Source organism: Kogia breviceps, chromosome 5 (assembly GCF_026419965.1).
Source record: "Kogia breviceps isolate mKogBre1 chromosome 5, mKogBre1 haplotype 1, whole genome shotgun sequence".
NCBI lineage: Eukaryota > Metazoa > Chordata > Mammalia > Artiodactyla > Physeteridae > Kogia > Kogia breviceps.
In genome coordinates this window covers 82431473-82575651 of record NC_081314.1, presented here as the reverse complement: position 1 = coordinate 82575651, position 144179 = coordinate 82431473, and the positions used below count along the sequence as shown (strand labels likewise).

General features: G+C 37.9%; 3 protein-coding genes and 1 long non-coding RNA gene across 6 annotated transcripts in view; 2 read left to right on the top strand and 2 right to left on the bottom strand.

Annotated features, from left to right (window-relative positions):
* FAM162A (family with sequence similarity 162 member A) overlaps window positions 1–40576 on the top strand; it is a 43628-nt gene extending 3052 nt beyond the window's left edge. Inside the window, exons 2-5 of one of the 2 annotated variants that reach the window (XM_059064420.2) lie at window positions 31185–31307; window positions 34338–34446; window positions 37533–37641; window positions 40354–40576. In XM_059064420.2, coding sequence (XP_058920403.2) covers window positions 31185–31307; window positions 34338–34446; window positions 37533–37641; window positions 40354–40446 — 434 coding nt within the window. In that variant the 3' untranslated portion in view covers window positions 40447–40576. Of the gene's footprint in view, window positions 1–31184; window positions 31308–34337; window positions 34447–37532; window positions 37642–38628 lie in introns of both variants that reach the window. The other variant, XM_067034461.1, reaches the window with a different exon arrangement.
* Window positions 40577–42282: 1706 nt separating this feature from the next.
* Window positions 42283–44991, bottom strand: WDR5B (WD repeat domain 5B). 2 transcript variants are annotated; one of them, XM_059064409.2, is made up of 2 exons: window positions 44879–44991; window positions 42283–44460 (listed from the first exon to the last, which is right to left on the bottom strand). In XM_059064409.2, exon 2 carries the CDS (start codon window positions 44385–44387, stop codon window positions 43398–43400), a length of 990 nt encoding a protein of 329 aa, XP_058920392.1. In that variant the 5' UTR covers window positions 44388–44460; window positions 44879–44991; the 3' UTR covers window positions 42283–43397. The 2 variants fall into 2 exon arrangements, with proteins under 2 accessions (XP_058920392.1, XP_066890561.1); XM_067034460.1 differs by having other exon boundaries at window positions 44913–44985.
* Window positions 44992–49718: 4727 nt separating this feature from the next.
* Window positions 49719–132048, bottom strand: KPNA1 (karyopherin subunit alpha 1). Its single transcript, XM_059064395.2, has 14 exons — window positions 131778–132048; window positions 101732–101865; window positions 85138–85245; window positions 82065–82164; window positions 79259–79353; window positions 72457–72588; window positions 71341–71429; window positions 70895–70994; window positions 70170–70333; window positions 68626–68704; window positions 64372–64497; window positions 62590–62717; window positions 56388–56566; window positions 49719–54908 (listed from the first exon to the last, which is right to left on the bottom strand). The coding sequence occupies exons 2-14, from the start codon at window positions 101858–101860 to the stop codon at window positions 54721–54723; spliced, it is 1617 nt and encodes a 538-aa protein (XP_058920378.1). The 5' UTR covers window positions 101861–101865; window positions 131778–132048; the 3' UTR covers window positions 49719–54720.
* Window positions 132049–132096: 48 nt separating this feature from the next.
* LOC131757168 (uncharacterized) lies at window positions 132097–134162 on the top strand. The gene is made up of 3 exons (XR_010840749.1): window positions 132097–132188; window positions 132627–132736; window positions 133277–134162. It is a non-coding gene; the product is annotated as an uncharacterized lncRNA (long non-coding RNA).
* The last annotated feature ends 10017 nt before the right edge of the window (window positions 134163–144179 follow it).

The following is a 144179-nucleotide window of genomic DNA, read 5'->3' as shown; positions in this document are numbered from 1 at the left end:
GCAGTGGGCCATGGGCAGCCTCCTTGTCAGTTTTACCCACATCCTAGAGCATTAGAATCAATGGATAACGTAGACATCTTGTAGTCATGTAGTACCCTAAGTTTACAGAAACTTAAGGCCCAAGAAGGAAATTGACTTGCTAAGGGTCACACAATTACAAAGCTGGGAATATCTCCTGGTTCCCATGCTGATTTTATTTCTGCTACATTCTGCTCCTTCATTGTACTTTTTGTTTGTTCTTACTAATCAGCCCTAAATGAGTACATGCCCATTTTTACCATTTTATGCCTCCAGTCTTTGGCTTTGCTCATCACTCCCTCCAGGTCTTGCCAGCAGGTTTTTACTGAGCAAACACTGTGTGCCCTGTTCACTATGAAACCTCTGGAATGAGTGGACTGCCACTCTTCCTAGGGCTAAAGTTTATTGCAATGAATAACAGACCTATATAATATACCTGGAGAGCTTATACAAGACAGTATATATTAAGTTCTAGATTGCAGAACAGATTTTAATTACTGCTCTGGTGTCCTGAAGCTGGTTCCTCCTGGCTTTGTGCATATCTCTTTCCAGTTTCACAGGTAGTCATGTTACATTGGTAGCTTGAGATCTGCCATGGTGAGGGTTATTGACAAACACTACAAATCAGGGCTTTTCCCCACCAACCCCCTCCCAAGAGCCAGCATACCACTGGCCTTAATAATTCAGAAATTGAGGGTTCTTTTTCCTAAACCATGTAGCCTCTGAGAGCATAATCTGCTTAAATATTTTTACCACTTCATCCTCATTTTCTTAGTGTTGACTCAAGTTGCAACCCCCATTTTTTTAAATGAAAGTACATAGAACAGAAAATTTTACAATTCATCCGAAATGGTAAGAGTAAATATTGTTTTAGTCATATAGATGTACACACACATAGGTATACATATATATAAATGTATGTGTCAGTATTGGTATACTTGGTCATTAAATAAAATGCATTTTTCCCTTTGGAAAAAAAATTCAGAGAAAGGAAAAGTAGTGTAGGTTGGGATTATCTACTGAAGGTTCCATTGAAACAGAAGGGTTGGGAGAGTGACACGAGCAAAGGTGGGGGCAGTAATGAGTCTGCAGAGGGTGTGGGGGGAGAAAGGGCAGTAGGGAGAGAGGATTTCCTTGGATTTCAGGAGGTACTAATAGGAGATGCGGTTTGGCCTTTGAGGGTTTGAACCAGATGAATTTGGACAAAAAGGAAACCTTCAAGAAGTCATTAAAAAATATTTTTGGAAAATTAACATGGTCGCTGCATACAGCATGAATACCTGCTACCTATGAAAATATTACAGTAATCCATAGGTGAAGTGATGATGGGAATGACAAAAAGAGAATGTATCTAAGAAGTATTTTGAAGAAACTATTAGTATGACTTTCAGAGTAATTTAAGGAAGACGTAAAGACTGAAGTTTTTGAGCATGGAGGACTGAAGGAGTGCTACTCCATTGTCAGAAATAAGAAAGTTGGGAAGGCTCACTGGTTTGGCAGAGAGGATGGTGCACTATTGAGTGGGAGGTGGCACTGAGTATAGGTGAGGATGGAACTCAGTCACAGATCTGAGAACAAAGGAGGGGTAAAGTTAGGGAAATATATGGGAGCCATCAGGGTAGAGCTGATTATTAAAACAGAATGGAGGAGTCCTCCCTGAGAGCAGTGCGGGACAGAGGCAAAAACTGAACCTTGGAGGCCTGACATAGTGTAAGCAATAGGAAGTGGCAGATGATATTAAAGAAGGGAGATCACAGAGTTCGGAGATGAAGGGAGAAAACGTGGTGGTGTAATGTAAGGGAGGACTGAGTCCATGTAGAAGGATGAGATCATTAGAGTCAAATGGCCACAAAGATGGGAACAGGAGAGTCAGATGAGCTAATGAAAAGATTCTAAAAGACATTCATATGACTAGAAAGAGATCACTAATTTACAGCAATTTTAGTAAAATGAGTGGCGGAAGAAACATTGTAGTTAACGTGTGGGTGATGGGGTCAAGGTAGTAAATACTTGCCACTTATTCAGTCACTTGCACTATGAAAGGAAGGAGGCAGTATTTTATTTATAGGGTCTGTTGAGAACAAGTGAATGTTTTGTTTGAGATAGTGGACCCTCAGTACCACTGTGGTGTAATAAGTCAGGAATTCGCATCAACTACCCGTAGATGTATAAATTGATTCAGCCTTTCTGGAAAGCAGTTTGTTATATATTTTAAGAATCTTGGGGCTTCCCTGGTGGCGCAGTGGTTGAGAGTCCGCCTGCCGATGCAGGGGACATGGGTTCGTGCCCCGGTTCGGGAAGATCCCACATTCCGCGGAGCGGCTGGGCCCGTGAGCCATGGCCGCTGAGCCTTCGCGTCCAGAGCCTGTGCTCCACAATGGGAGAGGCCACAGCAGTGAGAGGCCCGCGTGCCGGAAAAAAAAAAAAAAAATCTTAAGGTTGGACCTAGAGATTATCATACTAAGTGAAGTAAGTCAGAGAGAAAAAGGCAAATATCATATGATATCACTCATAGGTGGAAACTAATTTGTAAAAGATACAAATGAACTTATTTTCAAAACAGAAGCAGACTTATAGATATTGACAGCAAACCTATGATTACCAAAGGGAAATATGGTGGGGAGGGATAAATCAGGAGCTTGGGATGAACACACATTACTATATATAAGATAGATAACCAGCAAGGACCTACTGTATAGCACAGAGAACTCTACCCAATATTCTGTGATAACCTATATGAGAAAATAATCTGAAAAAGAATATATATGTATATGTATAACTGAATCATTTTGCTGTACACCTGAAACTAACATAACATTGTAAATCAACTATACTCCAATAAAATTAAAATATTAAAGAAGAAAAATGAATCTTAAAAGGGTTCATGTCCTTTAACTATCATATCCTTTAGCCCTCCACTACCTGGATTCTATATAAGAAAATAACCAGAAATGCCATTAAAGATTTATGTAGAAAACTATTCATTGAAATATTATTTGTAATAGTGGAAAGTGGGAAATAAATCCAGCCATAGGGAATGATTAAATTCAGGTTATATCCATTTGATGTTATACAGATATCAAAAGTATTTTAAAATTAATCTTGGAAAAGTGTGACATAAGCAAGATATGGAATTATCTGATTTTGGAAAATGTATATGTTGTGTGTAGGAGAAAGTCCGGGAAGAAATACACCAAGTTGTTATTCCCAGATGATGTGATTATGGATGCTTTTGTTTTTCTTCATATGTTTTTTTAGTTTCCCAAATTTTCTGTTATGAGCAAGTGTTACTTTTATAAGTTAAAAGGTTTTTCAGTTGTTTTAAGAGTGAAGAGGCAATGTTTGGCAGGAAAAAGGCAGTGGAAAGGAAGGATCTAGAGTTTATGAGAATTTTGGTACAACATCTCTCAGCAAGAAGGGTCACAGTTGGAGTGGTTCAGAGTGAAGGAAGGCTAGTGTTCTTCCAAGCCTGCAGGGATGGATGAGAAAATAGATGGAGAAGTAGGGAATCTGTTCCTGTCACAAAACCTATTTAGGTCAACAGCTAAGGCAGAGAGAGTTTCAAATAGCCACTGTTGGGAGTGGGCTGGAATGATGGGCAGAAAGAAGATCACCAAGGAGTGGCCCCATATCACTGAAGTTTGGCCACCAGAGACATGGATACTTTTCTTTCCATAGGCCCACTCCCCACCCCAACTTAAGAAACTGGCCAGATTCCAAAGGTTTATTTATAAATCTATTTTTAGAACTCTTAAGATTTTTTTCCCATAGAAACAATGTTACAAATAGTAGTTAGGGTTCTGGCCAGCCTACAAAAGCTCATAATGTCAGTGTGTCTTGCCCATTTTTCCTTCCTAGAATTTTTCACATGTTAGTTCCTCTGCGTTAAGACCTGTAACTGTCCTCTTTCCTTTGTACAACCCACTTGAACTACAGTGTTGTGACACCACTTAAAAGGTTTCCACATTTATGTCTACCCACTTCTGCTCCCTTTACCCTACTTCTCCCCCACCTCTAGCCTTCCCTGCATTCTGCACCCAGATTTATCTGCCATAGTCACCATGGTTAGTGTTACTTTCCTGCTCAAAACTGCTCTGCCTGTTTCCCAAAATCTTTTGGGGGTATGGCAGACAAAAGGCTCTCACTGTGGGGGAGCATGCATAGGCACAACTCTCAGAGCCAGAGTGATTAGGCCAGTATCATCACTTAAATTCTCAACCCTAGAGCATCAGCAAGGGTGTTATTAAGGCAGTTAGGCTTGTGAGCACTGGTTGCCTGGCAGGCAGATGGAGAATTCTCAGTGCAAATCATTGTTTGAAGCCAGAAGAAATCCATCCCTTTTCAGAATAGTTGCAGACAGGAGTCTACAGTTGCAGTCAAGCTGTTCAGGTTTCATTGCTGAAAAAGCTCAGAGCAAGTTAATGTTTCAGGTTTGTTCATTTGTTTTGTTGTGATCAGCCTTTAGGGCATTCCCACCCAGCTTCTTCTAATGTAGAAAGCAAATCAGTGGTTTTCTATTCTAAATGAGCTCTGGGTGGGAATAAGAGCTCCAGCTTCCGTAAGTGACATAATTGCCCTAACTTATTCTTCTTTCTAGTAGGTTTACTGAGCAGCTACAAACATTTGACATATGATTTCATCATAACTATAAAATACAGTATTGACTAGATAGCCTATGTGTAGGAACCTTGCCATCCTCAGGATAAGCATACATTTAGTGTTTTCCTCCTGAGACTTAAAATTGACTCGATTCACAAAACAGACTTTCAAAGTTCCTTATTCAGACTTGTTTTTCCCTATCACAGCAAACATTTCAGGACAAGCAGTATCCTATTTCAATTCTAGAAGGATTTAATAGGCATTTGTGGGCTAGCATGAATACCACCTAAGTATTTAGATCAAAAACTCTTTCCATGGGATATGAAAAAGGAATATTGTTGCCCCCTAAACAAGATGCTTCTCCCAGCCAGGATCATGGTAGCTCCTGGCCTTCTGGAACACTAGGAAAAGAGTAAGGTGGTTGGGCTGAGAGTCTCACAGCTGTGTGCTCTGGTCAGCTCTGTAGCTCTGGTCATTCATCATGAGATAATGAGACAGTGGCTGTTTACCCATGGGGGCCTCCAGCTGCTGTAGAGGAAGGATGTGAAATAAAGCCTTTTCCACAGAGGATGAGGATGAGAACATGGAGGATGAGCTATAGAACAGTTCACACTGCATGTCATCAAGTAACTGAGAAGTGTATTAGAGACTGCATGCTCTGTAAAATCTGAAAGCGAGGGATATTTTAATACTCCACAGGGATTCCAAACTTTTAGTGTAATGAGTTACATATTGATATGCAGAAGTTAGAAATAAAGCAGAGCTCCTTTTCAGTGAATTGCTGTTGAAAAGAAGGATTTTCTTTTCCTGTAGATAGACTTTTTTCAAGAGCAATATTAAAGATCAGAGCAAAAATTTTGGTCAGAGATAGTTCTGAAATGAGACAGTAAAATATAACCTTAAATACAGACAAAAGCAGATCTTAAATCTCATGAGAATCTTATTTATAGGATAGATTATAGGAATAGACCAGTGTATCTGACCTTTATAGCAAAACATGTCATATTTAAAATAAAGTACTGAAAAATTGTTTAGAAAATACATAAAGTAGGGAGTAATATTTTGCAGGAAGTAACCTAATTTTGGAATAAGAACATGTTTATTTCCACAATGAAATTTTTAATAACTCATCTTTTATAAGAGCATTTTGAAAATTGGTTTATGGTTGATTTACAATGTGTTAGTTTCAGGTATACAGCAAAGTGATTCAATTGTACATATTTGTATTCTTTTTCATATTCTTTTCCATTGTAGGTTATTACAAGATATTGAATATAGTGCCCTGTGCTATACAGTAGGTCCTTGCTATTTCTCTGTTTTATATATAATAGTGTGTATCTGTTAATCCCAAACTCCTGATTTATCCCTTCTCCACCCTTTTTCTTTTGGTAACCATAAGTTTGTTTTCTATGTCTGTGAGTCTGTTTCTGTTTTGTAAATAAATTCATTTGTATCATTTTTTAGATTCCACATATAAGTGATGTAATATAATATTTGTCCTTCTTTGTCTGATTTACTTCACTTAATATGATAATCTCTAAGTCGATCCATATTGCTGCAAGTGGCATTATTTCTTTGAAAAGAGGGATTTTGAATGCAGCCAGAGACATAGGTATTTAGCTCTGCAGGTGTGCCCTGGTCATTCATGTAGCCTATGTTCAACAAGGACTCTAGCTGGTTGTGCTAAAAAGCAGCAATTCTCAAACATGGCAGCACATTAGAATCACTTAGAAAATCTTTCTAAAAAATACTAATGCCAGAGTCCTCGTCACAGAAATTGGGATTTAATTGGTCTGGGATGGCCCTGTGTGTTGAGTTTTTGTTTTTCTGTGTTGATTCCAGTATACAGAGTTCGAAGTCCATCTTTTTAAAGTAGTGCTTCTCAAACTTTAGTATGCATAAGCATCATGTGAAGGGCTTGTAAAAACATTTTTCTAGTCCTCACCCCAGGAGATTCTGAAGGTTTGGGGGTGGGGGTCTGAGAATTAGCATTTCCAGGAAGTTCCCAGCTGAGGCAGAATAGCACTGTTCTAGACTTTAGTGTGTGTGGTATTGGTTTTCCTGTGCCTGGCACACAGTGTGTACTCATCAGCTATTGAATGAATGTGGCTATTTGATTCTTGAAATTTAATGTTCATATGAATCAGTTGGATATCTCATTAAAAATACAGATTCAAATTCTGTAGGTCTGGGGTGGGAGCTGAAAGTCTGCATTTCTAACAAGCTGACAGGTAATGGCAACAACATTTGAGAATAGCAAGGTGTAACAAGATATATATAGTGTAATTTTCTCATCTCATTTCCACCAACGTGCACTAGGCAGAGGACCTTCACCTGCACATCTTTGGTCTACCCTGAATTGGGCACATTTCCTACTATACCCCATTTATTTCCTTTTCTATACCATTACAAAAACATATTGGAGTGCAAATGAGTGAGAGTGACATTTTTATAGAGATAACATCAAATCCTCTCCAATTTTTAAAATATTAAATATCAAATAAATATAAAAATTTCATAAACTATGTATAAAGTAAAAAACAATAAGATGTAATTAATACACATGTTTTAAAATATTCTTATTTGGAATAATTTTAATTTACCGAAAAGTCACAAAGATAGTACAGAGTTCTGTGTACCCCTCACCCAGTTAACCCTAATGTTATCGTCTTACATAACCCACAGTACATTTGTCAATACTAAGAAATTAACATTGATACTTTGCTATCAACTAAAGGACAGACTTCATTTAGTTCTCTCCAGTTATTCTACTGATGTCCATTTTGTGTTCCAGGATCCAATCCAGGATACCACATTGCATTTAGTTGTCATGTCTCCTTAGTCTTTGCTGATCTGTGATGGTTTCATATTCTTAGATTTTCATGATTTGACAGTTTTAAGGAATACTGGTCAGATATTTTGTAGGATGTCCCTCAATTAGGTTTTGTTTGATGCTTTCTCATGGTAAGACTAGGGTTATGGGTTTGGGGAAAAATAAATAGCACAGAGGTAAAGTGCCCTTCTCATCATGTTATATTAGACAGTATATAATATCCACATGATTTATTACTGGACTCATTTTATTTTTTATTGATGGACTCATATTTTTTACCTTGTTATAATCTATTACTCTTATTTATTTTGTTGCTCAAATTATTACAGTTTAAGCTTTATCAGATCAGCTTCTGTGTCCCTTTACAGGCCCTCATCATTTTGTTTTTTGGACACTTCCTTACTTTCTGGCACTACAGGATGGATATTCCAGACTCATCTTGTATTTTCTCTGCCCCAACATAGAATCAGCCAGTTTTCTCCAATGAGCCCTGGTTCCTTTCATTGGATAATGGTAGTTAAACACCAGGATCTGGCAATGAGTGTGTTTGTTGCTACTCAAGTGTCACTGATTCCAGGCCTTCCCAGTGGGTAGAGCTGGAAAATACATGTGTGTATACTAAACCATGTGTATACACATACTTATGTCTCTGTCTCATATCATCTCTCTATATGTATACACACATGTATATATAGAAAACTAAAGGTGCTCATACGGAGTTTTCTGACTCTGACCCAGCACCACATTCATTCTAGCCTTCCACCCTTGCTTTTGGAGCTTCTTTCTTTGACAATGAGAAACCTGGCTCTCATTATCTACCATTTAGTTACTTACTTGTTCAATCCTAGTATATACTTATAAAGTAGTTTCAGAATTGTTAACCAATACTCCTGTAAGAAACAAATTTGCCAACTAAAGTACATTTCTCTTTGTCTTTAGTCTTACAGTTTCCAGTCAAAACAATATTTTCCAAAGTTACTTAGGTCAGCTCCTTTTTTCCCACCTTGAAGGTTATAAGGTTAGATCACACATTTCTAACACGATTAGATACATTTGTCACAGTCTGCTTTCCATCATGGGAATCATCCAACATCCTGGTTGATATTTTAAAATTTGCATATATTAAAGCTCTCTGTGATGTAGCTTTATGGGTTTTAACAAATGCCATGATTTTATTTTTAAGCAGGTCATTGGCAGACTTCATAACTAGCAACATACGTGCAACAAACCTGGCAGCTGATCTTCACATAGGTTAAGAAACACTAACTTAGATAATCTTCTAAAAGCCTCTTCACCAGCATTCATTGAACCTTCACTTATCATCAGTCGTTCCCAGAGATTGGTCATGTTCCAGGTAACATCACTGATGGTTATCTCCAGGAGAGTCTTGAATGATTCTGAGAAGGAAAGCATCCCCACCACTCTGCACTGTCTATCATGGGTTGGAAAGAATGGGAAGGAAGGGACAACAGGGCAGAAGATAGTACTTGAATCAGCCTGGAGACTGACTCACTAGAGCCTCCAGCCAGCAGTAATAACTCTAAGGCACAGATTTACAAATTGTGAGCCCCCAGACCAACAGTACCTACATCACCTGGGAAATTGTTGGAAATTCAAATTCTCAGGCTCCACCTATACTTACTGAATCCGAAACTCTGGAAATGGGGTCCACTAGTGTGTGTTACGAGTCCTTTGGGTGATTCTGTTGCATACTAGAGCTTAAGGACTTCTGCTCTTAACTAGCCATTTGCCGGTCAGAGCCTTACGGGCACAGTGACGCTTCATCTTGACTTCTTGCTAAGGCTTTGGGGACACAGAACTGGTCAGCCAGGGACAGGCTGCAAGTGTAGCCAGAGGGTTTAACCCTCTGGGTTTAACAGCCTTTTTTTTTTTTTTTTTTTTTTGCGGTACGCGGGCCTCTCACTGTTGTGGCCTCTCTCGTTGCGGAGCACAGGCTCCGGACGCGCAGGCTCAGCGGCCATGGCTCACGGGCCCAGCCGCTCCGCGGAATGTGGGATCTTCCCGGACCGGAGCATGAACCTGTGTCCCCTGCATCGGCAGGCGGATTCTCAACCACTGCGCCACCAGGGAAGCCCTAACAGCCCTTTAAGGGCTGTTTTTCTTTGGGTGTTTTTTTTTTTTTTTTTTTGCGGTACGCGGGCCTCTCACCGCCGTGGCCTCTCCCGCTGCGGACCACAGGCTCCGGACGCGCAGGCTCAGCGGCCATGGCTCACGGGCCCAGCCGCTCCGCGGCATGTGGGATCCTCCCGGACCGGGGCACGAACCCGTGTCCCCCGCATCGGCAGGCGGACTCTCAACCACTGCGCCATCAGGGAAGCCCTTGTTTGTTTTTAATTGTGATCCACCTGAGGATGGAAAATTTGGGGCTTGGATGTCTGGAGCAATATATTCTATCTCTTTGAGTTAGAAAAGTGGTCTTAATAATGATATTAAAACTTTTTTATGCTTTAATTTTTTTGTAATTATTTTTTACAATAGTCTGTTATTTCTAATGTGTATAATATAATGTTTGTTTATGTTTTAATAACCATTTATATGTTAAGGAGGTACAGATTCCTGGCCTCCAGTATGAAGTTGTAGTAAGAAAAAGTTGGGAGATATTTTCTGATCTAGGTAAACCTCTCATGCCTTTAAGTCCGTATTCTTCACCTCCACCCCCAGGTATGTCTGTGACCTCAAGTACTAGTTCTCTTTTCATTATTCCTCTGTTCTAGCCATGCTGACCTCCTCTCTGTGTCCCTTAGGGCCTTTGCACTTACTGTTGTTTCTTATTGAAATACCCTTCCACCAGATACCTGCATACTAGCCCCCTCACTTCCTTTAAAAGTAGCATTCTCAAACAGAACTTATACTTCCCTATCTAAAATTTCACACACACACCACATTCCAAGCACAGAAACACTTTGACTCCCCATTGTTTATTTTTTCTCTCTGGAATTTACTATCTAACTATATATTATATATATACATATATATGTATATATATATTTTTTTTACCCCCCTTCCTCTAGTAGAATGTAAGTTCAGCTGGCATAGATTTTTATCTGTTTTTTATACTGCCTGGAACAATACCTGACAAGTATTATTTGTTGAATGAATAAATATCTCCAAACGTGCATTTGTGTGACTGACAGTAAGTAAGTATACATGGCAACATTTTTGCTTTATCATTATTACCCGAACTGAGCTGAGAGGCAACTTGTCTTTTATTCTCCTAAACTGCCTCTGTTCTAATTAAGAGGGATGGGGAAGGACAGTACCTAAGGAGATAATTATTGATCCTTTTTCTGTTTCCTCTTTAGACAGTAGAGCTCACTGCCAGTTAACTTTGTTGCTTTCTGTCTCAGCACCTGCCAGAAGGCAGTGGGACAGGATGGTGTGAGATGGGGATTTATAGGTCACATTAAACCAGTGGTTCTCTGAGGAAGATGAAAAAGTCGAGATGGATGGTGGTACAACAATGTGAATGTACTTAATGCCACAGCCCTGTACACTTAGAAGTGGTTAGAGGTTCTCAAAGTGTCGTTTCAAACCAGCAGTAGCAGCTTCACCTAAGATCTTGTTAGAAATGCAAATTCCCAACCTTCAACCCAGAATTGTTGATTCCAAAACTGGAGGTAGGTGAGCCTAGTGATTTGCATTTTAACAAGCCATTCAGGTGGTTCTGATGCATACTGAAGTTTGAGAGTCACAGCACTGAATAATAGTTTTAATCCTTAGAGCTATGGAAAACTTTTGAAGAGATTCATAGAATTTCTTCACGCCCTGATAACTGTATAAAATTACCTTGATCAGAAATTATAACCTCCTTAGGGGTAAAATTGAAGTGCTCTGGAAATGTTTTGAGGCTTAGTGCTTTAAGTAATGTTTCAAGAAACAAACTTAACGCTTAGAGTGCCTGCTGTGTTTCAAGCATCTTGCCAAATGCTCTCACACTTGTTTTCCATTTAACCCTCAAATCAGCCCTGGTGAAGTAAATACTACATTACCTATTATACATTTAAAACAAGCCAAGATCAGTTATAATTTATCTACTTTCTTACAGTGTATACTTACTGTCACTAGGTAGCACTGGTGGTGTGGTTACTCAGACCCAGGCAAAGCTTTCTGGGACTACCTGCCTAGAAAACGGAAATAAATGAGGCCTTTTATGAAAGAAATCAGGCTGCAGACAACCACAAATCTTAATACAAGTAGAGGTTCTAACTTAAGGTATGTCAGAGTTAGGACCTCTGAAAATTCACTCCTATAAAAAGCAATGAAAACATTAACATAAAGTCTTAAAATCAACTTTTTCAGAACTCTAGGAAATAACCAGAGGCTTGTGACAGTCTGTGTAGCATTTGTCGAAGAAAATGACTTACTCATGGTAAGAGCCGCAAGGCTAATGGAGTTTTAACTGATTCCTGTCTCCTCTTGGCTTCACAGTAGCCTTGAAAACTAATACCTCAAAATTGCAGTAGCTCTAAAATCCTGGCAGACACTGAAGAAGGCAGAATGGATTTGGAGCTCCCCCAAACCCCTAGCCCCAGAGGACTGTTACTATTTGGCCTGTGTGGCAGTTCCATGGAAATGCTCACTCACAGGACTTGCCTTTTTTTTTTATTAACCTGACTCAGAGCTAATACAATGCGAACAGCTTTTTTCTCACCCACCCCAGAGCATGCCCCCAAATGCACCCATAGCCCTCCAGCAAAGGCTGGCAAACTTATTGGTGCAAGGCATTTAAGGAAGTCTGTCCAGTTATTAGTGGACTACTAAGCTAACATAGAACATAGACTTCTGTGGCAAAACACAACAAAGAATATTGGGGAATACAGAGCATTGGAATTAGAATTGAGAGTCTGGAAATAAACCCTCATATTTATGACAAACGATTTTCTATATTGTGTGAAAACAATTCAACTGGGGAAAAAATAGTCAACAAATGGTGCTGGGAGAATTGGATAGCCATATGCAACAAAATGAAGTTGGATTCTTTCCACACATAATATACCAATATTAATTGAAAATGGATGACAGACCTAAGTGTTAAAGCTAAAACTGTAACGTTCTTAAAAGATAACATAGGAGTAAACCTTTGTAACCTTGTATGTGACACCAAAAGCTCAAGCAACAGAAGAAAAAATGGATAAGCTGGACTTCGTCAAAATTAAAAATTTATATATTTAAAGGACATCATCAGGGACTTCCCTAGTGGCACAGTGGTTAAAAATCCACCTGCCAATGCAGGGGACACGGGTTCAAGCCCTGGTCCGGGGAGATCCCACATGCCACGGAGCAACTAAGCCCGTGCACCACAACTACTGAGCCTGCGTGCTGCAACTACTGAAGCCTGCGCTCCTAGAGCCCGTGCTCTGCAACAAGAGAAGCCACCACAACGAGAAGCCTGTGCACCGCAACGAAGAGTAACCCCTGCTCGTCACAACTAGGAAAGCCACACAGCAACGAAGACCCAACACAGCCAAAAATAAATAAATAAATTTATAAAAATAAGTAAATAAAGGACATCATCAGGACTTCCCTGGTGGTCCAGTGGGTAAGACTCCATGCTCCCAATGCAGGGGGCCCAGGTTCCATGCCTGGTCGGGGAACTAGATCCCACATGCATGCCACAACTAAGAAACCCACATGCTGCAACTAAGCCCATGTGCTGCAACAAGAACCAGCACAGTCAAAAATAAATAAACAAATATTTAAAAAAATAAAGGATGTCATCAACATCATGAAAAGACAACCTGCGAAATGGAGAAAATATTTACAAATCGTATATCAGACAAGGAACTTGTATCTAGAATATATAAGAATGCTTATAACCCAATAACAAAAAGACAGCCAAGTTAAGAAATGAACAAAGAAGCTGAATGAACATTTCTCTAGAGAAGATATACAAAGAGCCAATAAACATGTGAAAATATCCTCATCCTCTTTACCCAGTAGGGAAATGCAAATCAAGACTATGTTGGGAAGGAAGAAATTTTCCTCTACCCTTCTCAGTTCTTGTGGCTGGTCTAAGAATTAAGTTGACATGAGACATAATCAGTTGACATTAACTAACATGTATACATGAGAGAGACCCCAGAAAACTGAGTAATTTGCTGAAATGGCTGAAACCCTCACCTTAAATACCATCTTCAGATAAAGAAAGAGGATGTTGGAAGTAGGGGTTTGAGACTTCAAAGGGCAGGAAGGCAATTGACATGGAGATGGAATAGCAAATGTTTGGTAAATAAATTTGCTGGGCCATGCAGAGACATTGGGAAACAGGGTGGACTCAGATGTCCAGGCTGTTTCCACCACCACACTTAGCCCATATTCTTTATAGATATCTCTGATGATAGCTCTCTTCCTGGAATAGACCCTCTATCTAAATTTTTTTAGGAAATTAGGGGAAGGTTAAAGTTTCTTCCTGAGTCTTCTGGGCCTTGATTGTTTTCAGCTAAAATAATCCACATGCCAAAGAAGACATTTTGGGGTGGCAAATTTCGCTTCTCTACAACCACAGTGAGCTACCATGTCGCACCCACTAGGATGGCTTTTTAATTAACAGCAACAAAAAAACAAGGCAGGATGTAGAGATTGGACCCCTCATACATTGCTGATGGAAATGTAAAATGTAAACACTTGGAAAAGAGTCTTGAAGTTTCTCAAACAAGTAATTCTGTGGAGTTGCCATATGACCCAGTACTTTCACCTCTTACTATATGCCCCAAAGAAATGAAAATAGATGTTCACTCAAAAACTTGTACACAAATGTCCATATCAGCATTATTCATAGTAGCCAAAAAGTGAGAACCACTTAAATGTCCATCAACTGACTAATGTATAGACAAAATTTTGGATATCCATAAAATGGGATAAAATTTGTCAGTTAAAAAAATCAAGTACTGAGGACTTTCCTGGTGGTCCAGTGGTTAAGAATCCGTCTTCCGATGCAGGGAACGCAGGTTCAATCCCTGGTCGGGGAACTAAGATCCCATATGCTGTGGGGCAACTAAGCCCATGTCCCACAACTACTGAGCCTGTGTGCTCTAGAGCCTGTGCACCACAACTAGAGAGAAGCACGTGCACCACAACCAGAGAGAAGCACATACGCCATGATGAAAGATCCTGCATGCTGCAGTGAAGATCCCACGTGCGGCAAACTAAGACCAGACACAACCAAATAAATAAATAAATAAATAAATAAGTATTTTCAAAAAATCAAGTACTGATAAATGCTATAACATGGACAAACTTTGAAAACATGCTAAGTGAAAGAAGCCAGTTAAAAAGGCCACATATTGTGTGATTTCATTTATATAAAATGTCCAGAATATACAAATCAATAGAGACAAAACAGATTAGTGCTTTTCTAGCACTGGAGGGAGGAAGAAATAGGGAGTGACTGCTAATGGATTCAGAATTTCTTTCTGGAATGTTGAAAATCTTGTGGAATTAAATACTGTAGTAGTGATCAGTACATAACTTTGTGTATATAGAAAAAACTACGGAATTGTCCACTTTATTTTTTATTTAGTATATATATTTTAATTTTTTTAATTTTATATTGGAGTATAGTTGATTTACAATGTTGTGTTAGTTTCAGGTATACAGCAAAATGATTCAGTTATACATATACATACATCCGTTCTTTATCAGATTCTTTTCCCATTTAGGTTATTACAGAATATTGAGGAGAGTTCCTTGTGCTATACAGTAGGTCCTTGTTGATTATCTATTTTATATATAGTAGTGTGTATATGTTAATCCCAAACTCCTAATTTATCCCTTTCTTCCACCTTTCCCCTTTCATAACCATAAGTTTGTTTTCTAAGTCTGTGATGCTATTCCTGTTTCGTAAATAAGTTCGTTTGTATCATTTCTTTACATTCCACATCTAAGTGATATCATATGATATTTGTCTTTCTCTGTCTGACTTACTTCACATAGTGTGATAATTTCTAGGTCTAGCCATATTGTAGCAAACAGCATTATTTCATTTTTTTATGGCTAGTATTCCATTGTGTATATATACCACTTCTTTATCCATTCATCTGTCATTGGACATTTATATTGCTTCCATGTGTTGGCTATTGTAAATGGTGCTGCATTGAACATTGGGATGCATGTATCTTTTCAAATTGTGTTTTTTCTCTGTATATGCCCAGAAGTGGGATATGTGGATCACACAGTAGCTCTATTTTTACTTTTTAAAGGAACCTCCATACCTTTCTCCATAGTGGCTGTACGAATTTACATTCCCACCAACAGTGTAGGAGGCTTCCCTTTTCTCCACACCCTCTCCAGCATTTATTGTTTGTAGACTTTTTGATGATGGCGTTCTGACTGGTGTGAGGTGATACCTCATTGGAGTTTGGATTTACATTTCTCTAATAATTAGTGATGTTGAGCATCTTTTTATGTGCTTTTTGGCCATCTGTATGTCTTCTTGGAGAAATGTCTATTTAGGTCTTCTGCCCAGTTTTTGATTGGGTTGTTTGTTTTTCTGGTACAGTAAGTCCTCTACATATGAAACTTCAAGTTGCGAGCTTTCAAAGATACAAACGTGCGTTCACATATACAGTCACGTAAGTTAGTTCATTTGTCTGGCGTTCATTGTCACGTGCGTGCATCCTGTACAAGTGGTTGTGCTTTTGTGTACTGTACTGTATAGAATACAGTAGTACAGTATCTTTATTTCAAGCAAGATCTGCAAGAGAATGACTTCACTGAACTCCTTGCTATGCAACACGAGGAGCTTACTAATGAAGACCTGATGGAATTGGAGGCCAAGAGAAAGTATGAAGAGAGACAAGAGGAAGAAGTAACTGAAGAACTGAAGAGATTCATGATGCAGGAAATGACAAGGGGGTTTTCTTTATTTGAGGAGGCACAGGACCCGAACGTAGAATGGTACGGAAAGGTTGCAGCAGCTGTTCAAAATGCAGTCCAGTGCTACTGTGTCAACTATGACAAGAAAAGAAGAGCTACTACCCAGACATCACTGGATCATTTTTTCAAGAGGGTAGGTAGAATTGAATCCAGCAAGGAACCAGAACCTGTGCCGTCAATGTTGGGCATGAGTGAAATGGCAGCTTGCCCTGTCTCCTATTGCTGATGACCCTTCAGCTCTACCATCTCCCACCTCCTCTCCCTCCTCTAGTCAGTAAGTCTTGCCTTTTCACTTGATGCCAGCCCGTGTATGCCAGTTGTTGTACTGTACTACTCTACTTTTCAAGGTACTGTACTATGAGATTAAAAATGATTTCTTTATTTTTTATGTTTGTTTTTATGTATTATTTGTATGAAAAGTATTATAAACCTTTTACAGTACAGTAACATATAGCCAATTGTTAGTTGGGTATCTAGGCTAACTTTGTTGGACTTACGAATGCACTCTTGGAATGGAACTTGTTCTTATGTAGGGAACTTACTGTATTGAGCTGCATGAGCTATTTGTATATTTTGGAGATTAATCCCTTGTCGGCTGCATTGTTTGCAGATATTTTCTCCCATTCTGTGGGTTGTCTTTTCATTTTATTTATGGTTTCATTTGCTGTGAAAAGCTTATAATTTTAATTAGGTCCCATTTGTTTATTATTGTTTTTATTTTCATTACTCTAGGAGGTGAATCCAAAAAGATATTGCCACGATTTATGTCAAAGAGTGTTCTGCCTATGTTTTCCTCTAAGAGTTCTATAGTATCCAGTTTTACGTTTAGGTCTTTAATCTATTTTGAGTTTATTTTTGTGTATGGTGTTAGGGAATGTTCTCATTTCATTCTTTTACATGTAGCTGTCCCAGCACCACTTATTGAAGAGACTGTCTTTTCTCCGTTGTATATTCTTGCCTCCTCTGTCATAGATTAATTGACCATAGGTGCATGGGTTTATTTCTGGGCTTTCTCTTCTGTTCCTTGATCTATATTTCTGTTTTTATGCCAGTACCATATTGTTTTAATTACTGTAACTTTGTAGTATAGTCTGAAGTCAGGGAACCTGATTCCTCCAGCTCCATTTTTCTTTCTTAAGATTGCTTTGGCTATTTGGGGTCTTTTGTGTTTCCATACAAATTTAAAATTTGTTTGTTCTAGTTCTGTGAAAAATGACTGGTAATTTGAAACGGATTGCACTGAATCTTTAGATTGCCTTGGGTACTATAGACATTTTGACAATGTTGATTCTTCCAATCCAAGAACATGGTATATCTTTCCATCTGTTGGTGTCATCTTTGATTTTTGTCATGGGTGCCTTATAATTTTTGGAGTTTAGGTCTTTTGCCTCCTTAGGTAGGTTTATTGCTAGGTATTTTATTCTTTTTGATGCAGTGGTAAATGAGATTGTTTCATTAATTTCTCTTTCATTGTTAGTCTATAGAAATGCAACAGATTTCTGAGTATTAATTTTGTATCCTGCAACTTTACCAAATTCATTGATGAGCTCTAGTAGTTTTCTGGTAACATCTTCAGGATTTTCTATGTATAGCATCTTATCATCTGCAAACAGTGACAATTTTATTTCTTCCTTCCAATGTGGATTCCTTTTATTTCTTTTTCTTCTCTGATTGCTGTGGCTAGGACTTCCAAAACTATGTTGAATAAAAGTGGCTAGAGTGGACATCCTTGCCTTGTTCCTGATCTTAGAGGGAATGCTTGCAGCTTTTCACTGTTGGGTATGATGTTTGCTGTGGGTTTGTCGTATATGGCCTTTATTATGTTGAGGTAGGTTCCCTCTGTGCCCACTTTCTAGAGAGTTTTTATCATAAACTGGTGTTGAATTTTGTCAAAAGCTTTTTCTGCATCTATAGAGATGATCATATGGTTTTTATTCTTCAGTTTGTTTATGTGGTGTATCACACTGATTGATTTGTGGATATTGAAAAATGCTTGCATCCCTGGGATAAATCCCGTTTGAACATGGCATATGATCCTTTTGATGTATTGTTGAATTCTGTTTGCTAGTATTTTGTTGAGGATTTTTGCATGTATGTTCATCAGGGATATTGGCCTGTAATTTTCTTTTTTGTGTGATATCTTTGTCTGTTTTTGGTATCAGGGTGATGGTGGCCTTATAGAATGAGTTTGGGAGTGTTCCTTCCTCTGCAATTTTTTGGAATAGTTTCAGAAGAATAGGTGTTAACTGTTCTCTAAATGTTTGATAGAATTTGCCTGTGAAGCCTTCTGGCCCTGGACTTTTCGTTTGTTGGAATTTTAAAATCACAGTTTCAATTTCAGTACTTGTGATTGGTCTGTTCATATTTTCTATTTCTTCCTGGTTTAGTCTTAGGAGACTGTACCTTTCTAAGAATTTGTCCATTTCTTCTAGGTTGTCCATTTTATTGGCATATAGTTGCTTGTAGTAGTCTCTTATGATACTTTGTATTTCTGTGGATTTAGTTGTAACTTCTCCTTTTTCACTTCTAATTTTATTAATTTGAGCCCTCTCCTTTTTTTTTATTGATGAGTCTGGCTAAAGGTTTATCAATTTTGTTTATTTTTTCAGAGAATCAGCTTTTATTTTCATTGATCTTTGCTATTTTTTTTTTGGTGGTATTTCATTTGTTTCTGCTCTGATTGTTATGATTTCTTTCTATCTACTAACTGAGCTTTGTTTGGTCTTCTTTCTGTAGTTGCTTTAGGTGTAAGGTTAGGCTGTTTATTTGAGATTTTTCTTTTTTCCTGAGGAAAGCTTATATTGCTATAAACTTCCCTCTTAGAACTGCTTTTGCTGAATCCCATAGGTTTTGAATTGTTGTGTTTTCATTTTCATTTGTCTCTAGGTATTTTTTGATTTCCTCTTTGATTTCTTCAGTGATCCATTGGTTGTTTAGTAGCATATTGTTTAGCCTTCATGTGTTTGTGCTTTTTGCAGTTTTTTTCTTGTGGTTGATTTCTAGTCTCATAGTGTTGTGATCGGAAAAGATGCTTGGTATGATTTCAATTTTCTTAAATTTACTGAGGCTTGCGTTGTCACCCAGCACGTGATCTATCCTGGAGAATTTTTCATGTCCACTTGAGAAAAGTGTGTATTCTGCTGGTTTCAGATGGAATGCTCTATATGTAACAAGTAATTCCATTTGGTCTAATGTGTCATTTAAGATCTGTATTTCTGTATTGATTTTCTGTCTGGATGATCTGTCCAGTGATGTAAGTGGGCTGTTGAAGTCCCTTACTGTTATTGTGTTACTGTTATATCTGTTAATATTCACCTTGTATATTGAGGTACTTCTGTGTTGTGTGCATATATATTTATAATTGTTATATCTTCTTCTTGGATTGATTATTATATAGTGTAATTATTATTATAGTGTAATAATCCCTTGATTATTATATAGTGTCTTTCTTTGTCTCTTATAACAGTCTTTATTTTAAAGTCTATTTTGTCTGATATGAATATTGCTACTCCAGCTTTCTTTTCATTTCCATTTGCATGGAATACCTTTTTCCATCCCCTCACTTTCAGTCTGTATGTGTCCCTAGATCTGAAGTGGGTCTCTTGTAGACAGCATATATACAGGTCTTGTTTTTGTATCCATTCAGCCAGTCTATGTCTTTTGTTTGCATCATTTAACTTGTTTACATTTAAGATAATTGTCAATATATATGTTCTTATTGCCATTTTGTTAATTGTTTTGGGTTTGTTTTGTAGGTGTTTTCTCTTCCCTTTCTCTTTTGTTCTGTTCTCTAGTGATTTGGTGACTAACGTTAGTGTTGTTTGGATTCCTTTTCTTTTTTGTGTGTGTATCTATTGTAGATTTTCAGTTTGTAGTTACCATGAGGTTTTGATGTAGCAGTCTCTCTCTCTCTCCCTCTCTCCCTCTCTGCCCCCCCCTCTCTCTCTCTCTCTCTCTCTCTCTCTCTCTCTCTCTCTATATATATATATATATATATATATATATATATATACATACATATATATAATATATATACATACACACACACCCATATATATATGATTGTTTTAAATTGCTGGTCTCTGAATTTCAAATGTATTCCCAATATTCTGCATTTTTTGTACTCTCCTCTTCTGTCGATTGCTGGTTTTGATATCATATTTGTGTGTGGATGATTTCCTACCTTTACTGTATGTTTTCCACTACTGGTGAGCTTTCTCATTGGTAATTTTCTTGCTTCTAAATGTGGACTTTTCTGCCGAGAAGTTGCTTTAGCATTTGTCATAAAGCTGGTCTGGTGGTGCTGAATTCTCTTAGATTTTGCTTCTCTGTAAAGCTTTTGATTTCTCCATCAAATCTGAATGAGAGCCTTGATAGGTAGATTATTCTTGCTTGTAGGTTTTTCCCCTTTCATCACTTTAAATATATCATCACTCCCTTCTGGCCTGCAGAGTTTCTGCTGAAAAATCAGTTGATAACTTTACAGGAGTTCCCTTGTATATTATTTGTTGCCTTTCCCTCGTTGCTTTTAATATTTTCTCTTTGTCTTTAATTTTTGTCAGTTTGCTTACTATGTTTCTCAGCATGTTCCTCCTTGGGTTTAATCCTGTATGGGATTCTCTGCATTTACTGGACTTCAATGACTGTTTTCTTTCCCATGTTAGGGAATTTTTCAGCTATTAACTCTTCAAATATTTTCTCAGGCCCTTTCTCTCTCTCTCTTCTTCTTGGACTCCTATAATGCAAATGTTGGTGCATTAAATGTTGTCCCAGAGGTCTCTTAAACTGTCCTCATTTCTTTTCATTTTTTTCTTTATTCTGTTCAGCAGCAGTGATTTCCACCTTTCTGTCTTCCAGCTCACTTATCCGTTCTTCTGCCTCATTTATTCTGCTATTGATTTCTCTTAGTGTATTTTTCATTTCAGTTATTGTATTGTTCATCTCTGTTTGTTCTTTGTATCTTATAGCTCTTTGTTAAACATCTCTTGTATCTTCTCAGTCTGTGCCTCTGTTCTTTTTCTGAGATCTTGGATCATCTTTGATATCCTTACCCTGAATTCTTTTTCTGGAAGGTTGCCTATCTCCACTTCATTTCGTTGTTTTTCTGGGGTTTTATCTTGTTCCTTCATCTCAAATATATTCCTTTGTTGTCTCATTTTATCTAACTTTCTGTGATTGCGTTTCCATTCTGAAGGCTGCAGGGTTGTACTTCCTCTTGCTTCTGGTGTCTGCCCCTGGTGGGTGAGGCTGGACTAAGAGGCTTGTGCAAGCTTCCTGGTGGGAGGGACTGATGCCTGCCTACTGGTGGGTGGAGCTGAGTCTTGTCCCTTGTTGGGTAGGCCTGTGTCAAGAGGTGTGTTTAAAGGTGGCCATGGGCTCAGAAAGGTTTTAGGCAACCTGTCTACCAATGGGTGGGGCTGTGTTCCCACCCTGTTAGTTCTTTGGCCCGAGCCATCCCAGCACTTGCACCTACAGACTGTTGGGTTGGGCCAGGTCTTGTTTTCTAAATGGTGGCCTCCAGGAGAGCTCACACCAATGAGCACTCCCTGGGTATCGCTGCCACCAGTGTCCTTATCCCCACAGTAAGCCACAGCTGCCCCCCACCTCCACAGGAGACCCTCCAAGACCAGCAGGTAGGTCTGGACCAGGCTCCTATAAAGTTACTGCCTTTTTCTGGATCGTGGTGTGCACGAGACCTGTGTGCATCCTCTAAGAGTGGTCTGTTTCCCCCAGTCCTGTGGAGTTCCTGCAATCAAGCCCTGCTGGCCTTCAAAGCCAAATGCTCTAGGGGCTCCTCCTCCTGATGCCAGACCACCCAGACTGGGGAGCCTGGCCTGGGGCTCAGAACTCTCACTCCTGTGGGAGAACCTCTGCATTATAATTATTTTCCAGTTTGTGGGTAACCCACCCGGTGGGTATGGGATATGACTGTATCGCAAATGCATTCCTCCTACCATCTTGTGGAGCTTCTTCTTTGTCTTTGGGTGTAGAATATCTTTTTTGGTAGTTTCCAGTCTTATTTGTCAATGGTTGTTCAGCAGTTATTTGAGATTTTAATGTTTTCGTGAGAGGAGGGAAGCTCAACTTCTATTCTGCCTCCATGTCTCCAATCCTCCTTTACTTTCAAACTGAGAGTTGTGGTGGATGAGCTTTTTGCCTTCCCCAGATGGTTGAAGCTTACAATTTTTGTTTTTGGAAACCCTACCGCCTCCTTATTTCTATTATTATTTTTGCAAGAAAAGTATAAAGAGAGTTGGAGTGGAGGTGAGCCCAGGACTCCCTTCTCCATCTTTCACCTCTTTCTCTCTGATTGGTTCCTGTCCAGGAGCAGATTGAAGCAGAAGATGACTCTGAATTTTACACTTTAAAAGGATGAATATTTGATGTGGAATTATGTATCAGTTTTTGATGTGGAATTATGTATCAATGTATTGATAAAATATCAATCAATTTTAAACATCTTTAGACATATATAAACATATGCCTATGAGAAGTCCACAGTGATATCTTTTAGATTGCTATGTTTAAAAGTTTTCTTGGGGGGAGCGAGAAGATGGTGGAAGAGTAAAACGTGGGGATCACCTTCCTCCTCGCAGATACATCAGAAATACATCTACACGTGGAAATTCTCCTATAGAACACCCACCAAACGCTGGCAGAAGACCTCAGACCTCCCCAGAGTTTGAGCCGTGTGGATTAAAGGCTCTTGGCACTCCAGCCAGGTGTCAAGGCTGTGTCTCTGAGGTGGGAGAACCAACCTCAGGACACTGGTCCACAAGAGACCTCCCAGCTCCACGTAATATCAAATGGCGAAAATCTCCCACAGACCTCCATCTCAACACCAAGATCCAGCTTCACTCAAGGACCAGCAACAAACAGTACTGGACACCCTGTGCCCAACAAAGAGCAAGAAAGGTCTACAGCCCCATCCATTAGCAGAGAGGCTGCCTAAAATCATAATAAGGCTACGAGCATCCCCAAACACACCACCAGACGTGGACCTGCCCACCAGAAAGACAAGATCCAGCCTCATCCACCAGAAAAGAGGCACTAGTCCCCCCAACCAGGAAACCTGCTCAACCCACTGAACCAACCTCAGCCACTGGGGACAGCCACCAAAAACAGAGGGAACTACGAACCTGCAGCCTGCAAAAAGGAGACCCCAAACACAGTAAGATAAGCAAAATGAGAAGACAGAAAAACACACAGCAGATGAAGGAGCAAGATAAAAACACACCAGACCTAACACATGAAGAGGTAATAGGCAGTCTACCTGAAAAAGAATTCAGAATAATGATAGTAAAGATGATTCAAAATCTTGGAAATAGAATAGACAAATTGCAAGAAACAGTTAACAAGGACCTAGAAGAAATAAAGAGGAAGCAAGTAACGATGAGCAACACAATAAATGAAATGAAAAATACTCTAGATGGTATCAATAGCAGAATAACTGAGGCAGAAGGATGGATAAGTGACCTGGAAGATAAAATCGTGGAAATAACTACTGCAGAGCAGAATAAAGAAAAAAGAATGAAAAGAACTGAGGACAGTCTCAGAGACCTCTGGGACAACATTAAACCCACCAACATTCGAATCATAGGGGTCCCAGAAGAAGAAGAGAAAAAGAAAGGGACTGAGAAAATATTTGAAGAGATTATAGTTGAAAACTTCCCTAATATAGGAGAGGAAATAGTCAATCAGGTCCAGGAAGCACAGAGAGTCCCATACAGGATAAACCCAAGGAGAAACACGCCAAGACACATAATAATCAAACTGTCAAAAATTAAATACAAAGAAAACATATTAAAAGCAGCAAGGGAAAAACAACAAATAACACACAAGGGAATCCCCATAAGGTTAACATCTGATCTTTCAGCAGAAACTCTACAAGCCAGAAGGGAGTGGCAGGACATATTTAACGTGATGAAGGAAAAAAACCTACAACCAAGATTACTCTACCCAGCAAGGATCTCATTCAGATTTGATGGAGAAATTAAAACCTTTACAGACAAGCAAAAGCTGAGAGAGTTCAGCACCACCAAAGCAGCTTTACAACAAATGTTAAAGGAACTTCTTTAAACAAGAAACACAAGAGAAGGAAAAGACCTACAAGAACAACCTGAAACAATTAAGTAAACGGTAATAGGAACATACATATCGATAATTACCTTAAATGTAAATGGATTAAATGCTCCCACCAAAAGACACAGACTGGCTGAATGGATAGAAAAACAAGACCCATATATATGCTGTCTACAAGAGACCCACTTCCGACCTAGAGACACATACAGGCTGAAAGTGAGGGGATGTAAAAAGATATTCCATGCAAATGGAAATCAGAAGAAAGCTGGAGTAGCAATTCTCATATCAGAAAAAATAGACTTTAAAATAAAAACTATTACAAGAGACAAAGAAGGACACTACATAATGATCAAGGGATCGATCCATGAAGAAGATATAACAATTGTAAATATTTATGCACCCAACATAGGAGCACTTCAATACATAAGGCAAATACTAACAGCCATAAAAGGGGAAATCGACAGTAACACAATCATAGTACGGGACTTTAACACCCCACTGTCACCAATGGACAGATCATCCAAAATGAAAATAAATAAGGAAACACAAGCTTTAAATGATACATTGCAAAAGATGGATTTACTTGATATTTACAGGACATTCCACCCCAAAACAACAGAATACACATTTTTCTCAAGTGCTCCTGGAACATTCTCCAGGATAGATCATATCTTGGGTCACAAATCTAGCCTTGGCAAATTTAAGAAAATTGAAATCGTATCAAGTATCTTTTCTGACCACAACGCTATGAGACTAGATATCAATTACAGGAAAAGATCTGTAAAAAATAAACACATGAAGGCTAAACAATACACTACTTAATAACGAAGTGATCACTGAAGAAATCAAAGAGGAAATCAAAAAGTACTTAGAAACAAATGACAATGGAGACATGACGACCCAAAACCTATGGGATACAGCAAAAGCAGTTCTAAGAGGGAAGTTTATAGCAATACAATCATACCTTAAGAAACAGGAAACATCTCGAATAAACAACCTAACTTTGCACTTAAAGCAATTAGAGAAAGAAGAACCAAAAAACCCCAAATTTAGCAGAAGGAAAGAAATCATAAAGATCAGATCAGAAATAAATGGAAAAGAAATGAAGGAAACAATAGCAAAGATCAATAAAAGTAAAAGCTGGTTCTTTGAGAAGATAAATAAAATTGATAAACCATTAGCCAGACTCATCAAGAAAAAAAGGGAGAAGACACAAATCAATAGAATTAGAAATGAAAACGGAGATGTAACAACTGACACTGCAGAAATACAAAAGATTATTAGCGATTACTACAAGCAACTCTATGCCAATAAAATGGACAATCTGGAAGAAATGGACAAATTATTAGAAATGCACAACCTGCCGAGACTGAACCAGGAAGAAATAGAAAATATGAACAGACCCATCACAAGCACTGAAATTGAAACTGTGATGAAAAATCTTCCAACAAACAAAAGCCCAGGACCAGATGGCTTCACAGGCGAATTCTATCAAACATTTAGAGAAGAGCTAACACCTATCCTTCTGAAACTCTTCCAAAAGATAGCAGAGGGAGGAACACTTCCAAACTCATTCTATGAGGCCACCATCACCCTGGTGCCAAAACCAGACAAAGACGTCACAAAGAAAGAAAACTACAGGCCAATATCACTGATGAACATAGATGCAAAAATCCTCAACAAAATACTAGCAAACAGAATCCAACAGCACATTAAAAGGATCATACACCATGATCAGGCGGGGTTTATTCCAGGAATGCAAGGATTCTTCAATATACGCAAATCAATCAACATGATACACCATATCAACAAACTGAAGGAGAAAAACCATATGATCATCTCAATAGATGCAGAGAAAGCTTTTGACAAAATTCAACACCCATTTATGATAAAAACCCTGCAGAAAGTAGGCATAGAGGGAACTTTCCTCAGCATAATAAAGGCCATATATGACAAACCCACAGCCAGCATCGTTCTCAATGGTAGAAAACTGAAACCATTTCCACTAAGATCAGGAAGAAGACAAGCTTGCCCACTCTCACCACTCTTATTCAACCTAGTTTTGGAAGTTCTAGCCACAGCAATCAGAGAAAAAAAAGAAATAAAAGGAATCCAAATAGGAAAAGAAGAAGTAAAGCTGTCACTGTTTGCAGATGACATGATACTATACATAGAGAATCCTAAGGATGCTACCAGAAAACTACTAGAGCTAATCAATGAATTTGGTAAAGTAGCAGGATACAAAATTAATGCCCAGAAATCTCTGGCATTCTTATACACTAATGATGAAAAATCTGAGAGTGTAATTAAGAAAACACTCCCATTTACCATTACAACAAAAAGAATAAAATATCTAGGAATAAACCTACCTAAGGAGACAAAAGACTTGTATGCAGAAAACTATAAGACACTGATGAAAGAAATTAAAGATGATACAAATAGGTGGAGAGATATACCATGTTCTTGGATTGGAAGAATCAACATTGTGAAAATGACTCTACTACCCAAAGCAATCTACAGATTCAATGCAATCCCTATCAAATTACCACTGGCATTTTTTACAGAACTAGAACAAAAAATTTCACAATTTGTATGGAAACACAAAAGACCCCGAATAGCCAAAGCAATCTTGAGAACGAAAAATGGAGCTGGAGGAATCAGGCTCCCTGACTTCAGACTATACTACAAGGCCACAGTAATCAAGACAGTATGGTACTGGCACAAAAACAGAAATATAGATCAATGGAACAGGATAGAAAGCCCAGAGATAAACCCACACACATATGGTCACGTTATCGTTGATAAAGGAGGCAAGAATATACAGTGGAGAAAAGACAGCCTCTTCAATAAGTGGTGCTGGGAAAACTGGACAGGTACATGTAGAAGTATGAAATTAGAACACTCCTTAACACCACACTCAAAAATAAACTCAAAATGGGTTAAAGACCTAAATGTAAGGCCAGACACTATCAAACTCTTAGAGGAAAACATAGGCAGAACACTATACGACATAAATCACAGCAAGATCCTTTTTGACCCATCTAGAGAAATGGAAATAAAAACAAAAATAAACAAATGGGATCTAATGAAACTTAAAAGCTTTTGCACAGCAAAGGATACCATAAACAAGACCAAAAGACAACCCTCAGAATGGGAGAACATATTTGCAAATGAAGCAACTGACAAAGGATTAATCTCCAAAATTTATAAGCAACTCTTGCAGCTCAATAACAAAAAAACAAACAACCCAATCCAAAAAATGGGCAGAAGAACTAAATAGACATTTCTCCAAAGAAGATATACAGATTGCCAACAAACACATGAAAGAATGCTCAACATCATTAATCATTAGAGAAATGCAAATCAAAACTGCAATGAGATATCATCTCACACCGGTCAGATTGGCCATCATCAAAAACTCTCGAAACAATAAATGCTGGAGAGGGTGTGGAGAAAAGGGAACACTGTTGCACTGCTGGTGGGAATGTAAATTGATACAGCCACTATGGAGAACAATATGGGGATTCCTTAAAAAACTACAAGTAGAACTAGCATATGACCCCACAATCCCACTACTAGGCATATACCCTGAGAAAACCATAATTCAAAAAGAGTCATGTACCAAAATATTTATTGCAGCTCTATTTACAATAGCCAGGCCATGGAAGCAACCTAAATGTCCATCAACAGATGAATGGATAAAGAAGATGTGGCACATATGTACAGTGGAATATTACTCAGCCATAAAAAGAAATGAAACTGAGTTATTTGTAATGAGGTGGATAGACCTGGAGTCTGTCATATAGAGTGAAGTAAGTCAGAAGGAGAAAAACAAATACCGTATGCTAACACATATATATGGAATCTAAGAAAAAAAATGTCATGAAGAGATTAGTGGTAGGACGGGAATAAAACACAGACCTACTAGAGCATGGACTTGAGGATATGGGGAGGGGGAAGGGTAAGCGGTGACGATGTGAGAAAGTGGCAGGGACATATACACACTACCAAATGTAAATTAGATAGCTAGTGGGAAGCTGCCGCATAGCACAGGGAGATCACCTCTGTGCTTTGTGACCACCTAGAGGGGTGGGATAGGGAGGGTGGGAGGGAGGGTGATGCAAGAGGGAAGAGATATGGGAACATATGTAAATGTATAACTGATTCACTTTGTTGTAAAGGAGAAACTAACACACTATTGTAAAACAGTTATACTCAAATAAAGATGTTTTAAAAAGAAAAGTTTTCTTAACAGCAAGAGAAAAAGAAAGCAAGGAAAGTATGTTTCTTACCAACTATGGGAGATCCAGTGCTTTAATCACATTTTACTCTTCATCCCTCTCTTGCCTCTCCTTATTGCTTCAAACTCTGAAGCTACAATGACACTCAATTAGCAGTTTGGAATTTCAAAGGTACATACTGTTTGTCCACTAACAAATAGATTTTTAAAACTGCTTGAATTCTCCTGTGATGTTTTAAGCACAAAGCTGTGAGGGCACACTCTTGTCACATTAAAGGCAAGTCTTGGGCATGCTTTTCTTTGTCACCCAGAGTATCATGGAGGGCCAGGACCCAGGTCAGATTTATCATTGGTGCCTTTCCAGCTTTCTTTTCTGTTTCATTCTACTGCAGTGTTCCCTTTCTTCCATGTCCTAGGACCCTAGGGCTCTTTTGTGACCTTCTGACTGAATCCTATATCAGTCCTGCTCTCTCGTATACCATGACACCCCCATACTCAGAATTATCCGTTTTACCGTCATCAGAACTGTTTATGGCTGTCTCTGCTTTGAATTCTGATTAATTATTGACTGATTAAAAATGTCCATGCTAATGCTGAAGGTGAAAATTTCTAAGTTCTTAAGCATGCATTCTTTTTAAGAAGGAATGTGTTGCTTAGATTTGTTCACTGAAAAGGTCTGGAAACAGTGACAAACTCAGTAACAATGAACCTCCTTCAGGCATCTCTAAGAACAGTTTCTACTTAAAGGAACCAGAGCACTTTGGAGGAATGTCTGATTCCAAATCTGGGTCAGGAAGCATTTAAAATGAGTACAGAACATGTTAGAAAGTAAGGCAGCTATAAATGATTACTGGGTGCATGTTGAAAGGACCCAGGAGCCAATTAGAAGGGTCCCGAGTGACTAAAGATAGGAACATTGGGGCATTAAAAAGAAAAATAACTGGAATGGACTGGAGCACATCACGTGTGTTAAATGCAAGAGTTCCTTATGTTACTTTTAAACAAAAGGTTACCTGTGGAGGTTGCAAGGAAACTAATTCATTAATTTGAAAACTGGCAAATAAAGGGAAAGAATCAAGCATTTATTCTACATTTCTTATATGACTTTTACCTTAGGATAACCAAATAGGTAAAGTAGAAAAAAATACTACCATCTTGCAACCCCTAACGAAACAGTCACCAATGTCTGGTTAAAACATTAGATGAAACGTTGATGGAGGACTTTATAAGGATGAGTCACACTGATAGTATCTACTGCTCAATCTTAATATCACAAAAAGACAAAATTGACGTATACCTTAGGATGTCATATGGTAGGGTGTACACAGTACCACCTATGACATTTTCTTGCTAAAAATTCTAACCTGAATCTGATGAAACCTCAAAAATCTGTTTATAAGAAATAGGAGAATTAGAAGAATATGTTAAATAACACCATGGGGAGGCAATCAGCAAAACCTAAAGCGAGGGAAATTCGAACTAATGATCTAGTTTATTCAACAAATAAATGACAAGAAAAAAAGGAGTGAGAGACCTATACAGCATGCATCAACTGTATTCAGTGTGTGCACCTATTTAGAATAAATCCACTGTAAAAAAAATTGTGAGTCCGTTGGAGAAATTGAATCATAATGTCATTTGATCATAATGTGCTGATATCAAAGGAATATTTTTTAGTTATGTTAATGGTATTCTGGATATGATTTTGAAAAGTTATTATTGTTTTGAGATAAATACTGAAGTGTTTATCGATGAGCTAATAGGTTGTTGGGGATTTGCTTTAAAATAATCCAGTTGGTGGGAGGGAGTGGGTGGGATTCAGACAACACAATATTGGCCATGTATTGATAATTGCTGAAACTGGGTGGTGAATACATAGTGATTTGTAATACTATTCTCTATAGGTGCTTAGAATTTAGACTTTAAAAATTAACTGCATACATATACTATATATGATGACATAGTTTTATACATTTGTATATATATAAATATATATATAGTTTTAAAATTATACATAAATTGTGACTGTATCTAAAGTTGATTTCTAATTGGAGAATTTTATCTTGGAAGGAACAAGGCTTTCTAAAGAGCCCCTTGCTGGCCATTGCAGCCCCCTACCCAGAGTTTTATCAGACCAGTATTGGCAACTTGGCATTTTGTTTTAGCACTTCTGGGAGGTTGCTGATCTTTACCTCAATGGCCAAGAGTCATAATCCATAATATTCCCACCAGAATCATTATTGTTATGATAAAGACATACGTGAGAAGTGCTTTTATAAAACTTAAAGCTGATAATGTTTATGTTGTAAATTTGTAATTTCCTAGTCAGCAAAACATGCATATTGTAAGATAGCACTAAGCATAGCACCTTAAATATAGTACATGTATCTTACATATAGAGTAGGATATTCATTTTTTAGTGAGTTAATCTTTATAAATGAAATTGTATCTTGCAGGTATTTCTCATTTTGAGACATCAGACTTCCTTTCTCTGAAACATTTTTCTCTCTTTTCTAGGAAGTTATTTTAGGTTCTGTGAAAGAGATGCTTTCTCATCTTTAAGGCTTACCAGAAACTCTGATTTGAAGAGAATAAATGGATTTTGCAACAAACCCCAGGAAAGTCCAAAGCCTCCAACCCGTAAGTTTTTATTAGTCTTTCCAGTTATGGACTAGGCAGCTCCCAAAGACTAGAATAACTTGGAATCAAAAGAACCTAGGGGCTTCCCTGGTGGTGCAGTGGTTAAGAATCCGCCTGCCAATGCAGGGGACATGGGTTCGAGCCCTGGTCTTGGAAGATCCCACATGCCATGGAGCAACTAAGCCCGTGCCCCACAACTGCTGAAGCCCGCGTGCCTAGAGCCCATGCTCCGCAACAAGAGAAGCCACCGCAATGAGAAGCCCGTGCACCACAACGAAGAGTAGTCCCCACTCACCACAACTAGAGAAAGCCCTTGCACAGAAACGAAGACCCAACACAGCCAAAACTAAATAAATAAATTTATTTTTAAAAAAATAGAATCTGAAAGAGAGGTGGTCACAGGGGTCCCTATATCATTTTCTATCATGTAGTTCAGGCCTCCCAAATTGTGCTTATATTAGCTCTGCTTACATGTGGCAGTGATTTCTTCATTTTTCTCGTTTGTCATTTTCATCTCTTGCCTCAGGGATTTGACTGGAGCTTTTTATAGGATGATAGGTGATGCACCAAAGTAAATAGTGGTCTAGAACTCATCTTTTAAGGAACCTCAAAGATGAACCAAATCAAAAAATGATGTTTTGGGTAAAATATAATTAGGGCTATGCACTGGCTTGTACATTGACTTCAGCCATGTTTAGTCCTATCCCTAACTCCAAACCCTGTTATTGTCACCACTGTGGAAGAAGGAGCATAATATATAAACTGTAGGGTCCCAGGAACTATTTGCTTGTTGCTTCTTCAAGGCAGTGCACTAGGGCCAGGCAGGTATTGATGAGTGGAAAAGAATTATTCTCAAAGAATATTTATCAAGAGCTTCAGAATGTTTATACCCTTTGACCTGGTATTTCACTTTTGGGAATCTATCCTAAGGAATAACCCTATATGTGGAAAAAGCTTTGAATGTAAAGATGTTCCCATTTATATATATATATATATATATATATATATATATATATACACACACACATATATATTATATATATGGAAAATGAGAAATTAGTCTAAATGCTAAGTAATCTGGGAATGATTAATTATAAATGTTAGATGGCATGGAATGTGTTTGTCATCATGTTAATGAACAAAGCAGGATACAAAATTTTATGTTGTGCATAAGCACAAGCATGGTACATATAGAAATTACATATATGTACATATGTATGGGGATAAGATTTAGGAAACACACCAAAATAAAAATACAGTGATCATGCTATGACAGGAGAATTAGGGGTGGTTTTTATATTTTTCTTTTTTCACATCTATACTTTCTGAATTGTCTTTAATGAGTATATAGTACATAAAATGAAAAAAAAAAAAAACTAGAGAAAGTTGTGCCAAGCGCTGGAATGGTTAAAAGATAAAATCACAGCAGCTCTATTTCTGTACTTCTAAACCTCTTTTCTTGACTTTGGTTCTTTACGGATTTTTTTCCAAGTGACCTTCCTGTTCCTTTTGCTGTTGCCTTCTGGTTAAGTGAAAGGTGCAGCTTAAGCAAAGGTGATGTGTATGTAGTCAAGGAGATGGTCTTTCTGCAAGAGAGATGTATGCATTATACGCAAGTTGGATGAGATTATCTCCAAGGTCCTTTCTAACCATGACATTCTGTGATTCCCTAGCTTTTTCTGCTCCTTGTCTTCAGTGACTTCCCCTTCCTTTGAAAGCCTCTCTTATAGTCTGAGGTTCTACCTTTCTTGTTCATTTTCATCTTTGGCTGCTCCGTTTTCCTTTGCTGCCTCTTTCCCCTGTCTCCTTTCTGGGTCATGCCCCAAGGCTCAGCCCCTGGTCTTCTGTGTTTCTCTGTCATCCTCACTGGCTCTCCCTTTGCTCCAGTGGTTATCTCCACTCCCAACTTATTAATGAAACCTACTCAGATGGCATGAATTTAGAGTCAATAGATCTAAAATGGCATTCATGCTTTTTCCTCTCCTGACTGGTTCTTTTCACAGTCTCCTTATTTTGGTTAACAATACTGTTATTGTCTTACTCATCCAAGTTTGAGGTTCTTCATGAATCCTTCTTTGTCTTCATCTCCAAATTCTTTCAGTCATCATCAGATTGACTTTGTTGTCTCTCTTCCTGCTGTTATAACTCTAGTTCTGACTATATCACCTCACCCTTGTATTGTAATACCTTGTATTATAATCTTCTGTTTGGACTTGTTACCCACTCTGTCCTATCCTTTTGCTTTCCATACATTGTGCAGATTCAATTTTCTAAAATGTTAATTTCTCCCTTGCTTCAAAGTGTACAGTAGCTCTTGAATCAGGTCTAAAAAGCTTAGCCTGCCATTCAAGTTCTTTTATAATCTGATTTTACCTTACAAACTTTTTTTTTTTTAATATTTCTTTATTACTTGGGGCTGTGTTGGGTCCTCGTTCCTGCGCGAGGGCTTTCTCTAGTTGCGGTGAGCGGGGGCCACTCTTCATCGCGGTGCACGGGCCTCTCACTGTCGCGGCCTCTCTTGTTGCAGAGCACAGGCTCCAGACGTGCAGGCTCAGTAGTTGTGGCTCACGGGTCCAGTTGCTCCGCGGCATGTGGGATCTTCCCAGACCAGGGCTCGAACCCGTGTCCCCTGCATTAGCAGGCAGATTCTCAACCACTGCGCCACCAGGGAAGCCCCCAAACTTTTTTTTTTAATTCTACTGAAGTCAAACAGGCTCCTCACTGTTCTCTTTTTAGTTCATCCTTCTCACCTTTGTAACTTTGTTCATGGTGTTCTTTCAACTTTCAATGGCTATGGCTTATATTGGGAAATAATGTTTTTATTTTACTTCAGTCCTCACAGAATTTTTGAATCTCATTTAAGAAATGAGCAACCTAAGAAATTCCATGCAAACAAAGTTCTAATTAGCTTGAGATTTCTCAATGATTTTGTTTAGCAAATAGCTAAAAAGCACAAATAGCATTTTTCTGTTGCTAAATTTGAGAGTCAGTTTCATATAAGTAAGATATCTTCTCTTGTTTTTCTCATAGACACTTATGGCCACAGAGTGCCATTGCATAAGCCTACGGACTGGGAGAAGAAGATGCTAATATGGTCAGGTCGCTTCAAAAAGGAAGATGAAATCCCAGAGACTGTCTCGTGAGTGCTGAATTTAGGGTTGTAAGCAGCTTTTATTTTTCAGTAGTCTATTTTAAAGGAAAAGCAGTTCCTCTGAGTCTGACTACTTAAAACCTTTCAACCAAATTTTAAAACAGTTTCCACTTCTCTAAATTTAGTTTCCTCTTTGGCAAGTACCTGGAATAATAACAGTGCTGGAAAATCTATGTGTTATCATTGTATCATTGATACCTTATGTAGTGCCTAGTGACGACCTGTTAGATACTCTGCAGTCAGCTGATTTGATATCCTCTCCTAGCTACAGAAAGTGAATAATTAGTTTTTCTTTCTTACATTTCATTGTTAGTGTATAGAAATGCAACAGATTTCTGCATATTAGTTTGTATCCTGCAACTTTACTGAGTTCACTGATGAGCTCTAGTAGTTTTCTGGTGGCATCTTTAGGACTTTCTATGTATAGTTATCATGTCATCTGCAAACAGTGACAGTTTTACTTCTTCCTTTCCAATTTGGATTCCTTTTATTTCTTTTTCTTCTCTCATTGCTTTGGCTAGGACTTCTAAAACCATGTTGAATAAAAATGGCAAGAGTAGGCATTCTTATCTTGTTCCTGATCTTAGAGGGAATGTTTTCAGCTTTTCACTGTTGAGTATGATGTTAGCTGTGGGTTTTTCATATATTGCCTTTATTATTTTGAGGTATGTTCCCTTTATGCCCAGTTTCTGGAGAGTTTTTATCATAAACTGATATTAAATTTTTAAAATTAATTAATTAATTTTGGGCTGCATTGGGTCTTCGTTGCTGTGCACGGGCTTTCTCTAGTTGTGGCGACCAGGGACTACTCTTCATTGTGGTGCACAGGCTTCTTATTGCAGTGGCTTCTCTTGTTGCGGAGCACAGGCTCTAGGCACATGGGCTTCAGTAGTTGTGGTATGCAGGCTCAGTAGTTGTGGCTCGCGGGCTCTAGAGCACAGGCTCAGTAGTTGTAGCACATAGGCTTAGTTGCTCCATGGCATGTGGGATCTTCTGGACCAGAGCTCGAACCCATGTCCCCTGCATTGGCAGGTGGATTCTTAGCCACTGTGCCACCAAGGAAGTCCTGCTACTTTCATTTGTCTTTCTGTCTGCTGTTCTGTTTAGGTGATCTCCATTATTCTATCTTTGAGATCACTTATTCATTCTTCTGCATTATTTAGTTTGCTGTTTATTGACTTTAGCCTGGTTTCACCTCGGCAATTGAGTTGTCTAATTTTGATTGGCTCCTCTTTATAGTTTCTAGGTCCTTGTTACAGTGATCTGCATTTCTAGTGATTGCCTTTCTGAATTCCTCCAGCATTTTTATTACCTCACTTTTGAACTTGGGTTGTTAGACTGGAGAGTTCTGTTTCTTCAGTCTAGAGAAACAAACCAACCTGTTTGTTCTTTCAGGAGATTTCTCTTGATCTTTTAATTGGGAGTGGTTCATATGTTTTTTCATTTTACTTATATTTCTCTGACTCTATGAATTTAAGGGAAACAGTTATCTACTGTGGTCTTGAAGGGCTATTTTTATGTGGGAACGACCCTGTGTAACCTGTGTGAGTCCAATATTCTTGGTGGGAGGGCTGTTTTTGGTATGGATGTCTGCCACATCTTTCCTCAATGTGTGTTGGCTGTTATCTCCTTCATAGTGGTGTGATTTGTGTTGTGGTAAGCAGAGCCTGCACTGGATCTTGTGTTGAGTGGGGCCTTCTCTTTGCTCTGTGGTTGTCACAGCCCTGTCATGAGCAGGGTCTGCTCCACAGTTGTTGGAAGAGAAGCCCCCAGATCCGGTTCTAAGCTGTGATGTGAGGTAGGCAGGAGTGGAGTGCTCCGGCTGGGAAAGGAGCTGCTGTGTGTTCCGCCCCAGGAGCTGACTACCCAGACATGTGCTCTGTGACGTCGCCTGCCACCCACTGTGCAGGCTCACAAAGTACGCTGTTGTTGGTGTGGCCCTCAGCCCCGCCTCTGCTGTGGAGACGCCAGTATCGGCTCTGATTTCAGCCCCACTTCTGTGTGTGTGCAACCACGAAGCCTGTTGCTGCTGGCACAGGACCCATCTCAGCTACAGGAGAGCCAGTAATCAGCTCGGATTATCCCCAGGCGCTGCCACAGGCATAAATTCGCTGAAGTTGCACACCTGCAGGGAATCGCCTCAGATTTCAGCCCTGCCTCTGTATGCGGGCAACCACCCAGCACTTGCACACTCCCAGAACACATAGCGGCTGAGCCACACCCACTGTGAGCTCACCAAGAATGAGGCTGCTGTGGCAAGTCCCTGCCCCTACCTTAGTGTGCTGATAGTGGGGCTCCGGTGATGGGCATGGGCTCTGTCCTCCACACACTTCCAGTTGCAGCCTGGACTACACTTGAGGCCCTTCGGGCTGCCTCCGCATAGCCAAACTGAGTCTTCTCTCCGGGTTTGTCTGCTGAAGCCCAAGTTTCAGCCCTGAGCTGCTGCGCACACACCAGGAGGCAGGCATCTTGGGCTGGGAAGTGCAGCAAAGTGGCCAGGGCCACCTGTGCTGGTCTCTCTCTGTCCTGCCTACTGTAAGCCGGCTGCTTCACTCCTCTGAGCCTCTGAGGCTTACTGTCTGTCCCAGTGGACTTACCAGTCAGCTAAGGGGACTCCCAGTGTGAGGGACCTTTTCCCCTTTCACAGCTCCCTCCCAAGGGTGCAGGTCCTGTCCCAATTCCTTTTTCTTTTCTTTCTTTTGTCCTACCCAGTTATTTGGTGATCTTTCTTACAGCTTTAGTTGTATGAGATCTTCTGCCAGTGTTCAGTGGGTATTCTGTGAGAATTGTTCCAAATGTAGATGTATTTTTGATGTCTTTATGGGAGGATGTGAGTTCTATAATACATCCTTCTATCTTCATCTACACCCCCTTATTGTGTTTCATATACAAAGTGAATTGTGAAAATGCTCCATCCTCCCCAAAGTCCTATACGATCTCTAGGCCCCATCTCCTTTTTTGTATGTATAGGCACAACTCTACTCCTGATTTGTGAGATACAGAGATTTATATCCTTCTGACAACTTCAGAAAGGGTAATTTTAACTTTCTCTCATGATCCCATTGTATTACTAGGTTTGAGATGCTCGATGCTGCAAAGAACAAGGTCCGGGTGAAGATCAGCTATGTAATGATTGCCTTGACAGTGGCAGGATGCATCTTGATGGTTATTGAGGGCAAGAAGGTGAGAGTGGACTTCCCGTCTATCTTTGTGTATTTTCCACAAAAAAACCTAGAGGAAGTCAGGGGTTGACCCTTGTATTTATTCTCTGTGATAAGGAGGCTACTTCCTACATGAGAAATGATAAGAAACAAAATAAGACATAGTAGGAAAAAACCTGAGATATGATGCCTGGAGATAAATAGCAAATCCTAACTTTAGCAAGGTGAAGGCCTCAATTAGTTTTGGTTAAGTAAAAAAAGTAGTTATCACAGATGTCATAAGTAATGTAAAACAAGAAGTATGACACTGGCATACTTACTAATAATAACTCCTTGCATGTCTGTAAAGCACTCTCATTTTTTTATTGATCCCACTCTGCTCTTGGTGAGTGTTATTATCACTGTTCTTTACTTGATGTTCAAACTGGGCCATATTTCTAAGCTCCTAAGTGGTACATAGGAATTCAGGTCCAGAAATCCAGTCATTATTAACAGCTATGTTACTGTCTTCCAAGTACCTTGCTGTTATCTTATTTAAACCTCACAACAACACTGCAAGATTGATAATATTATTAGGACCTCATTTATAGATGAGGAAATATAGCTTAGAAAGCTTTCGTAACTTACCCAAGTTCACACACATCTCCCTAATGGCAGAGCCACAGTTTGAACCTAGACCTAACTGAGGTGATGGTAAAAGGCTCCCACTTATTGATTGCTCATTATGTAACAGGTATTGTTAACCTTATTTAATGACCACAATAATTCTAAGAACCTAAAAGGTAGGTTCTCTTATTATCCATGTTTTGTAAAAGAGGAATCTGAGGCTTAAAGATGTTAAGTAATTTTCCCAATGTCACATAGCTAATAAGTGGCAAGACAAAAATGTGGAGCCAAGTTTGCCAGTTACCAAACTGCATACTATACTATCTTGTGATTAAAATAGTTATATGCAGCAGTACTGGCCAAGGCATTATTTTAACACCATGTCTATTTCTATATATCACAGCTTCCATGTGGAAAGAGATGTCTCGTATCTATTGTCAGATATTTAAAGGGTTCTTCTGCAAACCCAGTGGTAACCGACTTCCTTATCCCCAGTGAGTCCAGAGTAAAAGAAATGAACTTCTGGCTGTCTTTAGAGTCTTGGAATAGAAGATACTGACCATTTAGGCTGATGTTATGGGAGCACGAAGGGCAAGTGTGGAGGCCTGGGTGAAGTTCTCTTGACAACTCTGTTCCTGCCCCACTTCAGTATTTTTTCTGTCTCCCTCTTTGACGTTTCATGCTTAACTCTCAGACTGAACCTGCAGAAGTATGTAGACGGGACATAGGGCTTTCTAGAATTCTGAGAAATCTGCATTGCATTTGTCTACTTGATTATACTAGCTGAGTTTATTTATTTATTAATAAATCTATTTATTTATTTTTGGCTGCATTGGGTCTTCGTTGCTGTGCACGGGCTTTCTCTAGTTGCGGTGAGCGGGGGCTACTCTTCGTGTGGTGCGTGGGCTTCTCATTGCGGTGGCTTCTCTTGTTGTGGAGCACGGGCTCTAGGCGTATGGGCTTCAGTAGTTGTGGCTCGTGGGCTCTAGAGCGCAGACTCAGTAGTTGTGGCACATGGGCTTAGTTGCTCCATGGCATGTGGAATCTTCCCAGACCAGGGCTCAAACCCATGTCCCTTGCATTGGCAGGCGGATTCTTAACCACTGTGCCACCAGGGAAGTCCTACTAGCTGAGTTTAAATACTCCAGAAACAAATCACTCCTGAGGTCTTCCCTAGCCTCATCCAAGGGTATACACTGTATACTTTAAAGAGTTCCTCTCCTGTTCTATACCATAAAATTTTATTATTTCTCTTTTATGGAACTATCCATTTCTAAAAAGTTGGTAAATGCTACTGGAATGAAGAACTTTTGAACTTAATGTGATTTAGAAGACAGAAATTAGCCATTGTGTTTTGTCCTCTCCATCAGCTTACCAGTCCGATTCTCCTCCCCTCCCCATACTTAATTCTTTACATGTGAAATCACACAGATAGAAGAAAATACCACCTTATAGGGTGCTGTCTTCACTCATTTGGCATAAAGAATTTGAGACTGGTCTGTTTATGTAAGCTTCAAAGAGATGTAACAAGTCACAGGGAGGGAAATAAGGGAAGAGGATGGTTGTTTCTCCTCCACTCCTGTCTGCTCTCAAAGGATGGAAAAGCAGGGTAGACACTGCTGGGAGTCATCAGTGGTAGTATTTGGTGAAGTCTGGGATTCCCAAAGCTGAATGTTTTTGGTACAAGAGGAGTAAGGAACTAGAAGGGTGTGAAAATATACAAATGAGTTGGGGAAGGAGAAATGGTAGCAACAAAGAAAAGCGAGAGGAGGGAAAAAAGGGATAGAAATGGAAACAAGAAGGTATTTAATACTAAAGAGAGGAAAAGAGAAAGACAAGGGAATACATTATAAAGGGAGAAGAGAGGCTGGAATATTTAAAGAAAGGAGGCCAGAAAGGAAGAGAAGGTAGAGGTGTGGCATTTCTCTCTTGTGCTTGAACGGGTGAGCTGCTGTTCTAGGAAGGATCAGAGGAGACAGAAGGTGCGTGGAGGGGCTGCTGTGCCCAGAGCACAAGCAGCCAACCCTTCCGTGCCTGTACTTCCCGTGTCAGCCTGCTGGTGTCAGTGCAGTGACATCCTCCCCAGGCCAGCATAAATAATCACTTGTTCAAATTGGTTTCACTTTAGGCTGCCAAAAGAAATGAGACTTTAACAAGCCTGAACCTAGAAAAGAAAGCTCGTCTGAGAGAAGAAGCTGCTGTGAAGGCCAAAACAGAGTAGCAGAGATATCCATGTTGGCTGGATTTTGAAAATCTAGAAACAATGTTGCAGTAACAGGCCTTAATAAAATGAATGTGGTATGAGTTCCCTAATTCTGCTCTAGAGCTACAAATAAATTTTCTTAAAGAAATGACTTGTCTATATTTTACGGCTTTGATCCAGGTTAAATGCAGCCTCAGCTTTTTTGAGAAAATGAAAGAATGAAAAGTGAGACAACTTACTTGAACTTTAATATTAACTCTTCTTTAGGGAGTCAGGTCCCGTATCTTACTTTAATTCCCATTACCAAAGTGACATCTCCCCAGAAGCCAAATGGTTTCTAGTTCTGCATTTCTCTCTCTTCTGTGTCCTCATTTCTGAAGAGATAAGGAGGGCCAGCTGAGTACACTGCCCAGATGCACATTGGAGAGCTAACCTCCCCAAATACCCTGGTGTTTCTCAAGAGCCCTGGGAAGCAGCCAGACCACACTATGCCTTTGTCAGGCATGCTGGTAGACAGAGGCTTTTAGGAGAACAGTCTTTGAAAAAGTCCCAGCAAGGTAATGATGGAGGTCTGGCCACAAGTTGCTGAGGATTTTGAAATCCCAGCACCATGGAGTTGCTTGGGGTCAGCACAGTCACCTCTTCTGCTCCATGGCTTACAATTCCCAACCGGTCCTTTTCCTTCTGCCTTTACACTAAATTTCTCAGTTATGAAAAATCTATCAAATGCATTTTCTTATTAAATTAGTGTTGAAAAATAAGCATTTGCATCTGGTATGTATCTTATTTACAGTTCGACGAGGGTGCCAGGTTGTCTCACATTTAGGTATGGATGCTGGTTTCTATTTAAATATTTCATTTATTCTCGTGTGCTTCAATAGTATTAACGGATGGCAGGTCCGCATAAACATCCCAACCTGCTGGTTCTCTTCAGAGGGTTATAGCTGATTAAAAAGTAATGTATGCAGCTGTTTGGGAATTTGGTTTAATAAAATACTCAGTAAAATGTAATGCACCACTCTACGTACAGCTTCATAATCTATCTGATGATGTTAATTGTGTCTGTCTATATACTTTACAGTACTTTGATCTTAGCTTCATTTTAGATATCAAGCTTTTTGATATTTATCACTTGCAAATTTATCATCAAAAAGCATTGCTTTGTGTACATTTCAGCAGATTAGTTGTTCTTGATTATTTTGGAACACTTATGTTACATCTTATCTAAATACGGATTTTAAATATGGGTAAAATCTAATGTACTTCTTTTTAAAAGTATCATCTCTCTTCATAGAACAATACCATTTTTAACTTCTAAATAAGCATTTTAAAGTGTTGTATCTTGGAGATAGATTGTAATAAAATGTATGATTAAGTCAAAGCTCAAAAATGCTACCATGCAGCAAGAATTTATATAATCATTTCTCATTTTGTGTCAACTATCCTATTCAATAACTTATAGTGACTACCGCTTTTTGGGTTAAATATAAATGTTATGACCAGTATTTAGGACCTGCCCCTATCTAATCCCACTTCTCCCAGTACCCTCACTTATTAACTTCTTAGCAGTCACTCACTTACTAGTAACTCTAGTATCTTATATTGCTTACAACTTGTCAAGCAAATATTTCATGAGCAGTAAGTATTAAAAGCAACATGGGCAAAATTGTCTTCTTTTGTATTCTATAATACCTACTTTCAATTAAGTGATCATTGTACTATGTTTTGCTTAATTCCTAGATTATTTTTTCATGTTTATCATGTCTCTATAGGTAAAATGGGCAGAAAACATTTTCCACTTTATATTTCCTGTAAGCCCTGTTTGAATAAAGTTAACATGTGAGGCTATGGTTAGATACTTTTAATCAACAAAAATAACAGTATAGGGAATTGACTCCGAAAACTTATTGAAAGCAGGCAAGGAATGAAGTTGTAATGGTGGTATAATTCATTGTCATTCATCAAACATTACTTGAGTCCCTCCTATATACAAAAAGTGAAAATACAAAGATAAATAAAACATACTTGACTCCGCAGAGCTCATAGTTTACCAGACACATGGCCCATGAAACAACACAAATTGGTAAATGATATATTTTGAATTTTATAACAGAAGCTATAGCAAGAAGCAAGAAAACTGAATTCAGCTGTCAGCTGTGGCTGGAAGCAGGAAGCCAGTGATGGTTACACAAAGTGGTGATTTTCTGAACTGAGTCTGTAGCATGGGTAGGGTTAGGTGAGACCTAATGAAAGAGAGCAGCCTCATTCAGACACTGAGCTTGCCCTGAGAATCAGGAGAGGGCAGTCTGAAGAGGTAGTGAGAGGTCCTTTAGTAAAATGCCTTTATAATTTTGTTCTGGTTTATTTTTACTTCTTATTTTGATAAAAACTTAAAACTTTCAGACTCTCAGAACAAACACAACCATTGCTTATTTTTCCCAATTTACAAACTTGATTCCATGGACCATTTCACATCCCATCGTGTAGGCTATCACTTAAAGTGTGTGAGTGGCATCTGACATAAATCTCCAATCCACCATCATCCTAGGCTTATTCTCTTAATTCATCTGATCGCCCAAACCAAATACCTTGGAGTTATTCCAGACTCCCTTGCTCCCCTCATTTAATCAGTCATCCTGTCTAGTGAGCCTTCCAAATTTTTGTCAAATACAGTGATCCTCTAGAATAGTCACTGAGAGGAACAGAATGAGAATCTGCTCAAGGACAGACACAAGAGATTAATAACAGACCTCAAGATTAAAGTCAGAAGCCCTGGTATCTAGACTTGCTTTTCCAACTGTGTTGCTTTGCAAATTGAAGTTATAGGTCTTAAAATCTTGTAATTCAAGGCAATGTTTTAAAAAAAATACAAAACCATGCCAAAATTGAGAGGAAACCATCTTTTAAAATACCTAACCTTTTTTTTTTTTTTTGGCCAATTTGACTCTACTACTTGATTTCTAAAGGGTTTAGTAATTACTCATCCACAATTTAACTGTTTTGTCATTTCCTAATGCTGCTGATGCAATGATGTTTTCTGTAGGATGACAAGCTGCTGAGATTACGACATCTGTATGGCCTTGTAATTTCTGTACAATCTCTTTAGTCTGAAGGTTCCAAATGTAAACCAGGTTATCCTCTGAACCAGACACAATCCACTTTCCACCAGTAACTGAAAAGCTGGCAAATATGCAGTATTTCTCGTTCTTGTGACCGGTATACGTCTTCAGGCATCTGCCTCTGCTATAATCCCATAGTTTAAGAGTATTGTCCAAAGTTGCAATGAGAATATATTTACCATTTGGAGAAAATTTTACAAAAGAGACAGGAGGGTTATCATCATCAACAAGTGTTTTTAAACACTGACCTGATGCAGCATCCCAGATTCGACAGACACCATCATAGCTACCTGACACTATCAAGGACCCGCTACAATTGAAGTGAACAGCAGAAACTGGGTCAGAATGAGCAGACAAAGTCTTAAGGCACTTTCCTGTTTTCACCTCCCATATTTTCATGCTCTCATCAAAAGATCCTGAAATGATGAGGTTAGATGGTGGATTGAAATTACAGCAAAAAACATAATCACTGTGCCCCGGGAGCGTTTTCAAACATTTTCCAGATCTCACATCCCAAATCTTTAGAGTTTTATCATCTGAGGCAGAAACAAGACGACCGGAATCTGATGACCAGGCAACATCTGATATTTCCAGATTGTGTCCTTTAAGTGTTTTCTCATGTTTTCCATCATAGGCTCCCCAAATTATAATTACTTTATCAGCAGAAGAACTTGCCAGCCATTCTCCATTAGGACTAAACTTAACGGATGATACTGCTTCCGTATGTCCCACCAGAGTAAATTTCAGAGCATAGTTTGGTTTTTCAGACACACTCTTGCTCGGATTGGCTGATGAGAGAGCCGACTCTGCTTTGGCGCCTCCTGACTCCTTTGTAGTCATGACTCTGAAGCTCCAAGTCTGTAGGCTGGCTAGATGTCCGGTCCTGAACCAGGCAGCCAGTATTTTGGCCCTTCTGTCCAGTAAAATGAAGATAAAAAACATCGGACTCAAAAAAAAAAATCAAACTAAAAAACGGTATTTTAGTGACAATTTCTGGATCGTTTTTAAACTACAATATACACTGATACAGCAGCACGGCTTGGACCGCTTCAGTTTTTCCCCGCTTCTTCCTCTGTAAACAAATACTTGAGAAATACTTTTAAAAGGGTCCTGTGCGCAGTCGGCAAGTAAGGGATTACTGCTGGGTATTCTGCGAATGTATAAAGCGGTCCAAAGCTGCACGCGGCGGGGTGGGGCGAGGGGTGGTGGTGGGAATCTACAGAAAGTATTTCTCACCGCTCCTCCCCCCAGCTCTGAAATGTTTGAGACTACTGAGCACCCACCCCTACCCGCCAGACTTTAGGTACTCTACTTGAGCATGAATGAATCACCGCTTTAAGCAGATTTCAGAAGCTAAGCGAAAACCTGCGGGATCGCTTCCCTGAGGTCCAGGCCTGCGGCTCACTCTCCACACCGCTCCGTAGCGAACTAACGCGGGGGCAGCACAGCCGGGCGCATGCGCAGAGGGTGCCCCTTCCACCACCACTTCCGAACCGAGGTGACTTGTGGGGGAAGCCCTCTTGCGCTTGCGCAAAAGAAAGTCCTGAGGTTTTTCTTCCGGCCTTCTGCAGCCTAGCAGTCTACGCGCGAGCAGTGCGCTGCGTTCTTGGGCGAGAGGGAAAGTGAACAAGGCTTCTACCAGACCTCACTGGCTAGCGTGGGAAGCAGTGAGTATTTCGAAAAAAACATTCATTACTTTTTGGAAACCGTGTGACGAGAACGGACTGAATTTTGTGATGCCCGTAGCTGCAGGGTTAAGGCTGCATTTGGATGTAAGGCGCTCAGACCGCGCGTTTCTTAGCAGACCGGGGCCCACCCAGAGCCGATTACTCTGCGTAAGCTCCGGCTGCACAGGTGGCTTTCATTCTGTTCTCCTCCACCTGCTGTGGTGTAGAGCCTGTTGGCGGGTACGAAAGACTGCAAGTAGGCGAGGGGGACGTAGCTAAATTTACGCCCAGATTGTAAGACTTCTGATTTAAAAAGTGTTGCCTAAACGTTTCGGGAAGGATAAAGAATATGTGTTAGGGGCCTTTAAAGGCCAGTGCCCAGGTAGCCCGACATGGTAGTGTCGGGGGAAATGAGCAGACGTTTGTCTTAGAACTTCCTTACGGTTTAAATTTCCAAAGACAAGGAAAGTTCAGATCTGCATAGGTGTTTGGAACGGAAAAGGTGGGATGGGGTAAGAAATGTGTAAGGTTAGTCCTAACTAGGCTTTAGCCAGCCCTCCCTACTTTTAAGAAATTATTAGTGGCTGTGAAGTATGTGAAGGATAGATGCTTTTCAGGTGTAAATTACTCTTTAAACAAGAATAAGTCTACAAAAAATGGAAGCCTGACTAGTTTCTCCAATCCTGTATAGTCTGTCCCTTGGTATCTACAGGGAATTGGTTCCACGACACCCTCTCCCTCCGCCCCGCCACACATCATACCAAAATCCACTGGACGCTCAAGTCTTTTGTATAAAATGCTGGAGTATTTTCATATAACCTACTCACATCCTTCCCTATACTTTAAATCATCTGTAGATTACTTACAATACCTAATACAATATAAATGCTATGTACATAGTTGCCAGATGAAGCAAATTCAAGTTTTGCTTTTTGGAACTTTCAGGATTTGGGGGGGAAGGTTTTTTTTTTTTTTTTTTTTTTGCGTTACGCGGGCCTCTCACTGTTGTGGCCTCTCCCGTTGCGGAGCACAGGCTCCGGACGCGCAGGCTCAGCGGCCATGGCTCACGGGCCCAGCCGCTCCGCGGCATGTGGGATCTTCCCAGACCGGGGCACAAACCCGTGTCCCCTGCATCGGCAGGCGGGCTCTCAACCACTGCGCCACCAGGGAAGCCCGGGGGAAGATTTTTGATCTGTGGTTGGTTGAATGTGAGGATGTGTAACCCACATATAGGGAGAGTCGATCGTAATTGCTCAATAAAGACTGCCCAAGAGAGGCTGTTAGTGTTGTTTGAAAGGTTTTCCTGGTAGCCAGTTGAAGTGAAGAGGCAAGTGTGTCTCATGACGTTTTCTGTCAGTCACCAGTTAAATCATTTGGAAACAAAGGGTCTCCTGTCGTATACTTACTGGGGATAATTTAAAGTCTTGCTTTTATAAGGCACAACAGCATAATTAGATCACCTAGAATAAACTAGTAAAAACCTCATTACTTAAAGACCCTACTACTCTAGTTTGGAATTTAGACAGGAATTGACTTAGGTAGTGCAAATTAACAGTATAAACACAATGTGGTGCTGAGAATGGGAAGAGCATCTTTAAAATGGTTTGAAGCATCCATTTTTGTACATTATCTTAATCTGATTAAACTCCACCTCCTCCCTCTCCTTTCCTCCTCCCATTTGCCAGGGTGAGACTGATTTTTACTGGGAAGCTTAGAAACACTCTAAATAACTCATTAAAAGAATAAATTTAGGGCTTCCCTGGTGGCGCAGTGGTTGAGAATCCGCCTGCCGATGCAGGGGACACGGGTTCGTGCCCGGGTCCAGGAAGATCCCACATGCCGCGGAGCGGCTGGGCCCGTGAGCCATGGCCGCTGAGCCTGAGCGTCCGGAGCCTGTGCTCCGCAACGGGAGAGGCCACAACAGTGAGAGGCCCGCGTACAGCAAAAAAATAAATAAAAAGAATAAATTTAAAAGCACTTCACAGAACAAAGCACAGGCTTTGTTTCAAAGAATATAAGTAAATCTGTATTTTTCCAACGCAGAGTAAAGAAAGGCAATTAGACAAGGTAAACTATAAACACATGGTCTGAGGGCTAAGATGGATGTTGGTACTGGAGTATATTTAGCCCACTAGAAATACCACAAGCATGAGGGAGACAGGGGGCACACAATTAAGAATGTGTTGACAGGAATATCCAGAAATGTTTTTGCATCAGATTTTCCCAAAATTTGAGAGATTTCAGTATTAAAATTCATTTATTGGTGTCTGCAGTGTTTTTATGAGTAGCGTCAGGAACTCGTGTAAAGAAAAAGCTATGAACAGAACTAGTTAAATCTTTATTCATTAGTCATGTTCTAATAGTAACATGTAGTCCTAATATCGTAGTCTGTATGGATTAGGACAAAGAATTAGTTTACTTCCTTGGGAGGAAGGGGAATATCAGCAACTGTGGACTGTGTAGGAATAGGGAATACTGATATAAGTAAATCCAAAGTGGCTGAAACCAGAACTAGAGATTTGCATTTGGGGCTCTCAAGCAAAATTCCTTACTCGGTCCCGTTTTTAATCATTTCTGTTTTTGCTACTTTTAATCTTCACCAGATAGGTGGTTTGGAAGTTTCTCTCCCATTAAAGTTTCTTTAAATTTCCCATAGAAGTTTTAGAACTGAAAAGTCTCATCTGTGGTTGAAAGGTTTATTCTCCTTGCCACCCAGTAAAGTTGCAATTCTAAGTAGAAATATTGCCACAAATGGGTCATTTTTTTTTTTAATTCTAAAAAAAATTGGAGGTGGGGGGTGGGTATGTGTGTCAGACCGTTTTTAAAAACGGCCTGGGAGTGATTCCTATACTAAGGAACAACTTGACTGACGTCCTTCGTAGCAACTGATTACCAAATCCAGACCTCAAAAATCAAGCATAATGGAACTCTACACATACCCAGTTGCTTAAGACCGCTAGCAATTTAAATATACAAGCATCTCTTTGGGCTAAATATGGGGTGGCCATGCAACTTATTTAAAGTGAAACAGGGCACTAAAATAATTAACAGGTGTTGATTTAAAAACAGGGACTGCACCTAGCAAACCAGAACAGTAAGTGTGGACTTCCCGAAACAGCTCTCCTCATTATCAGAAGTTAATCTTGGAAGATTCTACACTCTTTGTATGCTAATTTGTACTCCAGCCTGCCCAGATCTCTCTCCACCACTGTGGTCTTCTGGGTTTCTGTTTTCTCCTTACCCATAAATAATGCTGGGGCCAAGTGTTTTAGATAGGGCAGTGATCCATATTGTGGACACCCACTGGGCTCTTTTGGCTTCCTCAGGTTAAGTGGGTATAGATAAAGGAATTTAGAGAGTAATTTCATTCTTTGGAAAAACATTCAAGATCACAGAAATGACCATTATTGATTTTAAAATCAGAAAAATACTTTTTTTTTAAAAAAAAGGTCATGAAGAACCTAGGGGTAAGACGGGAATAAAGACACAGACCTACTAGAGAATGGACTTGAGGAAGGGTAAGCTGTGACAAAGTGAGAGAGTGGCATGGACATATATACACTACCAAACGTAAAATACATAGCTAGTGGGAAGCAGCCGCATAGCACAGGGAGATCAGCTCCGTGCTATGTGACCACCTAGAGGGGTGGGATAGGGAGGGTGGGAGGGAGACGCAAGAGGGAAGAGATATGGGAACATATGTATAACTGATTCACCTTGTTATGAAGCAGAAACTAACACACCATTGTAAAGCAATTATACTCCAATAAAGATGTTAAAAAAATACTTTCAAAATGGCAAAATAAATAGGGGCAACAGTCATCTAAGCTAGCTTTAATAAATTTGTAAACCCTACAGTTGTGTACTATGGATGATAGTGTAGTCTGCAGGAACTAAGACTGTTTTAAGATTTTGTTTTGTTTTCAGAAAAAATACCTGGTCAGTGGAATCTCAAAAATGGTAGAGAAGCAATCACTGAATGAATAAATACATCTTTCTGTTTCTGCTGATTTGTCACGTAAATTGGAAGAATGTATAAAGAAAGTATTCTCATGCAGCAATACATACAATGTGTAAAAATGAAAAATCTCTATTTAATAGCCTAAGGCAACCACCACTTCCACATTGGTTGGATATAATTGGCAAAAAATTTTTTTCTTCTTAGAGTATGCCAGAAGAGACTGATGAGCTATTTCTGGTGTACATATAAACATGGGGTTGATTATATATTAGTTACCCTGTAAAATATACCCATTAACTTTTCTCAGAAGGCATAGGTGTATTTTTTGGTTTTAATATAACAAACCTGTGTTATGACAGCACTTGGTTTTGTAAACTTCACATCAAATTATGTCTCCTGAAAGGGAACTACATATAAAACACTTAAATTTTGAGACACTAAAGAGTTGTTAATCCTTGTTTCAAACAGCAGCATAAAGGAATTCCTTTGAGCTTTCTTTGGTAACCAAGTACCCTTTACTAATATCACATAGATGCACATTCCTTCAGTCATTTAATATTTATTGAATGTCTACTGTGTGCAAGGCACTCATCCATGGCCTGACCAACCACATTCAAGTACAAAGAATCATTAGAACCATTCCAAATCAAAGTGTAAGAACACTTTGAAAAAGGACATAGAGTGGTCAAAATGACGAGGTAAGCAAAACATACTCAACAACATACATTAAAAGGTCATTTTTTTAAACTTTGGACACTCCTTGTGTTGACACTCCTTTAGGAAGTAAGCTGTGTTAAATTCACATCCATGGATGGCACTGCTTTCTATGGCAGCATTCTTTGTTCCAAAGCCTTTCCCTCTCTGTCAGTACTTCCTACATTTGAGTTTGTTGAATGGAAACATGTTTCTGAGTTTAGCCATTATGCTACTAAACTCAAAATCAGTCATTTATATATTATTTTTAACTTGTCAGGTCATACAGAATTTTAGCACCACAGAATGGGAAAGATGTTTGGACTGAGAGGGTCTACACTCCAGATTATGTAACCTAAAAGCAATTCATACCTGATTTAGTCATTTCACAGGGACTGATAAGGAAGAACAAGAAAGAATGGCCCAATAAATCAAGAGTTGGCCCCGCTGTGGTTGCTGTGTCTTGTTCTGGGAATTTTTGGACAGAACACCTCCACCGTGACTGCTGCGTTCTCAAGACACACAACCTGCAGGGCTTTTCCCCACCTTTAGACAATGTCCAAGGGCTGTGACCTTGAGGCAAAGTAAATTCTCCTAAGTGTTGATTTTGTCACTATAACATAATGACAATTATCTACCTCAAAGAGCAGCTGAAGGATTAAATGAGAAAAAGTGAAAGCCCTTACTTAGCCAGGCACCTGGAACACAACAGTGGTTCAAATAAACACTAGTTGCCTTTATGTGACCTGTAGGAAAACAGATTGGGACTTCCTTGTCTACCCCTAGCTGAAAACAGAATGGAACTTCATCTACCCTTAATCCTTTCTTCTTACCCCAAACTTCCAGATGAATTTTATGTCCAGTAGCAATCTGATATTTTTAGAATCAGCATATAATGATATTTATTTTACTTTATCACACATTTTTCTGATGCTCTGGTACCCATTGTTACTACCTATCCTTTTCTGACAATAAAGCATGTTATAGAATATTCTCTAAGTTAGAGCAGACTTACTGTGCTAGTAGTACTACATCTGCCTCCAATTACTTTAGCTTCTTAAAGATATATATGTAACTTTAACTTTTGATGATAGAAAAAGATAGCCAAGAATATTTCCCAGCTGGGTAGATATATATTTACTCTGTTCACCTCACAACAGAAGAAAATGGTTCTGTTAACTTCAGATGGCAAAAAATTCAGATTTGAGACTTCCATATACAGGTATACCTGTCTCTGCAAATGAGCAAATTTTGGAATGTAGGAGGTAGAACACAGTAAATAAATATGAAAAGCAAATAATACCTCTTTCTAAAAGTGGATCCCTTTTCTTTAGTGAAAATCACTCTTAGACATCACAATTTCTAATATATGTAAAAAGCCCCAAGCCCTTAAACAGCTATAATGACTTGACTATTGATATAAAAATGTTCACAAAATTCATTAGTGAGAAAGAAAAATTCTTCAACCTGAGGAAAACTCTTTCATAATGCAACCCCAAATTGGGGTATTAATAACTGAAGTATTTATTTAGCACTAGAGAAGTAAATTCATAGTTGCCCGTGGGTGGCCATGTACAACAAAGGATAGTTGACAAAGTTTGATTAATAAAATATACTACATATTTTTTCTTATGCAAAGTCAGCAACAATCTGGAATAATTCAGATTTATTATGGGACAACTGTTAAAGTTTATATCTGTAACAATAACGATGAAAAATGACCCAGAGCCCATTCAGCTTTATCTGGCAGATGGAAGGAACAATCCTAGGGCAATAGAATTTTCGAAAACAGTACAGCTGATATAAGTTAAGTTTAAAAGGGTTCTAATTACTTAGTGACAACATGAATTAAAGTGTTCCATGGAGAACTCTGTCTCCTAATTCTCACCATTCTTCGTATCTATCATCTTTACCTTTCTTGGTGTCTCTCAATCTGACCGTTATCTACCTCCTGGTCCTTCAGATGCAAAGTGCCTTTACACCCCAAATGTTATCAATGCTTTTTTTCCCCACTAAAGTTCTCATTTCAAAGAATATACTTTGAAAGTTTGGAGGAGGAAAAAAAGGAGAGGAAAGTAAAATCAAGCCACTTCCCACCCACCCCCCATCAGTATATTAAACTACAGAAGAGTTTTCCTGTGTTGAAATTAGCATGCTTTTGTAATAAGTAACATCTTAGTGATAAGATTATACAATAAACAAAGTAAATTGATACAATCTGCCAGGTAGAGAACTAAAAATAGGACTTAACAGCTACCTCCTAAATGTCATTCTATTACCAAAAAGGCTGCTTTATCAGTTACAACAGTTATGCTGGGATTTAACTTTTAATCAATTACAACTTTTATATTTAAAAAGATTCATTGCAAAAAAAAATTAGCTCGTTATCTCATGGCTCATGAACTTCTAGGACAGGAGCAAGATAAATTCCTCTTGTTTTAAACAGAAAATAGACCACATTAGTTAAATGGACTTGGTTTCTTTCATTCATTGAGACACCTGCAATTGGTAGCAAAAATTCCCAATGTATGCTCTTCTTGCTAACTTGGGGAAATAATTTTGTTTTTGTTTTTTTTTCCATTCAAATTGGTTTATCAAAACGAGCTGAAATTTTTTTAATTATCCAATAGAAGGTACATGATTTAAAACATCCTAGAGAAATGATGTGTTACCAGTAATTTACAATTTAAAAAAACTCAGCCACGAAAAAGTCAAAGCTAAAAACAAGATTTTTACTATGAATCAGTGTTTCTATTACCCTTCGGAAAGAAGTTATATTTTAATGTGATGTAAAGGCAACACTGAAAGTTTTTCTTTAAATTAACCACCTAATTTGTCCCTAAAATTACAAAGAATCAAAGTCTTTTACAGGTCAAGTGCAGTAAACTAAAATGTTCTTTCAGCACAAAGCAGCACTAGAAAAAGTAACAGTTATAGATGGGAGTTGACTAGTTTTGCGGTGGCTGCTCCATCAATGACAGACAGACATCAGACGGTATCCATCCAGAGCACAGACACAGTTACAGACTAGATGCAAAAAATGCATCACACGCTTGGCTGATAAATGTCCTCTGTCTTTGTATCTTTCTACTTTGAATGAAGTGGATTTTTTAAAGTTTAAATCAGATCACATAAGTTGGCTGCTTAAATAACATGATGAGGTATGAAAGCTCTGAATGTCCCTAAAGTTCAGCAGGATTTACCAGAGATATAACAGCTTGTCAGGGAAACTTCCAGATAGTTACGCTTTGGGGTTATAATGAATTCTAGAAGAGGACAAAATTAAAGAGGTTTAATAAAAGGATATTCTCTGAAAAAGTGAGCAACTTTTCCTTCAGAATTCATTTTGAACAGCACATCAACAAAAAATCTCTGATAGTATATCCCAACATTGAGTCAAGATGGTCAACTAGCACCAAGAAGTCGTATTGAACTCAGTTGCAGTTCTCTTGGCAATTAAGCTTATTTTTTTCATTCCAGTCTGAGCACAAATGTGGATCACTGAAGACAGTACTGGAAGCGCCATTTGCAGGTAGAGATTGCAGTCATCATTAAATGAGCCAGAAGGTAGAACTGTTTTTATTTTATGGAGGGGACTTGACTGGGTAGTACTAGTAGGAGATGAAATGAAATGATTAGGGAACAATGAGGTTATAAGAAAAAGATCACTGCCCTTATTTGGGTTAAACAGGTCATGTCCAGAAGATGGTTATTTGAGATAAGGATGCTACTTATGTGCAGCATGAATACATTAGAATCCAGCTGCACCCAACTAAGGGGAAAAAAAAAAAAAAAGAATTCCCTAAGTAACCTTTAAAAGCATGTGTTACTTGCCAGTCACAGAGGGGAAAAGCACCTAGGGTGAACTCCAATTTAATGAGGATCTTGATCAGGACCACAAAGCCTGAAACATTTGTTTTAATGCAGAAACACAGCCTCTAGTCACACTGGTTAAGTTTGGGAAAATCAGAGGGCTTTTTTTTTTCTATTTGTTTTTAACTTGTTTATTGAATTACAGGATACGGTTTCGATCACTAAGGATTCTAAATCTTCATACCAGCATTAGAATTGAACCACTTCCAAATCCTAAGACACATAAGACCAAAGAGAAGCAATAGCCATACAAATTAATATGTGCCCCTCTCCTTTTTGCTCTAAGGGAATCTTCAAACCAGTATCACATTTAAGAGTCAAAGTGTTAATTCTTCAGCATTCCTGACAACTAGAAAGCACATTCACTGAAGGCTGAAGGTGAGGGAGCGGATGGTTGAATACCTGTGGAGAATGGCGCCAACAGAGGAAAGAAAACCATCCAATCTCAGTAAGGATTAATGCAAATTTGGCTAGAAAAAGCCACCGGGTAATCCAAGGGTTCACTGTGGAAGAACTCATGAAAAGTACTCTGAAGTACACAACAGGTCTAAACATCTCCCTTGTTGCAAGTAGTTGTGTGAAATTCAAGATAAAGGTTTAGTCTCATCTTTTAATGTATTTTTTCCCACATTAAAGGGAATGAGGAGTCCTCTTCCCCCCCCCCCAAAAAAAGGGAGCCACATTATTATGTGTATATTCCCATGACTCTATAATATATAAGTGCGGATCTCCAAAGCCTAGGGTTTTCCATAAGAGAGCGGGCCGTTCTGGTTACCCTTTTATTAGAAGGGTATCCCACCACAGAGAGCCAGAGGTTTTCCAGATGTGTGTGAGAGCAGGTGCGCAAGGCAAGCAAATGAGCGCAAACAGTATTATGGAAAACATTTGAGAAGTTAGCTCCATGAGGACTGTGGGCTCCACAAGAGGACTTGACTGGGTAGCCTGGTCTGACACGGGGACATGAAAGCAGAGTATTGCTTCAAAGCTGGAAACCTTCCATAGGCGCCTCACACTGCTGGAAGATGTACTGCTGCTGGCTAAGGTCAACCTGGGGTGCAATGCTGCTGTCTTCATCCTCGGTCCCAAAGTAATGCTCAATAAGATCAAAGGCCTTCTGGTAGATCTCTTGGTTTTCATGACTCTGTAAGAATTCAATTTTATCCAGACCTAGAATGAAGAATTTTAAAAAAAATCTGTTGTATATCTGTTGGAAATTCTAATAAAACTATATTTTGCCATGTCTCTTTCCTTGACATAAAAAGAAGATTCTCTATATCTCATAAGCATCTTGCAGCAACACAGAAAATATTGCTGGGATTACATCTGAATAATACTATTGCAAACGGACATCTTAAACGTGTGTGCAAGAAACAGCCAGTCCCCAGAAGCAGCAGTTTCCATAACAGTCACATCATCCTGTGCCCAAGGCCAGGAACAGACGTTTTCCTATTGGACTGTGTCTGTGGCCTAATTTATTCTTTGCTCTGGTTCTATCTACCTAGGCTCTGAGCTATCTAATGTCATTTCAACAAATGTGTAATATCCTTAAATCAATCAGAATCAAGTTCTATTGCTTAAACTAAGAAGTCTAACCAGAACAATTAGCCAACACATACTCCTCCCTTTATTAAGTTTAAGCACATCTGAGCTAGGCTTTCTTTTACCTATAGCCAATAAGCAATCTAACTTCTATTAGCGATACTGGAAATAAATGTTAACATTGCTCAAAAGAAAAAAATACATATTCATATATGTATCCATATATATATATATATATATATATATATATATATATATATATATATATATATACACACACACATCCAAAAATTAACAAAAGTTCTCTCCTATGGCAAAAGATCTGGGTAGAGGAACATTTGTCTCTTCATACATTTCAAAATTTCTTACACTAAGCAGGAATATAGTTTTTATAATCAGGCCTTTAAAAAATGGTAAACTGTTAAAGTCATTTTGGAAAACAATTCTGCATTATCTGATAAATTTGAAGATGAATGTGCCCTCTGATCCCTAATTCCAATTTTAGGAATAAACAAACCCTAGAGCAGTGGTTTTCAATCCTGGCTATGCATTAAAATCACTTAGGGAACTTAAAAGTTTTAAAGTACAGTGGTAAACCAGTGATTAAGAGTACAGTTAGAACTGAGACTGGAAGAATGAGGAAACCAAACGGCAGATAGTGACTCTACTGTTTCTAATGAAACTCTCAGAAACCTTTAGAGTCAAGAACACTTTAGGTACACAGGAATTGGGGGATGCAACTCAAAATCAGAACTCTAAAATCTTACAAGAGAAAAGGAGTGGAGTCGGACATTGTCTACAGTAGATATGGATGCTCTTGAGGCTCAGGTGGACTAGTAAGAATACAAAAGTACCCACAATGGCAAGCAGAGTCAGGGAATGGAAGATCCTAACAGCCCAATGTAAAAAGGGCTCAACTTAAAAGGGTACTTGCTTCTCTTCATATATACAATGCATCTTCTTTTCCAATTCTGCATACTATATATTACTCATAAGAGAACAACTTTTTTGTATGAGTTTGCTAATGACAGGTGTGGACAAGCCAGAAAAGCATGGAGAAAAAAGAAAAAAATAATTTCAGGACATCTATTAAACAATCTATCTTACCATAAGCTTCTTCAATCAAAGCACAATAAGGATTAATGCCAGTGCCATTCCTTTTGGCTTCTTGTTCTCCAAGCCTCAGGATATTTTCCAAGCCATTTAGGGCAACCTGTACAATCTTAGAGTCCATGACTGTGAGGAGATCACAGAGTGGCTTGATACAGCCCAGTTCTACGAGGTACCTAAATTAATACAAAGAACAATTTAGTCAAACAAAGCTTTTAACTTCATAAAACTTTTATGAAATTGGTAGAAGGGAAATCCTCAAATTCACTGTAGAAATAAAAGTAGGCACCCATTCAACCATACAACCTACACTCTGTCAAAAAAAAGCTACAGATAAATTTTTTTAAAAAACAAAACAACAGTTCTCTGGCACCATCACCGTTCTTTTTTCCCTCCACAATTAGACTCGAAGAAACTGGAATACTCTCTTACTTTGCCTATGAGTGATTCTTCAAAATAGAATACTTTTGATTAATTTCATTTTTGTTTCTATAGGTAACCACACCTCTGAAACAGGACACACTTGGTGCTAAAGCCAGCACAAGCCCAACAAGCCAATTCTATTGTGTACAAAGAACTCTTAAAACTCAAAAGATAAGAAAACAAAGAATTTAAGAATGGGCAAAAGATCTCAACAAATATATACTGATGGCAAAAAAGCATATGAAAAGACACATAACATCATATGTCATTCGGGAACTGCAAATCAAAACAACGATGCCCCTACACATCTGTTAAAATGGCTAAAATCCAAAACACAGTACCAAACACTGGTAAGGATGTGAAGAAACAACTCTCATTTTTTTTGCTGGTGGGAATGCAAAATAGGATAACCACTTGGAAAGACAGCTTGGCAGGTTTTTGTTTTTGTCTTTTTTTTTTTTTTTTTTTTTGGTGGTACGCGGGCCTCTCACTGTTATGGCCTCTCCCGTTGCGGAGCATAGGCTCCGGACGCGCAGGCTCAGCGGCCGTGGCTCACGGGCCCAGCCGCTCCACAGCATGTGGGATCTTCCCGGACCGGGGCACGAACCCGTATCCCCTGCATCGGCAGGCAGACTCTCAACCACTGCGCCACCAGGGAAGCCCTGTTTTTGTCTTTTTAACAAAGCTTTCCATATGATCCAGCAATCACACTCCTAGACATTTACCCAATTGAGATGAAATTTTATGTCCACACAAAAACCTGTACAAGAATTATTTACAGGAGCTTTATTCCTAACTGCCAAAAACTAGAAGCAACCAAAATGTCCTTCAATAGGTGACTGAATAAACTGTAGTACATTCAAACAATGGAATATTATTCAGTGATAAAAAGAAATAAAATGAGCTATCAAGCCATGAAAAGATGTGAAGGAACCTTAAATGCATATTGCTAAGTGAAGCTAGTCTGAAAAGACTTCATACTATATGATTCCAAATATATGACATTCTGGGAAACAGAAAACTTTTATAAAGGCAATAGAATAGTGGTTGCCAGGGATTTGAGGGATGGAAGTAAGGGAGTAGTGATGAATAGGTGAAGCAGAGGGGATTTTTAGAGCAGTGAATGATACTACAATGGTGGAAACATTCATCAAAACCTATAATTGTACAACATAAAGAATATTCCTTAATATAAAATATGAACTTAAGCTAATAATGTATCAGTACTGGTTCATTAACTATAACAAATGTAACCACACTAAAGCAAGATTTTACTAGAAGAAACTTAGAAGGGAGGGAAGTATACAGGAACTCTGTATTATCTCAATTTTTCTGTAAATCTAAAAATGTTCTTTAAAAAGGCTTAATATTTTAAAGTTTTATGTAATATTTAGCTTTATTATTTATAAAGGAATGAATTTAACAGTATTGTGTGTAATTTTATTTAAATATTTACTGACAATTTAGATGATATATAGACTAGGTCAGTCATAAGGAGACTAGGTAAGGCATAAAGCCATTTCTGACCATTTCCCCTTCCTTTACACCAGTCTGTAGTCACTGAAAACTGTTAACCATTCCTTCAACATATCTACATAATTCTCACTGTTTTTCTTAAAAAAACAAAACCAAGCCTCTTTAGATTATGTTAGTTGCTGCAAATTTGAAAAACATAGAAAAGCATAAAGAAAAATTAAAAGTACCCAGAGATCACCACCACTACTACATCCCAGCTGTGCTACATAAAAGCTGGATGACTTTGGACAAGTTATCTGATCTCTCTGTGCCTCAGTTTCCTCAACTGGAAAAGTCTGGGAATCAAAGACTAAGTCTGTCACTAAACCCCAGCAAAATTTTAGAGTAGTTAATTAAACAGATGACTTACATGTCTGCACTTAAACTTCACTGGCCTATATAGGCAAGTCTATAGAACACCAACTGGATTTCAGAGATTTGTTCAGAATTTCCAAATTGTCTGCAAACTTGATCCTGGTCTATGCTTGATATGATTTTCTCTCCCATCTAGAAATCTTGGCTCAGTAACCTCTAATCCTTACATTGCCTTTAAAAACCTCATTTACTGTTGTAATACTGTCTGGTTGTGAAAAATTTTATTATGAAAACCAGTGTACTGAAAACTTGGTTCAGAATTAAAAACAAATTTTAAGTTCTAGAAAGCTTCTAGAACCTGTATATAATTAAATGAATAAATACTGACTAAAACTTTCTTATTAAAAAACTCTACCCAGTGACTTGCCTGGTGGTCCAGTGGTTAAGACACTGTGCTCTCAATGCAGGGGAGACAGGTTCAATCCCTGGTCGGGGAACTAAGATCCCACATGTCACATGGTGTAGCCAAAAAAAAAAAAAACACTCTACCCAAAAATGTGCTAATAAGTAAATCCAGAGTTTTGAAGATGTGAGGTTTTTTATATTTGCAAAAATATGGTATTATTATTATTATGGCACAGTTCATTAAATGAGTTTTGGGTTCCCAATTCTAGCCACTTAAATTATACCTCCTTATAAGATCAGAGGAATTTAAGGTGCTGTTTTCTGATGCAACCACTCATCTCTGGAGATTTAAGACCACCATAGTGGTATTTCACTACTGATGCAAGTTTCTCCAAAGATAGTATTTTGCACCAAAAAGCAAAACAGGTCACCAGAGGACCTGGGCTGTATAGGAGTTGGAAAGTCATATTACTTTGAGAAAAGCACTGCAAGAAGTATTTCCTCAATAAAGTCTGAAGACTTGAAAAGATAACTGGAAAACAGGCACAATTCTATGGTTAAAGTCTGGAACTGGCTCCAATAGGTGGTGTATTTCAAACACCTGGATAAAGTAATCACTGGTCACTGACACTAGCTGGCTTTTGTGGCAGAAAAGGCTTCCATTAAGAAAATTTTCTGGATAAGGAAATTTAGTCCATAAGAATTTACTATCTGGAAAAGTGAATTATGTTTCTCAAATATTTCTTCTGATGAAAAACAAACTCACTGTGTCTTAAACCATCTCTCCTGGGACTTCCCTGGTGGTGCAGTGGTTAAGAATCCGCCTGCCAATGCAGGGGACACAGGTTCGAGCCCTGGGTCTGGGAAGATTCCCACATGCCATGGAGCAACTAAGCCCGTGCGCCACAACTACTGAGTCTGCGCTCTAGAGCCCGCAAGCCACAACTACTGAGCCCGCATGACACAACAAAGAGTAGCCCCGGCTCGCCCCAACTAGAGAAAGTCCGCACGCAGCAACAAAGACCCAACGCAGCCAAAAATAAATAAAAATAAATAAGTAAAGCCATCTCTCTCAAACAAGATTTTGCTTCTTCTGTGTCCTAATTTTTATCAACAGCACCACCTTTTTCTCCAGTCATCTTTGGCTCTTTCCTTTCCTTTGCAATCTGTAACCTGCCACCAAGTCCTACAGATCGTTCTTTCCCATATCTAGACCTATACCTCATGCTACAACACTTTTTTTTTCTTTGCCATACCTAGCAGCATGCAGGATCTTAGTTGCCCGACCAGGAATCAAACCCATGCCCTCTGCAGTGGAAGCATGGAGTCTTAACCACTGGACCACCAGCGAAGTCCCTACAGCTATTACATTAATTCTGGCCATCACAGTATACTAAACTACTGCAATGGCATCTTAATTGCTCTCTTTCCTCTCCTCATAACACTATCTTCTTGGGACTTCCCTGCTGGCCCAGTGGCTAAGACTCCACGCTCCCAATGCAGGGGGCCAGGGTTCGATCCCTGATTAGGGAACTACGTCCCACATGCTGCAACTAAAGATCCCGCATGCCACAACTAAAAGATCCCACAGGCGGCAACAAAGATCCTGCATGCCGCAACTAAGACCCGACACGGCCAATTAAAAAAACAAACAAAAAACCACTATCTTCTTCATATCACTCTCAATGTTAAAGATACTCCAGAGTCTTCCCAATACCCAAGGTTAAGGCCTTCATCCCAGTTTTCAAAGTCCATCAATTACTTAATTCCTCATCCCTGCAAAAGAATAACCTATAGCAAGATTGATTTGCCTCTTCCAATAACATTTACTGTGCATATTCCCTCATGCTATTCTCTCTCCTCCAAAATTGCCAAATCTCTACCCAAATATCAAGTTTCATCTCTTTCATGAAACTTTAATTCCAGGCAACATTCTTTATCCTTCATTTTTAAGAACCGTAGTATGTATTAGCATTTGATTATATTTAACCTAAAATTATGAATACTTCCTAAGTTATTCTAACTGGTTCCTGCATCTAAATCTTGTCTTCTCAACAATAAGCAGAAGCCACACAGATGTCTTTTATCAGTAATAAAGACAGCTTATTTTCTATAATTTGGACTGTAATAGTTTTATAATAATCTTTCAAGATAACTCTTTACCCAGTTAAGAAAAAACTGCTAGGAGACTGATAATTAACTCCATTATTATAAATAGCTATGCTGAATTGTAAAAAGGGACAGTAGGCATTCCATTCCTAACAGAGCAAAATACCCCTGAATACTTTCTGATGAAAGATACCATAGTATTTTAAAATGTCTTTAAAATATGTACATGTACAGTTTCACTATTTCAATTAAGAAAACATTTGGTATAAAATATAGTGACAATAATTATAAATCTGAATTTGAACATAAGACAACTATCAACTGTTCTAATAACTTCTATATTACTTCATATTACTGCCATCTGGTGGTGGCATACTTAAAAATCATAGTACCCCAGACCGGAACTTAGGAGGTTAAAAAAGACCCAATCCCCTACAAATATGCTCTGAAGACCACCTGAAGTCCTTTTTGGCTAACCTATCCATGATGAACTTTACCGAAATAGCTACTGAATTGTGTTAATCTTTTTAAGTTGTATTATTTCAGGTACATACTTATTTTCTGTAATCTTATTTTCTGATCAATTTCTGAAATCTTAGGACCACTTTACCTTCTCATGTTGAAATTCCCAACAGAGCACTAAAAAATCAGCACTGGTTGAGCACCTACATTTAACCCACAAAGCAACAATATCAGAAGTAGCTATGTTTCCTCCATATTACTACATATATAGAAGGGGTTACTGCTTTAACACTCACTGGTAACCATCTTCTCCTCATCTGAATTCCCCAAAGAATCTTAAGGCGGGCTAAGAGTCTAGGTTCCATTCTTCTTTTTTTTTTCTATCTGAAATACTGTATATATCCATAATTAACCATCTGATTATATGATGTTCCTTTGAGGAATTGATTCCTATCCATATTTATGCCTACTCTAGCCATTAAGATTATAAGTTGCTGCCCTAGGGTCCATTTAAGTCTCAAGCTAATACACAGACCTCTCCCTTTACTGAATTACATAGTCCTTTAGGAGACCTGCCTCTACTGAATTTGGCACTTTATTTTAAGGCATATCAATACATATCTTTCAAGTCTGTCCAATTCTACTATTAAGACATCTAAACTAGAAATAGCAAGAGTCAGCTATTAAAGTTAGACTCTAAGAATTCTACAAGTAACCTTCTAGACTACCCAAGATGTTTTTGATCAAGCAGCTTGAGAGTAGGCTCAAGCCACCCCTGTAAGTATTTCAATCGCCTCAAACCTCAACTACGCCTTCCTCCTCACATCCCAGAATTATCTTCAGCAATAGAGAATGGGAGCACTCTATGGGAGCAACTCTAGCCTCTTCCAAGAGGCTAGAGTTGAGCACTCTTAATTGGGAGACAGTAATTTTCCTTTAATTTACAAGACACTACTTGGCTAGTACTTACTTGATCTGTTCAGCTGATCCTCCAGAAGTTGCATTTGTGATGGCCCAAGCTGCTTCTTTCCTTGTCCGAAACTCAGCAGTTTGTAATATACTAATGAGGGCTGGGAAAATGTTGGCATCTATCACAGTCTGGAATGAAAAAATTAAATGGAAAGGGAAATTACAAGAGTTGTAAAACTGTTCATGACACTAATTATAACTTTTCAGCTAGCTTCACTAATGACACCCTTCCCCTATTAAAAATAAACTGGAAGGAATTAACACCTCATTATCCCTAACCTTTTGTCTATACTTAGTATCACTAACAACATCCTCCCTGGAGTTTGTGACCTTGTAATCTCCTAGTTTTCTACCTGGGTTCTTTTCTCTTTTATTTTTCTCTCTTGTTCCACTCACCATAACAAATTATAAAAGTTCAATTTTCTTTCTTTTCCTCTGCCATTCTCATTTCTCTCATAGCATCCACTCTCACATGTGTGCTCTACCTCTCCAGTCCACATTTCTCACTGGGGCCCCAGCCCGTGGCTGACAGCTTACTTAACATCTGCTAACCACCTTAAACATATCATCTGCTCTTTTTATCAGGTCTCCTTTCAAACCTCTCTAGTTTACAAAGGCTGTTTTTATATTTATTTATTTATTTATTCATTCTAAATTCCATCAGTCACCAAGTCTCCTTTACATTCTCAATTCAGAATGTCCTAAGTCCATCTCTTCCTTTCCTTTAGCACTGCCACCATTCTATTCCAAGCTACCACCTCCCACACAGATTACCAAAATAGCCTTTAGTTCCACAGAGTACTTTTACTCAATCCCTCTCATATACTAAAGTAGTCTTCCTCAAATTGCTTTCTTCATGTTTCTCCTTAGCTCAAGAACCTAAAATGGGTCCCTATCATTTCATTTATCAAAAAACAGGAATTCTATATGAGAGCCTGGTGGTAGCAGACAATAAAGTGCAGCTGAAATCACCCTGATGCATGCTATAAAATGCCACAGTTATGAATCTCAGTCCCTGACAGCCTCCTGGGGATGACTAACCATGATTTCCTGGTCAAGAACTCTTTCTATTACACCACTGAAGGAAGTCAGTAAAATTTAGTGGAAAGGCGCTTCATCTTGGTCCTGTCATTTACTAGAAGTACCCTTGAGCAAATCATTTTATTTCTCTGAGCCTCAGTTTCATCTTTAATTGCGAATCTTGGGTTAGATGACCTCCACGATTCCACTCAGCTCAAAGTCCCATAAGTCTATGGTATATCTTTTCCAACTCATTATTCCAGCCTTTCTCATGGCCTATTCTAAACCATTTGGCCCACGGCTTAGCCTTTCACTTGGATTACTCTCCCACTAATACAAGGACAAAAGTAAAGGGCAGATAACCATTTAGAGAAAACTGGGTCCCCAAAGAGTCATGAAAAATTGAAGCAATCCAACACATGGGTCCACTAGAAAAGAAATATTTTATTTGGCAAGAGTAAAGCCAATCTGTTTAGCATAAAGTCCATCAAAACATTTTGAAAATACAAGATACTATTTCTCAGATCTTGACAAATCATCAAATATTAAAGGCAAAGAGAAAAAACCAAGGCCTAAGTGTAAGTTTCAAAAGATTTAACCTCTATAATGTTGGATTAAAAAACGTAAGTAGACTAATAAATAAGACAACATTGGAAATTAGTGTTCTCCAAGGCAATAATGAAAAATTATACATACTTTAAAGGCTGACTGAAAAAAAACCTTAATAAAAATACAGAAAAAAAGACAGGTGCTATGAGATTACCTGGATCTGTGCCCTATTTCCAGCTGTGATGTTAGATATTGTCCAACATGCTTCCTTTTTGATAGACTCCTTTGGGCTACTCAGCAAATGCAATAAACTCTGCAGAGCTGAGCAATTCAAAATTACCTAAAGAAAAAAGTTTGAAAATTTTACTTATTGTATTAATCCAAACTGAAGTAAACCTTTAACTCAAAGACTTTATTTTCGGAAAATACAGACAAAGAAATAACATCTCTCCTTGAAATATGAGAAATAACTTTATATATGTAAAAAAGTATTCACTGCTAATAAGAATTCATTTCTAAGATTATCAAAGCAGTTTCATTATATACACTCACAACTGCTAAACATACTTAATATGGCACAATATGCCTTATTCACTTTCCTATGTCTACAGCATATTAAAATGTCTTTTAGCTGTGACGAAATGAGAGAGTGGCAGGGACATATATACACTACCAAATGTAAATTAGATAGCTAGTGGGAACCTGCCGCATAGCACAGGGAGATCACCTCTGTGCTTTGTGACCACCTAAAGGGGTGGGATAGGGAGGGTGGGAGTGAGGGTGATGCAAAAGGGAAGAGATATGGGAATATATGTATATGTATAACTGATTCACTTTGTTGTAAAGGAAAAACCAACACACTATTGTAAAACAGTTATATTCCAATAAAGATGTTTAAAAAAATAAAAAAATTAAAATAAAATAAAATAGCTTCCCACCAGGAAAAAAAAAAAAAAGAATTAGTCAGAGGTTTTAAGAATAAACAAAGTGTTATGCATAAAAAAATTTAAAAATAAATAAAAATAAAATAAAATGTCTTTTGGGTAAATGTATCAAGTGGCCAGAAATTCATAAGTGGTCTCAGATTTTTAAGTCTTCTGATAATTCTCTACCTGGAAGTCAAGGTATCAATACATGCTTAGTTAAGTATACCAGGTGCTTTATGGGATACAAAGATTAAAAGTATATGCCCCCAGCTATCAAACAGCTTACAAAGGCGAGGAAGATAAGACAAATATACATGAACAAGGAGATCTACTCTACCAGAAACTAAAATCATAAAGTTATAATGATTAAAATAATATGTGACAGGCTCAAGAATCAATCACTGAACAAAAGAATAGCATATCCAGTCTAGAAATAAATACAAGTATTTATAAAGAATTAATAAGTATGTAATAAAATTAATCCTTTCTTCCTCCAATGACTGGTAGTCTTATTTAATAGATGGTACTAGAATAAGGGGTAACTAGTTGAAAATTTTTAAAAAATCAATTCTTAACCCCAAACAGTTAGTAAAATAAATCTGCAACCTATTTAAAGAGTAAATATAAAAAAGAAACCATAAAGCAGAAGAAAATATTAGTTAATAGCTGGTTTGGGGACAGTGAAGGACTTTCCAAGCATAAAAACAATAGAAGAAATTATAGGGGAAAAATTAAAATTTCACCAAATAGAAATTTTTGCATGTCAAAAACTCATATGAAAATTAAAATGCACACCACACAATGTGAAAAAGTATTTGCAATGGAAAAAAGCATTGCTGTCTTTAATATGTAAATTGGTAAGAGAAACTACATTTTTAATAGAAAATTACCTCACAAAGTAACAAAAGAAATGCAAATTAAAATGAAGCCAATTTTTGCCTATTAAATTAACTCAAAAAATAACAAAACTTGTGGTTTAACAGGTACAGTCTTTCCAAATTAACAGTGTGAAAGACATCACAAAGCATTTTTAAATGCCAAAGATGTGGTGTGGAAAATAAGCATGTCAGAAGTTAAAGAATACCTGGGGAGGAGTATTAGTAAGGAAAAAAACACTTCATGGGAGGGGGTTGGGGGGGAAACACCTTGAAACACAGACAGGATTTCATAAGCAAAGAAGAGGGAGGACACAGCAGACAGAAGGGTTAGAAATGAAAAAATGCTGAAATGGTTCTTTATCTCACAGGCATTAAAGAAGCTCATTGTTTCTAGGAGGAAAATAATGTGAACAAAGTTATTTTAGGAAAGATTAAGCTGTTATTAGGAAGAATACACTAAGAGGGGTAAATGCCTGGGAGAGCAGGAGGATGAATAAGACAGGTACAGCAACAACCCCTGCATGTGAGAAAACAGGGCCCAAACTAAGGTAATCAGATGTGGATCTAGAAACACTAAGAATCAGTAAGACCTGCTGACTTGCTATACAAAGTGTGAGAGATGGAGACACCAAATATGACTGCAAAGTTTCAAGACTGGGTGAACAGTTGTACCATTAACTGAAATGGGAAAAACCAAGATGAGAAGGCGAGACAGGTACTGGAGACATGGGACTGGAACTTGAGAGAGGTTGGAACTAGATGTATAGGTTCAGAACTTCATTTATTCAGTAAATATTTTCTGAGTCTCTATACACTGTGCCAGGGACTATTGTAGAAGCAACAAAAATGATGAAGAATGACACAGTTCCACCTTTACAAGCTTACAATCTAGTAGACAGTTACAATACAGTGTGGTAAGTGCTATGATGGATGAAAAAAAAACAAGGAGCGCCTAATTTAAGAGTCAGCTTCTCGGAGAAAATGTTAATAGCAGGACTTGAAGAATGAAAAGGCATTAGTGGCAGAGTGAGGATTTGTGTGAGGGACTGGTCAGAATGGGGATGGGGATGGAAGCATAAGTTCCATGCAGAGGGAAGCAAGCCATGTGTTAAATCTCAGAAGTGAGCGTGGTCATAGCTAATACAGCGGAACAAACATGGCAAAAGCACAGAGGGTGGCATGGGAGGGGGCAGACAGAAACTTTTTCTGAATAGCAAATATACCAATATGGTTTTAAAATTCAGAAAATAAAAAGGACTATATAGTTAAAAGCCTCCTTTCCATTCCTATACCCCAGCTACCTGGTTCTCCACAGAGACAACCAATGTTATTAGTTTCCTGTGTATGCTTCCTGAGAAATTTTATGCAAATACAATCAAAAACATACTTTGTTTTCTTCTCCTCTCCTCCCTGCCCGTTTTTTACACAAATGGTAATATATCCTACATACTATTCTGCCCCTTGTTTTTCTTTTTAAACAACAGAACCTAGAAACCTTTCCATACACATGTCTATTAGCTCCTTCATTCTGTTGCACAGCATTTCATTATACAGGTGCCAGATTTTAAAGGATCTTAAACACTGTCCAAGGACAATAGGGGGCCATAAAAAGATTTTAAGAAAATGACACGATCAAATTTGCATTTTATAAGCATCCTTCTAGTGATATGGGAATGGTACAAGAAATTTCTGAACTAAGCACTGCAAGGAATGAGTAGAAGTGGCAGTCATTTGTGACTGATGAGAAAGCTGGCAGAAAGGGAATAAACAAACTAACGTCCAGGTTTTTGGCTTGGGTAACTGTTGGGGCCATTCACTGAGACAGGAACGTAAGTAAGCAGAGATCCAGATACACCAGGAAAACTAATGAGTTCCCTTGTGGACAGAATAAATTTAAAGTTAAATATTAAGAGTTGGAAGACACCTGAGAACAAATTCAGTCTCCTAATTTTAGAGATTAGAAAAGTGAAGATATTAAATGTCTTGCTGAAAGTCAGAGCTGGCTAAGAAAGAGCTAAGGCTAAAACTAATCCCCTCCAGGGGATAATCCCATAAACAGAAAAGAACAGGTAAAGGAACTTGCTAAGGAGAAATAAATGGTCAATGAGGCAGAAGACCCAAAATACTTCAACACCACAGAAGCCTAGGAAGATAATTTTAAGGATGATGCCAATGCATCTGAGAGATCAAGAAGAAAAATGGCTAGAACAATCCACTGTGTGTGATGTATCTTGATATAAAATTTGGATGGAATAGAAGGTGACATTAAGAACTAGGAGGGAAGATACTTCTCACATAGGAAACTTACCGTGTACAAAAAGGAGGAAGCCATCAGGGAAGATAAGATGAAGATGACAGAAAGGATGCTACTACAGGCTTCTGATGTTCACAAGAACCCCTTCAAGTAGAAGTAGTGGGAAATAAACCAAACCAAAAGGATAAGTTACATCATAGGGGAACCCAAAATTGCCACAAAGCAATAGGTCAAGACAGAGATAGTGAAGGTACTGAAAGTAGTTGTCAAAGCCAACACTTTTAACAAACATTAATGAAACAAAGTATCATTTCTCCCCATGGAGTTAAATACTGTAACAGAAACATAATCATGAGGGGTCAATCTGCTATTTCTGAAAGAAAGAAGAAATAGTTACCATTTATTCATACCTGTGTCTGAATATCATCACCTGTGACAATGTTTCCCACAGCTCGCAAAGCAGGAGAAACCACTTTATAATCATTATGCCTGCAACCATAAAAAGATGTGTTATATCCAACAGTTCTATCTTTAATCTCTTTTCTTTAGGGCTGAAACCCAAAAGAAATTAATATGTGATCTGTTCTTGGAGCAGAAAGGTACCTATGATGGTTATTAAAGGAACCCTATCATGATGAGGAAATGTTTTTGGTGTCCCCAAGAAAGGCTGTCTTTCCTTTTGCTTAGTATTTTTGGATAAAAACTACAAATCTGTTCTAATAACCCTTCCCAGGTATTCAATCACCTGGAGTCCAAGTTTTCCCTCTCATTCATTAATGCAGGTTTCATTTCCTCTTACTTGGTCTCTATGGTTGCTGAGATAATGGAAAGAGATAGTAACATTTATACAGCACTTTTAAGTTTTACAAATCATTTAATTTTCACAGGAATAAAATTATATCAACAGTTGAGCTAACTTGAAGCCAGGCTTCATACTTCAAATAGTAGACTCTTTCTACTAAACCTCAGCTGACTTACTGGTCTGAAAAACCCCTCCACAAATCTTTTATATATCTGAAGACAGATATTAAGTCTTGATTTCAGGCTAAGTAAGTTAATATCCTTTAACTTTCCTTAAATATCTTATTTTCTCTCCCCTTTAATGAGATTGATCACTCTTCTCAAAACTATGCCAGTTTCTCCACATTTAAGATCCGATGACTAAAAAGAAATGGTTAAAATATTTAGTAATCTAGAGACTAAAGAGTACAAAAGGTTACTCTCCCAGATTCTAAATGATGTACTTCTGGGTCCTCCAGCATTATATTGCTTTTGATTCACAATAGCATTATGCCACTGATCCGTACCCAGTCTATAACCCCAGAGTTTTATATTCTATATATTATACTATCTAATTCATTCCACATGTCATCTTTGGGGCAATATTTCCTTGCATCTACTTTGTACTTACTCCAATAACTTTCACATGACTTGTAATTATACTATTTCCCCATTATGTCATCACTCTAATTTTTTTCTTCGATATTGTTTTCTAAAAATTTGATTAATACAGTCTCAAATTATTTACGCCATCAGTAAATTTTCCACTTCATAAATGAAAGGCATCACAAAGAGATATAGCAAAATAAAATTCAAAGTCTGACACTAGTCTAGGTTAAGCTCTAAATGAGACAAAAAGATGAAGAAATGACTGTTTTTAGTGGCAGGGTGCCTTCTGCTATCCAGTGGTTGGTCTCAGGTCATTAATCATGAGCTAGAATTACACAGATCAAAGTTTTCCAAATGTTTCTGCTAAAGGGCTGCTTACAGCAGAAGAGTGAGAGGTTCTTTATAACCCTCAAAACAATCAAACAGATCTGACATGAGTATAAAAAAGTAACAAGACAGTAGCCTAAAGCACAATAAATCAGTATAATGCATTAATATTTGAGTATCAGCAACTAGAAAACTAATATTAGAGACAAAAGAACAGACACACTTTAAGATATCTTACATCAGCAGCTCCACAAGTCTCCTACATACTCCTGCATCTATGACTGCTTGAATTTTATCATTGGGTCCATCTGATAGATATGAGAGGGCCCAGCAGGCATCAGCCAGTACATCAGTGTCACTGACAAACAGCAACCAGGAAAGCACATTCAGACAGGGGGAAACCTATAAAGGGAAGATGATATGATTATGAAATTCAACAGAATAAAAGCAAGAAATGAGGGGGGAAACTCCAGAAAGCAACCAGGCACACACCTGGTGACTTCTGGTGTGATTAATACTTCTGGAGATGGAGCAGTAAGTGGCCAAGTGACATTTCCATCTTTGGGAATGCTGTCAATAACCTTGCAGTTTACTTTGATGAGGTAGTCAGAGCCCAAGGAAAACAATTTCAAAGAGCAAAGTTGAATATATACCAATTCTCAGAGTGAGATTCCTTGTCAAAACACTCTGTGGATCAGAGAGGTAAAGGAATTTTCCTAAGTGTTAAAGCTAGGAAATTCTGCATTTTAGATACTTTGTTACAAACAAAAGATGCCATGTTTTTAAGAGTAATTCAGAGCTTTTTAGAGACAGTGAAAATTTATTCCAAATTCAAACAAAAATAAACAAAAAGACCTATTTTTCTAGAAACAAATTATTCTCTTTCTATTCACATTAATATGGGTTCTTAGACTCTTTTAACTGTACTTTTTTCTGACAATTTCCCACAAGCATAATCCTTACCTTTGCAAATTCTGGAGGGGGACTTTTCCCTCTACAGAGATTAGACAAAGCCCATACTGCATTCCGGGTCATGGTCAGGCGGTTTTGCTTTGAAAATAACCTATAAGCATAATGATGCAATGGTAAATGATATAATGGGCATTAATTATCTGATGGCATAATATAAATATTTAACCACTTAATGCTATTGATAAACAGATGTCTTCAAAACAGCTCTTCTTCACAACAATAAAGCTTAATTAATTCTAACACAAGGAATTCAAAATTTTGGCACTTGAATAAGATAGGATGCCCAAGGAAATGATCTGAACTAGTAAGAAAATATGAAATAATGAATAATGAAAAGTAACACTAGGAAATCCAAAATGATTTCCAAAGATGCACTGCTTTCTGAGGAACTACCCATATTTTTATTACTCACACAAAAAAAAGAAAAAGAAACTTACTGCAGCAGAGGGGGAAGAATATTGCAGTCTAAAACATAGTCCCTGCACATGGTACTATCTCCAGCAATGTTGCCAAGAGCCCAGACTGCCTGTGAAAGAATTATTTATTAATGACAGGTTGTAGAGTTTAATTTTCTCATAATTCTTTCAAAAAAGATGCCAACATGTCACAATAACTCTTTACAAAATTATACAGTAGTTAATCAACATATTATACATGGACATTAACTATTAAAACCCCTAAGTTCACTCAACAGGGAGTCAAATGAAATAGTTGTGGGATTGGTGGAAGAAGATCAATACTATTATATAAGTATACATGTGAATACTCATGGGAGTAAACTTATTAAAAGAAGGTACCAGTTCTTATACATATTCTTAATCTTAGGGGGCCCTACCCTTAAGTAACATTCCATACAGCCCTTAGAACTTAGCAGAGATCCAAGTGGCTTACTCAGCTGATTACAAATGTATTTTAAGCTTGCTTACAAAAGAAAACAGTGAGCCAAGAATTTAAGAGCAATCAAAATGCAGAAAACTTTACACAACTTTTGGGGATGATGGATATATTAATTATCTTGACTGTAATGACAGTTTCATGGGTATATACATATGTCAAAACTTATCATATTATACACTTTAAACATATGCAGTTTACTGTAGGTTGATTACACCTCAATAAAGCTGTAGAAGAAAGTCATATTCATTTAGTAATGATTTATATTTATGAATTTGACAAATTTTGCAGTAATTAAAATTTCATGTCTTCTAAGTGATTTTCTGCACAAAAGTGGCAAAGACTTGCTACATCAATCAACACTAGAGATTACTACAAGAAAAAACTCAGTAACTGCTTACATGGTCTAAAATGTATATCTACAGGACTTAAAGAATTTCAGGGTTGGAAGGGAAAAATGGTTTTATGTTTCTAGGAGAAATTCTGCCTATATTCACTATGAAATTTTCTATGTTGGTTAAGTTTAGATTTCTAGAACACTCCCTGTGATGAACCATGGATTGTCATATCCAAATGGTAAAACTGAGACTCTGAATAGAAGAGTGAAGGGAAAAATTGTATTCTTTGACCCGCTTCTATTTACTTGTTTCATTTTTTACCTGCTCCTGGACATCTTCAAACTCTGAGCTGAGCAACTCTATGAAGATAGGCACAGCTCCTGCCTGAATCACAATCCGGGTCTGAAGAGAATTTCCTGAAGCAATATTTGTCAGTACCCAAGCTGACTCAAACTATAAAGATAAAAATAATTTCATTATCTTATTAGAATTTAATAGCTTGTTTACTTATAACAATAAGGTTTTCTGTGCATGAAGAAAAGAATCTGAGATCATTATTTACACATAATCCATCAGGTAAATACTATATGAATACTCAGAGTGTCTAAAATTTCAGATCAAGGCAGAGCTGACATAAGACCGTAAGAAGAATGAGGGAATGCTTCATATACTGACATGGAATTATCTCCCAAGATATAAATGGAGGAAAAATAAAAAAGAAAAACAATGTACATTAATATGGTACCATACTGTATTTTCCAAAAGGGTTAAGAAGGAATATATATGCATTAATTTACTTATTGTACAGAATATCTCTTGAAGGAGTCACAATAAACTGTAAATACCTGTCACTTACATAGAGAGCTCGAGGTGAATGGGAAACAAGTATGGGAAGGATAGGCACTTACAGTAAAGCCTTTATGTACCTTTTGGCCTTAAACCATGTTTATTATCTAATAAAAATAAAATTAAATAATTTCTATGAAATGGGCAGAGTGAAATGGGGAAAGAATACAAGTGTAAAATGTGTAAAATATAGGCAGAGTGAAAAAGGCAGAAGACAATTTAAATGATAAGTAGTCTGAAAGGAGTTAACAGGCATACAACTAACAGAAATGGCAACTTCAGAGCATAAAAGCTTCCAATAAATGAGAAGTCTCCAAACGAAGGCACAGAGGTAAGACTTTTTGAAAAAGAGCATTCTTAAAGGTTGATACTGGTGAACAGTATGAAGGAAATTATGGCCAACAAAAAATACAGCACGTTATTAATTCTACACATCTCTACAGTAACTTTACTCTTTAGCCTAATATGATGAAATCCAAGAATGACATCTTAAAATCCAAGAATGAACTCTTACATTACAATTCTATTTAGAGTTCTTAATTAAATTTTAGTTTTGTTTCCTTCTCCTGTTCTGTCTTCTATTTAATATTCTTTAATGAAGCACATATGGGGGGAAAAAAAATTCAGTGACATGCCCCTTGAGTGAGAAATCAATAAAAAGTCATCAAGAGATGGAGCTGTGACTCCTTTAAGCTTTTGGGTCAATTGAAAGGCAGTTGTCATATGGAAAACTAAATCATCAATCACTTGGGGTACGGGAAAATTAAAGAAATGGGAAGGCAATCTGATTAGCCCAGTCCAAAGTTACATGAATGATAGTAAATTTATAGCAGAAGACACTGAAAGAAGGGATATTCAAAGAAACCTAAAATTTGATATACAGAAGTGAAATAAAGCGGTCTGATAGTTAGGACACTGATATTACAGCAGCAGGGAGGTCAGACTAGGAGCACCACAGTTAAACATTTTTTTGCCTGATAACTCTTTGCTATAAGAGAAGTTCAGGAGACTTTTAAACACTGAGTATCACAAAATAAAAACTCATATCACCTCTGTAATTAAATTACTACTCAAACCAATGTTCAAAACCTTTTCAATCTGTCTGAATTGAAACTTGACATTTATACAGTACTTTATATTTTCAAAGCATTATTCACATACTCTCAGGTGTTCCTTACAACAACCCAGAGAAACCTGGCTTTTCTAGTTTATGAATGAGGAAACTATCAGAAAAAGATCCAAAGATCACTAATGATTTGAGTAATGCCAGTCAAAGAGAGCTAGATTACAGCCTCCTAATCTAGTAGGCTTATGGCCCCAACCACCACAGTTTCCTCTCTGAAACACACCTGTAACACTGACAAGAGTCTTCAATTGCTTGCAGTTTTGGTATCTAGGGCAAGAAATTTCAAATAATGATATGACAGATTATTTAGGGTATGCTAAAAAGAAAACACAGTTCACCTAAAATGTAGCTTCTTTTGCTTACTAGGAAAATGAACTAGTAAAAGAGACATATGAAATGGGTACAAAAGCAAACTTTCCTACAAGAAGAAAGGCTCAAAGTTCAACAGAGAGTCATCGGCATCTGAGACCATGTCAAAAAAATGAAAACTTTGAGGAAAAGCAACCTGTGAAGAATGAATAAGATCAGCATACATAGCAATCTATATCAAAGAGAAAAAGGTTTGCAGTGAGATTTTGATGCAAAAGAAATGGTGACAATAAACTGAGTAGATAAAAGATATATTAAAGAGTTATCAAGAAGAAGTTAGAATAATAACTGCTAAGTCAAACTGCTGTTTGTCTGATGAGGTTTAGCCCCAAAGGTCTTCCAGAAAAAGAGATTTCCAGATGCCACTGAAATGAATAAAATAGAGAAGCAAAACAAAATAGAGTGACAATGATTAGGAGAATGGAGAATAAGTAATAGCCAGAACATGAATGGAAGAAAATTGGCAATTAGGACTTCTCAACAACAAAAAAAATGGACCAGAGTTATGTTTATCACTATGAAGTACATAACGATTATAACCTCTGAATGCAAAGAAGATTCAAGGTCTCTCTTGGTAAGAATGGAAATCAGAAAGTAGTTTTGCCATTACTGAGGAAAGAAGCAGATGAATAACTATAACCAGAGGGCCAGTGAAAACTCAAATCCTATTTATGGATTAATGAGGCATTAAAACACACACACACACACACACACACACACACACACACACACACACACACACACACACACACGGTGCTGATTACTGTGATGTTTACCTTGTAAAAACTTATCAAGCTCTATTTGTGCAATTTTCTATACCCATGTTTGCATGTGTGACACGAGAAGGAGGTGGGAGGAGAGAGAGAGTGAGAGACAGAAACAGAGAAACAGAGAGAGAGGCAGAGAGAAAGAGAGACTGAGAATTCCTCATGAGTATAGACCCCTATTAAAGTGTTGGAAGAAGCAACTTTCAAATGTGTTTAGTATGTAAGTATGTTTTTAAAAAACTAGTTGTACTTTGAACTATGCAGTTCCTCTTTCACTGGGTATCACAGTCTTTATTTTTTTGAGTGGGGTGAACATTTCCGTCTCAGGTCCCAGACTAGATTTTAAGATGAAAGAGAGTTGCGAAATGGGAATGTCCAGAGTTGATACCAAAAACAATTGCATACAGTTATAGAAATGGCCAGAAAAGGTAATTTAAGTAACCATGCAACTCAAGAAAAACTCAGCAACATGATGAAATGAAAAAAACTTAAGAAATGGTAACACCTGAAGTAGTACCCAAAATTATTATAATCTTTACTCCTCTTTGTTGTTTTAAACTACTATATTCTTAGTGTTCCAAGAATGGCATCATGCAAGGAAACAACCTGTCATGCAGCTGTGATTGCTTACGAATTATAATTCCACTATTATTTTTCACTGTCCAGAACTTTCTAAATAAGGCTACAACTGAAATCTGAAGGGCACGCTGAAGATTTTGGTATGTCTCTCTTCCCTTTCTCAATCTCTACCTTCTGGTGCTCAGTTCCTTAAAATAAGGAAAATGAGAATCCAAAACTGAAGTACTTCTGACCTCCTATCAAGTTTCCCACTCCAGGTTGAAGTACGCCTGGTTCCCTTTCTCCATTTGGATCAGGACTCTGTTGCTGGCCACTTTGCCGGTTCCACTCTGGTTCCTAGCAAATGCCAGGCTCACCTGGAGAGCAAGTGAAAAGAGAGGCTCACATCAGAAAAATAAATCCAGATATCAAACTCTGCAGAGAACAGTGCCTGAGTCATCTGAGCAACCTTTTAAGATAGGCAGAGGGAGCAGTGAAGATGGGGAAAAAACACAGGAAGCTGAAGGCTTAACTGCAGTTTACCACATTAAGCTTTTAGTGTGGACACGAAAGGCAGAAATGGGAAAACTAAACCAATTTAATTCAAATTTACAACTTTAAGAGGAGTATCTGTTTAATGACTGGAACTAGGAGGCAATTTACTTATTTCTAGCTATTTTTATAAGCTTCTATAAGGTTTGGGAATACACCATCTCAGCACTGCAAAGGACAGTACAAAGATGTTGGACCTGGACTCAAAAAAACAAACCAAGTGGGCCCAGGGAATACACCATAAGGCAGACCAATCTCATGTCAAGGCTCTCATGTATGGCTGAGGCCTACATGTCACTGTGTTTGAGAATGCTATTAGTTAAACGGCACAGTCGGCTTGTAAAGTCCTAGATTCCACCCATATTCATCTCATTTGAGGGCAAGTAAGTATTTTGGTAGCACTGCCAAAAGCAGGCATTTTTATCTCCCTGGTTTGCAATATCCCACTGATAAGGAAAGCCAGAAAGAAGTGAAGAAACCCTTCACTAGGATTCACAGTTCTTTATCTATGGAATGAAGGGATTAAGTTTGTCCAGTGATTTATTATTGAGTTTAGCTATCATGACTCCATATTATTACTCTCTTTCTAGAAGAGAAATGGCAAACACCCCATTCCAAAGACACACTATTCAAATTTCTAATAAGCAGGTAGGAATATCATGGATAGCTCACATCCTAGCGCTCTCCAAGAAGACAGAGGAAGGAATACCCTCCAAGCTTCCCAGAGCATGTCTAATTATTTAACAATGAAGTCTCCTGGCTCTAAGGTCTCCATCAATATATTTGCTCCTCCTGCTTCTGGGGTAGTCAAGGTTACCCATTAGTCACACTGGAGAAAGAACACCATATTGTGCTTAAACGCACACAGAAGAAAAGCTGGGGATGATGACCTTTATATAATAAACAGGTTCGTTTTCTCTAGAGTCTTTGGATCGCTAAGGTGAAAATCATGAGGTGGTCACTTCCAGAGGAATCATTTCTCAATCTTAGGCTGCACAAGGGTGGAATCTGAGAATTCTGATAGAAGCAAATTAGAGATTTCTGAAGGCTTTCATCTTCAGATGTGTTAAGATACAAACTCTAGGACTACAAAATCAAAAATGATGTAGAATTTACATGTGTTAGCCAGGAGAGGGCACTGTCTGAGAGAATATACTGTGCTCTTTAGGGAATACTGGAGAAGGTAGGGATGGAGAAAGACCAAATTCTCTGACATTTTTCATTTTAGGACTAGAAAGTTATACCATCTTTCTTTAACACATTAAGAAACTAGACCTCTGCAACCACCTACTAAAAACTGCTAAATCCAGGAGTAAATTTAATTATCTCTGAATTACTCTCATTGTCAGAGACAGGATAGAAACATACTTCCACATGAACAAAATGATAATTTTCCCTACCTCCCTCTTCCTACAAAGCTTTTCAAATGATAAACTGCAGTAAGGCTCTTCATTTGGTCCCTCTGGTTCTCTTGATAGGTTGCTTAAGGGGCTCAGGCTCTGTTCTCTGCAGTACTGGTTGTCTGGATTTCCTTTTTTTCTGAGAAAAGTCCTCTTTCTTTGCTCTCTAGGTGAACCTGATTATTTTCCAGGTGTCTGGTGATCCTGGCCTTAGATGGGGACCAGAATTACAATCCAGGAAGCAGCTAACAAAACAGAATCTTAATTCAAATGAACTTGGGGATTAGTAAATGTCAAACTGGAGAAGAAAAACTGATGGGACACTGAAGTACTCTACCTTTTCTGGACTTCCTGTTTTTCCTCTGGAAGAAACTCATCACCGCAACAAAGAGAGTAAAAGAGAGAGAAGGATGGGATGGGAGGAAAGGAGAGAAAATATCAAGACAAAGCATCAAGTCTTATGAATTATCAATAATGCTCTGGATAGTAAGGAACCTGGGGAGAGGAGCTGTTACTTATACTTATAAAGATGCCCCAGTCCTTATTACACCCTTAGAGTAAGGCAAAGGTAAACATGGGGGTGAAAGTTATCTTTATGATTAACTTGTTATTAGCAAATATTTACTTGGAAAAATAACCCCATTTTGTAATCTATGTAGGACCTAACCAATCTTTATAGTTGCAGAATCTTTCTAAAGGGCCTGAGCCACTCAGATTAGATCCTACAAGTGAGAATTTAGGAATCACAGGTATTTGTTAAAGAATAACTCAGAAATTGATCCAGTTGGTTACTCCAAGGAAGTCTAGCTACTGAATTACTTAATTACTAGTTTACTTAAGATCCAACTTTATTCAGAACAATATAGTATTTTTAAATTTCTACGTAACTCCCAAGATGAGAGTCAGTTGACAGTTGGTTCTTTTTACTGTAAAAATTATCTAATCCAGAAGCTGTAGAATTTTCTCTTGGAACTCCTATACAACAGTACTAATACAGTAAATTAACAGAGGAGAAAGCACACACGTTCCCAACAAGGCTACATCCTTGTCAGTTCTTTTGGGGTGGGGCCGGGGGTAGAGGGGAAGGATTAATTAGTACCAGGTTTTGGGATCAGTGAGTCTCTGATCTAGCCCATGTTACACAGCCCTGAAAAACCCAACAAGTACAATCTAAAAATCCATCAGAACCAAATTTTACATAGTCCACACTTAGATCATTATAATGGCTCCTCTACTGCAAACAATTCCCTACCAGGTAAGTACGATCCATAGTCATCATAAAATAATCTTTTACATGACTAAAAGTAACAAGAATTTTAAAGAGTAAAACCAAGGGCTTGGATGTTGACAAAGCTATCAAAGCAGTTTGCAATGTGGCTGTCAGGAACATCAGTATCAAAAAATTAACCCTTCATATAGATTAAAATAAGTAACAAATCTGTATACAAAATGTAACTTTGTAAAGGGAATTAAGATATGAGGCAAGAAATGAAAATGGTCCGCACCTGCAATGTACAATTCTCTTTTCGTTTGAGGAACTCCACAAACCTGGCCACTACTCCTGGTGTGCTGATGACTTCATCAATAGGAGGATTAGGTTCTGTCTCCCCATAAAAATAAAAGGAAAGAAGAAAAATAATCCTTTGATTTCAAGGCAAGGACTTTATAAAGCTCAAACTTACTTCATAATATCCCTCCCTCCATTTTTAGCATCTCTTTCATGCTGTAAATCTAAAACAGAAAAAAAAATGTAAAACTGAGTTCAGTCACTTTGAGACTAGGGTAGCTTAAAAGATTTCATAATAAGGGAAGCCTTAACATGGAAATATGATGGGCAGAATTCTTCAAAATTAAAATTACTGCCTCAGAAAGTATGGGGAAAAACATCAAAAGACAACCACTGTTATTATTTTGGTATACTTCCTTCTAACCCTTTTTCTGTGTATGGGTTTTAAGTCTCTCTCTTTTATTTAACATAAATTGTCCAAAGAAACTGGATTAAGAGATTCTGTGCTTGCAGGATCTAATTTTACTGCTGTAGTGATAAATAGGAGTCAGCAGAAATTCACTAAGAATGACTTGCCAAATTAATCTCATTTTCATTTATGACAATAGAGTATCTTATAAATAAAGTCATTCAATAGAAACTTGTTGGGCAAATAGATAAGAAATGCCCTAAACAATTAGCACTGTAATTTCAGCAAGACATTTGACAAAGTTTTTGATGACATTCATGTAGCTATGCAAGAAAAATGGCAGCTGGATTACAGTGCTACTAGGGACTCTTAGCTAAATCAATGGCCTGTACTTGGAAGAGATGACTAATGGTTCAATGTTAATTTGCAGCAAGCTCTAATGACATGTTCTTTGCCTGGTTCAACATTTTTATCAACCATTCATATAAACACAACAAATAAATTTGATGATGACAATAAAAATGAAGTAGTTAACGTGCTAGATTACAGAAACAACATATAGAAAGAATAACAATAAGCCAAAGATGGCAATAAAACAACAGGGATAAAGCAAAACTCAGCTTTTAGATTTTTTTAAAGCAATTTTTAAAAATCCATATGACTGGGTTTCCCTGGTGGCGCAGTGGTTGAGACTCCACCTGCCGATGCAGGGGACGCGGGTTCGTGCCCCGATCCGGGAAGATCCCACATTCCGCGGAGCGGATAGGCCCGGGAGCCATGGCCACTGAGCCTGCGCCACAACAGTGAGGCGCCCACGTACCGCAAAAAAAGAAAAAAAAAAAAAAAATCCACATGACTTCACAGATGAAACCTAAAAATAGTTCATAAAGAAAAGTACTAGGGAGTATAGACTGCTGAAAATGCATTACTATGCCATGACTATCAAAATAAATGATGCTAGACTGGAGTACATTATTGGAATGTATAGTTTCGGGACAAGGAAGGCAATCTCCCACCACACCTTAGAGTAATAAGAATGCATCTGGAGTACTCTTCTAATTATCACATTTTAAGAGGAATGGCTAGCAAACTAGAATACATGCAGGAAAGTAACAGAGTGTTGAAAGGCCCTGGAAAACCACATTATCTGAGAAACCCATCTCAGCATGCTAAAAAGAGATAAGACATTTTTAGAAGGGTGGGGAAGGTAATATGATAATGGCCTTCAGCTATTTTTAACAGGTTGTCATGCAAAAAAAACAAGTATTTTTTGCTCTGGTGGTAGGTTTTCTTTCCAGTTAACCTCAAGGGATATATATACATATATATATATATATATTTGTGTGTGTGTGTGTGTGGTACGCGGGCCTCTCACTGTTGTGGCCTCTCCCGTTGCGGAGCACAGGCTCCGGACGCGCACGCTCAGTGGCCATGGCTCACGGGCCCAGCTGCTCCGCGGCATGTGGGATCTTCCCGGACCGGGGCACGAACCCGTGTCTCCTGCATTGGCAGGCGGATTCTCAACCACTGCACCACCAGGGAAGCCCCGGGATATATTAATTTATCACTAATGACTCCAAACAACCATAACTTACTATGGGGGGGAGGGGGTGGTCAACTGTTTTAATGCTGATTTACTATCAACATTTCAATATGGCTCAGAATTCCAGAGTTCTCACTTGCTCAGATAACAAGAAGAATCATATCCCATTCTACCCTAATTATACATACACACACACCAAAAAGGTAGTTATCCTGTCCACCAATAAATCCATACTTAAATTTCAGTGATAAACTGCTAACATTAGAATCAACAATCACTACTCTTTCAAGTGATATTTTAAGTTTTTCTTAAAAAAGAGTGGAGTTTCTCAATTTGAATTAACATGAAATATTGCTACCGTTCTTATCACTTTAAGATCTTTTATAAGATACCTCAGAAATGAAAATAACGCTGCCTTCTGGTCCTGGTAAGATCACACAAATAAAAAAGGAAATTCAAAAATTAGCCATGGGGCTTCCCTGGTGGCGCAGTGGTTGAGAATCCGCCTGCCGATGCAGGAGACACGGGTTCATGCCCTGGTCCGGGAAGATCCCACATGCCACGGAGCAACTAAGCCCGTGAGCCATGGCCACTGAGCCTGTGCGTCCGGAGCCTGTGCTCCGCAACGGGAGAGGCCACAACAGTGAGAGGCCCGCATACCGCAAAACAAAAAACAAAAAACAAAAAACAAAAATTAGCCATGGCTCATAATATACATATGTCTGTATGTGTCCTTTTATTCTGTTGATAGAGATACTCCAAAGCAAGTTATCTGTAGTGTGAAAAACAGATTATGGGAAAGTAATACTTTGTAAATAAATGGAAAATATACTTAACATATTCAGAACTCACCTTTTGAAAGCAGTTTTCTGAATTTCTGCGTTGCTGAAAGCTGTTGCTCTGGGCTATTGGAAAATATCATTTCAATCATGTCAGAAGTAATAACACCACCCTGGAATCACAAACAAAAAACAAATATAATAAAATTTTAACTTAAATTCAAAGGAAAACAAAGATAGTACAAATTGTGGCCAAGTTACTGAGTTAATTATATTTATCTACAAGAGTTACACAACGGTAGGATAATCTTTGCATATATAAATGTATGAGATGATTAATAATTTGATGAAGCCAAAAATCTTTGTCTATCATTAAAAAGCTCACAACCGTGAGAAAGTAATGTTAGTAGTAAACACTAAGACAAGGCGTTTACTATTCTTCCTCTCCTGCTCATCTCATGTCTGGCTGTTCCTTGTCATTCAGATTGAATGTTAAATTATAAAAGAAGGCTATTCCTGACCTTCAAATCTAAAGCAGCTACTCTATCTCTGTGATCACATCACTCTATTTTAATCCTATGCCCAGCCATTTTCAGTATCAGTTATTCTTCTTAGTCATCCGTTTATTGCTTAGGTTCCCCCAGTATACTGTAACCTCCATGAAAGCCAAACACCCTGTCTATTTTACCACTATATCCCTGATGGGTGGCATACTATAGATGCTCAACAAATATTTACTGAATGAGTATAGAGTAGTCTTATATAAATCACAGATTCTAGCCACTGCCAAATTCAACAGCTGACTCTTAAATTTATTTAAAATTTCTATTTTCTTGCTTTATTAAAACTTCTCAGTTTCCCACTAGTTTCTTGCTTTACTAGCGCTTTCCCATTTCCTACTACAAGCCATCCTCAGCATTAGTAGTTAAACTTTCTTAGGATCATTTGTCACAATGAAATAAAGTTCTTATCATTCCCTGAAGGGTAACAGTCAACAAGATAAACTGTGAAGAAAGCTGCACTTAGTTGTACATGCAAGATGGTTGGTAAGCAATACCTAACACTTAAGAATAACCCATGGGGAGAACGAAGCATTCTGCTCTTACGAATCAGAAAAGTAACTACTTTGAAACTTGTAAGTCTGATTCCTGAATAAACAAAAGTACCTGTATGATTTTGCTATGAATATGTTTCCACATATATCTTTGTTTTCTTCCCTCTCTTATCCCCTTATCACATAAGATGTACTGACTTTACATTAATAGTATTTAAATATTGTTAATTTCACATCAGAGTATTTAAGTTACAGGATATCCAAGAGAGAAGTAAATATCACCCAAGGACAAGGTTAGTGCATTTTCAGCTGCATGCAAGATAGCTATACCATGTTACAAGGAGGTATGACCTTGTCATTGTCTTTATCTGAGACTCAGTATGGTTTAAGGAGTTGGGTATGGATGCCACAATGACAAGGAGTAGACTGGGACAGTTAATTTTATGTGTCAACTTGGTTAGGTTATGGTACCCAGTTGTTTGGACAAACACCAATCTAGATGTTACTGTGAAAGTACTTTTTAGGTGTGACTAAAATTTAAATCAGTACACCTGAGTAAAGCACACTATCCTCCAAAATGTGGGTAGGCCTCATTCAATCAGTTGAAGAGCATAGACTGAAGTTTCTTGAAGAAGGAAATCAAACTCAAAACTACAATATTGGGACTTCCTTGGTGATCCAATGGTTAAGAATCTGCCTTCCAGTGCAGGGAACGCAGATTCAATCCCTGGTCGGGGAACTAAGATCCCAAATGCTGCAGGACAACTAAGCCTGCATGCCACAACGAGAGAAGCCCACACACTACAGCAAAGAAGAACCTGTGTGCCACAGCGAAGACCCAGCGTGGCAAAAAAAAAAAAACAACAAAACAAAAACCCTACAATATCAACTCTTACCTGAATTTCCAACCTACTGGCTTACCCTACAGATTTCAGACTTAACAGCTCCAACAATTGCATGAGCCAATTCCTTAAAATCAAATAATCAGTGGATCAATCTATCTCTCTCTTCCTCTCCCCCCACCCCCAAATTGGTTCTGTTTCCTCTGTAGAATCCTAATACAGTCCACAAAATACTTCATAATCATTTAATGTCCACTTTAAAAAAAAAAAAGAGAGAGAGAGAGAACTCTTCAACTTCCTGAAGAGCCTAGACGAGTTCACCACAAAATAATAGTGTTGGCAATAACGTCTACATAGATTCCAAAGCAATTTAAACTGCTCTAATTCCAAAAGAAAGCTGGTCCATAAAAACTGGATATCTATGAAGTAAAAAAAGAGAAAAATATCTATAAAATACTGTGAATACACTACTATTTGCCAAAAAAAAGAGAGGGGTTTTTCTCAAAAGGAATAATAAGAATCTACTAATAGTGGTTGCCAGTGGGGAAAGAAATTGGGTGACTAAGGCAGAAGAAAAAGATTTTTCTTTTTTTGAAAATCATGTATATATATGATCTATTAAAACATATACAATTGATCAAAATAAACTGGAAATCTAGACAGGTGTGATCCATATAAATAAAGCATAATTTTTATCTGTTTATGCAACCTCAAGAAAGTTACAAAATGGGTTACAATAGAAAATTCCAATAGTTGTGATGTGGAATCAATTTTTAAAATCATATGAACATGTCCAATTTTGTACTTGGAATGAGTAACAAATTGGGATTTCCTTTAAAGTATCTCTTATTATCAACTTTTAAGGAATAATTTTATAATTATCCTTTTAAGTTTTAATAGTTGAATTGATCTCATAATTAGTTAATTCTGTTTAACTGCATGTTATTCAAAATATAATAAGCATTTTATGAACCATGAGTTTACAGATATAGTTTCCTTTTAAAAATGAAATGCCAAGTACTTTTTGTAGCCACCTAACCTTTTTTTTGTTTGGCTGCACCACACGACTTGCAGGCTCTCAGTTCCCCAACCAGGGATTGAACATGGGCCACTGCAGTGAAAGCCCAGAGTCCTCATCACTAGGCCACCAGGGAACTCCCCTACCCTTTTTTTTTAACTCCAAAAAAGACCTAACCTCATATCTTCATCAGAAAAAGATTAAAAAGAGGTTCTTTCATTATCCTACTTACTGGTGCCATCTCCATGTTATTAATCTGAGCCTCATGGAAGCCTCCATCTGACATAACTTCTTCTTCTGTTTCTTCTTCTGCTGTAGCAACATTTCTTCGCTTGAATAACTGAAAAATAAAAGTCTGTTACTAAAATAATTCTAACACAAGGTAGTTCAACATCCAAACACTAGGCACCCCACTTTTAAAAGGCAATAAGGATGGAGCTTTTTGAAAATCATTTTTAAAATTCTAACGTCTGTGCCACCTTCAACCTTTCCTGATGAGGAACTATTTCAGAATTCTCCAGTCTTATAATCTAATGCAATTAAGTATCACAACATACTATCACCAACCCTTGATGAGGTAAAACTTACTAAGAGAGGCCTGACACTACATGACATATAAAAAAAACAAATAAGGTTGAAAAAGGAGCTGGGACATGCTTGGTCATTTCCCTCTTCACTATTGAAGTAGGTGATAGGATAGTCTTACCAATATATCAGGGGAAACAGGATAAAAATGTTGTTAGAATGACTTATTACCTCCTTCATAACCCTAAAGGACAGTGGATCAAGGCTTCCTGACCTTCCCAACCTGTCCAGCAACCAATGATGACAAATGACCTCTGCTTGAACACTACTTTTAAAGCACCCATTAATTTGTGCAGGCAAAGGAGAATAGTTCTCGCTAATGGCAACTCACTAAGATGCCTTCCATTACATCCTAGGCAGTACACTTATTCATTAAGCCATGACAGAGTAATAATAACTTATCCTCTCACCCTATATGACTAAAAAAAGCAGACAAAATCCCTAAAATAATAGGTTTCAGACATCAGACAACAGACAACAGAGGCAGTGATCCTTCAGAAGAAAAGAAACAAGGTTAGTCCTACAATTGCCTCAGATTGCCTGGATGGAGTTTCTAGCCTGCAGCACAGGTAGGGTGAACCTAAACAGGGTCTAGAGGCCCCCTCAACTGAGGAGACAGCATTCAGAAATGATGAGGCCAAGATACCTAGAATCTACAAGGCAGAGTACTGAAGACAAGCGATCAATACAGAACTCCAAAAATCTGTGGAAGTTCCCCTTAAGTCTTTACTGGCTTAGTACTCCTCACAAGCACAGGTGTGTGATGAAAAGGTCCAAAGCTGGAAAAGAAACCACCTTGAAGCAGCATGCAGAACAATTTTGAAGGTCACACAGGTCAAGCAATCATTCATGTTTCACCTAGCTGTTAATAGAAAAGACCTCCCAATATATGGGGCACTAAGGAGAATACTCAGAAGGGTATTGACTCAGTAGTGAGAAAAATGAGTCCCAGATTAAAGACTGTTCTGGTCCAGCCCAATGAAACATAAAAGCAAACTGGTTTCAAGTAACTTAACTACATCCAATGATAAATACAGAATTACACATATTAAAAGAATATAAAAAACTGCAGACAAAGGAGGTAAGGTAAAATTTACAATGCTCGGCATTCAATCAATAACTAATAAGCATGCAAAAGAAGTAAGAAAAGACCACCCACAAGGAAAAGAAAAAGCAATCATATTAATCAAAATCACCTATAAATGGAAAAGATGGAAGAACTGGACAAGGAATTAAAATAGTTGTTATAAATATATTCTATGTATTCAAAAGTAGAAGAAAGTATAACCAAGAGAAGAAGAGATAGGAACACATGGAAAAAAAAGGCAAATCAAACACCTAGATATAAAAAATACAATTTTTCAAATGAAAAGTATGCTGGAGGTGATCCAGGTCAGATTAGATATTGTAGAAGAAAAGATTAATGAATTTAAGGACATCACAAAATAAAAGGGATGGAAAAAAGGCTGAGAAAATATGTACAAAACATAAGTCAGCAGTGGGACATCAAGTGGCCTACTACACACATGCATTGGAGCCCCAAGGATGGGGGTAGGGAAATATATTTGGAAAATTAATGGTCAAAACTTTTCCAAATCTGTGAAAAATACAAACCACAAATCCAAAATCTCAAAGAACTCCAGGAAGAAATATGAAGAAAACATGATAGGACATTATATCAATGTTTAAAATCAGGAATAAAAAGATAAAATAAAAGATAAAGCAGCCAAAGGAAAAAACACATCTTACATGCATGCAGGGAAACAAAAGATAAGACTGACAGCAGACTTGGTGCTGGAAACAATGCAAACCAGAGAGTGTGGATCAAACACAGTTAAAGTATCGCAAGCGACCACTGAGATAGCCACTACAGAAGTTCCTCAAAAAACGAAAAAAGAATGAAATTCTGCCATTTGCAACAATGCGGATGGACCTAGAGAGTACTGTGCTTAGTGAAATAAGTCAGACAGAAAAAGACAACAGCAGATACTCTGTGTTATCACTTACATGTAAAATCTAAAACATAAAACAAATAAATGTAGCTAACAAAGGAGAAACAGACTCACAGATATAAAGAACAAACTAGTGTTTATCAATAGGCAGATGGAAGGGGAGAGGGATGAGATAGGGGTATGGGATTAAGAGACACAAACTATCAATAGTATATATAAAATAAATAAGCAACAAGGATATATTGTACAGTACAGGCAAACATAGACCTCATTTTATAATAACTTTAAATGGAGTATAATATATACAAATATTGAATCACTATGTTGTACACCTGAAACTAATATTGTAAATCAACCATAGTACAATTATTTTAAAAAAGAAATCAAAAAGGGGAGAGAAACTGTTAAAAATGGAGGTAAAATACTTTTTTCAGTAATGCAAAGCTGAAAGAATTCATCACCAACAGACCAGCTCTATGAGGAAATGTTAGAGGATGTTCTTCAGACATAAGGAAAATGATACCAGATGAAATAAAGATCTAAAAAAAGAATGACAAACACCCAGGAATTCCCTGGCAGTCCAGCGGTTGGGACTCTGTGCTTTCACTGCTGAGGGCATGGGTTCAATCCCTGGTCGGGGAACTAAGATCCCAAAAGCCACAAGGCACAACCAAAAAATAAATAAAGTTTAAAAGAAAGAAAAAAAAAAGGAATGAAAAACACCAGAAATCATTAAACGGTAGTGAAATTGGACTTCCCCGGTGGCAGGATAGTTAAGAATCCACCCGTCAACACAGGGGACATGGGTTCGAGCCCTGGTCCAGGAAGATCCCACATGCCGTGGAGCAACTAAGCCCATGCACCACAACTACTGAGCCTGCATGCCACAACTACTGAAGTCTGCGCGCCTAGAGCCTGTGCTCCTCAACAAGAGAAGCCACCGCAGTGAGAAGCCCGCACATGGCAATGAAGAGCAGTCCCCACTCGCCACAACTAGAGAAAGGCCACACGCAGCAACGAAGACCCAACACAGCCATATGTACATATATACGTACATACATAAATAAATGGTAGTGAAATATTTTAAAAACTTTTCTCATTAAAAAATGTTTTTAAAAGATAGTCGACCACTTAACATGAGGATGGTTACATTCAAAAAGACAATAACAAGGGTTGGCATGGATGTGGAGAAACTGGAACCATCATTCATGGCTAGTGGGACTGTAAAATGGTGGCTTTCTAGAAAACAATTCGGCAGTTACTCAAAATATTACACACAGAGTTACCATATAGCCCAGCAACTCCACTCCTAATATATATTTTGGGGGTATATGCCCAAAAGAAATAAAAACATATGTCCACAAAAAACTTGTACAAGATTGTTCACAGCAGCATTATTCACAACAGTCAAAAAGTAAAAACAACCCAAATGTCCATCAACTGAATGAATAAACAAAAAGTGGTATAACCACACAATGGAATATTACTTGGTAATAAAAGGGAATGAAGTACTGACATGTTACAACATGAATGAACCTTGACAACACTGTGCTATGTGAAAGAAGCCAATCACAAAAGACCATATATTGTATGATTCTATTTATATGAAATGTCCAGAACAGGCAAATCTACTCAAGACAGAAGTAGACTGGGGGGAGGTAGGGCGAGATGGGGAATGGAGAGTGACTGATAACAGGCAGGGATGAAAATGTTCACAAACTGATTGTGATAATGGTTGTATAACTCTGCGAATATACTAAAATCCATTGAATTGTAAACCTTAAATGGGTGAATTACATGGTAGGTGAATTATATCACAAAAAGCTGTCTAAAAAAATAGACAATTTAAAACAAAAGTATTAACAGACTAGGGGTTTGAGAATACACATGTATAAGTAAAAACCATGAATCATGACATGGTATAGTATAAGTTGAAGGCAGACTATAAGTTAAAGATATAAACCCTAAACCAAGCACAACACACACACACACACACACACACACACACACACACACACACACACACATCATACCTAATAAACTACATGCAGCCTACGTGAAACACAATATAAAGACACAAATATGTTAAAAGTAAAGAGGTAGAAAAAGACTGCTAATGCTAACCAACAATGCTAATTAACAATGTCAGTTAACAGAAAGTTGGAGTGGCTATATTAATATAAAGGTTTGCTATCAGAAGTAAAGAAGATAATTTCATAATGATAAAGGGATCAAGAAGACATAAGAATTCTAAACAGTTATTTACCTATTTAACCAGGAACAGAAGGGACCTCCTTGAACTCAAGGAACGGAATATATCAAAAACCTAAAGCTAACATCACACTTAATGAAAGATTGATTATTTTTCACCTAAGATTAGGAATGAAACAGGTATGTACTTTTTCACCATTTCTATTCAAGGTTTAAGGTGTCAGTAAGCTGTAAGCTGCTAGTCAGTGCAATCAGGCAGGTAAAGAAATAAAAGGCATCCAGATTGGAAAGGAAAAAGTAAAACTGTCTTTATCTATAGTCAACATGATTATCTATGTAGAAAACCCAACAGAATCTACAAAGAAGCTACTAGAAGCAATATATGAGTTTAGCAAGCTTTAGAACAAAATTGATTATACAAAAATAAACTATTTCTAAACACTGACAATGAACAATTGAAAACTGAAATTAAGATACCATTAATAATAGCACCAAAAACTATGAAATAGGGAAAAATCTGACAAAAAAACGTGCATCTATACACCAAAAACTACAAATCACTGGCAAATTAAAGACCTAAACAAATGGAGAGATACTCATTTGTTATCAATTCTCTCCAACCTGATCTATAGATCTAACACAATCACAATCAAATTCCCAGTAGGCTTTCATGTACAAATTGGCAAGCATGAGAAAATCTTAAGTGACAGTGGATTTGGCAAAGATTTGACATACAAAAGGACAATCTGAAAATGAAAAAAATAAATGATAAATGGAACGCCACAAAAACTTTTGCTCTTCAAAGATCACTGATGAAAATGAAAAGGCAAGCCACTGACTGGGAGAAAATATTTGCAAAACACATATCCAAAAAGGACTTGTATCCAGAAGACAAACAACTCAATTTAAAAAACAAGGAAAAAAATTTTAAAAAATAAAAATAAAAAACAAGGAAAATATTTAAACAGAATTCACTAAAGTAGATATACAAACGGCAAATAAGCACATGAAAAGATGCTCTCAACATTAGTCATTAAGAAAAAGTAAATTAAAACCATAATGGCATATACTACACACCCCTCAGGTAAAATAAAAAGACTGATGATGCCAAATATTGACATGGAGCAACAGAAACTCATACACTGCTGATGAGAAGGAAAAACAGTACAATCCATTTTAGCAAACAGCAGCTTTTTAAGTATACACCTACTTAGGGTGTACCCAGTCATTCTGCTCCTAAATATCTATCCCAGAGAAAAGGAAATATAGGTCTATACAAAAAGCTGTCCATGAATGTTCACAGCAGCTTTATCTGCAACCAGTAAAAACTGGAAACAATCCAAATTACCATCAACAGGTGAATGGATAAACCAATTGTGGTTTGTGCATATAACTGAATAATACTCAACAACAAAACAGAATGAGCTACTGACAAACAACATATGAATCTCAAAATGATTAAGCTGATCGAAAGAAGCCTGACAGGGCTTCCCTGGTGGCACAGTGGTTAAGAATCCGCCTGCCAATGAAGGGGACACGGGTTCGAGCCCTGGTCTGGGAAGATCCCACATGCCGCGGAGCAACTAAGCCCGTGAGCCACAACTACTGAGGCCCGCGCACCTAGAGCCATGCTCTGCAACAAGAGAAGGCACTGCAATGAGAAGTCTGCGTGCCGCAACGAAGAGCAGCCCCTGCTCGCCGCAACTAGAGAAAGCCCGCACGCAGCAACAAAGGCCCAACGCTGCCAAAAATAAATAAATTCTATAAAAAATTAAAAATAAAGATTAAAAAAAAAAGCCAGACAAACAAGAATGCACATCGTATAATTTCATTTATGCAAACTAACGAGTAGTGACAGAAACAGATCAGAAGTGGCTTGGAGATAGGATGAGAAGGGTAGAGGAAAGGTACCATAAAGGTGTACCAGAAAAGTCTGGGGAGATAAACATATTCACTATCTTAATTATGGTGATGGTTTCACAGATATATACATATGTCCAAACTCACCAAATTGTGCACTTTATTGTATGTCAACTACATTTACATATATCAATGCCATATTGACACTGTCAATAACGTATGACATACTGTATACCACAAAGATTTTTTTTTTAGTTAGAAAAGAGTAATAGCTGAAATAAATTTAAATACTTCTACTATGCTAAATACTATGAGTTCCTAATAATTTTTTAAATTATTTCTTTATTTTTGGGTGCGCCAAGGGCATGTCATGCGAGATCTTAGTTCCCTGACCAGGGATTGAACCCATGCCCCCTATACAGTGGAAGCGCAGTGTCTTAACCATTATCAGGGGACTACCCTGGTGTCAGGGACACCAGGGAAGTCCCCTGATAATGTCTCAATACACACTCACCCTTTACTGCTTCCCTTGGAGGATGCTAAGAAACCAACTCATTATTTTGAAAACAAAGGGAGAGAATCAAGTATTTCTCTTTCCTATATGATTAGTAATTCAGGAAAACAAAAAACTTGTTGAGGAGAAGCTCCTCTTTAGAGTGACCTGCTAGTTAATAAAAGCAGAAGGAATGATAAAATGATCACTGCAACTCCTGGTAAAGTAATGGATCTAGGCAATGATCATCAACAGTTACTAAGCTTGAGGTGAAAAACTGATGGGTGCTGACTAGAGGCTTGATATTAAGGAACTGTTAACTTTTTAAGGTATGATAATATAGGCATGACTTGGAGATATCGCAGGTTGAGTTCCAGACCACCACAATGAAGTGAGTCACACGAATTTTTTAGTTTCCCAGTGCATGTAAAAGTTATGTTTACACTGTACTGCAGTATATCATAGGAAGTGCCCCAAAGCATTAGGCCTAAAAAATACAATGTATATCTTAATTTAAAAATACTTTATTGCTGAGGCTTCCCTGGCGGTCCAGTGGTTAAGACTCTGAGCTTCCAATGCATGGGGCACGGGTTCGATTCCTGGTCAGGGGAACTAAGATCCTGCAGGCCGCGCAGCACGGCCGAAACAAAACAAAACTTCATTGCTAAAAAATGTTAACCATCACTTGAGCCTTCAGTGAGTCATAATCTTTTTCCAATATCAAAAAACAGTAACATCACTGATAACAGATCACCATAACAAATACAATTATAATGAAAAAGTTTGAAACGTGAAAACTACCAAAATGTGACATAGAGATACGAACTGAGCAACTGCTATTAGAAAAATGATGCCAAAACACTTGATGTAGGGCTGCCACAAACCTTCAATTTATTAAACACATACACACACACAATATCTGTGAAGCATGATAAAGCAAAGTACAATAAAACAAGGTGTGCCTGTACTACTCTGGTAAGCCTTTATCTTTCAGAGATACATACTGAAGTATTTATAAATGAAATAATTTGATGTCTGGGATTTGCTTCAACGTAATTCAGGGCATTATTTAACTTCTGTCTAAAGCAGCAGTCCCCAACCTTTTTGGCACCAGGGACCAAAGACAATTTTTCCACGGACTGGGGCAGGGGGGACAATGGTTCAGGTGGTACTGCAAGCAACGGGGAGAGGTAGGGAATGGCAGATGAAGCTTCGCTCACTCACTCGCCCACCGCTCACCTCCTGCTGTATGGCCCGGTTCCTAACAGGCCACGGACCGGTACCGGTCTGCAGCCCAGGGGTTGGGGACCCCTGGTCTAAAGGACACCCTCCAACACTGCCTGTAGTACAGATCTGGTGGTGATGAATTTTTTTCAGTTTTTGTATGCCTGAACACAGCTTTGTTTCACCATAGTTTTTGAAAAATATTTTTGCCAGCTACAGAATTTAAAGTTGACAGTTTCTTTCTTTGAGTAATTTAAAGATGTTTTTCCGCTGTCTTCTGGCTTGTATTATGCACTATTAATGAGAAATCTGTTGTCAACTTTATCTTTGTTCTTCTTTATATAACACGATTGTTTTCTCTGGATGTTCTTAAGACTTTCTCTTTATGATTGGTTATAAGTAGTTTGGCTATACCATGCCATAGTGTAGTTTTCTTCATGTCTTTCTTGGCTGGAACTCACTGAGTTTCTTGGATCAGTGGGTTTATAGTTTTCAGTAATTATGAAAAGTTTTTAGCCATTATTTCTTCAAACATTTTTTTCTCTTCCACCCTCTCTCCTCTCCTTCAGGGACCCAAACCATGTATTAGGTTTCTTATAAGTTGCCCCATCACTCACTGATGTCTGCTCTTCCGTGTGTGCACGCGTGTATTCTTCTTTTTCATTTTGGACAGTTTCTAGTCTTATCCCTTGAAGTTCATTAATCTTCTCTTCTGCGATTTCCAATTTACCATTGATCCTATCTGTGTATTTTTGTTCTGACATCGTAGTTTTTCTCTAGAAGTTCAATTTGAGTCATTTTTTTATCTTCTATGCCTCTACTTAATGTTTTGAACATAATACAGTCATTTGACTGTTCTCCTGATAACTGATCATGTTCTCCTACTTTTTTGTACACCTGGTAATCTTGTTTGGATGCCAGACATTGTCAATTTGACTTAGTTGGGTACTGGATATTTTTGTATTCCTATAAATTTTCTTGGGCGTTGTTCTGATATGTAGCTAAGTAATATGGAAACAGTTTGATCTTCTTGGATCTTGCTTTTATGATTTGCTAGGTAGGTCTGAAGCAGTACTAAGTCTATGGCTAATTAATCTCCACTACTGAGGCAAGACTCTCTTGAATACCTAATGCCCCAAGAATTATTCCAGTCTGGCTAAGGGAACAGGCACTATTCTTAGCCCTATATAAGGGCCAGGCACTGTTCCCTCTAATCCATTTGGGTATTTCTCCAGTCTTGGGTAGTTTCCTCAAACATATGTGATCAGTACATGCTGAATATTCAAGGAAATCCTTTGAAGATCTCCAGTTCTCTATGTATACAGGTCTCTCCTTTCTGGTATTCCATCCTATGACTCCATTTGTTTTGGTGTCCCGGGACTCAGCTCTGTCTCAACTCAGGCAATCTATGGGCTCTGCCTTAGTTCCCCTTCCCTGTGTTGAAACTTGGAAACTCTCAGGCAGCAAGCTGAGGCAAGTTGTAGAGCTCACCTCATTTGTTTCCTATCTCTAGAGATTACTGTCATTGAATGCTTGATGTCTGTTTTTTTGTTTTGTTTTGTTTTTTTAATTGAGGTATAGTTGATTCACAATATTGTCTTATTTTCAGGTGTATAGCAAAGTGATTTAAAGATAGATCATTTTCCATTATAGGTTATTACAAGATACTGAATGTTGTTCCTTGTGTTATACAGTAAATTCTTGTTGCTTAGCTATTTTATGTATAGTAGTTTGTGAACCCGATACTTCTAATTTATCCCTCCCCTACCTCCCTTTCACCTTTGGTGACCGTAAGTTTGTTTTCTATGTCTGAGTCTATTTCTGTTTTGTATATAGACTCATTTCGATTATACTTTAGATTTCACATATAAGTGGTATCATATATTTGTCTTTTTTTCTGTCTGATTTACTCCACTTACTATGATTTTCTACAGGTCTATCCATGTTCCCACAAATGGCAATATTTCATTCTTTTTACGGCTAATATTCCATATTGTGTGTGTGTGTGTGTGTGTGTGTGTGTGTGCATGCATGTGTGGCCATCTGTATGTCTTCTTCAGAGAAATGTCTATTTAAGTCTTCTGCCCATTTTTTGATTGGGTTTTTTTTTTTGATGTTGAGTTGTATGAACTATTTATATATTTTGGAAATTAAGCCCTTGTTGGTCACATCGTTTGCAAATATTTTCTCCCATTATGTAGGCTGTCTTTTTTTTGTGTTTATGGTTTCCCTTTGCCATGCAAAAGCTTGTAAGTTTGATTAGGTCCCATTTATTTCTGCTTTTCTTTCTTTTGCTTTGGGAGACTGACCTAAGAAAACATGGGTATGATTTATATCAGAGAATGTTTTGTCTATGTTCTCTTCTAGGAGTTTTATGGTATCATGTCTTATATGTAAGTCTTTAAGCCACTGTGAGCTTACTTTTGTATATGGTGTGAGGGACTGTTCTAACTTCACTGATTTATCAATACATGAGGCTGTCCAGCTTTCCCAACACCACTTGTTGAACAGAATTTCTTTTCTCCATTGTATATTCTTGCCTCCTTTGTCAAAGACTAATTGACCGTAGGTGTGTTGGTTTACTTCTGGGCTCTCTATTCTCTATTTATCCATGCCCGTTTTTGTGCCAATACCACACTGTTTTGATTAGCTTTGTAGTACTGTCTAAAGTCTGGGAGGGTTATCCCCCCAGCTTTGTTCTTTTTCCCCAGGATTGCTTTGGCAATTCTGGGTCTTCTATGGTTCCATATAAATTTTAAGATTACTTGTTCTAGTTCTGTGAAAAATGTCATGGGTAATCTGATACGGATCTCATTAAATCTGTAGATTGCTTTGGGTAGTATGGCCATTTTAACTATACTAATTCTTCCAATCCAAGAGCATGGGATATCTTTCCATTTCATTGAATCGTCTGCAATTTCCTTTGTCAATGTTTTATAGTTCTCAAGGTATATGTCTTTCAGCTCCTTGGTCAGGTTTATTCCTAGGCTTTTTTTTTTTGGACACTATTTTAAAAGACTGTTTTTTCACTCTCTTTCTGATATTGTGTTGTTAGTGCAATGAAATGCCAACAGATTTCTGTATATTAATCCTGTATCCCGCTACCTTGCTGAATTCATTTATTAGTTCTAAAAGTTTTTGTGTGGAGTTTTTAGGGTTTTCTACATATAGTACATCATATATCATCTGCATATAATGACAGTTTTACCTCTTCCCGTCCAATGTGGATACCTTTTATTTCTTTTTCTTGTCTGACTGATGTGGCTAGACTTCCAATACTATGTTGAATAGAAGTGGTTAGAGTGGCCATCCTTGTCTTGTTCCAGAATTTAGCAGGAAGGCTTTCAGCTTTTCACCATTGAGTATTATGTTGGTTGTGGGTTTGTCATAAAAGCTTTTATTATGTTAAGTTCCCTCTATACCTACTTTGGTGACTGTTCTCATCATGCATGGATATTGAACTTTATCAAATGCTTTTTCTGCATCTACTGAAGTGATCACATGGTTTCTGTCTTTTTTTTTTGTTAATGTGATGTATCACATTGATTGATTTGCATACGTTGAACCATCCTGTGACCCTGGAATGAATCCAATTTGATCATGGTGTATGATCCTTTTTATGTTGTTGGATTCAGTTTGCTAATATTTTGTTGAGTATTTTTGCACCTATATTTATCAAAGACATTGGCCTGTAATTTTCTTTTTGCAGTGTCTTTGTCTGATTTCAGTATGAGGATGATGGTGGCTTTTCATAGAATGATTTTGAGAGTGTTCCCTCCTTTTCAATCTTTTGGAATAGTTTGAGAAGAATAGGTATAAGTTCTTTGATGTCTGGTGTATTAAAACTGTTGTTTCACGTATTTTGTCTGTTTATTGTTGGTTGTTTTGAGTAATAGGGTAAATCTGGGCCCTGGTACTCCACTTTGGCTGGAAGCTAAGTCCTCATAGTACCCTTTCTGAAATTCAAAATATCCTACTTTTGGCTAATGAGAGACTGTTCAAGTTATCTCCTGAGTCTTTTCACCACAATTTCACATCTTAACTTCCTTGCTTTATGTTATGAGAAAACATTATAGGTTCACCTTGAATATTCACTATCTTTAATGAAGAATCAGCTATTTTTCCAAGGAGCCTTGTTCCTTTGAGAGAAAAATTCTAATTACCACCATCTCAGGGTACTAGGGGTGCTCACTGCTACAAGGTATTTCACTATTTCTAGGCGTTTTCAGGACAAAGCTGGGTGTGTGTGTGTGTTTAAAGGAAATATATAATGAATCCCTAGTGATATTACCAATTCAAATTTATATAACTTCTTTGATTTTACATTTCCATATTTTAAGCTAAAAAAATCCAGGTTCCTAGTATTAAATACATAAATACTTATTTGCTCTATTCATATATAAGAATATATAGTTTCAGAATAAATATCAATCCTATATGATTACAAAAAGCAATTAAAGATTTGTTTATACTTAAGATATATCCCAATATAGATAATTAATCATATTGCCATATTTTAAAGTTTATTAAATAATTCCTTTCTATGTAGTTTAACCACAAGCATGATACACAATAAGCATCCTTTAATTACTTTTATTTTTAAGGACAGCCTCTCTCATGTTGATTTAGTTTTGTTTTTGTACAATTACTTAAAAACATTTACATGACTCAAAAATCAAACCTAATCACTAAAATTACATCTACTGGTAATGCAAAATTTATATTCACAGGCAGCGTCCTTAATATGGTATGATGGAATTTAAAATCAAAAACACAATACTATTTACATCACAAAGGTGACAAGAAAAGAAGTTAAGAAATTACCTAAGACTACAGCTATGCAACAAGCCCACAGGATAAACAATACCGACTGGAGCAAGAGGACAACAAATATAAGATGAAGGTCTCTAGGGTAAAGAAATATAACTGAAATTATCTGAGAAGTTTAACCAAGTAGAAAATCAGACAAAAATAATTTAAAAGAACTGTAGGAAAGAGAAGACAGCCAGGAATTCGAAGCCAAGGAGGTAAAAAATGAGACAATTAACCCCAGGAAAAAACAAAGTATTAAGAAAGGAAATGTAACCACAGTATACTATTCAGCTCAGCAGTGAATTCTTACATATTGTAATATAACTCTACACTAGGAAGATGCACAGGTAAGGAAAGGAGTGGTTTAGAGCTTAAATCCTCACCTACTATAACAGAACATCAATAGATAATATTTTAAATTGATAAAGACATATAGTAACATACACATATTACTCAGATACGTAGCAGTATAAACCACGTTGAACAGCTGAGAGGTTGAAAGTGGTTTACTTGGGAATGAGACCAAGAACACTGCTAGTTTGGTTTCAAGTATTTTAGGACTATTTAACTTTTTCAATTATGTACATGTATTATTCAGAGAAAAATAGGTTGGTTTGTTTTCATCTGCTTCTTTGACCAGTTTTATTAAAAAATAATTGACACGGGCTTCCTTGGTGGCGCAGTGGTTGAGAGTCTGCCTGCTGATGCAGGGGACACAAGTTCGTGCCCAGGTCCAGGAAGATCCCACATGCCGCGGAGCGGCTAGGCCCGTGAGCCATGGCCGCTGAGCATGCACGTCCAGAACCTGTGCTCCGCAATGGGAGAGGCCACAGCAGTGAGAGGCCCGCGTACAGCAAAAAAAATAATAATAATAATTGACATACATCACTATATAAGTTTAAGTTATACAGCATGATGGTGTGATTTACGTATATTGTGAAGTGACTACCACAACAGGTTCAGCTAACATCCATCTTCTCATATAGATACAACAGAGACAAAGAAAAAAAATTATCCATATTTCCTATATATCATACACCAGTGTTAGCTATAGTCATGTTGTACATTACCTCCCTCATACTTATTTATCTTATAAATGGAAGTTTGTACCTTTAGACCACCTTCCTTCAATTCTCCCTCCCCCAATCATCCACCTCTGCTAACAAGTCTTATCTCTTTTTCTATGAGCTTGGGTATTTTTTGTTTTTAGATTCCACATATAAGCATGTGTCTTTCTCTGCCTGGCTTATCTCAGTCCACATAATGCCTTCAAAGTCCATCCTTGTTGTCTCAAAAAAATAGGTTTTAAAAAAAGACAAAAATGGCCAAAATAATTATGATTTGTATACCATGTACAGACTACATGTTGACTGAAATTGTAAACAAGTTATTCAGTGGGAAAAGTTGGCTATCCACAAGTTTTATCAATTTGCTTACTTCACAAAATATTTCTTGTAACTAAAAACATTAATCAAGCCTCCATTCTTCATCACTATGGTTTTTACAAACTTTTTAGCATCACTGTGTTACCCACACACATTGAGCTAGCAAGAGTTTGCTTAATTCAAAATATTTTAATAGTAAATGCAAATTTCATCTTTTTATACATAAAAAATGATAAAACTGGCTCAATCAGAATAACATCAACTAGTAAAATTTTTGCCAAAAAATAAATTTTAGTTTGGTCTGCTGGTATCAAATAAATAAAGGTCATTTATACGGTGCTGCCTAAATAACAAATATTAAGTGCTAGTCTGCTGAAAGGAAAGCTCTAAAAGATGCAGTTATCTTTTGTGTACTTGGCAGCATCAATTCCTGTACTACCCTCGAATCTAGCTGCACAGCTGGCCTAAGCCTGTGACTTTTCCAGATAGATGACTAAGCAACTGTGGAAAGATAAACAGTACCTAAATAAATCTGTATATTACTGATGTTTACTATTTTACAAATTAGGTGTGAAACAAGTACTGCTGTGATATTGAGTCTGATTTGCTTTACCAGTTCTCCTTACATAAGATGGCACATACGAAACAACAAAATTAAGATTTTAAATAGAGCAATATTCCAGAAACTTATCACAGAAACCTATTAAAGCCCTAGCACAGTTTCAGACTCATACAATGAAGATGACAGAACTTCAACTACAAATGTTTTTAGTCAGATAAGTGGGGCCGTACTTGTGACCTGACAGAGCATCTGCCTTCAGGCAACTGAATATGAAAAACTTATTTTTTGTTTATATAAATTTTACAGTGAAGTCTAATAACATGAATTGCCTGTCACCAAGAAGAAACAGTATAAAATAAACACTGTAAATGGCAGACTGTCATTACTACATCTTCAAATGGCTTTATGCCAAATATAATGTATAGGCTAGTGGTTATATTCAGACCTATACTTGTGCTTGTGTGCATACATACATGTATTCACATTTACATGTAAATATAAAATAATGCTGTTGTAATACCTGAAATTTACCCCCAAAATAGAAGCTAAATAAAAGCTCATGCAAAAAAAGGTTCCACTTCGAATAAGACAGAGATGAATAAAGATGCAACAAGAAACCAAGAGAAACTCATCTTTTTATGAATAAGTGATTGCTTTCAAAGACAGTAAAGCAGAATGTTAAGAACTCATAACTTATTTTGCTGTACTTAATATAAACTCTATTACAATATTACAAACTCATTGCCCTCCCGCCAACAATAATAATGATAAAGTGATTCAAACATTTACAGCCCTAACAGATAAAACACTGAGGTTGTAATGCACTCTTGGATTTCAAATAACTGGATTATCTAGTGCAGTGTTACTCAAAAGAATAGTGTATGTTGAATAACTCACTATAACTATAAACTATTTATAACAAATTGCCTTATTTCTCAGGTATGAAGGGTTCTGACTCATTCACTTGCCTTTTATGGAGCTTTCATAGTGTGGGGGTCAAATGGTCCTTCCAATCTCACGCCTTAGCAAAAAAAGTCACCTAAGTGTTCGACCTTTAAATTTTCTTGCCAAAAGGGATGGACCATTTGTCCTAAGCATTTTTAGAGAAAGGTAAAATGAAGGTGAATCTCAGATTCCCCTATAGACATTCTCAGGTTAAAAATGATCAAAAATCCTTGTCCTAAAAGTCCTTATGAATAATACAGAATTCAGGGGTATAAAGACTTATTCCTTGAAATTTTGTTTAAAATACTACCTAATAAAGAAACATAAAGATAGAAAGACACAAAGCAAGTACAGCAAACTGCTGATAATTACTGAACCCAAAGGATGAGTTTATGAGGTTCATTATCCATTCTTTATTTTTGTACATGTTTATAAACTTTCAAATTAAAATTCAGAATGAAAAGCAATGTTCTGTTGGTCACTTGAGAATTCATTAATAAACACATAAAATCTTAAAGAAGTTGTAGCTCTAGAAAAATAAAACAAATAGGCCAAAATATTAAATAGTAGTTGGGAACAGGAGAACCTGAGAGATTTCTTCATTCTTGTATTCTGCTTTTCATTACCTCCACTCCCCTACCCCTAAAACATGTTGATTTTATAGTTGGGAGGGGGATATACACCACACAAACATATATATTAAACATTGTTAAAATTAAAATACAGGACGATGCTGTCAGGATTAAAAAGAAACATTAAGTTCTTTAAGAGAAATTAATTAAGGGTAAAGGACTTACCTGCTCTTCTCTTTTCTGCTTACGTAACTGCAGTCCTTCTTCCTCCCTCCTTCTGCGCATCTCATCAGGATTCAGGGACTTATTTTTGTAACTTTTCAGGCGGAAGTTCTCTTTTCCTGGGGTAGTCATGACTTCTACAAAAATAAGAGGGAGGGAGGGAACAGAGGAGCTCAGCTGACTATAAAGAACTCTGTTACTTTAATAGCTCAATATTTTAAACATATACATGCTCAGATCCACCCCACAGGAATGTCAAATGGTTACTTTAACAGCTTTATTAAAGTGTACAATTCAGTGTCTTTTAGTATATTCACAATTATGTGCAAATCAACACCACAGTAAATTTTTAAACATTTTCACCACCTCAAAAGGCTATCGCTCCTATTCGGGATATTTCATGTGAATAGAATACGTGGGATCTTCTGTGCCTGGTTTCTTAACTTAGCACAGTATTTTCAAAGTTCATCTGTGTTGCAGCATATATTAGTACTTTATTCCTTTTTCTGGCTGAATAATATCCCATTGTATGGAGATACTCCATTATATTTATCCACTCATCAAATGATGGACATTTGGGTTCTTTCCACTTCTGGGCTATCATGACTAGTGCTTCCATAAACATTGGTCGACAAGTTTTTATGCAGACTTATGTTTTCATTTCTCTTGGGTATATACCTATACACTCTGTTTAATCATTTCAGGAGCTGCCAGACTATTTTTCCAAAGTAGCTGTACCATTTTACATTCCTATCAGCAGTATACAAGTGTTGCCAATTTTTCCATTTCCTCACCAACACCTGCTATCACTTTTTTTTAAACTGAAATACAGCTGATTTACAATATTTTATTAGTTTCAGGTATAGAGCAAAGTATCATAACCTTTTGATTCTAGTAGGATAGATGTCTTTTAACATATTTATTTGCCAACTACATATCCTCCATAAAAAATGTCTATTCAGATTCTTTGCCCATTTTAAAATTGTGTTGTCTTTTTACCATTGAGCTGTAAGAGTTCTTTAGATAGAAGTCCCTGTCAGATACATGATTTGTTAATATTTTCTTCCTTTTTTTTTTTAAAAGAAGATGTTTGGGGCAGGAGTTTATTAATTTTTGCTGTGTTGGGTCTTCGTTTCTGTGCAAGGGCTTTCTCTAGTTGTGGCAAGCGGGGGCCACTCTTCATTGCAGTGTGTGGGCCTCTCACTATCGCGGCCTCTCTCGTTGCGGAGCAAGTCTCCAGATACACAAGCTCAGTAGTTGTGGCTCACAGGCCTAGTTGCTCCGCGGCATGTGGGATCCTCCCAGACCAGGGCTCGAACCCGTGTCCCCTGCATTAGCAGGCAGATTCTCAACCACTGCGCCCCCAGGGAAGCCCATTTTCTTCCATTTTATAGGTTGTCTTTTCATTTTCTTGATGGTCAAATCTACTGTTAAAACCCTCTCATGAATTCTGAAGCACCAAAAGTTTTTAATTTTGATGGAATCCAAATTAACCAATTTCTTTTTCTGATGCTCAATGCTTTTAGTGCCATACTTAGGAATTCTTTTTTCTTTTTTTTTTTTGCGGTACGCGAGCCTCTCACTGCTCTGGCCTCTTCCGTTGCAGAGCACAGGCTCCGGACGCGCAGGCTCAGCGGCCATGGCTCACGGGCCCAGCCGCTCCGTGGCATGTGGGATCTTCCTGGACTGGGGCACAAACCCGCGTCCCCGGCATCGGCAGGCAGGCTCTCAACCACTGCACCACCAGGGAAGTCTGATACTTAGGGATTCTTAACCCTCAGTTTTCTTCTAAGAGTTCCAGAGTTTTATCTCTTACCTCTAGGTTTGTCATCCATTCTGGGTTAATTTTTCTATGTGGTTTGAGGTAAAGGTCCAACTTCATTATTTTGCATGTGGCTACCAGTTGTTCCAGCACTACTGAAAAAACTATTCTTTCTCTATTGTACAGTCTTGACACTCTTGTTGAAAATCAGTCAATCACATATTTATAGTTTTATTTCTCAACTTTCGATTCTATTACCTTGATCCGTATGTGTATCCTTGTGCCAATTCCACACAATCTTATCTTTTTTGTAGTAAGTTTTAAAATCAGGAAGTATGAGTCCTATTTTATTCTTTTTCAAGATTGTTTTTGACTCACCTGGATACACTGCTATTCCATGTGAATTTTAGAATCAGTTTGTCAATTCCTATAAAGAAGTCAGCTGGGATTCCAATATGAACTGCACTGAATCTGTAGATCAATTTGGGGAGTATTGCCACCTTAATGTTAAATCTTCCAAACCATGAACACAATTTTTTTTTTAATCTAGATCTTTAATTTCTTTCAACAATGTTTTGTAGTTTTCAGTGTTCTACACTTCTTTTGTTAAATTTACTCCTAAGTATTTTTTAATGCTATTGTAAATGGAATTATTTTCTTAATTTCACTTTTGGATTGTTCATGACAAATCTATATAAATACAATCGATTTTTATACATTGATTTTTGTATCCTGCAACCTTGCTGAACTGAACTTGTCTATTAATGCTATTTTATTAGTGCATTCTTTAGGATTTTCTACATAGAAGATTATGTCATCTGCCAGAGATAGTTTTGCTTCTTTCAAAACTAGTAACATTTTTTGTTTTAAAGTCTAATTTTTCTGATATTAGCATAGATACTCCAGCTTCCTTGTGGTTGCTACTTGTTTATCTTTTCCCATCCTTATACTTTCAGTGTATTTGTATCTTTAAACTTAAAGTATGTCTCAGGGAATTCCCTGGCAGTCCAGTAGTTAGGACTCTGCGCTTCCACTGCAGGGGGCACGGGTTCAATCTCTGGTCAGGAAACTAAGATCCCACATGCTGTGATGCGGCCAAACATAAATAAATAAATAAAGTATGTCTCTTATAGAGAGCATATAGTTGGATTCAGCCTCACAATTTCTGCTTTTTTAATTAGACTGTTTAATCAATTCATATTTAGTGTTATTACTGATATAGTTGGAGTGATGACTGCTTTTCCATTTTTCATTTTCTGTCTCATGTCTTTCATTCCTTTATTACTTTTACTGCTTTCTTTTGCACTGATTTTCTAATGAAGCACTTAAATTTCTTTAGTGATTTTTTTCACTGTATTTTTTTAGTTTTTTTTTCCCCACAGTAGTTGCTCAAGGGCTTACCATATACTTTCACTTAGAATCAGCTTCAGACTTATACTAGCTTAATTCCAATGAGATATAGAAATGTTATGCTATATAATTCTATTCCCTTCCCCCCATTTTATCATATTGTTGTTATACACATTAATGTTACAAATCCAACAACACAGTTATAATTATTACTTAATCATCTACAGTTACTTCCTTAGCTTAAGACAGTTTTGCAAATCCCACTCACCTCCTGAGCTGTTATTAGCAGATACATTTCAAATACATTACATTTCTATAGACCCAAGAATACATTACAGCAAGTCCCCTGAACACAAATTTTCAAGTTGCAAACTTTCAAAGATGCGAACGTGCGTCTGCATGTCTAATCATGTAAGCTAGTTCATGTGTCTGGTGTAAATTGTCACGTGCCTGCATCCTCTACAAGTGGTTGTGCTTTTGTATACTTTACTGTACAGTACTGTATACAGTACAGTAGTACAGTATCTTTATTTCAAGCCCAGGATGTCCAGAAGCAAGCATAAAAGCAGCAGTGATATAGCTGGTACTGCTAAGAAGCACCAAGCAATAACAATGGAAACAAAAGTGAAAATATTGAGAGTGGAGGGACAAGAGGAAGAAAAAGTAACTGAAGAACCGTAGAGATTCACGATGCAGGAAACGGCAAGGGCATTTTCTTTATTTGAGGAGGAACAGTTAGTTTTTGAGGCACAGCACCCAAATGTAGAACAGTACACAAAGGTTGCAGCAGCTGTTCAGAATGCAATCCAGTGCTATTGTGTCACCTATGACAAGAAAAAAAAGAGCTACCCAGACATCACTGGGTCGTTTTTTCAAAAGGGAAGAATAGAACTGAAACCAGCAAGGAATCAGAACTTTGCCATCAACATCAGGTGTGAGTGAAATTGCAGCTTGCCCTCCTTCTCCTATTGCTGATGATCCTTCAACTCTTCCATTTCCCATCTCTTCTCCCCCCTCCAGTCAGTAACTCTTCTTGCCTGTTCACTCGATGCCAGCCCCTGTATGCCAGCTGTGGTATTGTGCTACTGTACTTTTCAAGGTACTGTACTGTAAGATTAAAAATATTTTCTTGGGCTTCCCTGGTGGCACAGTGGTTGAGAATCCGCCTGCCGATGCAGGGGACACGGGTTCGTGCCCTGGTCCAGGAAGATCCCACATGCCGTGGAGCAGCTGGTACCGTGAGCAATGGCCGCTGAGCCTGCGCATCTGGAGCCTGTGCTCCGCAACGGGAGAGGCACAACAGTGAGAGGCCCGCGTACCGGAAAAAAAAAAAAATGTTTTCTTTTTTTTGTTTTTTTATGTATTATTTGTGTGAAAAGTATTATAAGCCTATTACAGTACAGTACTATATAGCTGATTGTTAGTTGGGTACCTAGGCTAACTTTGTTGGACCGATGAACAAACTGGACTTACGAACATGCTCTTGGAACGGAACTCATTCGTATGTAGGGAACTTACTGTATATACATTATTTTACACAACTGCTTTTTAAATCAGTTTTAAGAAAAAAATATGTGGTTATACACTCTAGTGCTCTTTGTTCATGTGGATTGAAATTACCATCTGCGGTCACTTGCTTTCAGCCTAAAGAACTTCCCTTAGCCATCCTGCAAGGCAAATCTGCTAGTAACAAAGTCTCTCAGTTTTTGTTATCTGCAAAGTATTTTACCTTCACTTTTAAAGGACAGCTTTGCTGGATATAAAAAAATCGGGGTTAACAGTATTTGTCTCTGAGTACTTGGAATATATTGGGTTGGCCAAAAGGTTCACTGGTTTTTTCCATACGCTGGCTCTAGTAACGCTTAGTTGTCGTTAACTTCATTCAAAACAATTTTGTTAAGATTATATTGTGACAGCTGTCATATCAGCATGCATTTAAAAAACACTTATCAAAATTGGTGAATTTTTGTGTAGCCATTTTAATACGGAAGATGGAAGGAAAAAAACATTTTCAGCATATTATGCTTTATCATTTCAAGAAAGATAAAAACACAACTGAAACGCAAAAAAACGATTTGTGCAGTGTATGGAGAAGGTGCTGTGACTGATTGAACACGTCAAAAGTGGTTTGTGAAGTTTCATGCTGGAGATTTCTCGCTGGATGATGCTCCAGTCGGGTAGACCAGTTGAAGTTGAGATCAAAACAAGACATTATTGAGAACAATCAACGTTATGCCACACGGGAGACAGCCAACATACTCAAAATATCCAAATCAAGCGTTGAAAATCATTTGCACCAGCTTGGTTGTTAATCGCTTTGATGTTTGGGTTCCAGTAAGTTAAGCGAAGAAAACCTTCTTGACAGTATTTCTGCATGCAATTCTCTACTTAAACGTAACGAAAACATACTATTTTAAAACAAATTGTGACAGGTGATGAAAAGTGGATATTTACAATAATGTGGAAGGACGAGATCATGGGGCAAGCAAAATGAACCACCACCAACCACACCAAAGGCCAGTCTTCATCCAAAGAAGCTGATGTTACGTATATGGTGGGACTGGAAGGGAGTCCTCTATTATGAGCTCCTTCCAGAAAACCAAATGATTAATTCCAACGAGTACTGCTCCCAGTTAAACCAAATGAAAGCAGCACTTGATGAAAAGCATCCAGAATTAGTTAACAGAAAACTCATAATCTTCCAACAGGATAATGCAAGACCACTTGTTTCTTTGACGACCAGGCAAAAACTGTTACAGCTTGGCTGGGAAGTTTTGATTCATCCGCCGTATTCACCAGACATTGCACCTTTGGATTTCCATTTATTTTAGTCTTTACAAAATTGTCTTAATGGAAAAAATCTCAATCCTTGGAAGACTGTTAAAGGCACCTGGAACAGTTCTTTGCTCAAAAAGGTAAAAAGTTTTAGGAAGACGGAATTATGAAGTTGCCTGAAAAATGGCAGAAGGTAGTGGAACAAAAAGGTGCATACGTTGTTCAATAAAGCTCTTGGTAAAAATGAAAAACGTGTCCTTTATTTTTTACTTAAAAACCGAAGTAACTTTTTGGCCAACCCAATATTATTCTACCACCTCTGCACTCCATTGTTTCTGATGAGAAGTCAGCTGTAGTAATCGGCTGTTTTTCTCTTGCTACTCTGAAGATTCTCTCCTTGTCTATGATTTTCAACATTTTCACACTGATATGTCCATTTGCCACTTTTCTTACATTAATCCTACTTGAAGTTCTTTGGGGTCTTTGGATGTATATGCAGGTCAGTGTTTTTCAATAAATTTGAGAAATTTTCAGCCATTATCTCTTTGAATACTTTTTCCGTTGTTCTCCCCTCTTCTTCTAGTACTCTCATGTATACCGTGGTGCACTTAATTAAGGTTGCCCCACATTTCTCTGAGGCTCTTTTCAATTTTATTCATTTTTTTCTCTCCTTTCCTTGGATTTCTATCAATCTATTGGCAAGTTTGCTAATTCATTCTTCCACCAATTCAAATCTACTACTGAGCCCCTATAACTAATTTTTCATTAGTTATGTTACTTTTCAACTCCAGAATTTCCATTTGGTTCTTCTTTAGAATTTCTGTCTCTTGGTTGATAGTCTCTATTTGATATTAGTTGTCATCATACCTTCCTTTACTTCTTTAATGAAGGTTTCCTTTGGTTCTTTGAACATATTCATAATGGGTACTTCAAAGTCTATGTCTGTTAAATCTAACATCTGTTCTCTTTCACAGGCAGTTTCTGTTGTCTGCTTTTTCCAGTGTATTAGCCATACTTTCCTGGGTTTTGTTTTTGTTTGCACATCTTTTACCTTTTTATTGGGAACTCAACATCTTATATAATACTCTGTGGCAACTCTAGGTATACTCCCCCACCCATGAAGTTTTATATTTTTATTTGCTTGTTTATTTGTTTAGTAACTTGCTGTTTTATTTTAAAGAAGTCTACTTTCACACCCCACACCCAGCCTCCTGCAGTGTTAAGCCTCTGATGCTGGTCCTCAGGGGAACATAACCTGGATATGCCCACAGTCATCCTGCCATACAGTAATCTGTCAGGACTCACTTTCCCTGACTCCCAGCTATTAACCTCCACTAATTGCCAGGTGATTGCTCTACTGATTTAAACAATGGCTTCAGGCATAAATTGCTCCGCAGAGGAATCCAATCAAATTCAGGCTCCTTAGAATGAGCAGTTTCAGGTCAGTGTTCGATATTAACTCTGTCCCCAGGAAGGCTCCTTCCAGCTGTCTCTTATCCCAGTTCTTGCTGCAAGCTCAATAGCCTGCAGTTTAGCCTGGATCTTTTTGAATCTACAAATCTCCCAAGTGCCTTTCACCACAATCTCCACTGTTTCTGAAAGTAGCCTTAGGTTTGAACTTCTCCAGCTCTACTGCAAATGAAGTCAGTTCCTTGAGGAAGAGATTGGGAGCTATCTGTTTCATGCCTTGCTTCTCACCCCTATCCCCAAGCAAAATCTCTGAACCAGGGCTCTCAAGATGAAGGTGTGGACAACAGCACACTCTTCTGAGTGACAACCCATTTAGCAACTGAGTATTTTGCGGGGGATAGGTAACAACCTGAGGTCTTCTCAGCTTGTCTCTCCTGACATGGAGCTACCATCTTTTAAGACAGGGAAAAGTTGATCTGTTCTCTAGTATGCTCAGCAACTCTGTTACCAAGGTAGAGCCTCTGTTCCACAAGTGGGGACTGGACAGTAGCCCCTTACCTCTCCAACTCATTTTCCCAAAACTTAGCCATAACAGCTGGCAGCTGTTATCCTGGGGGCAGGATAAGAAATCTTGATGTCCTGCTTCTCCCAGAAAGAAAACCTTTGCTCCAATGGGAAGCTCTGCATTTACTGTATACCCTAGGACCATTTCCAAAGCTCTAAATAGTTGTTTCTTAATAGTTTTCCTCAGTTATACTAGGGAGCAGATCTGCAGAGCTCTTATACTATCAAACGGAAAGTCAAAGAAACAGTTATTTTTAAGAAGATGACTTTGATGCAAGCCTGGTTTGAGAATCATTGATTTATGCTGTGCTGTGTCACATCACCTATTTCACCTGAATCTCTTAAAAAAAAAAAAAAACCTACAGGGCAAGAATTATTATTCTCACCCTTTATACATAAGGATTCAGGAGGCTCACAGATAACTAAGGTTAAATGAGGTCATAAGGATGGGACCCTAATCCAATAGGACTGGTGTCCTTATCAGAGGAAGAGACACCAGAAATCTCTATCTACACCCACTGCCCCCCCCCCCCACCGCCATGTACTCAGAGAAAAAGCCATGTGAGGAAACAGAAGGTGGTCATGTTCAGGTCAGGAAGAGAGGCGTCACCTGAAGCCAACCCTGCTGGAACCCTGATCTTGGACTTCAAGCCTCCAGAAACATGAGAAAATGAACTTCTGTTGTTTAAATCACCCAATCTGTGGTACTTTTTAATGGCAGCTCAAGCAGACTAATACATATACCCAGTGGTATTTTGTCAGATTGGACTGAAAGATTGGTGCAACGCAGATGAGAAATTCCAAATAATTCTGAAGGAATCATAAGTAACGGTGCTGAGAAATGACACAGAGAAGAGTTGGATTCCTGAGGCAGGCAACATTTTGGTTCTTAAATATCACAATACAGCATAACAGCAACAGTGTTGCAATGAAGTTTCAAGTTAAAGGTATAGTAGTATAGTAACAGGGCAAGACCTGGATAAAGTTTAACAAGACCAAAACCAATCAGACTTAAATAACTGGAAGCCTAGATTCAACATGGAGCTGGAAGGGCAAGCAGTTAAGGAAAGGCAATGTTGGGAACATAGTACACATATACAGAGAGAACAAATGATAAAGCAAATGGAGCAAAAGGTAAAATCAACAATTGGGGAATATGGATGAAAGGTAAACAGGAGGGCTTTGTACATTTCTTCTGTAAACTTTAAATTATTTCAAAAATTTTTTTCCTTGAGAATAAACATTAACTGATAAACCATTAACCAGACTGATCAAGAAAAAAAGGGGAGAAGACTCAAATTAATAAAATTAGAAATGAAACAGGAGAAGTAACAACTGACACTGCAGAAATACAAAAGATTATAACAGATTACTACAAGCAACTCTATGCCAATAAAATGGACAAACTGGAAGAAATGGACAAATTCCTAGAAATGCACAACCTGACGAGACTGAACCAGGAAGAAATAGAAAATATGAACAGACCAATCACAAGTAATGAAATTGAAACTGTGATGAAAAATCTTCCAACAAACAAAAGCCCAGGACCAGATGGCTTCACAGGCGAATTCTATCAAACATTTAGAGAAGAGCTAACACCTATCCTTCTCAAACTCTTCCAAAAGATAGCAGAGGGAGGAACACTCCCAAACTCATTCTATGACGTCACCATCACCCTGATACCAAAACCAGACAAAGACGTCACAAAGAAAGAAAACTACAGGCCACTATCACTGATGAACAGAGATGCAAAAATCCTCAACAAAATACTAGCAAACAGAGTCCAACAGCACATTAAAAGGATCATACACCATGATTGAGCCGGGTTTATTCCAAGAATGCAAGGATTCTTCAATATATGCAAATCAATCAACGTGATACACCATATCAACAAACTGAAGGAGAAAAACCATATGATCATCTCAATAGATGCAAAGAAAGCTTTTGACAAAATTCAACACCCATTTATGATAAAAACCCTGAAGAAAGGAGGAATAGAGGGAACTTTCCTCAACATAATAAAGGCCATATATGACAAACCCACAGCCAAGATTTTCCTCAACGGTGAAAAACTGAAATCTTTTCCACTAAGATCAGGAACAAGACAATGCTGCCCACTCTCACTACTCTTATTCAACATAGTTTTGGAGGTTCTAGCTGCAGCAATCAGAGAAGAAAAAGAAATAAAAGGAATCCAAATAGGAAAAGAAGCAAAGCTGTCACTGTTTGAAGGTGACATGATACTATACATAGAGAATCCTAAAGATGCCACCAGAAAACTACTAGAGCTAATCAATGAATTTGGTAAAGTATCAAGATACAAAATTAATGCCCAGAAATCTCTGGCATTCTTATACACTAATGATGAAAAATCTGAGAGTGAAATTAAGAAAACACTCCCATTTACCATTGCAACAAAAAGAATAAAATATCTAGGAATAAACCTACCAAAGGAGACAAAAGACCTGTATGCAGAAAATTATAAGACACTGATGAAAGAAATTAAAGATGATACAAATAGGTGGAGAGATATACCATGTTCTCGGATTGGAAGAATCAACACTGTGAAAATGACTCTACTGCCTAAAGCAATCTACAGATTCAATGCAATCTCTATCAAATTACCACTGGCATTTTTTACAGAACTAGAACAAAAAATTTCACAATTTGTATGGAAACACAAAAGACCCCGAATAGCCAAAGCAATCTTGAGAAGGAAAAATGGAGCTGGAGGAATCAGGCTCCCTGACTTCAGACTATACTACAAGGCTACAGTAATCAAGACAGTATGGTGCTGGCACAAAAACAGAAATACAGATCAATGGAACAGGATAGAAAGCCCAGAGATAAACCCACACACATATGGTCACCTTATCTTTGATAAAGGAGGCAAGAATATACAGTGGAGAAAAAACAGCCTCTTCAATAAGTGGTGCTGGGAAAACTGGACAGCTACGTGTAAAAGAATGAAATTAGAACACTCCCTAACACTATACACAAAAATAAACTCAAAATGGGTTAAAGACCTAAATGTAAGGCCAGACACTATCAAACTCTTAGAGGAAAACATAGGCAGAACACTCTATGACATAAATCACAGCAAGATCCTTTTTCACCCACCTCCTAGAGAAATGGAAATAAAAACAAAAATAAACAAATGAGACCTAATGAAACTTAAAAGCTTTTGCACAGCAAAGGCTACCATAAACAAGACCAAAAGACAACCCTCAGAATGGGAGAAAATAGTTGCAAATGAAGCAACTGACAAAGGATTAATCTCCAAAATTTACAAGCAGCTCATGAAGCTCAATAACAAAAAAACAACCCAATCCAAAAATGGGCAGAAGACCTAAACAGACATTTCTCCAAAGAAGATATACAGATTGCCAACAAACACATGAAAGAATGCTCAACATCATTAATCATTAGAGAAATGCAAGTCAAAACTACAATGAGATATCATCTCACACCGGTCAGAATGGCCATCATCAAAAAAATCTACAAACAATAAATTCTGGAGAGGATGTGGAGAAAAGGGAACACTCTTGCACTGTTGGTGGGAATGTAAATTGATACAGCCACTATGGAGAACACTATGGAGGTTCCTTAAAAAACTACAAATAGAACTACCATACGACCCAGCAATCCCACTACTGGGCATATACCCTGAGAAAACCATAATTCAAAAAGAATCATGTACCAAAATGTTCATTGCAGCTCTATTTACGATAGCCAGGACATGGAAACAACCTAAGTGTCCATCAACAGATGAGTGGATAAAGAAGATGTGGCACATATATACAATGGAATATTACACAGCCATAAAAAGAAAGGAAATTGAGTTTTTTGTAGTGAGGTGGATGGACCTGGAGTTTGTCATACAGAGTGAAGTAAGACAGAAGGAGAAAAACAAATACTGTATGCTAACATATATATATATGGAATCTAAGGAAAAAAATGTCGTCATGAAGAGCCTAGGGGTAGGATGGGAAAAAAACACAGACCTACTACAGCATGGACTTGAGGATATGGGGAGGGGAAAGGGTAAGCTGTGACGAAGTGAGAAAGTGGCATGGACATATATACACCTACCAAACGTAGGGTGGATAGCTAGTGGGAAGCAGCCGCATGGCACAGGGCAATCAGCTAGGTGGTTTGTGACCACCTAAAGGGTTGGGATAAAGAGGGTGGGAGGGAGGGAGACGCAAGAAGGAAGAGATATGGGAACATATGTATATGTATAACTGATTCACTTTGTTGTAAACCAGAAACTAACACACCATTGTAAAGCAATTATACTCCAATAAAGATGTTTAAAAAAAAATTTTTTTAACTACAAAAACTCTAGAAGGAAAGAAATGGTCACACAAAAATTAATTATTCACTTGTTTTTTTATTAAAGTGATGTAAGAAGCAAGTCCAGAGAAGATGTCTGGCCTTGAAGCCCTATTTTCAAATTTACTTCTTAGCACCAAGATGTAGGGAAGGTACTAAACTTCTCTGAATCTTGGTTTCCCTTATTTGCACTATGGAGATAATACCTTATAAGGTGAAGAGAAGTAACATATGAAAGCATACTTCCACTGTCTGGCCCATATATAGATCATACCTGATATGTGTGTAGTGAAGAAATGGCTATAAATAGCTCTAAAGGTTCAAAAAAGATCCTGTCTGACAAAACTGATCAGAGGTGGCTTCATAGAGAAGATGGTGTTTCAGCTAAGTTGTGAGAGATAGATAGGAATCATCAGTTGAGGCTAAAAGAGAAAGACCCACGAAACAGGGAAGAGTACAAAATAAAGGCACAGACATTAGAAAGAACAACTGATGAGAACAGTAGTAAGTCATGTTTGATTAGAGAAACTGTTCTTTAAAAAGAGGTAGGTAACAAGAGAAATGCAAAGGCCTCTTGGTTTTCTTTTTCTTTGTTACTTGTTTGGTTAGATTTCAGTATCCAAGAACTCACAAATGACTCCAGCATTCTAACAATTTCTACCTACCATTCATACAGTGCACTTGTGCCTTTGAATTTCAAAACATTTCAAAAAAAAAAGAAATCCAAACAGTATGGAAGGGTATAAAAAGAAAAATGAAAGTGTACCTCCCCCATTGTTTCTAAAGGTAACCGCCATCAAGTTCTCTGTATATCCTTTCAAGAATTGGTTACACAAGCACATACACATCCTTTTGGTGTACACTAACAGAACAATTCTATACACAGTTCTGCACTTTGCTTCAACTTTTGACAACTTTCCATACCAACGCCTATAAAGCTTTATCATTTTTAACAATATAGTAATTGATTTTTGTAGCGTAACTAGACCCTACACATAATTGACAATTAAGCTTGACTCCAATTTTCTGTCACAAATAATGCTGTAACCAATATTCTTTTTCATGTATTTGTACATATTTTGCAATTATATCCATGAATGAATTCTAAACAGTGGAACCTCAAGGTCAAAAATATGTTCACTTAAAATTCTGATATTGTCAAAGTTCCCTCTAAAATACTGCACCAATGTACCAGTGAATGAGTGTTAACAGTGCCCCATCACCATCATCACTAACCCACGACTGAATCAAAGTTTTCCATATTTGACAATTTGATATGTGAAAAAAATGCTTCTCATGAACACTATTTTCATAATATTCTTAGTTATATGCTTTTTTCATTTTCATTCATAAGTTTTTCAGAGGCATGGTGATGTGATGGCATCATCAGTCTGGTGCCTAATGGGATGTCTGTTGTGTATTCCTGTGTTTTAAAATTTTGTTTTTATTTCTAATGCAGTAATTTTGCAGATACACAATAACATAAAGGTTTTTCAGGGTCCTCAATAAGTGTAAAGGTCTGAGACCAAAAGAAAATGAGAACCCTTGGTCCAGATAATCCTTTCAATCTTAAGAGGGGGGAAAAAGAAAATCTTTGAAATTCAGATAGCATTCAATTCACAGATTAAGGAAACATCTTTACAATACTGTATCTTCTTGGTCAGAAATTAAATATGTATTTCCATTTATCTCTTTTGTTACAATGATAAATGTGATGCTTCCTTCCATTATATTCTAACTGGCTACTGTTTGTTTATAGGAAAATTATTCATTACTATATGTTAATTTTTTAAAGCCAGCCACTGAATTAAATCAGCTACTGAATTCTGTTTCTGATACTTCAGCTGACACTCTTTATACTGGGGGTTTTTCAAAAGGTCATGTTTACTGAGGTATAATTTACATAGAGTAAAATTTGCCATTTAAGTAAATATCACAACAATTAAGATAGACATTCTCCTCACTACAAAAAATTCTGTCAGGTCCCTTTCTAGTAAATCCACTTGCCCCAATCCCAGGCACTCGGTCCCTATAATTTTGCATTCTCCAGAATGTCAAACAAATGGAGCCATACAACAGGTAGCTTTCTGTGTGTGGCTTCTTTCACTCAGTATTAACTAATTTGAGAGTCCTCCATACTGTTGCATTTATCAGTAATTGATTCCTTTCATTGTTGAATTATATTCCATTGTATTCCACAATTTATCTATTTACCAGCTGATGGACATCTAGATTGTTTGCAGTTTTGGGTGATTATGAATAAGCTACTATAAACATTCACATATGGCATTTGTTTAGATAAATGATTTCATTTTTCTTGGGTAAAAACCTAAGAGTGAGACTGCTGGGTAATATAGTAAGTACATGTTTAACTTTACAAGAAATTGTCCAACTGTTTTCCAAAGTGGCTGTAACATCATGCATTCCTATCACCAACTTATTATAGCTCCAGTCGTATCATAGTATTGAGATATATATATATTTTTAAATCACATCTAAGTACCACCCATCCATATCTATTTTACTGAAGTTTTAAATACCTGAAATGTGTGTTGTATTAGATCAAATGCCTTTTTGGCAGTTATTAAAATGGTCACTGTTTAACCCCTTTGACATATTAAATAAGCTGATATATTAATACACTTAATAGTCAATGATTTTTTTTTTTTTTTTTTTTTTTTTTTTTGCGGTACACGGGTCTCTCACTGTTGTGGCGTCCTGTTGCGGAGCACAGGCTCCAGACACGCAGGCTCAGCGGCCATGGCTCACGGGCCTAGCTGCCCCGTGGCATGTGGGATCTTCCCAGACCAGGGCACGAACCCGTGTCCCTTGCATCGGCAGGCGGACTCTCAACCACTGCGCCACCAGGGAAGCCCCCAGTCAACGATTTTTGACTCTTGGAATAAACACACTTGATCACAGTGTATCATTCTTTTTAATTCTACCTGTTAGTTATCTTTTTTTTAAAACTATTTTAAATTTTATTTAATTTACATTAAAATTGACTTGTTTTGTATACAGTTCTATAAATTTAACACATGTATAAATTTGTTCAGCCATCACCACAACGAAGATACAACTGTTCTGTCACCTCAGAAAACTCCCTTGTGATATAATTTTGTAGTCACACTTTCCCCAACCTTTAACTCCCAGCAACCATAGATCTTTTTTCCATCACTACAGCTTTGTCTTTTTGAGATCATCATACTAATGGAATCATACAGTATGTAACTTTTTGAGACTGACTTCTTTCCCTCAGAAAAATGCCAAGTTGTTTCATGTTAATAATCTATTCCCTTTTATTGCAAAATAGTTTTCTACTGTAGAGTTGGACCTCAGTTTGTTGATCACATTAGGTTACTCCCTTTTTTTGGAGATCACAAGTAGAGAAGATATGAACATTGATGTCCAGGTTGTTGTATGAAGATGAATTATCATAGCCTAAGCAGGAGTGGCATGCCTGAGCCATACGGCAAATATATGTTTTAAACTGATTTTTTTTAAAAACCTGCCAAATTGTTTTCAGATTGTCTATACTCTTTTGTATTTCTACCAGTAATGCATGGGATTTCCAGTCTCTCTGCATCCTCAGCAGCATTTGATATTTTTATTTTAGCCATTCTAACAGGTTGTATAATGGCTTTAATTTCCATTTCACTGATGGCTAATGATGATGAACATCTTTTATGTGCTTATTTGTCACCCATATATTTTCTTTGTGTGTGTGTGGGGTGGGGGGGGTACACGGGCCTCTCACTGTTGTGGCCTCTCCCGTTGCGGAGCACAGGCTCCGGATGCGCAGGCTCAGTGGCCATGGCTCACGGGCCCAGCCGCTCTGCGACATGTGGGATCTTCCCGGGTCAGGGCACGAACCCGTGTCCCCTGCATCGGCAGGCGGACTCTCAACCACTGTACCACCAGGGAAGCCCCCACCCATATATTTTCTTCGGTTAAACATTTGTTCAATCCTTTTGCCTATTTTTTGATTGTTTTCTTATTGGTGAGTTTTGAGAGTTCTTATATATTCTGAATATAAGTACATTGTGAGATAAGTGATTTTTAAATATTCTTGCAGCCTATAGCTTCCCCTTTCATTCTCTTCATAATAACTTTCCCAAATTAAATATTTTAATTTTGATAAAGTCCGATTTATTATTTTTATTTATCTTTTATGCTTCTGGTGTCACATCTGAAAACTCTTTTCTATCTCAGGACATCAATATTTCCTCCTACATTTTCCTCTAAAAGTTTTACGGCCTTAACATTTTATATGTACAACTACGATCTATTTTGAATTAATTTTTGTTTAAGGTGTGAGGTTTGGGTCAAGTTTCAGCCTTTTGCATATGGATGTTCAGGCGTATCAACACCATTTTTGTTGTGTTTTTCCCAGCTTTATTCAAATACAATGGATAAATTAAAACTGTACATATTCAAGGTATATAATGTGATGATTTGATATACGTATACATTGTAAAATGATTACCATAATCAAGCTATTTAAATTATCTATGATATCACATAGTCTTCTCTTTTTTGTGGTGTGAACACTTAAAATATATTCTCTTAGAAAACTTCAAATATACAATACGGTATTATTTGCTATAGTATCCACGATGCACATTAGACCCCCAGAACTTATTCATCTTATAACTGAAAGTATGTACCCTTTCACATCTCAGTTTTCCTACCCCTTCAGTCTCTGGCAACCATCATTCTACTCTTTGCTTCTGTGAGTTCAACTCTTTTATGTTCCACATATAAGTGAGATCATGCAGTATTTTTCTCTATCTGATTTATCACCTATCCTAGTGACCTCAAGGTCTATTTATACTGTTAAAAAGGCAGGATTTTCATATCTCTATGGCTGAATAATATTCCATTTTACATTTATGCCACATTTTCTTTACCCTTCCATCATCTATAGACACTTAGATTATTTCCTTGTCTTTGTTATATTGTGAATAATGTTGCAATGACATGGGAGTGCAACTCTCTCTACAAGATAACTGATTTCCTCTGGATATATAGCCAAAAGTGGAAGAGCTTTATCATACAGCAGTTCTAATTTTCATTATGTGAAAAAAGTTCATACTGTTTTCCATAGTAAGCTGCACTAATTAACATTCCCACCAACAGTACACAAGAGACCCCTTTTCTTCATATCTTTGTCAGTACTTATTATCTTCTGTCTTTTTGATAAAAGACCTGTGGGCTTCTCAGATATGACCTTTATTATGTTAACATACATACCTACTACACCTAATTTGTTGAGAGTTTTTATCATGAAAGGATGTTGAATTTTTGTCAGATGCTTTTTCTGCATCTATTGAGATGATCATGACATTTATCCTTCGTTCTGTTCATGTAGTGTATCATATTTATTGATTTGAATATGTTGAGCCATCCTTGTACCCCAAGGATAAATCCCACTTGCCTCACTGCACATGACTCTTTTTTTTTCCAACATCTTTATTGGAATATAATTGCTTTACAATGGTGTGTTAGTTTCTGCTTTATAACAAAGTGAATCAGCTATACATATACATCTATCCCCGTATCTCTTCCCTCTTGCATCTCCTTCCCTTCCACCCTCTATATCCCAACCCTCTAGGTGGTCACAAAGCACCAAGATGATCTCCCTCTGCTATGGGGCTGCTTCCCACTAGCTATCTATTTTACATTTGCTAGTGTATGTATGTCCATGCCACTCTCTCACTTTGTCCCAGCTTACTCTTCCCCCTCCCCATATCCTCAAGTCCATTCTCTAGTAGGTCTGCATCTTTATTCCTGTCCTGCCCCTAGGTTCTTCATGACCATTTTTTTTTGATTCCATATATATATATGTGTGTTAGCATACGGTATTTGTTTTTCTCTTTCTGACTTACTTTACTCTGTATGACAGACTCTAGGTCCATCCACCTCACTACAAATAACTCAATTTCCTTTCTTTTTATGGCTGAGTAATATTCCATTGTATATATGTGCCACATCTTCTTTATCCATTCATCTGTCGATGGGCCACTTAGGTTGCTTCCATGTCCTGGCTATTGTAAATATAGCTGCAATGAACATTGTGGTCCATGACTCTTTTTGAATTATGGTTTTCTCAGCATATATGCCTAGTAGTGGGATTGTTGGGTCGTATGGTAGTTCTATTTTTAGTTTTTTTAAGGAACCTCCATAGTGTTCTCCATAGTGGCTGTATCAATTTACATTCCCACCAAGAGTGCAAGAGGGTTCCCTTTTCTCCACACCCTCTTCAGCATTTATTGTTTGTAGATTTTTTGATGATGGCCATTCTGACTGGTGTGAGGTGATATCTCATTGTAGAGATTTTTGCATATGTGTTCCTGAAGGATAATGGCCTGTATTTTTTTTCTTATGTTGTCCTTATCTGGCTTTACTTTTTTTAATAGTCACAGTGTAACATTCTTTTTCATTCTTTTTAATTCTGTTAGTTTTCTTAAAAATTTCTAAATCAGTATCCACACATAAGATTGATTTATATTTAACAAAATACCCTCCTCTTTGGGAGTAGGAGTGGATATTGTATTTGTCACATGATTCCAATTTTATGACATTCTGGAAGAGGCAAAACTATGGAGAGTTAAAAGATCAGCGGTTGCTAGGGGTTTAAGGAATGAATAGCAGAGCACAGAGGATTTTGGAGGCAGTGAAACTATTCTGTTGGACTATAATGGCCGATACATGTCAGTATACATTTGTCAAAACCCACAGAATGAATGTACAACTCCAAGAATGAACCCAAATGTAAACTATGGGCTTTAGGTGATAATGATGTGTCAGTGTTGGTTGGATTATAACAAATGTACCACTCTGGTGGAAATGTCAATGGTGGGGGCACTGGGTGTACAGGGGTAGGGAGTAGATGGGAACTCAGTAGTTTCCATTCAGTTTTGCTGTGAACCTAAAATTGCTCTAACAAATAAAGTCAATATTAAAAATAAAATCAAAGATTTCTTCTCTGATATTCATAAATGAGACTGGGTTCCCCTCTTCGCAGGGGAAAGAGATTATATTTGCCACGTGGGAGAGCTTTTTGAAAAACAGACGCCTCAACTGTCCTTCCAAAGAGTTTGATTAATAGGTCTGAGGCAAACACGAGGTCTCTAGTGTTTTTTTCTTTTAAAGATTCCCAAGTGAATTCTGATATGCATCTGCATGCAACTGAGAATCACTATAGCAGAGTAAAAGTTTTATTGGAAAATAATGCAAAAAACAGCTGAAATGTAGGCTTAAGCTGGATTGAAGAGAGCTTAGATAACAAATGAAATAAAATCTATAGAGGTTTATGATTTTAAAAAAACATGTAATAGTATGAGAAAATTATATTTATCCTAAGCAAATATTTTTAGGATATTATCACCTAAGTGATTAATTGAAAAACTTAAGTTATTATCAATAACTTTTCACTCTCACAGGAAGCAGAAGCCTTTAAAATTAAAGCCATTATGCCCCCTTTTCCTCTTGTTTTCTAGGGAAATAAAGCCAAAAAAGCAATAAAGTTAAAAACAAGATGTAAAACTGGTGGTAAAATAGAAATGTACTCTACTCTTCCAAAATGAAATCTCCCAATTTCCCCTTCATGTCTATTTAGTTAAAATTATCAAATTTTGCTTATTATTCCATCCAGAGTGATTTTATCTATTCCTACCTATTCACACTGCCACCAGTCTGATCCAGGTCCCTATCATCCTACAGCTAGATAACTGCAACAGCTCTAACCACCCTTCCTTAACCTCAGTCTCTTTGCTCTTGAATTCATCCTTCCCACAGCTCTCAGATTAATCTCAATACCTTTTTCACTATATAACTTCAATGCCTAAGGACCTAAAATGAGTTTTCAGCACTACTTATATCAAATCTGAACTTCTTTGTCCTACAAGTTCCCTTGGCTTTGATACTCTTTCCATTCTTCCTCAATCTATACCCAAAACACACTGAGTGTAGATCTTTTTATATTTTTATTATATTCAAGATGGTATATATATTCAGTGTGCTGAGTCAATCCAAGCAGTCAGTAAGCCCCTAACCATTGTGAATATTTAACATTCACAATATTCTTTGTGCAACACTATAAAATGTTAGTATACTTAATTCCATCATATAAATTGAGTATAATTTTATTAGAAAACATGATGTATATTTAATATTAAAAAAAACAAAAACCACAAGTATGACTACAAAAAAAGCAAGTTACAGGTTTATAAATTTAAGCATAAATGAATTTTAAGTATAAAAAATTTTCAGTTCAGTTGTGAATATTTTTTGAACCTATATTTTTATTAGAGAATGGAGAGGTGTGAGCCTGCACCCCAGAGTACATGCTCTCCCATTTGTAAATATTAATTACTCATCTGTTGTTAACTTCTAGTCAAGTAGTAGTGGGTCCCTTTAAAATATTTTAATAAAAATTAGGAAAGAAAAATGAAATTTAAAATATCCTACCCATTTCTTCCCAGTAAAATTATTAGAGTACTTTTATTTTAGTGACAACATTCTTGCATTTAATGGAGGCAAGGTTTGAAAAACCCTGCAATAAGCCTCCTCTGTGAGAAATCAACGCTACAGATATGATTCGTAGGTGCTCACCTCTGATTACATCTCATTGCTCTAACTCCATTAACCTAATAGAAACTCCTACTTTCTTTCATGTCCCAGCTTCAGACCTTCTTCCACTGAGATGTTTACTATAACCTTTGACCCTGAATTCTGACCTCACCTTCCAGTATCTACAGGTTCCCAACATGCAAGGTTCCCCAGAGACATTCTCAATATCCAAACATTTAAAGGAAAATATTTACCAAAGATTTGGGGAATTCACACCCCAAGATTCAGTAATTCCACTTTTGGAATGTACACAAAGGCAATAAAATCAGCAGTATGTAGAAGAATATTCACAGCAGCATGACTGTTACAATGAAAAACTTTAAACATAAAAATTCCAAAACGAGGGCTTGGCTATGGGACATAATCATAACATACTGCGAATTAAGAAAAACAGAACATTAACACATGAAAAATCGGGGTGGTAGGAACAAAACCCCAATTTATACTATTCTCTATACTTTTAAAAATATTGCATAACTTAGAATACAAAAATCTTAAATGGAAATGAATATTCTTCATCTTCCAAATTTTCTACAGTAAGCAATATACTACTTATACAATAAGAAAAACTTTCAAAAAGTAAAGCTGGAAGCATATATTACATTTACTACAATGAGGCTTCCCAGCCTAACTAAAACATTAAATTTCTTTACTTTTGGCTAGAATTGTATCAACTCAACATGCCGTTATTTCATCAAAGTTCTAATTGAATACTTCAGGTCTTTATGAAAGGGAAAAACTACTTCACCCTTATAGCTGGATATTTTTAGAGAGAAATCTTTCCCCAAAAATGGCATAAAGGACTCCTTCATGGGGGGAAAAAAAAGTGCAAACTTGCCTTTATCCAATTCATATTCATTACTGAATCTAATATATCTATTACATGTACACTTATAAGGGTTTTAATGTTTTAAATTAAGATTTAGCACCTACAGGATGTATGTGCTTTCCTCCCAAAACATATTAACAACTCAAAGCTCTGAAATTTAATTTTAATCTTCAATACTAAACAAAGTACTGAGCGTACAACACTCAAATGCCATGGAAAGAATGAATAGACCAGAAATAAAGAGTTCACATAAAGAAATAAAATGATGGATTTGGTAGATTAATCCATACCAAAATTATCTTTTTTAAAAAAAGGATGAACTACAAAGATAGAACACAAAAGGAGAGAATCAGAGGTGATAGGTGAGATGTCAAAAACTTTTTAGAAGCCTTAAAACAGATGGCCCTGGGACTTCCCTGGTGGTCCAGTGGTTAAGAATCCATCTTGCAGTGCAGGGAACACAGGTTCGATCCCTGGTCGGGAACTAAGATCCCACATGCCACAGGGAAACTAAGCCCGCATGCCACAACTACTGAGCCCATACGTTCTGGAGCCCGCTCGCCACAAGGAAAGATCCCGCATGCTGCAACGAAGATCCCATGTGCCGCAACTAAGACTGGACGTAGCCAAATAAATAAATTTTTAAAAAGATGGTCTAATGATATTTTACTAGTGAAGTGGAGAACTCTGAAGCCTAAGCACCTGTAAAGAAGCTGATTCACACTGCCCACAAGCAGGAGGCTTCATAGACAGGAGCCCCCACCCCACCCCACCCCACCCCAGGCATCTCTGAATGTACAGTGAGGAACAGGACTAAAAACTAGAAGGTTAGTTGAAAGTCTACAAAACAGCCATCACATTCAGACTTCCTCCTCCACTGTGCACAGCCAGGCAAGAGTCCATCCCCAAGCCCCTATGGATGTTGAGAGCATTACTCTGAAGAAACTAAACTAGAGAGACTCTAAAATGAGGGACTCCAATATAGGTGATGTGCTATATAAAAGACAGGATTACATGAACACAATTAACAGTGAGAACACCAGCTTCTTTTCTAAGATGAGTTCTCAGAACATGGCATCCAGGTGTGTATCCTCCAGGCAAGACTGGAGGCTCCCTTTTACTTTTTTTTTTTTTTAATTTTATTGAAGTATAGTTGATTTACAATGTTGTGTTAGTTGGAGGCTCTCTTTTTCAAGGAAATTGACAAGCCCAAGAGAAACGAAATATGAGAGTCCCCTCCCCCCATAAATGGCCACAGCTACCCTGTCCACCCTTTAACAAGCCACACCTATAGTTTCCAATTCAGTTTTTAGCACTTCACTCTTAAATAAGAATTGACAACTGTAAGTTTACCAGACATCCAGGGAGAGCCTCTACAGAGAATGCAATGGAAACAAAGGAACTTTGAAGAAACAGAGCAATGAGGGGTACAAAACTTAAAAAAAAAAACTATCGTTAATACTGTCCTCAAGAGGACTATAGTGTCTATAAAATAATATAAAGATATCATAAGAATGAGCTCTAAGAAATTAAAATATGGATAGGAATTAACAATTCAATAGAAGGGCTGTAAGATAACATTAAAGAAATCTCTCAGGAAATAGAACAAAAAGACTAAGTGATGGAAAACAGGAAGGAAAAGAAAATTAAAAGAACCACCTAAGAATTCTAATACCCAAATAATACAAATTCCAAGAAAGACAAAAAAATCAAATGAGAAAGAGATTATCGAGGAAACAATGCATCAAATTTAAGAGTATTCATTCAATGAAAGACACCATGGACAAAATTAACAGAAAGATGACAGGCCTATAAAAGATATTTTCATCCTAAAACCAACAGACTTTCACAAGGAACTCCTGTAAACCCAAAAAAAAGACAGGAGGAGTTCCCTGGTGGTCTAGTGGTTAGGATTCCAAGCTTTCACTGTTGTGGCCTGGGTTTAATCCCTGGTTGCGGAACTGAGATCCCATAAGCTGTGCAGCACAGCACAGCACAGCCAAAACAAACAAACAAGACAGGGACCGGAAAGGAAAGATAGACAAAGTACAAATCAGACAATTAACAAAAGGGAAAACCTGAATGGATACAAGAGATGCTCGAATTCATTAATTATCAGAGAATGTAAATTAAAACAATGAGATACCACTTTATACCCAACTAGCAAAAATTAAGAAGTTGGATAAAACCAAGTATTGTCAAAGGTGTGGGCAAACAAGAAAACTCCTCACTGCTAGCAGGCACATAAACTAGTTCTCCTATTCTATGACCCAGGAATCCCACTCCTGGTCATACATCCCAAAGAACTTTTCACACAGGTCCACAAGGATGTACAAGTAAGAGTATATTTACCACAGTGTACTTGTGATGCCAGAGAGGCAACTCAGGTGTCAGTGATTAGGGAATAAAAAGTAAAATGTGGTAGATGCACATTATGGAGTTCTACATTATACATAACTATATGTACACACAACGAAACAGAAAGGTTTCCAAACAATGCTGAGTAAAAAGAGTAAGAAACAGAACAAGGTGTATAACACAATATATAAACTAAACACACAAAACGCACTACATATTTCACAATGATTCACATATAATCAAGGAATGTATCAGCCACAATGCAGTGGGTGCCTACTAGAAAGGATAATGGAAGCAGGGCTCAGAAACGAAAGAGAAAAATTTAAAGGACCTTGTTTGATGATAGTGTCAAGAACTGGGAAGCATAATTAACTCTAAAACTCTTTTTACCTAAGGACCCAATAATAATAATAATAAATAATAAATAAATTTCCCAAAACTAAAGGACACAAATCCCCAGCTTGTAAAGGTCCATCAAGTGCCCTTAAATGAAAAAAAAAAAAAAAAACAAACAATCAAATCTAGGGACATTATGGAATTCAGGGGTTAAAAATAATACCCTAAAAGCTTCTGGAGATTGGAGAAAAGACAGGAAAGGTCACATACAAATGAAGAATGAGAACACCTATGGACTTCAACAGCAACATTAGAACGCAGAAAACAATGGAACTATGACTTCCAAACTTTTTAAGCCTAGGTTTTTATACCCAGCCAGATTACTGATGAAATGTTAAGGTAGAATATAGATTTTTTTCAATCATGCAAGATCTCAGAAAGTTTTCGCTTCCCAGGTACACTTTCTCTGTGGGTTAAGAAAATATGGGAAACAGGAGAAGGGCAAAGAGAATTTTAAGGGCGACATAAAGAAAAGTTCCAGGATAACGGCTGTGAAGTAGACCTAGAAAGTAACCAGTCCAGATTGCATTAAAAGGACAGAAGGTTCCAGGACAGCTATCTCATGGAAATGGAAGTGGGAAAAAAAAAGGTATTACTCCTGGAAAAACAAAAATTGGTTAAGAGAAGAAATGATATAATATACTACATGGTTCAGCTATAAACATTTACATAGTTATAACTGAACGCTGACTTAATAAACACCTGTGTTGGGCTTCCCTTGTGGCGCAGTGGTTGAGAGTCTGCCTGCCGATGCAGGGGACACGGGTTTGTGCGCCGGTCCGGGAAGATCCCACATGCCGCGGAGCGGCTAGGCCCGTGAGCCATGACCGCCGAGCCTGCGCGTCCGGAGCCTGCGCTCCGCAATGGGAGAGGCCACAACAGTGAGAGGCCCGCGTACCGCAAAAATAAATAAATAAATAAATAAATAAATACATAACACCTGTGATAACTATATTAAAAGGATGGGAGAGGCAGTGTGTAAATGTGGAGGAAAGTCAATAGATAATGTCTAAAACTGCTCTATCAAGAAATAGCAATAGAAGCAAGTTATTTATAAATATGAAAGAGGAAACAGCTAATAGAAAGAAATTGGTGGCCTCAAAGTGCAGAGGCTAGGACAGGGGACAGTTGTTTTCAGAGAATATTCTAATTTTAAAATTTGTATTTTTTAATGGCAGTAAAGCAAGGAACTCCAATAGCCCTTCAGCTTTTAGTAAATTAGATCTTCACAATATCATTTCATGATGTTAAACAAACTGCATCTAGTTTGTTCTGCTGGAGACTGCACTGCAAACCAAGACAAAAATCAAGCTTTAATGATTGATGTGAACATAGTACAAATAGCCCTGTGATTGAATACCAGCTCCACCACTTATTCTGTGAAGTAGGGAAAGTTACCTAACCATCCTGTATGTGTAGCCACCTTCTCAAAGTGGTTTTGCAAAGATAATTAAGTGAAAACACCTGATGCAGTGCTTGAGCCATCAACAGATGTTAGTACCTTTTGCTTGTCTTTCTGCTCCCTAGCTAAAAACCCCCATTTTGACCCCAAGCTGCCTTGCTGGTCACAGAATACAGAGACTCATAGACAACTCAGCACATATCCCTCCTCATGCTGAAAAATCAATCATGATGAGTAAGCAGACTTATCTTTGTATATGAAGAGCAGCATTATTCTTGTTATGTGAAGGAGATTATCCCCATTATCCACATTTTGGATTACTGCCTGCTTTCAAGAACTGTCCCAATTAGTCTACTACACTAGATCAGAAACATTTTGTCACTAAGGTCTGTCGTGTAGGGTCGTTATCATCTTTAAAAACAAAGAAAAAAACTGTACGTTTTCATCCCTGCTCTTTCACTGCAAGGACTTAAAATTTCCTAATGAAGGTCCTATCTGGTCCCTCACTGTCCTGGGGCCACCTCCTGCTCACTGCAGAAAGAATAGAGGCAAATCAGCCCCAATCAGCTAACTGAATTGTTTACCATTTCCAATGCTTTCTTCCATTATTATGGCTGCATTCAGAATACCCTGCAAAGTACAAAAACCTTAAAACAAAGAGATTAACAGGGAATTATCTTTATCATCACTATGTCAGTCACCTTTACTTGCATGGCCAAAAAGTTGATTTTATACAAAGCATACATACTTCTAGAAACAATCTGACAAGACTTAAAAACACTAAATCATAAATCATCAAGACTACACATATACATGGACTCTAAGAAAAAAAAATGTCATGAAGAGATTAGTGGTAGGACGGGAATAAAACACAGACCTACTAGAGCATGGACTTGAGGATATGGGGAGGGGGAAGGGTAAGCTGTGACGAAGTGAGAGAGGGGCAGGGACATATATACACTACCAAATGTAAATTAGATAGCTAGTGGGAAGCTGCCACATAGCACAGGGAGATCACCTCTGTGCTTTGTGACCACCTAGAGGGGTGGGATAGGGACGGTGGGAGGGAGGGTGATGCAAGAGGGAAGAGATATGGGAACACATGTATATGTATAACTGATTCACTTTGATGTAAAGGAGAAACTAACACACTATTGTAAAAGTTATACTCCAATAAAGATGTTAAAAAAAATCATCAAGACTTTATCATTAATTCAACAAACACTAGGCTAAAATATTGGAGATAAAAATAATATATAATCCCTACTTTCAAACAAGGGAAAAGGTAAAGACAAAATCAAGAGCAACAGAGAACAAACAGTCCAGGAAACAACTGAGAGCAGCAATTCCAGACTACCTGGTATAGTTTATAACACAGTTGAGGCTAAGGAAAATTATGAAAACTATGAAAGCTGAACACCGCTCTGAGCCTCCTGATAGCCAAAGTACAAAGAGAAACAGGATGGCTTACAAATACAAATGATCTAATAAAAGCAGTCATTTGTTTAAATTTTTTAAAAAAAAAGCAAAGGAAGAGAACAAAAAGGCCTATCACTGAGTTGTTAAAAGCATGTGTAAGGTTTCTACTTTATAAGGATCAGTAAATAAATTAGAACGGTGTCTTAGATAGCAATGAAGAGTTTTTTCATGTTGCCTTTTTTCATGTTCCAATCCTAGATAAAAGTCAAGGTACAAAATATTATTCATAGTTCTGTGACGAAACTTCTATGAGGATCTAAAGTAAGATAATGCAAGTATACTGACTTCAGGTGAAGTGTTAATTTCTATCATTTAGCTTAGCCTAGGTTTTTATAAATGTATGTTTTGTTTCCCTACTAGACTGTAAACTCCTCAAGGCTTATGTTGTCTGATTCCATTTGAACTTCCTTCGCTATTTAGTACAGTTTCTGCTCAATTATGACTGATAAAATGTCATGCAGTCAATATTTTTATTCATTATTTGTTAGTCTTCCCTGCAACACTATAAATTCCGTGACACAAGAACAGTGTCTTCTAGGGGCAGGGCAGGAATAAAGATGCAGACGTAGAGGGCTTCCCTGGTGGCGCGGTGGTTGAGAATCCGCCTGCCGATGCAGGGGACACGGGTTCGTGCCACGATCCGGGAAGATCCCACATGCTGCGGAGCGGCTGGGCCCGTGAGCCATGGCCGCTGAGCCTGCGCGTCTGGAGCCTGTGCTCATCAATGGGAGAGGCCACAACAGTGAGAGACCCGTGTACCACCAAAAAAAAAAAAAAAAAAAAAAGATGCAGACGTAGAGAATGGACTTGAGGATACGGGGAGGGGGAAGGGTAAGCTGGGATGAAGTGAGAGAGTGGCATGGACATATATACACTACCAAATGTAAAACTGATAGCTAGTGGGAAGCAGCTGCATAGCACAGGGAGATCAGCTCTGTGACCACCTAGAGGGGTGGGAGAGAGACGGAAGAGGGAGGAGATGTGGGGATATATGCATACATATAGCTGATTCACCTAGAGGGGTGGGACAGGGAGGGTGGGAGAGAGACGGAAGAGGGAGGAGATGTGGGGATATATGCATACATATAGCTGATTCACTTTGTTATACAGCAGAAACACACCATTGTAAAGCAATTATATTCCAATAAAGATGTTTAAAAAGAAAAAAGAACAGTGTCTTGATCGTGTTTACATCCCCAGTCTCAGGGCCTATGAACACTCCAAGTATTCGCTGAATTAATGGACCAAATAAAGAAAACGCAACCAAGAAATATGAAAGGAGAGGAGAAATAATTCCTAATTAGCAGTGATTCTGGTTCTAAGGCTTGTTCTAACAAGAGCTGGAACACCTTAGGTAAGTTACCTCACTTCTCTGACCCTCGAAGCTTTAATCTGTAGAAAAGGGAAAAAATAACATACTTCAGAGTTACTGTAAGCATTAATGTTTTACTGTACAAAAAGTATTTAGCACAATATCTGGAAAGGAGATCAATAAATGTTAATTCCTTTACCTTTCCTCATGTTCTCCACCTTAAAATCCGGTATTACACATAAAAGTGCCTTCCAAGAATAAATTATTTCCGTAAAAGTACAATACAGTTCATTCTCCCTTTGCTTTGAAAAGTTAAAATTTCATCTCTTCAATCTTTAAAATGGAGGTGGACTAGTTTGTGAATTACTTTCAAAATACCACAAACGCAAGAACAAGTTATAAAAAACAATGTCAAGAATGAGCCTTGAAGCAACGTGGTGGGGGGCAGGGAATCACTCATCTACCGCGAAGAAATAGGGGTTTTTAAGGAAATGCTCACTAAAGGAAAAAAGGCTTAAAAAAGGTAGAAACGTTATTTAATAGTATGTTTTAGAAAAAAATACTTCCCAACTGTTTATTCTGAATTTAAACCTTAAAAATCAATTATTTTGACATCGTGAGCTTAAAAGTGGAACATTACATATACTTCCATTCAAACCTAAAACATTCCTTCATGACGACTTCCCAGACTCCAATCATCCTTCAGTTTCATCCTCCCATTTTGAGCTTAATCGAATACCTCGCCGCTTCCCTCGCATCACCACTGACACACGCTGTGCGCAGACGAAGTTCTGTCATTCCTATAATTACCACACCCCTGTCAGACGCTTCAGGCCCATGTTGTTCTGACATCTGTAAACTGCAGTCCTCCGTCTGTCTCCACCCGCACCGCGCACCGCCCCACCCCCCCGGCCGCTTCCAAACCACCGGCTCCGGCTCGGGCTGTAACTTGTGAATTCCCGAGACGGTCCCCTCCGGCCTCGGTTAGGATTTTTACACGCCCCCTACCCCTTGCTCTTTCCTGCTTCAGTCGCCGCACTCTGCGCGGCCCACCCACGCCCCCAGCTCGCTCGCGCCGGGCCGCAGCGCAGGCTCCGCACTCCCTCCTCTCCGCCCCGCTGCCTCTGCGTCCCGCAGTCACCGACGCAGCTTCCAGCCCCGCTGCTGCGCCGCCCCGCCCCGCCTCGCCTCGCCTCCACCGGCGTTCCCGATGGCGAACCAGTGCTCCCCACCCCCACCCTCCTCTCCGCCGGCCGCGCGGCCGTTGGGACTGCCTGGCCCGTGACGCACGGACGCGCAGCGAGCGCCCAGGCCCAGGAACCCGAGCTCGAGCACGGCCGGCGGCCAGCCCTCACCGCGGGGCCTCCCCCGCACACAACCGGATCCGCCGGATCCCCCGGCGGGAGGGGGAAGGGCCGGGGGCCGCCGGGGCCCCGCACTCACCAAGCTCAAGGCAGCCGATCCCGGTGCCACTGCTGGGGTGAGCCTCTGGCTCGCTCGCTCGCCTGCCGTGCCTCTCCCGCACACAACCTCGAAGACCCAGCTCCCGCCTCGGCGGCGTTCACCAGGCCTCGTTCACCGACACCGCCGAGCACCCAGCACAGCGAGACCCAGCTCAGCCGGCGTTCGCAGTACGCCTGCGCGCGGGGGCCGGCCCGCGCGCCTGCGCGCGCCTCTCCACCACCCTGCTGCAGAGGCTGCCGGGAGATGTAGTCTTCCAACCGTCGTTCTCCCGAAGCGCTAGCGGTTAGCCGGAAACCAGTGGAGAGTCTGGAGTCGGGAAAGAGGTCCGGTTGACAAGATTCGCAGTTAGTGGCAAAGGTTGGAGAGTCATGCTGGAGTGACAATGAAACGGTACTTCTTAGGCTAAATTGCAAAGTTATGTCTACAAACTTGTCTTCGAAGCTCTTCCAGGGCGGATCGATCCTTGCTCACCTCTGTCTATAGCCTCTGACAGGGTTGTTACCTAATACACGTTTACTGAGTAAATAATGGAATGAATGAAGCCTGAGGGATTACTAAAAAAGAGTTATAAGTCAGCGCTTCATGTCTAAGGCATTCACATGCAGCATGTTTGAGAAACTTCTGGGTATTTCCTTTTTTAGTTCTTCCTGTCCCCTTTGCCTGATAATGTTATATAAGCAGTATCAAAAATCATTAAGAAATTAAATGAAACACAAATGCTTGCATTACTCTCAATAAATGCTCTCAAACGAAAATTTGGAACAAATAGTTGTTACTGTCAAATCTGATGGAATTCTCTTTGAGCTTAGTCGAATTCTTTTTGAGCAGTGGCTTCAAAAGAAGAAAGACTGAAGCCAGCCAAGCAGAGGTCACAGAATACAGAGTCTCACATGCGACCTGGTTTATCAAATCAATCTAAACACCCACGGAGAAGCAAGGTGAAAGAAATGGGGTAGCTCTATAACATAAGTGTGGGAGAGAGGACCTCAGTGCCTGAATCCTAGGCTATGCGATGTTCATTTGTCCTGGATCTCTTTCTGCCACGTCAGTATTCCCCACTAACGGTGTGTTTTCTAGGATGAGCTGAGTTTGAGCAAGGGCACTGGGGAAAGGGAATGTGTTCTAAGGGAGAGACTTGGAGGCAAGTGTGCGTGACCGCAGCTAAGCTGAGGACAGATCACTTTATTCCAATCAGGAGCTAATATTATTCAGAGCTGGACTTTAGTGTCTGTGAAAACTAGTTTCTTTCCAGTTCACCCTTACTCCTAGTTAGGGTATCCCGTGAGGGTCTGGACCAAAAGTCTGGGGTATTTACTAGGACCTCTCTTCCTTGACCCAACCTCTTCAGCCCCATGAGACAGTCAATAGCTCTACTCAGTTTTTCAGCCACTGCTTTCAGAATTAGCAATCACTTCAAGTGGAAAAGTAACAGCAAGCATCAGGCTCACCTCTCATGGGTTCCCTTTCTTTTCTTCCAGATCTTGGACCCTCAGATTCTCACTGCTGTGGTAGCTCTTCAGTGCCTTAATGTTTTTTATATTTTGTCCAGCTATTCTCCGTGGTGGGAGGATTTGTTCAAGCCAACAACAGTAGCCCATTGCTGAAGCAGAATTCCTATATATATGTTACTGTTACAAAAATGTTATCATACCATACATGGTGTTTTGTTAGCTAATGTCTCTCTGACTATATCTTTTTGTATTAAATTTTTTAAAATTTTACATTATAGAACAGTAGTTTTGCTATTACAAACAACACTGCTATGAACATTCTTGTTCGTATCTTTGTGTGTACAGGGAAACTGCTAGATCCTAAGACATTGCATCTTTAACCTTATGAGATGTGATAGGCAGAATTCTCAGATGGGCCCCATGATCTTTGCCCCTTGCAGTTACCCTGTATAATCCCTACCCCTTGAGTGTGGGTGGGAGCTTTGACTTACTTCTGGCCAATAGAATATGGCAAGGATGATTACATTTCATTATAAGTCTCTGTCTTAGCAGACCGGAGCTAGACACTCTCCTGCTGGCCTTGAAGAAGCGAGCTTTCATGTTGAGAACTGCCTATGGAGAGGGCCACGTGGCAGGGAACTGCAGATGGTTTCTAGCACCTGGGTGCAGCCTCCAGCTGACAGCCAGTAAGAAGCCAGGGCCCTCAGCCCTACAACCACAAGGAAATGAATTATGCCAACAACCTGAGACGGCTTGGAAGTGGATTCTTCCCCAGTCAGGCCTCCAGATGAGAAGACAACGTCACTTAACCCTTGATTGCAGCTTTGTGAGACCCTGAGCAGAGGAACCAGCTCAGCTGTGCCTGTAATCCTGGCCCACAGAAACTGTGAGATAATAAATGTGTTTTAAGACACTAGGTTTCTGGTAGTTTGTTCCACAGTGATGGAAAAGTAATATACTAGATATTGCCAGATTATTTCACAAAGTGGTTGTGCCAGCTTATGCTCCACAAGCAGCTGATAAGGTTTTCTTTTCTAAACAACCTTGCTAACGTTTGGAAATGTCTTTTTTATTTTTGCCAAATGGATGGGTGTGAAAATACATAATAATTAGACACATATATTAACATAAAAACATGAAAAATAAGTTTTTACTTGCAATGATATATTCCGTTGTATTTTTTCTGTTGCATAAATGCTATTACTTAAAATAGCAATAGGTAGGAATCATTAAAAGTGGCAACTAATAATAATTAATAGAAGGACTAATTAAGAAAATAATTTGTGAGAAAAATACAACCTTTTATAGCGTAATATATATATATATTTTTTAAACATCTTTATTGGAGTATAATTGCTTTACAATGGTGTTAGTTTCTGCGTATAACAAAGTGAATCAGCTATGCATATACATACATCCCCATATCTCCTCCCTCTTGCGTCTCCCTCCCACTCTCCCTGTCCCACCCCTCTAGGTGGTCACAAAGCACTGAGCTGATCTCCCTGTGCTATACAGCATAATATTTTTATATTTCTTTCTGTCCTCTGGTTCAGCAACTTATTTTAACTCTTTCTTAAACTCTTTATCACATATTCAAATTTTGTAGGCTATATTATTCTATATTCTATATGTATATTAAGATACATAAATGTAGGAATTTTATGAAGGAGAGTATAAATACAGTAGAACTAGTTAAACAGATATTACTCCTATTACAGTTTTTAAAAAATGATAAGTTTCTGTCCCATGATACAGTGGGATATTTTTTATTCTTTTTGTTTCCTTTTTCATCAATATTTCTCTGAACTGCCTGGAGCCTTTAGGACATCTTTTCATTTATGTAATGGTAAAACCAAATACAGCCAAATATAAAATTAGTTTTGACTTGCAGCTCTGTTCCTCTGCCTGCATTGCACTGATTCTTGTTGGCACAGATGACATCAAGCTAAACATTCCGTCAACAAAAGTGTTTGAGCATAGAACAGTTAGGATTTTAATTACTAGTGCAGCAGGTTTTTAAACTTGTAGGAATTTGTTTCTCGTTCTCCAAAATGTCCACCCATTTTGTATCTACAGACTTGCTTTGGTAAACCAACTGTTTGTCAATCAGGTCCTTTGCATCTATAAATTAACCATTTCTATATCTAAAATGCCCATTGTTTTTAAAACATTCTGAAGCACATTGTATGTTATCATAAGTTAAACCTCTCTTCCCCAGCAAAAATGGTTTTAAAGCATAGAGGTAATTTGAACTTGTGAAATTGAAGTTAGATTCCAAATAAATTTACAGTTTTAGTGAAGAAATTCAGAAAGTCCTGTTTACTTTGGTTACTTTTTTCTAGGGACATTTTTTTTAAAGTTCTGAAACAGTCTTATTTCCAAAAATTGGTCTTTTTTTTTTTCTGTTTGAAGTTTTTGTCGCAACCTGCATATAACATTGAATAATTGAGTTTCTTCTAGACTTCTTATGACCTCTTCAAGGATTATCAGAAAGTTTTGGAGAACCAGCATGTTTATTTGTTTCACTTTAATTCTTCTCTCCGTTCTCATCCTCAATGTATTTCCAAATTGGAGCAGGACATTCTTCTAGTTCCACGCTTTGAAAATATGATTTTATGGCAGGCTGACATTATTATAACGTCTTTTCTATGGCTGGCAACAATGATCGCCATCTTGTAGGTACATGTTTAAGGAAGCTGTCTCCTGCCATTTCTATAGTCAAAAATGTCGTTAAATGCTTCCGCACATTTTGAGGAAGCTGAAATGCCCAAACACTTTCATTATGAAAACTTCTGTATCACAGGTAAGCAAATCACACCCCTCTTTAAACAGTGTTCTGTATAAGATATTTAGCCGATGAGATTGTTTCATTTTCTTTGGTAAGAAGTTTAGAGACTGAATAGAATTTGTCAAAATTAACATTTGCCCTGAAAGCAAATAAATAAGCCAAGTCTACTTTGTCTTTGGACAGATATAACACACTTTGTTTTATGTGTTTGTGGTTTCATTAAAATCTTAGACATCAAGAAGACAATCTGAAACTCCATTTTTCAAGTCAAATTACCTTAAGAGCTAGGGGAGACATTTTCTGAATCAGGAAATGAAACCTTACTCCGTTCGGTAGAGCAATGAAAGGCACAATACAATAATGCATATTGGTTCATGTGATACGCCCAAGCTAATTCAGCAGCCACTATCTTCAACTGAGCATTGGTGTCTTTGGGAGAAATTAAACAAACTTTTGATTGATTTTGAGGTACTTGTCTGTCTCATCCTGGACTTGTAAATTTCAGTCTCCATATGTGCTTTTACATCCCCTTCTCCACCATACTCATCCCAAACTCTTTTCTGCATATTGCACAGTATGCTCTGTTTTTGTTATTTACCTTCATAATCAGTTACATTGTCTTTCCATATGTAATTAATATTACACAGTCCTTGAGCTTTCTTTCAGTGATGTCATCATGCTGTTGCTGGTATTATAATCACTCTCTTATAAGACATAATCATCACACTCATAATGTTAAAAAATTTAACTTGTATGAGGCACAATGGTTAGTCCATAGGCAAAGCCAAAGATGTATTGCTAATGTTTATGATTACAATGCACTTAACCTGCACACTTTGGTCGCATCCCTCAGAATGATGCAACAATGGATGATCATTACCATGAACTGCAAATCATGGTTACCAATATCAGTGAACAGGGGAAAAAAAAACAATTGACAGAGACTATAGAAGTCGAATAAAGTGTGCTGTATCCATTTGACACAATAAGCAGTGTTGCTTTCAGCCTCTATTTTGGGGGATGTATGGTTTTGTACTTTTCCCCAACTTCCCACACCGATCATAAAAGATCAGAATTTTTTTGTGTGTACTGGGAGGTTTCCCAGGATATAGGAATTTCAGTGCTAAAACCCAGAAGGTCAGGCAAATCAGAACAGTTTGTCCCTCTTTCCCACCTGTACTAGCCAAATGTATTCCATTCATCTGGCCAGTACACGCATTCCCCTACCTGCTGTAAGTGCTGGCTGATAACTTTCAGCTGCCCCCTTCTCTGAAGAATTGCAGGGCTAACAGGAGCCAGCTTGCTAGAAGGCTCCCGCTCCTTTCCCCAGGGACAAACCCTGTCAGCCAATAACTGACATCAGAGTAAAAAAAGGCCAACCATTGCTACAGTGTTCAACTTACTCTAATGGTACTATGTGTGCTCTACAGCCTCCCCATATAATCAGACTGATCACCTACCTTAGACTGTCTCCTTTATTCCCACATTCCTGAGAGCAGTCTCCCAGTAAGTCACTTGAACAAGAATCCCCATCTCAGGCTCTGCATCTAGGGAACCCTCCCTAGGCCATGATCCTAATGTGCTGTTTTCCATTTCGTTAATCAGTTGTCCAAGACCACTAACTGAGGTTGGTCCACTGTTTTCCCAGTGATCTGCAATTTTACCTCTGTCATTCATACATATATACATACTCAGGGCTCCATATTGAGAAAAGTATGCATATAGTCACATGATACTCAGAAAATAAAAAGAACCAGTGAGCAAAAATGCAAGAAACAAATAGTTTAGACTTGAACATGGAAACTTGAATAAGAAATCAATTGTATTCTTTATCACATAAATTCTGATTTCTAAATGGTACTTAGCTTCTAATTGCAAATATTTACTGAAAATATTTTAATGTATCATAAAAGTATTGACACCGTAAAACCTGCAATGTGAAAAAGTGCATCATAAATTTGCAGAATTTTTTATATATTTATAAAATTTATATAGTATATATAATATATAAACTTGAGAGATATATATCACAACTATACAAATATATAAATGTATTATATAAATTTATGTATTTTGGGGGGTATTCAATACATATATATTTGATATATATATTCGAGATACATATATTCTCAAGTTTCCATATAGGCACAGGTCTGTTTTGGAGCTTTCTATTCTATTCAGTTGGTCTGTTTGTCTATCCCTACACCAATAACACATCTTAATTACTGTAATTGTCTAATAAGTCATAATATGTTGTAGGTCAAGTCACTTGCACTTTTTTTTCTTCTTTAAATTGCTTTGGTTCTTCTTGGGCCTTTTTGTTTGATACGTTTTATAATTACTCCATCACTTTCTATGAAGAAAATCTCTGATTTTGATTGAAACTATATTGAATTGATAAGATTAATTTTTGGAGAACAGACATTGCTATTATATTGTCTTCCTCTCAGCAAGGATATAGTATATCTCTCCAGTTATTTAGGTCTTCTCTAATGCCTTTCAATGTTTTATAATTTTTTTCAGGAAGTTTTTGTACATCTTTTGTTAAATCTAATTCTAGTTACCTTATTTTTTTGCTGTTGCTATTATATTGGTTAAAAAAAAGCCTTTACATTTATTGTTTTTCATGCATAGAAATGAAATTGATTTATATAAATTTCAATTTAGAATCTTACAGAGTGCTTTTATTAATTCTAATAATTTGTCTCCAGATTTTCTTGGATTTTCTATAGACAATCATATTTTCTGTGATTTAATGACATTTTTGTTTCTCCATTTTTAGTGTTTTTTGTTTGTTCTTTAATGTGTTTGACAGGAGCTCTAATACACTGTTGAAGGTGTGGTGATAGGAAGCATCCAGTGTCTCATTCCTGATTTTGTAGGGAATCACTCTAATGTTTCACCATGAAATACGATCCTTGCTCTAGGTTTTTGGTAGATATCCTTTTATGAATTCTTTACCAAATGATTTCTCTCTATATATTGAAATGAGCATACCCTTTAATATATTTATATGGTAAGTTATATTTTAGGTTTTCTAAAGTTAAACTATCTTTGCATTTCTGAGATAAACCCAACTTGACCATGATTTATTTATACAGAGCTGAATTACATTTATTAATACTTTGATTAGAATTTGTGCATCTATTAACATAAATGAATCAGTCTGTACTTTTCCTATCTTGTACTGTTGTCTATTTTCGGTATCAAAGTTAAACTAGCTTTGAAAAAATTTCTTGGGGAGGGTTCCCTATTTCTGTTCTCAGAAGATTTTATGTTTATAATTTCGGAAGTTTGGAATTATCTGTTCTTTGAAGATTTGGGAGAACTCACTAGTTAAATCATCTTAGCCTGTTGTATTTACTTGTTTACTTGTTAAGAAAATTTTTAATTACTAATTCAACTTATTTAATAGATATTAGAAAATTCAGGATTTCTAGTTCTTCAGTCAATTTTGGTAAGTTGTTTTTTCTAAGAAAATCTATATTTTGTCTAAATTTTCAATGTATTAGCATTAAATTGTTTTGTCTATTTTTTAAATTTTTGCAAAGAAACTGCTATTGACTTTATTACTTTTCTCTGTTGTATGTTTTTGTTTTTATTTAATTATGTTCTGTTTTTATTCAAGTTTATTTTGATTTTCTTTTTTTAAAAATTTATTTATTTTTGGCTGTGTTGGGTCTTCATTGCTGCATGTGGGCTTTCTCTAATTGCGGCAAGCAGGGGCTACTCTTTGTTGCGGTGCACAGGCTTCTCATTGTCGAGGCTTCTCTTGTTGCAGAGCACAGGCTCTAGGCACATGGGCTTCAGTAGTTGTGGCACGCATCCTCAGTAGTTGTGGCGCACAGGCTTAGTTGCTCCGCTGCATGTGGGGTCTTCCCAGACCAGAGCTCAAACCTATGTCCCCTGCATTGGCAGATGGATTCTTAACCACTGCGCCATAAGGGAAGCCCCTGATTTTCTTTTCTTACCTTAAATTGGTTACTTAACTGATTGATTTCTGCCTATAGATTTTCTTAATATAAGCTTTAAGGTTCTATAACTTAAGTTCTATTTTAGTTTTATGTCAAAAATTGTATTAGTAATATTTTCATTAACATTCAGTTCTAAATATTTTCCAATTTCTGTTAAGTTTTCATGACCCATGAGATGTTATTTTGAAGTGTATATCTTATTTCCAAATGTATTTATTTTTAAGCTATTGTGGTTTTTTAAATTGATTTCTAAGTTAATTACATGATAGATGATGGTCAGAGAACACAGTCCAATAGACAATATCTTAAAATTGTTGAACTTAGAATATGGTCAATATGTATAACTGTTCTGTGTCTACTTGAGAATATATATTCTCTAATTGCTGGGTGGAGGGTTCTGTATATGTTCATTAGGTTAAAACTGTGTTCTTCAAATCTTCTATAGTCTTGCTAATTTTTTTTTTTTTTTTTTTTTTTTTTTTTTGCGGTACGTGGGCCTCTCACTGTTGTGGCCTCTCCCGTTGTGGAGCACAGGCTCCAGACACGCAGGCTCAGCGGCCATGGCTCATGGGCCCAGCCGCTCCACGGCATGTGGGATCTTCCCAGACCAGGGCACAAACCCATGTCCCCTACATCGGCAGGCAGACTCTCAACCACTGCGCCACCAGGGAAGCCCTAATTTTTTTAACTGAGTGTCTACTAGGTCCTGAGAGAGCTGTGTTAAATCTCTAAGATAGTGGATTTGTCAGTTTTGCCAGTAATTCTGTCAGTTTTTGCTTTATATAGTGTGAGGCTATGTTATTACCTCAATTACCATCACTATATGCCTATCACTATATCTATTCCCAGTTAATTGAACCTTTTGTTATTGAGTAGTCATTTATCCCTAATAACATACTTTAACTTAAGGTTAAACTTTGGGATTTGTTTGTTCTTATTTTTCTAATTCCTTTAGGTGTTAAGTTTAGATTGTTTGAGATTTTTATTGTTTACTGAGGTAGGCTTGTATCACTATAAACTTCCTTTTTAGAACTGCTTTTGCTGTGTCCCATAGATTTTGGATCATTGTTTTCATTTTCATTTGTCTCCAGGCATTTTAAAATTTTCTCTTTGATTTCTTCAGTGACCTATTGTTTGTTTAGTAGCCTATTATTTAGCCTCAATATGTTTGTGTTTTTGGCAGTTTTTTCCTTGTAAGTGACTTCTAGTCTCATACCATTTTGGTTGGAAAAGGTGCTCAGTATGATTTCAGTCTTCTTAAATTTACTGAGACTTGTTTCATGGCCTAGCACATGATCTATCCTGGAGAATGTTCCATGTACACTTGAAAACAATGTAGTCTGCTGCTTTTGGATGGAATGTTCTATATATATCTATTAATTCCATCTTATCTAATGTGTCAATTAAGGTCAGTGTTTCCTTATTGATTTTCTGTCTGGATGATCTGTCCAGTGATGTAAGTAGGATGTTAAAAGTCCCCTACTATTATTGTGCTACTGTCAATTTCTCCCTTTATGTCTGTTAGTATTTGCTTTATATATTTAGGTGCTCCGTAGTTGGATTTTTAAAATCCAATCTATCTGTGACTTAACTAGCAAGTTTAGTTCAAATTACACATATTATGATCACTTACGTATTTGGAACTATTTCTTCCATTTTGTGTTGTCTCACTTTTTTTCCCTCTCATTCTTTTTCTCCGTCTTCCTTGATTTGCCTTTTTTGGATTTTTTAATTCTTTTTAAAAATTTTTTAATTTTTAAATATTTGGTCTACTATTTAGCCACTTTTAGTGGCTGCCCTTAATAATGCTAATCTCTTGAATGACACAAGGACTTTAAATCCCTTTAACTATTTATATTCATTAATCCAACATTTTACATGGTTCATTTTTTCAGTATTTTATTTCAGACTTATTTTATTCCACAAATTATTAGTTGTTTATAAAGACAGTGATTGTTTACCATTTACACATTTACCATTTTTTTGTTTACCATGCCTTCTTTTTTTTTTTTTTTTTTTTTTTTGCAGTACGCAGGCCTCTCACTGTTGTGGCCTCTCCTGTTGCGGAGCACAGGCTCTGGATGTGCAGGCTCAGCGGCCATGGCTCATGGGCCTAGCCGCTCTGCAGCACATGGGATCTTCCCGGACTGGGGCACAAATCTGTGTCCCCTGCATCAGCAGGCGGACTCTCAACCACTGCGCCACTAGGGAAGCCCTACCATGCCTCTTGAAGCTTAGATTTTTCTTTGTTTTTTCCCTCCTCCCTGAATTATATCCTTTAAATTTTAAATTCCTTAAGTAAGAGTTTATCTTTTGTTGGTAAATTCAGTCTTCAGTGGTCTATGTCTTTATTCAAGAATTAAGGCAAAATAAAAGCTTAGCTAATTACAGAATTCTAGGTTAACAGTTCATTTTTCTCAGTCCTTTGAATATATTATGCAAATGCCTTCAGGCTTCAGTATTAGTTTTCTATTACTGCCATAACCAATTACCACAACTTTAGTGACTTAGAAAAGCACAACTATACTGTCACAGTTCTATAGGTCAGAAGTCAGGCATAGGTCTCACTGGGCTAAAATCAAAGTGTTGGCAGGCTTCACTCCTTTCTGGAAGCTTTTGAGTCCATTTCCTTGTTCACTCCAGGTGTTGGCAGAATTCAGTTCCATGCAGTTAAATAACTGAGTTCTCACTTTCTTCACTGGTTGTCAGCTAGAGGCCACCCTTAGCCCCTAGAAGCTTCTCACTGGTCCTTGCATCTCAGAACAAGCACAGGGCATCAAATTTTTCTCATGCTGCCATCTCTTACATGATTAGATTGGGCCCACCTGGATAATCCTGGTTAATCTTCCCATCTGAAGGGTAACTTTATTTTTTTTAACTTTTTATTTTATATTGCCATATAGCCAATTAACAATGTTGTGATAGTTTCAGGTGCACAGCAAAGTGACTCAGCCATACATATACATGTATCCATTCTCCCCCAAACTCCCCTCCCATCCAAGCTGCCACATAACATTGAGCAGAGTTCCCTGTGCTATACAGTACGTCCTTGTTGGTTATCCATCTTAAATATAGCAGTGTGTATATGTCGATCCCAAACTCCCTAACTGTCCCTTCCCCTGACCCTGAAGGGTAACTTTAATCACATCTGCAAAATGCCTTTTGCCATGTAAGGTAATATATTCACAGATTCAGGAGGTTAAGGTGTGGACATCTTTGCAATGAGCAGAGGGAGGACATTATACTGCCTACAACAAGAAATATGTTGTCAGTCTAATTGTCATTCTTTTGTAGATACCTTGACTGTTAACTCTGCCTGCTTTTAAGATCCCCTCTTTGGTGGCCTACAGTTTCATTATGTTTCGTGGTATGGGTTGTTTTTTTTATCCTTGTGAACACTGCCTCTCCTCCATTATCTTTTGACATCTCTATTAAACATATGCTAGATCTTTCAAATCAGTCCTCTCACCCTCAGCTCTGTACCACAGCCTCATGCACAGGCACATGAACACCTCAGCCCTCATGTCCAAGCTCCATCCCTGAAAACAGTCACCCCATGGCCATTCTTGATGCAAACTGTGGCATAGTGTACGCTTGGGAGAGAGACCCAAGGAAGAGTCCTGGAAGTAGACTTGGAGCTGTGTAGGCAGGAAATTAGAGTTTCCAGGTACCTAGTGGGTGGCTTAGAAGTGAGGTGTGCAGGTTCCAAATGGACACATTCTCTTGACCTTGTGCATTCCTCACCTTGTGGAGATGGGCATGGCCAGAGGAAGGTGAGAGTGAGACCCTCTCAAACCAGAAGTCCAAGGCAGGATTCCTCTTGCCCATATTCAAGGGCAATAACATATGAGACAATAAACATGCTTCTTTTAAGATGAAGAATGCTGGCTAAGGTAAGATGAGGAAGTATTCTAGACAAGAGGTTGAGGATGTGAAGGTCAGGGAAGTTTGGAAGTATAGAGAGATATTGATTTCAGAATAGGAAAGAGATGCATGCTGAGATTAGCTGGCCACTACATTGCAGAAATCTGAAGTCGAATATGGCCACAGTCACAGTAGATTCAGCCTTTTTAAGAGCTCTCTGCCCTGAATGCCCTTCCAACTCTGTTCCCAATGTGCTGTGTCCCTAATTCGCCTATCTTAAAAATTCTTCAGGTCTCAACTTGAG

Coding starts and splice junctions, on each gene's coding strand:
- WDR5B (XM_059064409.2), bottom strand. CDS start 44,387: ATGACTACAAAGGAGTCAGGAGGCGCCAAAGCAGAGTCGGCTCTCTCA.
- KPNA1 (XM_059064395.2), bottom strand. CDS start 101,860: ATGACTACCCCAGGAAAAGAGAACTTCCGCCTGAAAAGTTACAAAAAT. Junction 79,354..82,064: donor CAGAAAACTGCTTTCAAAAG/GTGAGTTCTGAA, acceptor ATGGGGAGACAG/AACCTAATCCTCCTATTGAT. Junction 71,430..72,456: donor TTGAAGATGTCCAGGAGCAG/GTAAAAAATGAA, acceptor ATTCTTTCACAG/GCAGTCTGGGCTCTTGGCAA.